This window comes from Lonchura striata, chromosome 10 (genome assembly GCF_046129695.1).
Source record: "Lonchura striata isolate bLonStr1 chromosome 10, bLonStr1.mat, whole genome shotgun sequence".
Classification (NCBI taxonomy): Eukaryota; Metazoa; Chordata; class Aves; order Passeriformes; family Estrildidae; genus Lonchura; species Lonchura striata.
The window spans coordinates 13,882,413-14,026,591 of record NC_134612.1 but is presented as its reverse complement, the minus strand read 5'-3'; the positions used below and the strand labels follow the sequence as shown (position 1 = coordinate 14,026,591).

The 144,179-nt window shown below is 39.6% G+C and overlaps 3 protein-coding genes across 5 annotated transcripts; all 3 read left to right on the top strand.

Moving 5' to 3' along the window:
• Positions 1-30,784: 30,784 nt before the first annotated feature.
• On the top strand, positions 30,785-46,005 carry PLSCR5 (phospholipid scramblase family member 5). The gene is made up of 10 exons (XM_021536814.3): positions 30,785-30,967; positions 33,842-34,099; positions 34,822-35,024; positions 37,573-37,724; positions 41,779-41,821; positions 42,674-42,894; positions 43,818-43,979; positions 44,599-44,760; positions 45,640-45,718; positions 45,797-46,005. The coding sequence occupies exons 3-9, from the start codon at positions 35,012-35,014 to the stop codon at positions 45,676-45,678; spliced, it is 792 nt and encodes a 263-aa protein (XP_021392489.1). The 5' UTR covers positions 30,785-30,967; positions 33,842-34,099; positions 34,822-35,011; the 3' UTR covers positions 45,679-45,718; positions 45,797-46,005.
• A 12,370-nt stretch (positions 46,006-58,375) lies between these two features.
• On the top strand, positions 58,376-68,682 carry PLSCR1 (phospholipid scramblase 1). Of its 2 annotated transcripts, none has more exons than XM_077785662.1 (9): positions 58,376-58,454; positions 60,752-60,780; positions 61,536-61,604; positions 62,309-62,466; positions 63,493-63,535; positions 64,461-64,681; positions 65,403-65,564; positions 66,817-66,978; positions 67,852-68,682. In XM_077785662.1, exons 2-9 carry the CDS (start codon positions 60,774-60,776, stop codon positions 67,879-67,881), a joined length of 852 nt encoding a protein of 283 aa, XP_077641788.1. In that variant the 5' UTR covers positions 58,376-58,454; positions 60,752-60,773; the 3' UTR covers positions 67,882-68,682. The 2 variants fall into 2 exon arrangements, with proteins under 2 accessions (XP_077641788.1, XP_021392490.1); XM_021536815.2 differs by lacking the exon at positions 58,376-58,454 and adding an exon at positions 60,083-60,162.
• Positions 68,683-87,172: 18,490 nt separating this feature from the next.
• PLOD2 (procollagen-lysine,2-oxoglutarate 5-dioxygenase 2) lies at positions 87,173-137,225 on the top strand. 2 transcript variants are annotated; one of them, XM_021536913.3, is made up of 20 exons: positions 87,173-87,492; positions 102,180-102,271; positions 103,729-103,865; positions 109,426-109,589; positions 110,690-110,802; positions 112,668-112,731; positions 113,491-113,588; positions 115,327-115,428; positions 118,866-118,991; positions 120,558-120,679; positions 127,607-127,711; positions 127,971-128,096; positions 129,268-129,409; positions 130,616-130,678; positions 132,003-132,116; positions 132,504-132,569; positions 133,043-133,147; positions 134,471-134,617; positions 134,846-134,971; positions 136,007-137,225. In XM_021536913.3, the coding sequence occupies exons 1-20, from the start codon at positions 87,396-87,398 to the stop codon at positions 136,160-136,162; spliced, it is 2,265 nt and encodes a 754-aa protein (XP_021392588.2). In that variant the 5' UTR covers positions 87,173-87,395; the 3' UTR covers positions 136,163-137,225. The 2 variants fall into 2 exon arrangements, with proteins under 2 accessions (XP_021392588.2, XP_021392589.2); XM_021536914.3 differs by lacking the exon at positions 130,616-130,678.
• The last annotated feature ends 6,954 nt before the right edge of the window (positions 137,226-144,179 follow it).

Here is a 144,179-nt window from a genome sequence, read left to right as displayed (position 1 = left end):
ACTATAAATTAGTTAAAACTATAAATAAATATTTTAGTGTCTCATCTGTCACGAGCTGTTGTGGTGATTTTGGAGGAGATAGAGGAGTGGCCTAGAACATGAACTGCCTAGAGAGGGGAAGAGAGTACAGCTCTGCAACTTCTCTGCAGGTTCCTCATCCCAAAGATGACTTCTTTACTTCTCTCCACTGAAGGTTTCTTTTCCCCAGGAGCTGGTACTGAGAATTACCAGTGTGAGAAAACAATTTGGGTGTACTGCCTTTCTAGATGGCATTGTTTATTTTGAAATGAGGCAGTAGCAAGGGCAAGTGCTGGAAGGCACGAGGGAATATAATGCAGCCTCCAAGACCTGAGGTTGGAGCAGCAGGCCTGTGGGTAATTCCCAGCTCAGTGCTGAAGTGCAGAATTTATCTGTTACCACAGTGAGGCTGTAAAGTATTTAGTGCAACTTAAGCATGTACATGTTTAGGACATAAGAAGTGTGCACTGCATTGAATTGCATCACGTGAAGTGTCTATAATGACAGGAATTTTTATTGCAATTCAAGAAACCTCATTGTTGTAGTTGCAGCTTACACAGAAAACTTAGCTTACAACAGATGTGTCAGATGTAGTAGAATTTTCCCTCTGGAAATAATTTTTTGGCCTTATTGAAAGTGATACTATGCAAACAACAAGGCACACACAGGGCTTTGCACCTTATTCTTTTCAGGTTAACAAGTGCAAAAAGTGTGCACATGTCTATAGAGTAAGATTAACTTCAATAATTATTAAATAAGATAATGACAGAAAAAAATTTACCATGCAAGTGTCCTTAACTTACTGAAAAGGGCAGGGACAGTTTAAGATGCAAACTGAACAGTCGGTGACAAGAGATGTGGAGGCACGGGCACTGTGAGCAGTGATAACTTGATAACAAATATTTAGTACTTGCTTGTCATTAATCTTGATGACATTTTTTTTGTACACTAATTGAAATATTTCTTCTAATTGGGTGAAGTTTGAACTTCAGCACAAGTAATTTTAACTCTGAGGAGAGTTCAGGAACATTTTCTTGTTTCATCACAAATTTAAGCTAATATTGGAAATATATGGACTTATATTTTCTTTAATAGAGATCCTTCTGTAATAGAAGGGGATGCTCTTTCTATACAAAATTTTATCAGTAATTTTAAAAGCTCCAAGAGACATGAATCTTCAAAGATGTTTTTTTGGATCATTATTTACTTTTTATCTCCTTATAGAGTAAGGGTTACTAGATCATATGTCACTAAAATCAATAAAATTGTCAAACTGTTTGGAACAATACCAAATATGCAGGCAATGGCATAAATACTTTTTTTTTCCTGTGGGATAAGTAATTTTTGTACATTTTAAATCTTATGGAAAATGTTTTTAAGAGCTTACTTTGTAAGTGTGAAATGTTCCAAGTGGTGCCTTTACAACATCTCTGCTGAGATATGGAGAAATATTATAGTGCACATAATCAGTCTTCTTCACATGGCCAAAACCTTTTGTAGCACTTGAAGATTGCTTCATAAGTTTTCCCTCCATGACCTTCATGCATGTGTATCCATTGTGCCTTTGCACAATGCATTGATCATATCCAAACACTGGATCAATTGGTCTTTCAGCAGATGACACTCCTATATCTTAAGGAGGAGAAGAGAGCTGGCATTTTGCAGCTTGGATCTGTAAACACTGGGTTTACCAATTATGTCACATACTTTGGCAGATCCACCCTTCCCCTTGCTCAGCCCTGCTTGGCAGCCTGTGTATTTCTCTTGTATTTGTGATACTTTGGAAGAGATTTTAAACTAATAAAAGGTCATATTAAGGCAACTCAGTGTTAAGCACAAGAGCTGGGTGGTGTGACTACAAAGGGACAACTGGGGAAGGCTTAGTTTAATAGGATATTTGCAGCATCTAGTGATACTCCCTTGTGAGTCCTTCACTCAGAGTAAATTGATCTTGGTTGCTGTAGCTTTGTTCTCCTCTTTGGCTCCGACATAGAAACTGATTCTTGCAAAGTGTAATATATTTTATGCTCTCTGCATTGGCCCTCAGTTGACTCCTGAACTTTGAGTGCCTTTCTGTGGCTGGGACCCATGCTGCCTGCCTGGAGCCACTCTGCGTGCAGAGCCCAGCGTCCTCCACCTCCTCCTGCACCCTGCAGCAGGGACAGATTCTTCTCTGTGCTCCTAGGAAAGTGATCCCTCTTCTTGGCTGCCTTGAGAAGGCCCAGACTAGCACTGTGGGATGTCCTTACTGGGCTGGAGCTGTCAGCTGCTGGGTGAGAGAAGGCACCAGCAATCATCTCTCTAGAACAGCTGGAGCCTTTAGGGGGATGCACTGGTTCCTGCTATCACACAGATAAGTGCTGCTGCTGTAAGGCAGCACTGGCCTGTAGGTGGGTAATATGCTTATGTAGGTGTGAATGAAATGTGAGACACACCTTGGATACATCCTTAATATGTGCCAAAGAAAGAAAACAACTGGAAAGCAGCAGATACTACTTGTGAGGCTCTCAGTTTTGAATGTAGGAATGGAACAGAAATAAGCATCTTTTCAGCCAGCACTGGCATATACATCCTATGAGCAATAATGGTATTTTTGCCACTATACTGTGAACATGCATTGTCTAACCTACAAATACAGAAGCCTCCAGTGAAACAGTATTGATTCAGCCCTGCCTCTTCACAATCACTCTCATGAGTTGGATGAGATTATATATCTAATCCAGAGTGAAATACTGAATTTTTGGAGACAGTGTGCAATCAGAATCACTCTTCCTATGTTACCCAGTATCTCTCAACTCCAGCATCCTCTTAAATAAAGCAAGATTGAGTTATGCAAGTCATCCCTACTGTTAACATTGCAAGACTAAGAATGCCCTTTTCTCCAAGGAAGCAATGAAATGTGTTCCATGATGTTATAATGGAGAAACAGTCTTTTTTCAGAAATAGCTAATGAATGCTGACACTTGTATCTGGATGTTACCAGACATGCAAGTAAAATTGGTCATTCTGACCCAACTAGTGAGATGTTATTATTTTCAATTTTTTCTTTAATCTTCTTTCTAAAGAATCTGCATTATTCACTGCTGTAAATGACAAGCAATGCAACATCTGTGGTAAAATTCCCTGGTGTGGCTCTGCAAGATTTAGACATAGACACTATCTTTCCATGCATGAATGAAAAAAATTCCATGTTTTGTTTTTTTCACTTTAATGCTGAAAATGACACAGAAATTTCCATGTAAAACACTTTCTGTACTGGCGGGTGTCTCTGCTTTGGCCTCTCATTAGTGAGTTAAGCCAGACTTTTAAATTGTTAATAACTGAATAACTTTTAGGTGCTGATGGCTTGTATAATCAGTCACAGAAATATAAATTATGTGGGAATTTTTACTCTGCAATGATGGGATGGATATGAGGGCCTCGGTAACCTTGAAATAATTCACTGGCTCCTTTATAATCTCTTGTACAGTGTATACAAAATGTGGAAGCAAGTGGAAATAGTATTTGTTGGATAATATTTAAGACAACAGAATGATTGTTAAATTTCTAAAGAAATTGTCTATAGTATTTTGAAAGGAGGTATTTTTGAAAAAAGTTTAGAAAGTTAACTTTTTGATATTGAGAAAAGTTTATGCTAAATTAAACTATTAAGAAATCTGATTTTAGTAAACAAAAAGAAAAAATCAGATTAAATTTAGTCAGCACATTTATCAACAGAGATCATCACAGAAGAGCAGTAAGTTCTTGGGAGCAGCTGTAATCAAACTGATTACTTTAGTCTGAACGTGTGTGTGAGAAACTATTCGAGAAATTGCTTATATGGAAAAAGTTAAAAGTTAATTCACAGTCCTTAAAATGAAGGAACTCTGCCTATTCTTAAGGGCTTCTGATGAGGAATGTTGGGTGTATAGAAGCTGAATCTGTTGTCTGTCTTGCAATATTTCCATAATATTTTCCCCACATTTTTACATAGTGCAATTTTAGTTCAGTGTTTTGTTTTTCACTTTTTTGATATTAAATACTTAGTTATTCCTTTGAGACACTTTTCTCTTGAAGCATTTGGAGTGCTCCATTCTCAGCTGGTTGAAGCTTCTGAACTCCCTGTTGTTTCAATATATTCATGTTTATTTATTCACATCAGCTTAGAATCAGGGCTTGGAGTAATAGAAGGTTATTTTCTTTTTTTAAATATGAACTTAATATGTAAATGTTCTGGCATGTCTTAATGCTAAAGGTCATCTGGCTGATTTCATTCTTTGGATTGCAGCAGCACTTTGAAGAGTGTTAATTGATTGTAATTGTTTTAGTTAATCAGTTTCAGAGGATCAGGAACCTGTTTTACATGCTGGAGTTGTTTGCTTCCAGGCAGTTCACAGAAGTGATGAAAACTACCTTAGGTCAATTGTTCCTTTATTTAGGAGATTTAGGATTTTATATGTTCCAGGTGACACTGGGTTTGGAATATGTTAGAGCTGAGCAGCTGTGAGGAGAGTATGGATCCTTCATATACAAGCTGGACAAAAATATCTAAAACCTGTTCATCCCCCACCATTTTTTTTTTTTTTTAATTGAAGAGAAATAAAAGTGTCAAAGAGAGGAATTGTCTCTGAGCTTGATACTTCCAGCAGCACTGAAGGTTGCTTTTCTGATAGAGCATCAGCGTCTTGACACTGGATTTCTGTGCAGGAACCCTCATTTATCCACATAGGGTTGTTTATTTATTAAGGACAGTACTTCAAAGTATTTGTGGGAAGAGTTTGTGAAGTATGGCCATGCAATGAACTGCAAGGGCAACTTACAGAATTCTTGATGGGCAGACTTCATCTACTCTAAACTTTTTGAGATTAATTCTGTCCTCTCCTACTTTTCTATTACAATTTCATTTTCCCTGTCTGGCAGCCAAATAAGGTACATTGTCTAATGGGCCAGTTAATGCTTTGAATGTATCTTACTGTGTATAGAATGAAAGCAGAACTTTCAGAATGAAAGGAAACATTTAAATCCAGCAAAATCACGTGTCCCATTAAAAAGAAGGAACTTGTGGTTTCATCACTGAGTTCCTACACAGCCCATAGTATGATTTCATGGTCTGCATGTCTTAAGCAAACACTCTGCACATTAGAGCATAAGGTGGGTGATTCTTTTCTTAAATGTGAAGTTGACTTTTGTTTCATGAAATTGAAATAGGCTGCAAGATTGTTCTTCTCTCCCAAATGTGTATTTTTCTGGGTTTCAGGAATTGCTGTTTTTCCCCATTGCTATCTATAAAGTACCACTCAAAATTAGCAGATGTTCAGATGAATTAAATAGCAAAATTCTGAAGGGAAGTAGAAAAGGCTCCTGACCCAGAAGTATGGGTGGCTTACTGAAGGAAATGCTATTAGCAGAAAATTTCAAGGAAGGTAAGTTAATGTGAATCCCAGACTTCTGCTAGGAAGAAAAAATCAGAACTGTCAATGAAGTGAAATTACCTATACGAAGAAATCTGCATTTTTAAGATAAATAGTACAAATATCAGGCAAGGGGAACTAGGAATTAAAGTAATTGAGCATAAATTTTACCATATAATTGGAAATTTTGCAGATGGAAATGGAGGAAAAGAAAGTAACATTCAGTTTAAAATAATGAGTGAAAATTTAAAGTATACAATATCAATGAAGGAGCAACTGCAGCATGGGTGCTTCTTTCCTGGACCCTTGAATTTCTTCATCCTGATCTTTCTGTCCCTCTCAGAGCCCTGTCTATGATTTGACCTGTCTGCTCCCATGAACCCATGGACAAATGGCTCCTCCTATGCTCCTGGGACTACTGGGAATGAATGATGTTGCTGTTGGACCCACAAAACTGGCAGAAATCAAGCATGGATACCTGTTCTGCCCATGTGCTTACACTTTAAGGCACAAATGATGGTTTGATGTCTAACTCAAAATCAACTAAATGTAGGAGTCCTACTAATTGAGTTTCTAACCAGAGAAATTCAACAGTGAAAATCCTTCTGCTCAAATAAAGAAAATACAGCCAGAGAGAAGAAAAAGTAGTAGCAATTAGGCTGGTGGATGGAGATTTTGTGTCATGCCCTAAATGTTGTCCCTCACTGTTCTTATTTTGAAGGGGAGTAGGACTATCCCTGATCCCTTTTCTCTTGGGTGAAGTACTGCTGCAATCCCTAGGTCTGTTAGGGGATATACAGAGCAAAATAATAATGGAGCACAATTTTCAAGAGAGGAAAAAACTGCACCCAAATGCAGCTTTAAAAGAATTATTTTAGAATTTATTTCTGGAAAAAAATAATAGACTTGTTCCAGGCTGCTAACTTCCAGAAAGAAAGAGGACTTAAACTACAGCACATTCCTTCTGACTTCATCTGCCTCAAAAAAATCACAGATGCCTGACTCATTTTATATACCTTTCTGTTGTTAAGACAGGCAGGAAATTCGAGAACAATATAATTGTCAGTATGATAAATGAGAAGGCAAAATACTGTTGAACAGTAGAGGACACCGGGTGTTATTATGGCCTATTGTTGCTATGAATAGAACCACCCAGACACCAATTAACATCTCATTGCTATGATTACTTGCTACAGTATCTGTTCCACTAATCAAACTTGCACCTTTTTAGTCCATATTTTGATTTCAAAAAGTTATACCAAGAAGAGATTACATTTATCTCAAATGCAAATAAATGTGAAGCTTAAGAAGCTAATTAAGTTTATAACCACTGAGAATAACATTAAAAAGAAAATTAAATTGCTTGGTTTGGAGGAAAACCTTTTAGGAAACATTTGTTGAATAAACATAAAAGAAATTCTCCTAATGTACTCTTATGCAAATGGTGTTCTGTTTATATTTTCCATATGCCAATCATGTATAACTCTTATGATTTTTCTTCACTAAACATTCCTCTTCATAGGAAAATTTACTACCAAGCACACAATATGTAGTAAGTATGACAGTTATATTACAGCAGCTTGCTATATCTTCCCAAACTTTTTTGAGAACAGAGCTTCTTTTAGGAAAATGACAATGTCATTACAAATATTTAATAAAAAATTATTTTTGGCAAAGAGGTGGAACTGAAGGATAAAGCCTTGAGATGTTACTTCCCTATTTTTCTTTTTTTTTCCTTTTCTTTTTTTTTTTTACCTTTAATGGTCACAAAATGTACTAGATTGAAAGCTCTGAAGAAAGGATATTTGTGCAGCAGCACTGCAGAATTTCTTTGGCTGGGCTCCATCTGCCAAAACACAGTGATTCTGTCCCTGGTCTAGAAGACTGCTAGGACACGTTTGCTGTCTGTCTGAAGTCAATGAGAAAACAAGGTGAGCTGAGCAGACCCTCAGGAGTTTTGCTGGCTCAGCTCCCCGAGAGGCTGAGCCCGTGCCCCAGCAGCCCCTCAGCAGAGGCTGCCCAGGTGCCTTCTGCCAGGAGCAGTCCTGGCTGCAGAGGTGCTGCAGCTGCCCTGCCCCGAGCTCCTCTCTCCTCCCAGATGGATTAGCTGTGCTAGTAAGAGGTGAGATTGATGGCTATGAACCATTGCTCTGCTTGGTTTATGGAAAAACAACTCTTGAAGGAGAAATGGGAATTTGTAGTCCACAAGGCAAAAGCAGGGGTGACATGATTGCTGCTGGAAGGGTCCTGTGGATAAAATTGGCTTGGCTTTTGCTGATCCTGGGTTTTTGTCCCACTCTCCCCTCTGGAGCACAGGCTCTGAGCAAATCCTGCACCAGCTTTCCTTGCAGCCTGCTCTGGCTTTGCCAGGGTGTGGAGAAGCAAAGCAAAATCTCTTTTTCCTTGTGTGAGTAGATCTGGAGAGGAGGCTGAGGCAGAGTTTTGTTCTTAATTCCCAAGTACTGTGGCTAAGATTTGATTGTAGCAACATCAAGGGGACTCACAGGGAGTGGTATTTATAAATCCTGGATAGACTTGTCCATGGATACTCTGGCTGGGCTGAGCAGTGGTTCTACACTCTGCTGGCAACAGCTTCATTCCTGTGAGCTGGACACAACAAATATGGGGAGGAAGTTGTTCTGATGGAAATGGTGGATATGATGTCATTTCTGAGGCCTTAAAATTGTTATTTTAGTTAATCTTTAATGCATGCCTTTATCTTGCTACTGCTGAGAGAACATCACTTTCCCTGCAAGGGTTTAAATTATGACTGGAATGTTTTGAAATGTGCCTCTGATGATCCATCACAATGTTTTAAAGGCTTTGGACATGGAAGAGCAGTATTGAACTTGGAGCTTGAATTTAGATATAATATTTTTTTATAAAGCAGCTGACAGGTTTGCTGGATTAGTGTTTATAACACTTACTGACATCCCATGATACCTTTCCATAGCTGAGCAGAGTTTAGATTGACTCTGGAGTATTAGTACTTGATGAAGGTAATCTGTTTTCTTGGCTGAAGCTCACAAACAAAGCAGTTAAATCCCCATTACAAATAGCTAAACAGGGACCCATTAAACTTCTTATAGGCCTGTCTCATTTCTATAGCCCTGAAACATTTATAAAGGGCACTGTTAAAAATTTACAGAACCTTGAGACAGTGTCTTAAGCAAAGCTACTCTGTGTACACTACCTGAAATACTCAGTCTTCCTTTAAAGAGTAATATAAAAGTAGGAAAAAACTTTTTTCATACACTTTGACCCACAGTAGCTGTTTTGGCTTCTCTTGATTTATTTTCAAAGTTTTATAGAAAAAAAAATTTACAGGTAGAAAATCAATTCCTGCTTAAAGTACCATAGGAAGGTGCCCATGTTGGTAATTAATAATCAAACTGTCTTTGTTAATGTCTGTTTCAATTATTAGTTCTCCAATCACCCTTTTTATATGGGAAGTCACTCTGGAAATTGTTGGCACTGAATTTGAGATGAATATGGTAATAGTGGATGTATCATGTTAATGAGAATTCTCATATTAAGAAATATAAGACACATTATTTTAATGATTCTGCTGGCATCAAACCATGGAAGCCACAAAGTTATTTTTTAATGAATCAATCCCCACAGGCCTAAGGTAATTGTGTGAAAACTGTTGGTCTTTTTTCATTCCAGTAAAAGACAGCCTCAAACTGAAATTATACTTTTCACTGGTTTAGCTGATGTTTTGCAATAGTGCCAGGCATTTTGTAAACCTCAGAAGAAAGAAAAAAGATTTAGGAGAGTGCTGGAGTGGGGAGTTTGAGTCATGCCTCCCATTACATGTCAATAAAGATGAGATAATTAGAGGGAGAAACAGCAGAGCCTTCATTAGGCCACAGATTGCTGGAATTGCATAGGCAGTGTCAGACTGAGCTCACCAGGATGATGATGTCTTGTGAGACAGCCTGTACCCAGGGCATGGGGGCAGTGGCATCTGGGGATAGCCTGTGTCCAGGGCATGGGGACAGTGGCATTTGGGGATAGCCTGTGTCCAGGGCATGGGGACAGTGGCATCTGGGGATAGCCTGTACCCAGGGCACGAGGACAGTGGCATTTGGGGATAGCCTGTACCCAGGGCACGAGGACAGTGGCATTTGTTTGTGTAACAGGGACACAGGAGGGGGAGGAGATGGCCAAGAGTAGAAAAGCCCCATTGTCCAGTTTGGTTCATTATATTCTTCTTCTAGTCATCCTCTCTAAGAGGTTAATCTGCTCAAGAATTTTAAAAATAAATAAATGGGCAATTCTGTCTTTTTAAATATGGGAGTTAATGTGGGAGTGTGGGGAATAATGAAACCACACTGTGTATGTATTTTCTAGTTCCTGTGAATTTTGATAATTTCCAGATGGTCACTTCTAAGTGTATTCATCAAATGTGAAGAATGGTTTTACAGTCTGTAGTATATATTCTAGGACACCCCTAAAACATATAGAAAATTTGAATCTTTAGGTCTTGTTTTTCTCCCTAACCAACTATTGATGCCACATGGAGTAATAATAAAAAAGTTCATATGATAGTGCGCTTTTCATTTTTGTGGATCCTGGAAATATATGCTAAGCCATGTACACCATCTGCTCCACTAAGGTCAAAGTCCCAGCTGTACAAGCTTTAGGAGTAAATGCTGAAGAGCTGATATTTTATATGGGATGAAGTTGGTGTTTTAAGTTGTTTCAAGCAAGCCTTTCACAAAGTTCAGCAGTGCAACTGGCACTTGTAAGCATGCACCTTCTTTTGAGATTTTAGCTGAAAAAATAACAGAGTTCTTTACTGAGTGTCTTGAGCAAGGTACAAAACTTTGCCTCTCAGCTGGGATCAGAGAAGCAGGAAGGGACCTGTTCCTTCTGTGGTAGATGGGACAGGAAATATTCTTCAAAGAGCCAGTTCAATGCACATCATAATTTACTTAAGCAGTCTTCCAGTTTAAGAGTTTGTACCTGCCTTGTTCCAAAATACAGCCCATTATAAAATGCCACCCTGTATTGGTTTTCCTTTTTCTTTTTTGGGTTTTTCTTTGCCAGTTATTGTTATCTGAGCACAAGACACTAAGGAATCACACAAAGCCTCCTGGTGCTTATTTGTGGTCCAGATACTTGTTTTAGACCCTTGTCCTTTTGAAGTGGGGTAGGGAATCATTAGACACAGGAAAAGAAGTGGAGGAAATCAGCAGCAGCATCCTTACCCTAGGATGGTCAAATATCCTAGCATATCCTAGTAGAATAGTATGGTTGCAAAAGACAGTTTGTGTGAAGAAAGGAAAGCAAAGAGCAGGGAAGTAGTATCAACTCCAGTTACTTCACTTACATTTCTGGAAGAAAGGGGTGTTTGCCCACAAAGACTGAGCCAAGTGTGGTGGTACAGGTCTGTCTTGCTCAATTCCTTTTTGCTGCAATCTCTGCAACAGTGCTCCAGAGCAGCTTTGCTATCAGTTATTCAAGGGCCACTGAGAAGTCTGCTATAAGGCCTCTCAATTACTGGGAGTTAGTTTTATTTTTCCCTCTGAAAAAGTTGTCTTTCTCTTCTTTTGAACCAACACTGGTTACTGAAGCTGGTTGGGTGGATTTAGGCAGTAGCCACTGAGGATTTTCTGTGGAGTCTGCAGTGCTCTTTCTGGATAGATTTTTAGTGATTGTGTGATCCCAATTTATCTAAGCGTTTAGATTAGGAAAATACTGTTGTAACCCTTGGTGCTTTATTTGCCAATAGAAGTTTTTAATTTGTGGTATTTTGGCCAAATTTACTTACAAACTAGACTATATTTCACATGAGTTTTAGCAATACATGTGATATCATGAGGAGGCTCACACTTTATTCTTTCACTCAGATCAATCTTCATGTGAACAGAATAAATTGCTTTGGTAGGGAGGAGGATCTCATATTGAGCAATATCCTTCCTGTTAGAATTAAGGGTGATCATGACAAACCTTTTTAGTTTCTATTTCATACGAAGGCTGTTCTATTTCAGAATTTTTAAATCCTTTTTAAAATTTCATGCCATAGAGGTAACTTTTTCAAACATCAAGCACAACTGTACCACGTAGGAATGTGGTACAGTTGTGCCGATACTTTTTGGAAAACCTTTGTACCTCTAGGATGGAATTTAATGAGACTTGACAGTGCTCTCCTAAAAGGTCACAACCCAGGTGGTTTTGTCATCTTGCTCAGGAGGAGAACTCAGCATCTTACATTCTCTTCCTATTCAGGTTGGGGATTAGACTGGGAGGTTTTAATGTCTCTCCTGTTACCCTCTGAGCTGTCAGAAATGGCTGTAACCACACAGGATAGTCTATTCCTTGGCCTGATCCAGATCAGGAATAGCTCTGGGCTGTCACAGCCATGGATACAACCACAGGAGTGGAGGAGTTCCTTCTTCAGCTAATTTGGAAAAGGGTTTGGTCCTTCCCTCCTTACAAGACATGAAGATTTTTTCCAACCTGTTCTAGTTTCTTTCACATGGTTGTTTTTTAATAGGAGATAATGTATTCACAAAGGAATTTCTATAAAATAGTTCTGCCTGGGATTCTCTCTGTGTGGAATTATGGAGTGAACACCTTGTTTAACTTGTCATTGAAAAATGCTTCAAGGTGGTGTTGTAGGAGCACATGCTTGAAGGGTTGTGTGTGTTATCCTATATTTCCTGCATATACACCTGCATTCCACTAGAATATATCCCAAGCCTCCCAAGCAATGAATTTGCACCTCTGTACCTCAGTATATACTGTTATCACGGAAGCTCTGTCTGGGCTGTAGATTAATCTTCCTGTGAATTTGGAAAAGCCACAGAGAGGCCAGGCTGGGCACTGGACTAGGAGCTCCCTGCCCTCCCTGGGTGGTGCTGAGGGTGAGCACAGCTGAGCAGGGGATAATGCAGCCACTGCCCAGTCTGGAGTGTCTGTGATATCTTCAGCAGGTTACCCAAGTTTTTTGGTTATTCAGAGTAATATCCCCTTGCCATTACTCCTAATAATGGGTAAGTGGTTCATTTTTTGTGGTTGTAATTAACATTGTTTTCCATTCTGTAGAGTTCTCTAGATGTTTTAGAAGTAGGAATAATCTTTCCATTACAAATCATGACTGCAGGTGCTGTGAAGTAGTGGGTCTTTCAGATTATAAGATATCTATTTTGTATGAGAAATGTGTATCTTTGGCAGACTGCTAAATATTACTGCTTAAGTCCATTACAAGGAAGCACAATTTTCTGTAACTTAATTTCCTAAGCCTAATGAACCCAGTAAATTTCCTCTGATGTCTTCCCAAGTTAATATATTAAATCTAATTTATTTGGCAAAAAATTGGACAAATTTTCTCTTAATTCAATTAACCTAGAAGAAAAAAATGTATTGTTATGGAAATCTGGGACTAATAATTCACAGATGTGAAAGTCCCGGGTTTGGTTCCATTCATTTACTAGCTTAAAATTGCTATTTTTGTTTCCTATAATTTAACTCAAAAAAGTCCATTGTATCATGTATGTATCTAAAAACTTGATAAATTATAACAAATTAATTTTTTGTCAGTTAATGTTGCAGAAGATTTTCCTGTCCTAAATGATTGTTTGCATACTTATTGAGTATTATATTTACCAGTTGATTTCCTTGATATGTTACTTATATTTTGTGGGCACTGGTAATGAGTGGATGATGCATTTTCATCAGCAACAGTCTATCCCTGGCAATTTTGCTGGAACTCATAGTGGTACAAAAAGACATTGTTCATGTCTTAATGCTGCAAAAACCAAAGCCCTAAGTCCCCACAGAAGCCAAAGCAAAGCTGTGGCTGGGAGTGGATTCAGCAGCACCACACAAACATAAGCTCGCCTATGCTGCTACTTTGATTTTATGTGGACAGGATATGGATAAGAGGGATATAATTGCATATACTCTGGGAAGATAATTCATATTTTTCATGCCAACAGCTATAGTCCTGCTTTCCTGCCACTTCCTTAATGTATGTGAGAGGTCTAATGTAAACAATGGAGCCAAACCTCTGACAAATAAATTACAAGGGCCACTAATGAGTGCAAATCCATGTATGACCTTTAGAGCATTCGTGCAGCTGTCTCCATGCTCTGATGTGGCTTGTGCTGGAAGAATCCTACAGATACCCAGGATTTCAAAATGCCTGTGTATCTCAGCATAATAGAGTTGGCTTCTTTCTGTTTGTGCGCCTCGATCAATTTCAGAATTGCACAGGACAGGATTTGGCTTCAAATCTGTAGGGCAAAGATCTTTAACATTCCTGCATTTAAAGTGACTATTAGTGATATCCAAGATTATTTTACAAATGGTCCAGTTTTCCTGCTATAAATTTTTATCTAGACATTTGCATCTTTTCCAGTACAAGAGCAATCTTGTGAAAAATAGTCAAGAAGATGTAATACTAAGGTCAACATTTTTAGTATTAAAATCAGTTTACAGTATGTTTGCTTGAAGTGCACATAAATTCAAAGAGGCAAGAAGTATAAACAGAATAGCTGGTTTCTTGGATGCACTCCAATATAATTATAGCTATTCACCCTTGTGACTATTTGTGTGCGTAGCTTAAAGCTATTTGCCTGCCCTAAGGTACGGTAACAGTATTTTTATACATCTTTGTATCTGATTGAAATGCAAAACTCAGTAAACCTGGAAAGGATGCTAACAAGCTTAAAGAAATGTATGAGTAAAATTAACCAGCAGATTGAATGTGCCTTTTGACATTTGTTAGCAGCACCACCCCATTCCTAGCACAGGTACTTCTCATTCTCTTCAGTTTTGAAACTGAGATATCCCTTAAGGATTTGTCACCAAAATAGTGTATTTCTAATAGGCAATTATGAAAAAAAAATCATCATCAATCACATTTATTGCAAACATCTCATAAAACAGTAAAACATTTATGTGGCTATGGAAGGCAAGTATGCTGCCATGTAATATATTAAGATTTGCATATAAAGAACAGCAGGCAGCAAACAAGTCTCTTTCCCTTTCTTATGCCATTTATACAAATGCCTTTGATTCAATGTATCTATTTAATTTCCATCAAAATGTTATTGCTGCAACACCTGAGTGATATTGGCTGTCGTTAGGTCTCAGAAGCACTCCCTGGGATGGGAGTAGGTGATGCTGCTTCCTCCAGGTAGGGTCCATCAGCCGTGTCACACCTTGTCACAACCTATCTGTCACCCAGGAGACAGGGTTTGCCTCAAGCTGATGTGCACCTGTCACTGACACACACACACACACACACACACACACACATTTTTAATTTCCCTCCTCCCCAATCAGTTTTCACCAAGATCATTTATATCAGTATTTAGCTTTCAGACAGATTGCAGGGGTATTGGGACTCCATATTGTTTCAGTGTGAACAGGAATGAAAAGCAGTTGCTTGGAAAAGAGCACAGCTCTTTTTGTGGGGGACGTGGCAACTGCCTGTCGATACCAACATCTGCTAATCTTCTCCATAATCATCTGTACCTTGTTCTCGGCAAACACTCAGAAATAATTTCCTTGAAACTTTTTTTAATAGCTCAGAGTGCATCTACTGTGAGGCTGGAGGATATAAAATGACTAATAAAATGTAGGGTTATTTCCATGTCAGAGTTGGTAACAACTGTCTTTATCTGGGTTTTTCCATGAGCCTCGAGGTAAAATGAAGCAGGCAGCATTGCAGAGAAGAGGGAAATGAATGACAACACATTGTATAAATCTGTAGGATTTTTTGACACTTGACTTTGTAGTATCATTTTAAAAAATTCTGCCTTCTATTTACTTGTCAGAACTGGATTTAATTCTTATATGCTGCAAGGAATTCACCATGTTAAGATATTGATATAACAAATTGCCAAATGTTTTAGAGATTGATTCTTGCTGACCAAAATGGGCTTTCAGATTGGAAGTCTTTTTTTCCAGAAAACACCTGCTGAGATAGAAGTCTGACAGCTGCACAAAAGAAATATTCAGTTTGTTTAGTCTGCTTCTATCTAGCAATTGGCAGATGCTATCAAAAATTGTGGTTTTAAAATGAAAATTACCTAAGGATTTGGCAAAGGACCTTGGTTAAAAGGGACTGAGTGGCCACTGTTAGGTGAGTATTGCCAGACTGATTGGTTGTTACTTCTGTCAGTCTTTCTTCAAAATTATGACAGGCCACACAGCAGGGAACAAATGATCATTAATACTTCATCCCCTGGGACACAATAAACTGCCATTCACTTGCATACAAATAAAATACATAAAGCTTGTCAGACAAGGTGACAGAAAAAGGTGTGTTTTCAAAATTATTTTCTTCTACAGTGGGATGTGATCAGCTAAGACACATTTCTGTATTGTGTGGTGTATGATCTTGACAGCAGCACCTTTGAATTCATTCCAGTTTAAAAATATATTTCAGCGCTTTTCCCTGATGCTTATTTTATTTCATTAGAAGAACATAAGATTTGAGCACTCCTCAGCTCTGCAGTGGAATCTTAAGAAGAGGTTTTGGAGGAAAATATTCCTCTGAAGCCAGTGCTGTTTCTGCCATCCAAGCCCACAGCAGAACAATCCAGGCTCTCCATGTGTGCTGCTGTGACCTGGCACAGGTGAACACTGAGCCCTGGATAAAGAGATGCCCCCTGCTCAAACACTCTCAAGCTAAAATACAAGCTGTCTAAACTTGAATAAGCCACAATATTTTCACAATATTTTTGCAAGCAAAAAATTCTAAAAAAAAAAAAAGCAAACAAGCTGTTATGCTGTGTGATACTTTTGGTAAGGTCAGAAAGAGGCTGGAATGCGAAGTATTTGCTTAGCCACTGCTTCCAGTAATGCTGTTCTATTCTGGGAAGTGCACTGAGAAAGATAATTACTGATTTATGAGGAGACTTAACATATTCTGCCTATAAGGGAGTTGTTTTGGGTTGGTTTGGTTGTTTTTTGACACATCTATCAATGAATTATTAGGTGGTTACTGCACTAAAAGTTTTGTGTAGGCAAGGCACATAGGGTTGCCTAACTAGTCTGTGTGGAGCTTCATAACCTCACTGTATTGACAATTAATTCATTTGGCTTTTTCTGGAAAAAACAAATTTTCTGTCATGCTGTTTATGCTTCAACCCCTTTTACTCCATCAATATTTCCCATGGAAATATGAGATACCATTTTGTGCAAGCTATTGTTTGGAATATTTCAATTTCAGTGAAACTACACTTAGGAGGCAGAAGATATGTTATCAAATATTCTGTCTGTTTATGAAACTACAGCAATTTCTATCACAGTAACAGAGCTTATTTAAAGAATTTAATGCCATACTTCATTGCTTATTTCATTTTCAGGGCAGGTGAAGAAATTTTCCCTTTTCCTATGCCAAAATTGATTCTGAATTACTGTTTTCACAATTTGGTTGTACTTGTTTTTTTCCTTCTGGTCTTGATGGCAGAGAGAGAACTGACTAATGAATGCTGTCTCATGATGAGATAAAGAATTACTGGAAGTTTCACATGAGAACTTGGTAGATCTGCCTGTGTTCTTTCCTTGTGTTTCTGTCCCCTTTATCTTTCAGTGTCACTGTTGGTATTGTAATGTCACCTCCTTTGAGGATCCATCAATGACAATGCTATTTAGTACCTGAGAATCAATTAATTGAAAAGTTTTGGTAAGGAATTTGCCAATACTGTGTAAAAAGAAGTAGTTAAATGTTAGTGAATCCACAGCACCACTATCCATGTATACAACTGGGCAGAGAGGAAAGTAAAAATGCTAGCAGGAAACACTTCTTACATCACTCCTGCCACAGCTCTCATTTCTGTTCTTCCTTTGTACACTGAATTACCCTGATTCTAGACTACACAATTTGAGAATGGAGCAACAAAATTAAATAGAACCCTGAAAAAAATTTGAAGAGGAGACTGAAGCAATGTTATTTTCCCGTTTTATTCACATGCAGTAAAGCAGTTGTGTGTTATGTTTTTTGATCATTGAAGAACTCGAAAAACACCTGCTGATTTCAGGCCTAAACAAAGAGTAAACAGTATCTTTAATAAATAAATTTTCTTTTGGCAGAACTTTAATGTAAAGATGGACTTTTTAATAGAATTTCAAAATAGACCTTTTATATTAAAGTCTGTATTAAGGAAACATTCCATAGAGCAAACCTGGACACTGAGAGCAGACTGGTTAAGGTAATGACTGCCTTGAATTCAGTGTAAAATGTCATTAAGTATCATGGTTCACATTGCTTGGGGATTGTGAAGTTCAGTAATGAAATCAGGATGGGATTTTTTTTGGCATAGTAATTTCACTTCACCTTCCTTAAGTCCTATTCCTTCTGCTTTGTGCATGCAGAAGCATGAAAGCTAGGACTGATTAGGTGGCATTGGCATTGCAAAATACCCAGAAAAATACTACTGTTAATGAGAATTGTATGCATAACCCCCTGCTTACTGCAGTGACAATTCACTCCTATGATTCTGTCAAACATTGTAAAAACAAATAAACCTGGTAGACCAATAATAAATAACTTCTCAAGATGCCCTTTTTTTTTTTTTATGCTATAAAATGCAATAGCTAAATCCTCAGCTAGATTGAATTCACCTCTCTCCATTAAGTTCAGTGCTGCTAAACTGATTTACAGTGGTTGGGGAATTTGGCAGTTGTGAGCCAAGCTGCAAAATGTGCAGAAGTTTTGTCAAATCTGTCTGGGACATGGATGGAAATGAATATGGGGTTTCAAATGTTAAAAAGCAACACTAGTTAGAAAAGCTCCCAACAACTCAAATAACTGCTTGAAAATCCTAAACTATCACTGCATATGTTGCAGTAATTTGCTCAGCCATGCAGTATGTTGTACTCGCTGAATGAAGAAAACTTCTCGTGAGAATGTTTGAAATGTCACTGAGGTTCAGTCTGGATCAGGGTGCAGGTGGCTCTACAAAGGCTTTGCTGAGGGGATGTGTTTATACAGTTGCTGCTGACGGATGGTATTGATTGGCCAGGCGACTCATAAAACAAGCGACTTCACTTTCATCTTTGTGCTTTCTGTTCCTTCAGTAGATAGAAAAGTGGTTTTAATTATTCACATCATCCATTTTAATATTTTTTTTACTCTTATCCACCCACTCTCTTACAACCAAGTAATATTCTTGTCCTCTCCTTGTAGAAAACTGGCAGAGGGGACAAGAGTGGGCAGATAGATAAGAAATTTTTGAGACTTAAATGTTGGTATTTCCTCACTGGTGAGATTAGCAGAAGTCAAAATACGCTGAAATCTCATCCTTCAACATTGCCTGAGTCACCTTCAGAATGACAGAGCACTTGACAACAGCTGAGACTTGGGTATTGGTACACTGTCTCTGGTGTTCATTCACACAGATATGTGAATCTTAAGGTACAGCACTCACCTCCTGCATCAGTCCTTGCACCCCTGGAATGGGCACCAGGAATGTTCCTCCTGCATGGGCACAGATCTGTGCTCTCAACACTGCAGTGTTACAGGCTGCACTGCTTTCCACCAGAGAATATATATTTCTCCCACAACAAATTTTTCAGCTTTCATATAGCCTGGGAGTTGTGATAAGAGCTTGAGGTCTTTTAATGCTTCTGAGTTTTGCAGTTTGTTCATCCTTACATCAGAGAGATGTGATCCGTACTGTAAGGGGAATTTTGATGATCCTAATTACAATTGTCCTTTTTAATGTATTAATGGATAATGAGGAGAAAGTGATATCACATGGCTATGAGCAAATGAGAAGACAATGCCTGAGTTGACTAAATTAGGAAGAAAATTCTTGGTTTTTGGGAACAAAATATTATTTGGCTGATTTGCAGTTGCCAGCTTTATTAAATGATGAAATGATGAAATCAGCTTTATTATTCTGATGAAAGAGACCTTGAAACTTGAGGTTTTTATACTTTATGCTTATGCTTATACTATATGCTTCCCTAGAACCGCTCTTTCGAAAAAATTGCTCTTGGGGCTTTGAGTTCCTCCACACTTGTATTTTTTAAATGCTCAGTTTTTTACAAGCATATGTAAAAATTATGAAAGCTGCAAAATCTTTGTTGTTTTTTTTGGCTTCAGAAAACAGCAAAGAAAAATGCATGAAGTAAAGAAATAAGTTATGCAAGAGCAAAGAGTTTCTAGGAGGACTGTTTGACAACTCCAAGGAAAAGCAGCGGGTAGAGAAAGAGCATTGCTCCTGTCCCTGGAATGGCCTTACACCAAGCTCTAAAACATTAACAGCCTCATCTACAGTAAATAAAGACACACAGGTGTGTTCTCATTCAGAAGTAGCTTCCTGTATATGGCACAACAGTAAAATGAGATGGGAGAATTCCTAAGTCAACTCACAGAAGTGATTGTTCAGCCAAAGCTGTAGGGAGCGTGACTTTTCTGCAGCTTTTCCTTTTTTCTTGAGATGCTCCATTTTCCTTCAAGCTAATTTTAACTCTAAACCAGCTGTGATTATTTTCTTTTTAAATCAAGTTGAGCTTTAAGGAGAAGGGGGGCCAGGGAAACAAGAACCACAAGCTGCAAGGTAGGAGCCCTCCCTCCTTCCTGTGCATGGAATCTACCAGAAAGCACAATTGCAGAGTCCTGTTGAATGGTAGGAAAAGCTGCCTCACTCTGCCATGACAAATATACAAGTAAAAGGATTAGAAACCCCAAAACAAAACCAAATCCCTTGCAACCACCCCCCAAAACAAACAACTTTGCAAAACTTTATTGCGTGCTCCTTCATATTTAGCATCCGATCCTGAATGTACAGTACTGATTTAGGGTACTGTATATTCTTCTTATGCTTCTTTGCTTCTCCTGTCACCTCAGACTGTCTGTCAGAAGCAATAATTTGTGAGTGGAGAAAAAAAGTTGAGCTGCTAACAGTGGATGTGTATTCCCCATCCCCAGTAAAATAACCCAGGAACCCATGTAAATGAGGCATAAGGTTGGTAATGAATTGGGCTGATGGCAACGTTGTGTTCAAGTGTGTCGCCCAGAGTTCATTAACTTAATGTAATACACACAGTGGCAAGAATGATACCTATGATCATTCCAATTAAAATTAAAGTTTTGTGCTTTTCTGTGATCCAAGTTAGCACTGTGAAAACATGAAACACACCTCATAAAATGCCACCCAGCTGCAAAAGTGACAGTCTACCAGCTTTTCCTAGTGGCAGCCAGAATAATAGCAATGGCTTCAACTGGCTTTTGTTATTGCTAGAAGCTCTGGCAGCTCACCAAGCATGGGAAGACCAAGGCAGTCAGACTGTGATAGCATTGCTCAACAAGTGATTAAAATACACTAGGGAAAATGTGGCAAAATCTACTCTTAAATGGAAATGAAAAGAAAGTAAATATCACTGTAAGTATATGGTATGTGGATACCAATAAGAGAAGGCTGTAACAAGTGAGAGGATAGCACACCATCCTGCTCAAAAGAAGTATAGGATTAAAGCTTTGTTCTGTTTGAGCTCACTGCTTATTAATAAAGAGTGGATGGTAACTGAGGAGATGAAGAGACTGTATTGTGAGATACCACAGAGCACGGCATGTGTGATGTTCCTTCTGAAGCCATAATAACCATTTGATTTCTGACCCTGAGGTGAATTTTGTGTACTCATATGCATGAAGGAGGTGAAAGGATATGCACTGAGTTGTGCCCTTCTTTCCAAACTGTGTTTTTAAAAGTGTTATAATTGAGGCATAAATAAAATAACAAAGAAGGCTTTTGTAGACATGTATTATTATTTCAAACTACCAACAGTTGTCTTTGCACTTGCTGGTATTTTAGAGTCCTGAATTTTAAATGGCACAGCTCTCTTTTACCATCTCATGCAAAAAACACTCAATAGGGAATACATCATAAGGGAAAATTCCAGAAACCAGGTCTGTATAGCCACAGTCCTAGGAACTTTGAGTTCCTTGCTCATCTCCTCTTTCTCCCATGACCTCTCTGAAAATAAAGAATACAGCTCTAAAACTGGCACTAGGTGAGTCCATATCCTTTCCCCAAAATTGAAACTGGGGCCTAAGGCATGGTACTTGCTTGAAGTGTGTGCCATTACATGGGATGCCAAGAGACCCTGCTGCCCCTGCTACTTTCCATTCAGAGGAATGGGAAACCTAAGGATAAATCTCCTGCAGCTGCCACAGGCTCTCTGTAATTAGGCAAGTATTCTACTAATATTGTAAAATCAGATGGCCCCATCTCCCTTTCTCTCTCTGGGCAGTGTTTCTGTAGGTGTCAGGAGCACTGAACTCTCCCCTTGTTCAACCACTGTGTGCAGCACAAGCAGCATTTTCCCAGTGCTCCTGGAGCTGCACCCTTCCTGCACTAAAGGTTGTCTTCTGCTGCCTGCTCAGTCCTGCATCATTGTTCTGTGTTGTGAGCTATCCAAACCCATGGTGACTGCTGTCAGCACGCACCCACACCTTCCTTCTATTAGAGATTTCAGGCACTGTTTGCTGTTAGACAGGTGCAGCTGGCTTTGTTCTCTTCAGCAGAAGTTTTTTGGTAGCATTTAGTGGCTGAGATGTGATGTGAGACCAAGAAGTATCAGTGCATTCTTTCTGCATCTGAGGGATCTCTGCTGAAAGGAGTGTGAGAGAAACAGGATGGCATGATGGAGTGCCAACTCTTTCAAAATTAATCACACAGTTGAGTTATGGAGAACTACCTTAGAATCAAATTGTTAGTTTGTTCCTAGAAGTGGTTCAGAAAAATAAATTTCACCACAAAATGTTCCTGCCTTTCTCATTATATTATCCTTCTTCTCTGGATCACATAAGCAGTGAATTTATGAATACTAAAAACTTGAAATTTTCTGAAGATTCTTAATGATAGTGGCTGATATTTCATTTTTTTTTCCTTGCAAAACCCAAGCCTCAGTGCCATTTTACAATCTAATACTTTAGGTTTTGTCCATTGCTCCTGATTTTTGTTTTGGCAAGCCTTTCTTTGAACAAGGAACTGGGCAGATGTCTTGATACAAGAGGGTATCAAATCTCACCCTGAGAGGCTGGTATTTATTCTGAAGTGGTCTAAATATTGTTTGTTAAAACAACCTACAAAATTTGCCTCTTTTTTTCTATATTTCTTTATAAAGGGAACAAGAAGAGAATGTGTTCTTCAATTAACCTTTTCCTGTCAGACTAAAGTTTAAAATAAATTTAGATTCAATGCAAAGTCTGCTAATGAATACCTGCCTTTTTAACCTAAATTTGGGCTAAATCACAGTGATTTCTATGCTTTAAAGGCTTCCTTCTTGCTTCCTGAAAGATAATTCCTGTAAGCAAAAATTATGAGCCAGTTTTGATTTTACCTTTCTTTCTGCTGTTTACAGGATCCTCAAACCTTCCTACTGCAGCAAGCATGCAAAGGTTATAAATTGTGCTTTGGGAGCACCTGTAGCCATGAGAACTTTACCCTTCCTCTGTGGACACCTGGCACTGGCTGTGGGAGCTGAACTGGGGCACAGACTGGGAAAGGTTTGTGGAAGGCACTGTTTAGAGACCTGGTAATTTGTGCAACCTGTAGTTGCATTTCCTTTCAAGTAAACAGTGAGGGAATATTTTCATGCTGTGCAGAGCCCAGGAGAGTTAAATGACCTTTTTCATCTCTTTTTGGAGGTTAGTCCCTTACTTTATACATTCACTCAGTAACAGAGTTATGACACTTTACACATTAACTTGCACATTTCAGAGCATGTGAATGGATCTAAATGAAGTTACAGATAAAAACATGTGTATCTCATGCTTTGAATGTCCTGAAAAGGACTTTTGAAACAGCAGACTACGTAGAACATATTTTTCTGCAGTTATTTCTTACATTGGTGTAAAGACAGGGATTTTGAGAGCGGGATGAATACCACAATAGCAGAACATAATTTTAAATTGATAAATGAGAAGAACAAACCATGGTAACATAATGCCCCCTATGGTTTGTAAGGCAGTATGTACAACAGCTTTGAGGGCAACACTTTCCTACATACCTTCTCTTTGTAGAATCAGAATTATATGTTATGCTCCTGAGCTAGAGAGGAAAAAATGCCTGGTTGGATTTTATTAATAAATAGGTCAGATACCTTTAATTTAGATGCTTTAAATCTCCTCCTTTCTGGAGATTGAAAGCACTTGGGATCAGGAGTGTTTCTGAGCGATGCAGAAGCAGCTGAGCTGCTGCCCCGGCTCAGCAGCCGGCTCCGGCTGGGGAATGGCCCCGGGAGAGGCGGCCCGGAGGGGAGCGCTCTGTAATGGAGGGAGCGGCCGCTGGATGGCAACATCTTCCCGCGCACGGCCCGGGACGGGGCCGGGGACCGGGGACCGGGACAGGGAACCGGGACGGGGCCGGGGACCGGGACAGGGCCGGGCACGGGGGACACGCACATCTCGGGCACGGCTCCGGGACTTGTGCACGTCAGGCTCTCCCCGGCCGTGTGGGGGGGATGCGGCCGAATGCCCGCTGGGGAATTCCCTCGCTGCAGAGCAGTTCCCTCGCTGCAGGACAGTTCCCTCGCTGCAGGACAATTCCCTCGCTGCAGGGCAGTTCCCTCGCTGCAGGGCAGTTCCCTCGCTGCAGGACAGTTCCCTCGCTGCAGGACAATTCCCTGGCTGCAGAGCAGTTCCCTCGCTGCGGGGCAGTTCCCTCGCTGCGGGGCAGTTCCCTCGCTGCGGGGCAGTTCCCTCGCTGCGGGGCAGTTCCCTGGCTGCAGGGCAGTTCCCTCGCTGCAGGGCAGTTCCCTCGCTGCAGGGCAGTTCCCTCGCTGCAGGACAGTTCCCTCGCTGCAGGACAATTCCCTCGCTGCAGTACAGTTCCCTCACTGCAGGGTCTCCTTTGGCCTCCTGGGGCTCCTTCAGGAGCCCTTTCCGCCGGCGCTGGGCACAACAGGTTTTCAGAGTGGGGATCACCCCAGCAGGCAATTATGCAGGAGATCATGTGTAAATAATGACAGGACACTTTGCTGGTAAATGAGGGCTCGTTTTTTACCCTGCTAGCCTAGGTCCCATTAGAGGCCCTGGGTGCCTTGATGGTCTCACGGTGCCGGTGAGGGCAGGAGCAGCGCCCCAGAGCCGGAGACAGCGTCCAAGCCCCATCCTGGAGAGTGGTGAAGCGATCCAAGACCAAAACCGGATTAAATGAATTATGCCCACCTTTGAACTGTGGATTGGGAAAAGCCCCAAGGCTGGTTCTCTTTCAGTTCCCACAGAGCTCATAAATTCACTTTTAAGCCTCCCCAGTGAAAAAAAACCAACTGATCCTTGTATGGTGGAGAACTCGGGGGAGACCCACAGGTGCCTATCAGTGCACACAAAGTGAGAAAAAAATCCCTGAGGGTTGTTGCAGGTTTCCAAGGAGTCCTGGAGCAAATGTGCTCTAGTGAAACATCAAGCAAGTTGGCTTTGTGTCATGTGATGGAGGAGATTCCTCCCATGCCCAGTGTTTGAAAATTGTGTCTTGGATCGTTTTGTGTTTTAAGACTTAATAACCTTGATTACACATTTCTATTTCAGTAGTTACTGAAAAAGTCGTGGTTATCATATATTTATGTCTTTGCAACCTGGAGGCTGGGAGGGACAAAGAGGGAGTCACTCGCTGGCAATAACTTGCACATTTTCAGAACATAATGAAAATTACTTTGGTCTTGTGCTTTTAAGATGGACACCTGCTAGTAAACTGTAGGCAGACTGATTAAACAGTAAGTACAATTAGAACTCTGAAAAACCCCAGACATTTTGTTTTGCTGTCAGCTTATGATAATATGATGATGATAATAATAATATATAATTATATAATACAGTGATTATTATGATAACAATCCTCTTGCTACCTTCCAGGTGCCGCCAAGTCCATACCTGGATCAGGGAATGCCTCTTCCTCCCTCCTTCTGAATTTATGTGTTGGACTGGGACTGAAAATACATTTCACAGCTAAAATTGGGATAGCTAAGGTTGTACAAATGGTTATTTCTTATTTCAGCTACTGGGTCCATGGACATATACAGTTAAAGTTCAAAATCCATGAAAAGACATATTCACAGGGTTTGTGAAAAATGAGACAGTTTTCCTTCCCTTAATAACAGGGATCTCAAATGAGTTGTGTTGTCAATGGGAGAGCAAGAGGTTATATAGTTTTCCATAATCTATAAAGCTTCTTCAGAATCATGTCATTAGCTTTCCTGTGGTAGAGCGCAGCAGAGCTAATAATGCAATTATGGTTCATGTAGTTAAACTATGCTACTGATATTTTTTTTTCCCAGGAGGCCTTCATTTCTGGCAATTCTAATCATCTTCATTGTACAGCTGTATGGATTCCATGTTTCACTCTGAGGGAAATAAAATTGCAAATAAATACCATCCTTCCTAATGTCTCTGTAAATGCCAGATTTAGTAACCATTAACCAAATGTTGGCGTTCATAAAATGAAATCTATAGTTCTGTATATACATATATATATATATATATATATATATATGCCACACTCATACACTAGTCACCAGAACAAACTATTGTGCTGGAATAAACAAGAGTAGAATGTCTCCCAGTATTTCATTATTCTCATTTCTTGGTGCTATAATTAATACATTTTCTGTTTTTGACATGCTAAGTCTCTCCCTGGCTTTCTCCCTGCCTGTATTCAAATAGTATAATTGCTACATAAAAATGGTGTGTGTGTGTTTAGCAGGAAGGGGATTCTTTTTGTAACTTCCCATTCTTTTGAACAAATTTGAAACTTGGAGTTCTGTATTTGGTTACCTGATACTCAAGAAATAGGAGAGCTGGTGAATCTATTATTAAGCATTAATTTAGTACTCCTATTAATGAAAAATTACTTAAAAAAAATCTATCTGTACCAGTCCCCACTAGAGCAAAAATATCAATCCTGAGATATTGAAACCCTAATTAAAAAACATAAAATATTAAATAAGGATATTCCCTGCTTCTGTGGTCTCTGAAAGCACTGCCCTGTTTTCTTCTGTAGAGGGGAAAGTTTCTCTAAACTTCTATATTTTTCTGAGTAAACTAACAAACACATTACAAAGCCTTTCAAAAGGATGCATAATAAAGTGATGATAAGGCATGTTAATAATTCTGCTGACAATCATCCTTCATGCCTGGGACATAAACAGTAGGAAATAAACACAGTCAATAATTGCTATTAGGTACCTGAAGAAAAAACAAAGATATGAGAGGGACATGCTAATTAGGCTTCCTCGATGGACCACATGGAGATGAAAAGGAGATGAAAATCAAAATAAAGCAAGCAAAGCTGAAGTATTTAGACAGCCTTGCAAGAAGTTGTTGTCTATGACAATGAACTGTCCATGGTTGCAAAGTCCTTAGAGACAACATCTGAGACAGTAGCTGTCATTTTCCTGCATACATCAGAGGCAGGGTAGCACCAGAGTGTCACTTTGGGATCTCATGGGATATACGACAGCACTGATCAATCCTAAGGGAGCTGAGATGGGGAGACAGCAGGACCAAATCTCTACCAGAGCATCTTGTTATGGGAAGAGAGCAGCTCCTGCCATTCCCATCTCTGTGAGTGCTGAGGAGAGCCATGGCAGATGGGTTAGAGAAGTTCACATGGTTTTTCCATTACAGCACATACTTTTAAGTTGTTCACCTATTTCTACAGATCTTATTCTTGATAATTGTCTTTCTGTTACACAGTAACTGTCTTGGCTTCTGTACATCTGTAAAACATTGAAAATGTTCAGCCTGGGAGTTTGAAAGCAAAATGCTGTCAAGACATACTAATTAGAAAAATTGTGCACATACAACCTCCTAGTGTTCACTTTTGCTCTCATTTGTTTTACAGATGGTGCTAGGTCAAAGAAGCAGCCTGTCTTTGCAGGACAAGCAATTCTGAAGTTGAGTATCTCTACATTTTCATGTATGCACAAGTTTTCTCCTTAGCTTTTTTTGCTTACCTAATCACATTGGTGATTTGCTAGTATTTCCCTTGTCTCTCTTAATTCATATAACAGGCAATCTGCAAAGTGATTTGCAGGAATCAAAAGTACAAATTTGTTGCTTTCAGGATCAAGAACAAATGGAAAAACTTGTGATTTTGGTTGGTTTTTTACTTTTTAAAATTTTGCCAATAATTGACCTGTGATACAGGAAGAGAGGAATATAAAACAAACCAGGGAAAAAAGAATCAGGTTTCCAGGTCTGCTTTAAGCAGACTAATGCATGAACATGTCTATAAAAATGAGTGATTGGACCAGTAGTAAAGAGGCTGCTCAGTGCCCACTGATTGGTCCAGGCAAACTGAGGCACAAAACACTTGCTGTGTAGCTTGGTGTCCCAGATAAGTCCCTAGAATTCTATTTGACCCAGTTGGGATGTTAATGGATAACTCTTACTGTATGATTTTTCTGGAAAATGCACAGTAGATAAGGATTGTACTAAATTCCATGTTTCCCGTATTAGTTATCAATAGGAAGTAATATGAAAAATAAAATTACCTGGAATCCTGCAAGGATTACTTAGTGGGTCACTACCACCCCTTCAGTAGGTAGAGTGTCTTAAATGCAGTAAATGCATTTTCAAAATTAAAATAAATCACTAATAGTTGTGCTGTATTATTGGGTAGAATTTCAAGACATTGATACTAAATGTAGAAGACAAATTGGATTGAGATTCTTAATTCCTTTTGTTATTTTTTAGGGGATGAAAAGCTTTATCAGAACTAAGCTCATCTAAAACTTATTATTCTTTGAGTATGCTAATTAATAGAGCAGGATTGTGGATTTGTTAATTAAAATAAGATACCTCAGGGAAACTGAAATTAATTTTGCTGTCCTAATAGAATTACCATTATGCCATTAAACCTCATGGATGTCTTATCTACTTCTCTTTTTTTCCTTCCCTCAAAAAGTAAAAAAAAATTGTTTTATTTAATTTGAATTTAGAATCAGAATATTCAATGATGGTTTTCTGAAAATATGGAGATCAATGAATAAACTTGGATTTCTAAAAATCTTAGAATGTGGCCTGCATGTGAGTGTCAGGAATGATCCCCTTGTGCTCTAAATGAGCACAGAACTGTTCACGAGGTCTGAGCTGCTCTGTGTAAGCTGTGGAGAGTCATTCCAGCAGCTTGCTAGGGTCGTGTTGGCTTATATTTTCCAGAGATGGTACTAGTAAAACTGAACCATTGGGCAGGCATTGTAATGACTGCTAAAAATCTAAATTGAATGTCTTTGATGGAGGGAAGGTGGGATCTGACAGCAGATCCTGTGGTGGGCAGGGTGTGTCCATGCTGGTGATTTAGTTCACAGAGAGTGATTTAGGGGAGTCTCCTGGTCATCCTCACTTGCTGTGCTTGAGAGTAGTTTTGGCTCAGTCCTGGGGTGTGCAGACTGATTCCTGCTGCTGGGACCAAGCTGTGCTCCAGGAGCACACCAAAAGCTGCCAGGGGAGTTTGGCTGCAGAGCCACCCAAGAGCCAAAGCCCAGAACTCCTGAGCCCGGGGAGCCCTGGGTGTCTCCTCTTTGTGCAGGTTTGCAGCTGCTGTGCTGTGCTCTTGGGTGGAGCTTGGGCTGGCCAGACCTCACCTGGACCTGCCTTGGCAGGAGCTCACACTGCTGACCTGCCAGTGGGTGCCAACCTCAATTTCAAAGTTTTTTACTTTTTTACAGAAGGAAAAGCACCTGACATATCCTCGTGTTTTCTGATACTGTGGCTTTTCAGTACTCTTGCTTCCAATTTAGACATTTCAAAGAGAAAGGGAAAAGGAGAGGGGGAAGTGTGAGAGAAGCATTTTTCTTCTACAGCAAAGCACAATTCTTCTAATTTTGCTTGATGAATTTTCAAAGCCAGCAAAAAAGTTCTCCATCATCACCAAGAGTGTTAATTGCAATTTGTATACAAGACTTCTGTCATTCAACGTACTAGAAGACAGAAATAATCTTACTAATATACCAGTGTATACTGATCACTTTATCCCATTTTATCATAGGCTTAAATGTGTAAAATTTAATTAGAGACAGGCACTACATCTAATTGTTAGGGACTGCTGAGCTGTTGCAGTTTGGTGAGTCCTGTGAAAGCTTCTGACTCCCCAGGAAGAATGTCTGCTGTTTGCTTTCAGCCTGTGAAGTGTTCAGAGGCATTGGCTGCATGTAAGGACAGGCAAGATGCAGTTCTGTTACTATTCAGTTTGTTTTTAATCAGCAGACAGAATCTGAGATATTTTGCAAATTTCAGTTGAACGTGGCAGCTGGTTTCAGGCAAAAGTAAAAATAATAACAGATGAAATTAATTTCAGCTTCTCAAAATAGATTAATGGGAGTTTACTAAAGTAAGCAGAAAAGTATCCTAAAATATCTTTGTTTCCAATGTACAGTCAAATCAAGTAAACTGTGGACCTCCGGTGTGCCCTTGCCACAGAGAATGTTATTCTTTCTCACACTCAAACCCAATTAATATTAAAGGATATTTATCTGGAGCAGAATAGATCTTCAGGATAGAGTCACCTTCAGGATAGATATAACAGATTCCCTCGAAGTGTCCATTGTTTAGAACAAAATCACTCAGAAGTGAGAGACCGATTTGGAAATTTCTTCATGACCAGTGGAGAGTTTTGGTACAGGTTTTGTTGCAAGACATATTCAGGTCTTTTATGCTGCTCCTTCCTGGCCTTATTTTTTGCTTAAATCACATTCTGCTTACATAAATCTTAATGGCCACACTTCCTCTGCTTTTTATTCTAAAACCTGCTTAATGTGATTAAAATTGAAACACTTGGGTCTGGGGATGAGTTCAGTTTTTTGTACTAATTGCTTTGTGCAGCTGTTTCAGAACTGGTAGGAAACCAGGACATGCATGAGCTTAGTGACAGTGCCCAGAGTGACTTGAAGGCTCTATTTTCATAATAGGATTTTAGATATTATTAATAAAAACTTTAAAACTCAGTGCAACAGAAATGTCGTTCCAAAAAAAAAAAAAAAACAAAACAAAACAAAAAAAAAAAAACCAAAACAAACAAACAAAAAAAAACATCCAACCTTGACAAAACCAAAAAGCAAACACACCTGTTCCCCTAAAACACCTCAAAGGGACAAATCCCATGCCAAAGCCTTCTCTTTCTCCTGTGTGAAGATTTGGTACGGAAACTGCTTTATGAATTTCCGGCGGATTGTTGTATTTTGCTGACATCTATATTTAGTTTCTGATCCACATCAATACTTGCTGGGCTAGCATTAAAACCCCTGATATGTATTCAGTACCATGTGCCATCTCTAACCACACAAGCTCGAAAGGTTTCTCCCCTTACACAACCACTTTGAGATTGCTATTTTGATCCCATTTCTCGCAGCGGAGTTGAATGCGAAATAAAGATCAGGGTGCTGGAGAGCTGCTGTGTGGAAGATTGCGTTTTGCTGCTAATTGGTGCGCGACAGGCACCTCGTGTGGCAGCTGGCTGGCAGCGCTGCCTCGGGAGGCGGCTCCGCAGCGGCAGCGGGACCTGCCTGCGGAATTCCAGCGGCACTGCAGGGGAGGAGCTCCTGGAGGCACCCGCTGGAGCAAGACGCCTCACAAACAAAAGTTCAAGGTGAGAACCCTACTAGGTGCTGGCTGATTTAAGAAATTGTTTGGCTTTTATTTTTTCCTCTCCAGTGCAGGAAGCAATACTGGGTGAAATAATGTAACCTGGGGCTTGTAATTGCACGGGGTCACAGTCTGATAGTTACGACCACTCTCAACGTTTCTCCCTGGGCTAAAGGGAAGACAAGGAAAAGGAAGAAAGAAGGCTATAATATTTCCTATTTTAAAAAATGGCAATAACAATGAATTTTAATGCTGGTCACAATTGATATTTCGAGGAAAGGAAATCTAGGATGCAAACAGTGATTGGTGATGACCCCTCTCAGCAGCAGGGAAGCTCAGCTCTGCCTGTGATGCTCAGGTGCGTTTCCTGATGGCTGTGTGCTGCTCTTAGCCTGCTGCTGCATGGCACAGGGCGTCCCTGGATGCATGGGGCTCAGGAAGGACAGCTGTGGAGGGGCTGAGCTGGCTTTCCTGAACTTATGGAGATCGTGGGGACAAGGGGAGATGCAGTTTCTGGAGGAGTCCGTAGTGGTACAGTGGGGAAAGGGGAGTGCTATCTTCTCCTGCTGAGTACAGGGACAAATACTTCACAACAGGTTCACAGAGCAGTTTTCTGAACAGCAGGGAGCAGGATGAGAAATCAAACAGCTTTTCCTAATTCTTTGAAATTTGTTACTGTCTTCTGTTTTTCTCTTGTGAAGGTGTTTTTTTGTGAAACCATTGCCATACTCCTCCTGTGGTGCCTGTAGAAAATGGAAGAATGATTAGGCCCCAGAGAAATGGCACCTATGCTGAGCCATATGACATTTTTGCTCTCTTGATCCACCTGGTTGACTATTGCTACAAGCTTTCTGGAGGAAAATCCGTGTTCTGTTTCTGTGCTGAGGACAAGGATGCCTTAGTCCATGGATACATTTCCTGCAGTAATTTATGTAATAACCATTAACTGCAGTGATGCTTGTACCTCAGCTCAGCAGGGATGGATCTCTGGGCCTTTGTGGACATGGTAGTTATAGAAAAGATGCAATTTTTCTTTAAGGGAAAAAGGAAGGTCTTAGATGTATAAACTCCTTCAGCCAAGAACTGCTTGCCCTGATCTGGATAGGCTCATTGATTTTGATGGATCCATGCTAACTTGTGCCTTCTAAGGGTTTGCCCATCAATTTTTATCAGCTTTACAGCTTGGGATGGAGTAAGAATATTTTAGAGGTAGCAGGAATATATGTATATAGACTCAATTTCTTCTTTTTTTCCTCTTTTTCTTTTAGTTTTTTTTTTTTTTTTTTTTTTAATAGCTGTGACTGTGTTTCAGATGCCCAGCATATTCATGCAGAGGAAGGCAGTGTACTCTGTTTTAGGGCTGAGACTCTGACTGTAGATCAGTGTAGTGATACCACTTTCCTGGGCCTTCTTCAAGGCCAATTCAGTGCCTTGGTGAAATTCTCTTTTGAGTGCTGCTGCTCTGTTTCCTGAAAGCCTTAAAATATGGTTAGAAGTACAGTACACAATTCTTTACATGTTTGTCCTCATTTCTTGAGTGTTCCTCCTGTGCATACCTAAAGGACACCAAAGAATGGCTGTCTTTGTGCCTGAATAAATATGATTAAGTCTTATGTGCCTGATGACTTAGTGAGAATGCTTTTAATCATGGCAGTGGCCTATTTGGACCAATATATGAGTATTTATTTAAAAAAAATTAGCACACCAGAAATTCAGATTAAAGAAATTATTAAATATGTGGTATTACTTGTAAGGACTTATGGCAATGCAAGACTATTTGCAAATCTTTCTGAAATCTACTGATATAATCTACTAAAATTATTGCTTTGGAATAAAACAATAGGAATGGGGTAAAAGGGGGCATTGTAAAAGATGTGAAAATTTGTGAAAGAAACCAAAACCACAAAATGTACTTAAAGCCAAGTTGTATATCTTTTCTGTTACCTATTTACTGCAATTTTGCAAATAATGTCAGAAAAATTAATTCTTTGAGGCAGAACTATTTCAAGGAATTGTTTATTTCATGAGTGGTAGGAAAATGAAACCTGGCTCCTGCAGGGAGGGGAGCCTGCCTGTGCTGCCAGGGCAGCTCTTGGGCAGAGCCTGTGCAGGGCAGCAGCAGCAGCAGCTCCCAGAGCAGCACAGGCTGTGCCTGAGTCCTCCTCTGGGTCAGCAAATGAATCACTTGGACTTCTCAAAAAACCTTTTAAAATGTTTGAAATGTCTTCTTTCAGTATATTTTTTTAGTGTGTTCTGTCTGTTTGAGGCACTTTTCTTAATGTATTATGATTGTTTTATGCATTGACAGAATTACTGGGACTTTTTTTGCCCTGTAATTCTCTGGGAGGTAAATTAAATCTTTATTAATTTTTATAGATACATGAGTGCCATCTCATTTGAATTCTCATCTATAATTTTAAAATATAGGTTCACTATATTTATCCAGAGCGTTCCCTGTACTTTTTCTTTTTTTAGGCTTTGTGTCTGCTCTCTTGATTAGAGCCTCTGCTCCAAAGAAGCCCATCCTTGACAGGGAGAAACAAAGAAAAACTTTTGGTCATTCTTAATTTTTATTTCCAGTTATGTCAAACTTCCTCCTAATCCAGAAGGACTTGTTCAGTACCCATTTTTCAGTCATCAAAATCTTTGTCTCTGTCACTTCTCTGGTTGTTCCCAGGTTGAGCACAGCAGGGTCTGGCTCCTGGGCTGGCCTGTGCTTGCCACTGCACCCAGGGAGTTCTCAAGCAGGTAGTCATAAACTCCTGGGAAATTTCATGTAGCCAAATCCACAAGTAGATCTGAGACTCTTGCATTTGCTACTATAGTCTATAAAAATCAGCTTCTTTATAATTTGGGGTTTTCTGTATTCTTCCTTCAGTGAATCCTCATCTGCATCTTCCTGCGCTGTAAACTCTGGAATTTAATCTGCTCAACCATACTTCAAGACAGATTCAAACCAGTGCAACTTGCAGTAGCAAAGAGGACAGAAAATGATCCCCAGCACCTCCCTCTGCTCTGCTGGACTCTGTGCATAGGCTCTGCCATTCTTGCAGCCATGCATCACAGCTGCCTGCAGATCACATCTGCCTGATGATTCCCACAGCAACCTGGGAATTCAAGACAGGAATATGAGCTGGTAAGTGAAGGTTACTCTCCTTTCTTCTCATCTTTTCATCCCAGTGTAGTGGGGGTGATTATATATGTCACAGTTTTGGACAGTGCTTGTCTGGGGCAAAGCACTGCCAGACTGTTTTAGTTCTCCAAACCCAGTTCAAACACCTCACTGGGATCAGCAGAACCCTGCGTGGTGTGAGTGGTAGGGGGCATGGTGGTGTGGGAATGAATGTACAGGATGATTTTATGGGACTGGGTGTAGGCATGACATCCCTTGGAGGACATCATCTGGCTAATGTTACAGGGATGGAATACAGTGAGAAACCCAAGACAGCTTTTTCTGCTTTGTGTGTGGAAAATGTTGACTGGGGTCAGCTGTAGGGAAAGCATAGAACGGGTTGGAAGGGACCTTTAAATCTAGTTCCAAACCCCCTGATGTAGACAGGCACAACTTTCCCTAGATCCTAAAACCAGGCTCAGAGCTCCATCCAGCCGGGTTTTAAACACTTTTAGGGATGAGCTATCCACAACTTCATTAGCTCCTCTGGATAGCCTGAAGAAGTGGAAACACAAATACGAAACCAAATCCAGAATCTTTGTATTCTCCGAATAAACACAGACGCTATAAAGCAGGATTTGAGGTCCAACATGTTCGTTTAGGCGGTGGGTTCGCTGCCGCTTTGTCTCTGCGCTGGCTGAACTCTTTTCCCTCTTTCCCCCGGCGGATCGGCGCCGGGTCCGCAGCGCTCCGCGGGCGGCGCAGCGCTCCCGCGGGGCGGACAGCGCCGCTCCTCCGCGCTCTGCCGGCCGACAGCGAGGACACAGACACCTTCTGAAGTTTGGTGCATGCTGTGCGCCTTTTTTTATTTGCTGCAACAAGAAAAGCCTTTTCTTTTAACCCGGCTTCCTTTGAAGAAGTAACTCAGGAAGCTTCATGGCTTCTCAAGGTAAGTGCATCTGTAGACGGTATTTTTAGATCGTGTTTAGAGAAAACTACAGTCTTATGTGTTTCCAGCAATCAGCAGCCTGATGAAATGAGTGTTTCAGGATAAAACCACATCAGTCAAAGCACAGTTGTTTTGTCTACCTTTAATTTTTCAGCATCCAGCATCCAAGAGTCTCCTAAGGAGACTAAAATCTATAGTAGGATGTTATTTGAATAAAATACATTATAAAATGTTTGCCTCTGCATTCAGTCAGAAAATTTAATGTTGGTATCTTGGTGTTTAAACCTGTCGGTACAGAATGCCTGGCAAGGGTGTGTACTGAGCCAAAGGTGCCACTATTTTTGCACAGTTCTTCCCTATTTCACTTTGAAAATACTACATCAGCAAATGCTTTTCACATTCAAAAATGACCAGAGATCTGATAACTCCATATGAAGAATAATAATAACTGAATTTAATCAGATTACTCCTCTCGGGGTGTGTCTGTCATGCACTGACTACAGCAGTAGCCATTGAGTACACAGGGCAGAGGGCAAACATCCAGCATTTGATCTAAGCAGCCTTTGCCATTCATTTTCTCCAGGTTTTCAAATGTTTAAGCAGAAGGATACAAATCTCTTTTTCTCCTGAGTGCAACTCCATGGAGGTCACTCTGTTGGCATGTGCAGAGGCATGTGTTGGCCCAGGGAGTTTTAGCAATGTCTGTCTAGGTTTGCCAAAGTTTTTATCCCTCTTTCTTGCCCTCAAAACACTCAAGACATTCTGCATTAGAGCACTAAAAGGTACACAGGAGCAAGCAGGTTTTACAGCATTATTGTACTCTTGCAATATAGGAGTTTTTGTTTCAAATTTTGTTTAGCTTTAGCCATATAAGAGAAATGTAGTTTTGCATACTTTTTATGTTTATCAGTTAGTACAAATGGTTGAATAGTAATGGTGTGGAATATAGTTTTTAGTATGAAGAAACTTGACAATTCACCTCTTTCAGGAACATGCAACTCTACAAATTATGTTTGTACAGAATACTGACTGTATCATATGGTAACTTTTAAGGTTCTCCATGCTAGTAATGAAATGGGAATCTTACACAAAAATAGACAGTGTCAGACTAGCTGAAATTGTCATTAATATTTAATGTATTTACTGTTTGTTTTTTGTATAGCTTAAAATTTGACAGGCAGAACTGCAATTTGTTGTCTTTTTTTCCTCTTTATTATTCAAGAATAACACTAACACTGGGCTACTTCATGGCATTTCATGTAACAACAAGAGTTACGGCAGTAACAGAACCCTGTGAGGTAAAATGATGCAGAAGAGCACATAAAATATTTATTACCTAGTTATACATTTTTAAAAGCCAGCAACAAATTCAAAGGGGTTACTTCTTCCTGTGGTCTCAGACTTTGAAAGAAAGCAGTGGCTGCAAAGACAAATTAAGATCAAAATATGATTGAATGATGAATCTTTCACAGTGAGTTCAAATAATATGAAAGAATCTCATTTAAACCCACAACAGCAAAAAAGAGACTCAGAGCCAAAATTCCTTCTGGACCTCAAACCCCATTGTGTCTAAGTATATGGTCACACATGAGATAAAAATGATCAGTTTGGGGACTGCTTTCCTGCCAAATCACAGGGGCTCAGCTCAATACAAGGATTTGCCATTTAGATGAGGAGAGCTTCAGTTTGCTCTTCCTGATTCCTGCAGAACCAGTGTTGCTGAAGGCTGAGGAACAATGTACCTGGAAAAACTAGCAGGAATTTTTTGGCAGCCCAGTGGTTAAGGTGGTCACTGTGCTGTGGGAGATGGTGCCTGTGCCTGTGGAGCAGTGTGGGTTTACAGGTAAATGCTCTCATTACCTTCACAGCACTGGCCAAAGTCACCATCACTGTGCCCTGAAGGACTTGTGGTAGCAAACCAGAAAACACAGTATAATGATATCTGATCCAGTCATTAAGATAATAATAAATAATACACTATAAGAGACTGTGTAGACTTTGATATCAGGGTTGTAATATCCAGCTTGGGGAATCTGAGATCCCTGGAAAGGTTATCCCTAATTAAGAGAAATTATGGGTGCCCTCAGGATGCTGGAAATCATCTTGCTGGGAGCCAGCCCTCAGCAGCTCAGGGCACACTGGCACACAGGGCAGCTCACAGGAGCAGAGCTGGGCAACCTGTGCTGAGGGGCTTCTGGCCACCCTGTGTGTGAGTCCAGGCCAGCTCCAGCCTTGCCACACAGGCTCTGTGCTCACCAGCTGTCAGAGCAGATCAGTTGCCCTCCAAGACACATCTCCTGATTTAACTTCAGCTGCAGTGATTCCTCTTTGCAGTGATTCCCTTTTGCAAATCCTAAGGCAGCTTTACAATCAGTGCTCGATGTGTGGGACACCAGGAGGTTCCTTTTGGGTCCCCACTCCTGCCCTGAAGTACTGATACAGTCACATGCAGAATGATGTTATTGTGCCAGCTTTGATTCAAGAAGCTAGCAGCTCCTTGGTCCTGATGTTTCTGGGTTTTTTGTCTTTTTTTTTTTCTTTTCTGCAGAATCTCAGGGACAAACCAAACTAATCTTTAAGGATTACCTCCCTGGCTCTTCTGACATTCCTCAACAGAATACTCCTGTTGAACCAACAAGTCTCTGGAAGCAAACATCATGCACTCATAATTTGCCACCTGGTCTGGAGTACCTGAACCAGGTCCTGAATCTTTTTGAATGTTAGAATTGTTATGTTTTCCTTTTATGTTGCTTTGATACCTTGGAGGATGAGGTTGTTTGGGTTTTTCCTCTTGGGGGAGGGGTTGGTTGAGATGGAGAGGCTTTTTTGTTGTTTGACACTACTATGAGATAAGGAACATAGGATAAAGAAGCTTTTTGTTCACTGCTGCCATTCATTTTATAGAAATTAGATGAGCATAAGTCTGAGTGGCTACAAACTTGCATTAACTCTGTGTGAGGAAGAAAGTGCTAATGCCTGAGAGAAGAAAATGCTTGAAAATGGAGGCAGAGAAATAGGTCATACGTGGGGAAGAAAAATTAATGCTTAAGTCTTCTCCATCCTACTGCTAAACATGTGGCTGTGCCTTTTTCTCTGTGAAACTCTCAGCACCTGGAGCTCAGAGCACTGATGGTCTGCAGCTCTGCTCCAGAAGTTTCATCTTCTCCTGAATATTTTTACCAGGAGGGTCACTCCCTGCTGCTGCTTTGATACTGACTGAGGTTTGCATTTTACATGTGGCTGGATTTTGACACTCTTACATGCTGAGTAAGGTGTCACATGCCCTGCCTGGTGTGGGCAGGGACAGAATCGGGCCCTCAGCATAGTCAGATCATGATTCTGATACATCTCTGCTGTATTTGCATTTTGGTGATGCTGGGAAGTATTTACTGCACTCAGGATGTGTATTTAGGCACACATTTCTGCTAGTTTTGTATAGGAGCAGAAATTTTATGTATTTTATACTTTGAACTGAGTTACCTAGATAGCTGATGAAATTGGGAGACTCTTCAGAAGCAAGTCTTTCATTTTAAGATGCCTGAGCACAAAATGATATGTGTTGTCAATTACACAAGCATTTGCTTACAGACCGTGGAAGCTACATTTTTTAATCTAAAAGTGATTGTGATAGTCAGTACTTGGCAGGTTACATATTCAGGCTCCTGTATGAACACAAATTGCACCTCAGATTTACCCAGACAATGTAAGCAAGCAAATACTATCACTCCATTTTATAGAAGCTTTGCATCTGACGTTAAGACAAAAGAGCAGGTCACTCTCAGAGCTACAACTGGAACTGAAGAGCTCATTCCTGTTTATTCTTGGCCTGTTCTGCAGCCTTTGCTAACAATTCTCAGTTTTCTCTGCAGTCTGAAAAGTGGGAAGCAGGTGTGCAGTGCTGATGGTTGGCACGTTCCCACAGCTCCAGTTTCTGTGTGGTGCAGAACGTTCTGGTGTGTGGTGCTGAAGCCATAGTGGCTGGGTGGCTAATGAAAGGGGCTCATTCAGGGTGGATGGGAGCATAAAGGGGGTCCCACCAGCAGGGAGAGCGCTGCCTGCAGAATGCATGTGGGATTCACAGCTGCTAGGGCAATCCATTGGGATTTATCCTCATGGACTAAGAGATTTTCACATAATTAAACGCTTGAATGAAGATGTTTCTAGCAGAACTCAGACATTATTTATGCCACTGGGAAGATTTCTTAAAGACTGTGTTTCATTCTGGTGCTGTGTGCACTGGGGAAAGGTGGGTCCAAACTGAAACAAGCACAGAGAGGTGCTACTGGAAGTGCATGGAGAATAGAGAACCTCCTTTAAAACAAGACTCCATCTGTTTTATCTGTAGAATAAAAACAACACTATTGGAGAGGGAACCATACTGAGTGCCTAGGAGAGTAAACAAACTGTGGGAAAGAGACATATTTAATTTATAGACTTACATCACTGGAAGAAAGATTATGTGTGGTTGTGAATAAATACAGAAGAACAAATAGAAATTACGTTCTCCAGCAGGATTGGGCAAGATAACTGACTATATTTGAGAAAGCTGAATGTATTTCTCAATAAGACCATGACATGTTTGACTCTGATACAAGAAACCAAATTTAGTCAGTCTCAGAGAGATCCCTACAGCCTTACTCTAAATAACAACTCAAGTATTGGATGAGAGAAAAGAAAACTGTGTCCTGTAGGTAAAGGCCAGCCAGCAACATTTCACTCTGCAGATCCACACCCTGTGGTGAGTTCAGGTGAAGGAACGGTTCTGATCAGCTGAGGTGCACCAGAGAAGGGCAGAAAACTGCTGCTGCCTCAGCAAACACATCAGCTTTCTATGACTATCACTCTTTAATAACTTCCTGCAGAAAAAAGTTACCTAAACCTCATTACTGTTTTCCAGATTACAGCCATAGCTTGAAGAGTACTTCAGTGTCCATAACAAAAATCAAATTAACCTTTTTCCACAGCAGGAATACACAAGTGAAATTTTGGAGAAGAATTTTCTGAGTTCTTCAGCTGCATGTTGTGCCACCACTCAGGTTTAACTACTTTAGTCAAAAGCTCCTTTGTTTAGAGTTGGTTAGACTGATCAGATGCCCACAGAACTGAATACTGAGAATTAGCTGTGTGTAAGGAATTTTAACATATCTGAGCTCAAGGGAACCAGGCCCTTGTTAAGCCAAAGGGCTTTGGGTGCTTTCAAATGCAAGTTCAGGATTCCCTCAATCCAGAAGTACTCCAATAAAAATGCATCAGAATAACTGCCCTGCAGAAATCAGTGAAAGGCAAAACAAGGATAACAAGTGGTATTGCTGTCTTGTCTCAACATTGTTTATACATTGTGCACAGTACACAAATATACCAAAATCACTCAATGCTTTTAACAATTCAGGGTCATTAATTTTCTTTTCCCTGTGAAAGTCTACATGGGAAAAAGAAATCCATATCAAAAAAACCCTAAAATATTAAAATAGCTCTACCATCTTTAACTCTTTGATTCTCTTTCCATCAGCAGAGCCCTTCCCATGAGCCTCCAAGAGCTCTCTCATGAGACCCAAACAACAAACAGCAAAGATTCTTGGGAGAATATTTTTACGTCTAAATATTTTTACGTCTAAATATTTTTTATTATTTCAATTACTGGCATGCACATTTCTGAGATTAATGAAAGGGATAAGGAAGTTTCTCTTTTTACCAGCTTCTCTTTGCATACTGAACTAGCTGCAGGAACTGACTAGAAGTGACAAATGTCTGCAACAGTTTGAATACGTACGAGGCAAGATTTATCAATTTTAAAATATCCAGGCTCTGGAGAGCTGTGGCATGGTGCTCTCAGAAGGTTGCTGTGTGCTTTGTGCCTGCAGCTGTGAGTAATGGCAAAACCCTGTGCCAAGCGTTTGCTCATCAGGAATTTACTGAAAAATTATGGAAAAGAGATTGGTAAAGCCTAAAACTGTCACATAAAACAGGCATAAAAAGTCACATAAAACTGAAAGGTAGACTGAAATTAAATCTTGTTGGTTTTATAATGCTAACAAGTGTTCTCCAAGAAAGAATAATTTAGAGGGACGAAAAGCACAGCAAAGCTAGGTATCATGGCAAGCAGGTTTTCTCCTGCATAACCATCTTGTGGGGAAAGACATTTTCAGCCAGTTGAGTGTTTCATTGTTTTGCTCATTCTGTTACCCTGGCATGACCATTTGCCAGATTCAGGGTGCAGGGCTTGTGTTCCTGAGATCAGAGCATTAAAGCTGCTGTGTGCCATCGTTGGCATCCCCTGATTGCCTTTCTGGGCTGGTCCAGCAAGGTCCTTTGGGATGTGGCCACTGCACATTTTGAGCTTGAGCCCAGGCTCATTCACTCCTGCACTGCCATAGTGCCCAGCACCAACCTTGGATTTGGGGTAAGGAGCTTCCCTTCTGACAAAGAGAGCAGCAGGAGCAGGAGTGGATTCTGCTTTCTCTTGCTGTTGTCTTCCTTATTCCCCCAGTGAAGATTATTTTTCTCCAAGTGTGTGGGTGAATTACATGGCCACATCACCTAATGTCACATTCTTCAGCCATAATTTCAGAGAGAAATTATAGAGATGGGATATAATTTGAGATACAATGAGATATCCTTCAGGCACCAAACCTGTGCACCTCTGTAAGGAAAGAAATCTTAATTACAGGGAGATGAGCAATAAAAATAGACACATGACCACTGGCAGCCCCAGACCTATCCAAGACCCACCATCTGGTTTATTTTTTTTAAGCAGCTGGACCAGATAATTATTCATCAGCAAGTGGAGCTTCTGGAAGGTATGGTGCAATCCTTGTCACCCTTTAACAGTGCTGGTACATGGGTGTCTCCAAAAGGCATCTGAGTCTTGCCCCCAACTCACTGAAGTCACTGTGAACCTTCCTGCTGCCCTTGTGTCAGGCTGTTATGCTGTCATAGGGTGGGGAAGGCTCACTTTATTGTTTGCCTGTTCTGCAGCAAACCACTGAGGGGTGAGTTGTCTCTACAACAGTCCTAAATTCTCTCCCTCAGACACCTCCCTCTCAGTGTTACTAAACCTTAACCATCTTTCCATGGAAAAATTTATCTAACAATCATTAACATACTATGAGAAACAAAGCAAATGGAGAAACGAAGGTCAGAAAACATAAGAAGCAAAAGCTTTTCTAATTATAAAGTTTCTCAGCATTTTAAAGTAATGAACAAATATTAAATACTGTAAAATTTTACTACCAGTAAAATACTATAGAATATATTTCTCCTATTCAAAATGGTTTTGGCCTGGTTGTCAAATAACCTGCTGGGTGACAGCAGGTCTCTATGGTGGGGTAGTCTCAGGATGTTACTTTTCACAGATGATAAAGCCAGAAAAAGCCCAAACCAAAAACTCAGGATCTGGATTCTCTGTTGTGATACATACTTTAGTGTACAGCAAATTGAAGTCTGAATTAATTCCTTCAACATACAGACCTGGCACTATTATTTCCTTACACTTGTATATTTTCTTTGTGTTACTACTTCAAAACAGTTTTTTAAACAATCTTTGTCATAGACTTCTAGAATAAATGCTCATATATACGTGCACTAACATTACGCTAAAATAATAACAAAGATTATATTAAGTTAGCATTCTACTTGTTTTCCTTTGTTAGCCATACTTGGCACAGAGACCTCCAGCAAATACGAGATAAAAAACCCCTTGGGACAAAGAGTTTACTTTGCAGTGGAAGAGAACGGCTGCTTTGACCGCAAGCTGTGCTCGCCCATCAGGGCGTTCACCATCAGGATCGCGGATAACGCGGGCCGCGAGGTGATCCGAGTCATCCGACCCCTGAGGTGCAACAGCTGCTGCTTCCCCTGCTTCCTGCAGCAGGTGAGGGAGCCCCAAACCCCCTTTGTCCCAGCATCTCGCTCTGCAGCTCCTCCAGGGTGGCAGGGAGGAATTCAGGAATTCACAGCCCCCCAGCCCAGGAACTGGGGGAGCCCTTTGGGTACAGACAACGAGTTCTGTTCCCGGTGTGCTTCCTCCTTTCCATGGGACCTGGCTTTGCTGACATCCCACACAAAGCTTTGGTGGCTGGTGATGTCTCTCCAATCAAGTCCAAAACATTGCTTGCAGTGACACAGGCAGAGATCGCCCACTGAACTCCAGCAGGGCGAAGGATGGAAACTCTGTGAAGGCCACTGGGGTCTATGGCTGGGACTTGGAAGCAGATCTCTGAGGAGGCTGAGCCTTCACTCCACAGATCTGCCTCTTCGGGGCCATATATCTCTGGGAAATGGCAGAACGTGGAAGTAAGCTGCTTGGAGTGAAAAATGGGGATCTCGTAGAGCATCAGATATTTCCTCCTTATTTTTTGACTCTCCTTATTCAGACATCTTTCTTGTGTTATGAAAATGTTTTACAGGTTAGGTCATCTACTTACCTTCTTAGCACTTATCCTTGTCAGGATTTTTAAAGAAAAGGCCCTTTGGTAGCACAGCTACTTAAAATAAGCTTGTAGGATACTCCCCGAGTACAATATTTTTTTCCCCCAGTTCATAGCTTTTATAAAGTCTTTTATTATATGTAAGATGCTGGTTTCTGGTTCAGCTTTTTATTTTCATATTTTCCCCTATATTTAACAACACCATTAGACAGTTCTATAATATCTAATTCCATGTTTGGTAAAATGGTATGTTACTATATTCAGTGGATAAATATCTTGTCATTATATAAACAATACACTCTAATGGAAAAATATATTAATATAAAATCAGCTAAAATATTTTTTGTTGTTTTCTTTTGTTTGCTAGTTGGAAGTTCAGTCCCCACCAGGTACAGTAGCTGGGTACGTTGTACAGAATTGGGACCCTTTTCTGCCAAAGTTTACTATACAGAATGAAAGTAAAGAAGATGTGCTAAAAATAATTGGCCCATATGCAACCTGTGGCTGTTTTGAAGATGTTGACTTTGAGGTATGTTTTGTACAAGTGTTAACAATTTAAAAGTTTTACTATGAATAAATTTCTGAGGTGAGAAGGAGAATGGGAGATAGTTGAAGAAACCCTGAAGAGAGTTTTCTGATGTGAACAGTGCTTTGACTTCATTAAGAATCATAAGGGTTTATCAACTTATCAACTCATTAGCCAAATCAGAAGACTCCAGTGGGTATTGTCTGAAAGTTCAGTATGCTGTAAGAAACATGCAGATAGATGAGAACATGCCTGTCCCCTGAGGGGACAGTGGTGCACAGCAGTGGGGTTAGGAGAATATAAAAAACATGAGAGAGGAAAAAAAACCCACAACTTTATAAAAGAAAGGCAAAACTGGAATCAACATTCAAGATTGCTTTCTCCCACTTTTTGTCCGCTCTAAAGATGCTGATGTTTCCAAACTTGAGACCCTTTCTTGCGTGCCACTCGTAAAGGGAAATTTGACACTAATAGAACACTGCAGCAATAAGAATAAAAGGAGAACCTGACAACTATAGCATACTCAGCATGTCAGGACACAGTCATTAATTCTGTGGAGATGTCATCAGTGTGCACTTGATTTGTTTACATTTATGTCTGTTCCTGTTTTTCCTTTGTGCAGGTAAAAGCTCTCAATGAGATGACAACGATCGGCAAAATTTCCAAGTATTGGTCTGGATTTGTCAACAACGTCTTCACCAACACCGCCAACTTTGGGATCCAGGTCCCTGTAGATCTCGATGTGAGGATCAAGGCAGTCATGATTGGTGCTTGTTTCCTCATTGTAAGTCTGCAAGGTGGACCGGCAGACCTATGGGGATGTGCAGACCAGGGCCAAAGGGGCCCTTGCTGTCAGCTGAGAGCTGCAGAAGTGCAAACCCAATATCTAAAAGATAAATTAGCTAAAACATTTTAATTTTTATATCTGCTCTTTTTTTAATGTTCCTAAATTTTTGTTTATTAAACTGTTTGAATAGCATTACACATGCAGTTCAATATTTTGCAGGGCAGAATCAAATCTCAACATACATGTCAAACCTGCCAAACTCCTCCACACCCTTTATTGTTTGACCAAGTGTATGGATCAAAAAAAACCCAAAAAAGTTATGTTGTTTCTAATGGTAATTTCAAACCAATTCAACAATTCTGTTGAGTGTTGTATGTAAGACCTTCAGGTCATATGAAAATTCCTACAAAAATTCTCCCATGAAGATAACCATAAGAACTATATGAGAAGGAGAATACTCAGTAGTAGGGGTAAAGAGAAGTGGAGATGCATGTTTCTAGAATTAGAAATTGATATTTGCTGTGTAACTCTTTTGCCAACGTAATTGTGTGAACATGAAATGGTTTCAAAATCATCTGTGATACTTACATCAGAGACTATAAACCAAAATTATAATACAATTTAAATTATTCACTGAAAAGTGTTTGCTTTAAAATTCCAACAACAATTTAGAAATTTTGCTTTTAGCAGGATAGAAATGATAGTTAAAATTTTTGGATTGTCCCCTCCAAAACCCCTGTTTCTCAGTGGCAGTGATAAAAAGTGATTGGCTAATATAAATACTTTATGTGACAAAAGCCGACAAGTAAGGCTTTTGATAGTAATTTTTGCATTTTTGTGCCTTTCATATCTAATTCACAGTTTGTTTATTTGTAGGACTTAATGTTCTTTGAAAATTCTTTGGATGGATTATAACAAGATGACAGAAACAATGAAATATGCAGAATGTGTTTCGGTAGGTAAAAATGAACATAAATTGATCTCCTCGCTTTGAAGGCTTATACATTTCTAATTCTTTTTCATTTTCTTCCAGAAATCGCTTGAGCTTTGGACATTATTTTGAACTGTAAAAATCTGTGTTCCTTATATGAAAAGACAGGGAGCTAATTATGATGTTTATTAAAATATGTCTCATGTAAATAATTTCTCACTTATATTTTATATGTGCTGTAGCTAAACACATACTTTTCACACAGAGCACTGTTGCTTTGGAACAGTGCTATTCTCTTCTTTCTCTTTTGATGTTCCTGCATGGGAAATCATGAAAGATTAGATGAAGGCTTACAGCATCACTGATGAAAGTCTATGTTTAGAGAAGCCTTTGATGTTTTGCAAGTGCTGGTACCAGTTACTAACCACATGAGGGTGTGTTCTGGGGGTTTTGCTTTTTTATAATTTTAGAAGTAATTTTCTGATTTGCTATTTAATTAATAGTAGCAAACTGATTTGAAAGTAACAAATATAAAGACATACCCGATGGGAAGTTCAAGATGTTATCTGTTTCAGTGAGTTGGAAGAATGGAAGTTTTGTTTGATAGTAAATTAATGTTGTGACAAAGATTGTTTTAATGAGTGGCAGCCAGAAATTAGGCTTTCAGCCCTAGACTTGGGAATGTAAGTTCTATTCTGAAAATCTGGTCTTCCACTATTTGCACTGAAGGCAGGCCATAAATAAAGTTTGAGCGATGGTTTTTGTGTGCTAGAGGCTCCCAAATCACTTCCCTTTGTACTTGCCAGTGCTGAGGATCCTTGCTGCCATCTACTCAAGGCTTTCCAGAAAAGATTTGTTCCTCTTTGTAATATCTGGTGGCTGATAATTTTTCATTCAGACTTGCCTGAGGCTATCCTAGAATAGAGTTATTCTTTTCCTTTGGCAAGCTCAGGTATTTTCTATGATGACTGTGCAGAAGGAGCATTTTTCAGTTCAGCATTTTCACATGGTTGCTCATTCCTGCAGCCACACCTCATCATACTGTTCCCAAACATTTTCACCAACTTTTGCTAATACAAACTTCCTTTGTAGGAATGATATATATGCAAGACAGAAACAGAATTTTTTGTTGCAAATTATTTGCTGAATGAGATTGCTTATGCCTCTGAAAAACTCCCTTCAAGTGGCAAACCAGTACCATAAAATATTGGTGGCAAACCCAATTCCTCTCGTAGTCATCACTCAAGTTTCTAAGGGGAATATTTTACAAATCATTAGAAATGCTGGATTTTTTTTTTTTTTGTTTTTTTTTAGTGCCAACCAGTAATTCAATTCTTGAAAACAACCAACACATCAACGGAAAGAGAGGAGATAATGAATAATTCATAAAAATGAAAAAGAGCTAAATTTATCAGGTGATTACTTCTCAACAAATATTTAGACTAATTTTAAATTAATGTTCATGGATATGAATTCAAACACAGTGAAGTCAGGAAGTTGCAACTAACGTTCCCATAGTGAAATTAACTCAGGAATGCTTATAGATTTAAACAGTATGTTTTAGATTATATACCACACTTAGGTATTTATACAGATTTACATATGTCTTGGAAATAATTGTGGTTAACAAGCTCTGACAATCATCATTATTGTTAACCATTTCACTTCTGGCTCTCGCTGTGACTCGAAGCGGTGCAATCAGGCTCAGGAGCTGGGGGCTCGCAGGGAGCCGCGGCTGCCGCCTCTCCCAGGAGGAAGCGCCCTGCGAGCTTCGTGGGCAAGAAGCTCCCTCGTGTGGAAATCCCGGAATTTGCAGAGGAACACAGAATTTGCAGATGAATACAGGATGCTTTTTGCTCTTCTCGCTAATCTCACACTGGTGTCGTTCTGTCAAATGCGGCTCCCACGTGCCTGACTGTAGGCTTAGGAAAAGAACCAGATTATTTTTTTTTTTCTCTTTAAATCCCTTTGCCATTTTAGACAAAGTCACTGCTCTTGTAGCCCATAATCTTGGCTCTCGTGCACTGTTACTGAGCTGTGTGTGTCTGAACATTTGACTGTATTCAGTGCCTTAAGATCAGCAAGATCCCCAGCTATATTCCACTTTTCCCACTGCAATTTCCAGTGTTCTCTTGGCCCCTAACAAGCCAAAGATGTCTCTAAGCAAATATGTCCAGCCTTATTGAACTCAACACAAAATAAGGTTTTATTTACCCTCAGGGCTGAGTTTGGCTGTGAGTGTCCATATATATACCTTGTAGGTAAGCAATATGTGCATATAATTTTCAGTTAATTTCAGCCAGATGATAACATTGGATTTCTTGCACTTTAGTGACTTTGTTGCTGTTTTTTGTTTTAATACAGAGGTTTTTTGCTGTTAATATGTATGTATATGAGTATGTTGAATGCCTCTGTTTACACTCAGAGGCAGCTTCTGGGACATACAAGAGCAGGTTCATCCCCTGGATAAAAGAAGCAGTGGGGCTGGGATAGCTCTTGTTGTTTACAACTCCCTCAGCAGCCTGCTTGACCTCCGTGCCACCCTTCAGCATCCTGGTGGAAATGCAGTGCCAATGCCAGTGCTTTTCCAGATGGGAGGTCACTCAGCTAAACCACAGCTGCCACACAGGGCAGATATCCATCCTCAGCAGAGTTTATGGATTCTGCATGATATTGCTAAAGAAGAGCTAATGTGTTCTAAGATCTTTATAACCTGCAGCTCTAACTAATTGCTCTTTCTTATTAATGGCAGTGTGTTTCATGTTATGGGAGCTACATTTCACAGTTCCCCCATGGACTAGGAGTGGCTCCCAAAGGAGAATTCAGAATCTCCCAAAGGGTCACAAGGTTTTTCTAAAGGAAATTTATGTCCTGGATATCATCTAGAAAGAAACGAGATTGCTCTAAAGAAACAGAAGTTTTTGTTAATCCAGCCAAGAAAATATTTCTGATCAGTAGCCAAACTGTAAGTCTGTGTAGCTCACACTCCTTGTGTTCAGTAGATGGCAGCAACAGTTCATTATGACAGTATTTAGCCTTTCACACAGCATAAGCTGTACCCAGGACGCTGATGGAAGTTCAGCATACCTTTAACCTCTAATTAAGTTCTACCGTTAACCGAAGGATTTTATTTTCTCTGTCTGATATTAAACCTTTGCCGCACAATAGTGGATTATCTTTATTGCCTGCGATTTACAGCTGGACTACTGGTTATTTAATGAGATCTGGTCAGGGCACGGGCAGAATACAGTCCACCACAAAGTGAGCACCTCTGGTCAGTACCCAACCTAGTTTTTTTGCATCTGGAGCATCTCTTCAGCTTCTGCAGCTGGACAGAGGACACTCCCCACCTTCTGCAGAAACAGAAGGTGCCATGTGTAAAGGAGAATGCTGTGTGGTGCTGTACCTAAAAAGGAGAAGGTTTCTATGGTAAAAGGTCATGTCATGAGGGGGGAAATCCCCTGTAGTGCCACAGAGGGGGGAAATCCCCTGTAGTGCCACAAACCCAGGTGGCACCAGCACATGGCGAGGAGCTGTTTTACCCGTGGGAAGATCAGACATCTCCTGTATGAGAGTGAAGACACCGAGTTGCTGTAAATTCTGAGATTCTTTGGTTGTCTGATAATTTGGTGGATGCAAAAGTACTTCTCTTCATAGACTTTGCTGTCTGCATTAAAAAAAGAAATTATTTTTGTCTCAATTTGTTGATTTGGTTATTGGATTAGATAAACCTGGAAATGGTCCAAAATGCACCTTTTCTAATAGAGTTGTCTAAGTGAAGCTGTTTGGAAAAAAAACAAAAACCTGAGGGTCCTCCTTCACCCTCAGTTGTGTTGGTTTCTTTTCAATTAGAATGGTATGTTCTACGTTAGAATCAAAAATCCTAGTTTAATCCAACTCAAGTTGAGTATTGAAGGAAAAGTTACCTGCAAGTCATCTCATCTGGACTCATTAACTTGTTGTGCTTTTCCACTTTAAGATACTCACTTGAAGGACTTGTTTTTCTCGTTTTCAGTCAAATTAGGTAAGTGCTCTATTTACACTTCTGATGTTTTGTATTAGAAAAACCGATACACAGCAACGACCAAACCGTGAAACATCCCGCAAGCTTTTGTTACAGACATTGCTCTGTGAGAAATACCTGTTTCTATCTAGAAATGACCATGGACATTTTCTCTTTCTGCTCCCTCCCTTATCCCCCCCAGATCATAGAATCACAGAATGGTTTGGATTGGAAGAAACCTTAAAGACCACTTAGTTCCACCTCCCTGTCATGGGAGGTTTCACTACACCACGTTGCCCAAGGCTCTAAAGGAAATATCACAGTGCATGTGTCAAGGTCCAGTATTGCTTCAAAAGTATTTTCTTAGTCATTTATGGATTGCTTGGAGAATCTTGGGTGAATTTTGGACAAGGCTAATGATTGTATTAGTTTTCTATCTATATGTCTTTTCTAGACCTTTGAAAAACTATTTGGCCATCAGGAATCATTTTAAGCAGCTGTCATGATAATGCCCATTTTTAGCAACAAGAATTGAGAAAATAAATGCAGCCTTGGATCAGAACAAGGATTTCTAGTAGAAATACCTTGTATGTTTCATAGTTTCCTAGAATTCAAGATAAAATTTTGAGCATTTTTTCTTAATATTTCTTCTGGGCTCCCTGAAGAACCCAAAGTGTCAAAATACAGTTTTATTTAAAAAAAATTAAAATCCTATTTACTTTGCAAATCTGGGGGAGATATTTTGGCTATTATGTATAGGATAGTGTGCTGAGTAAATAAGATAAGAGTAAGAAAATATTTTAGAAATAATTTGTTAATAATTAATAATCCTGAGTACTTTCTGTTATAAGTTGAGAGAGTTGGGGTTGTTCAATCTGCAGAAGAGAAGGGCCCAGTGAGACCTTATAGCACCTTTTAGTACCTAAAATTGCTATGTGAAAGTTGAAGAGACACTTTTGACAAGAGCATGTAGTGACAAGACAAGGAGGGATGGTTTTAAATGGAAAAAGAGTAGGTTTACCTTAGACACAAGGAAGAAATTCTTTATTGTGAGGGTGGTAAAGTCCTGTCCCAGGTGGCCCAGAGAAGCTGTGGCTGCCCCATCTGTGGAAGTGTCCGAGGCCAAGCTGGATGGGGCTCTGAGCAGCCTGGGATAGTGGAAGGTGTCCCTGCCCGTTGCAGGGGATTGGAACAAGATGAGCTTTAAGTCCGTGCTTTGCTCCATAACGGCAAACATGGCATGACTGTTTTAGGGCAATAAAATAAAGACAAGAGGCACTAAATCTAGGCAGGGCTGTAGAGAGAAGCCCTTGTACAAACAGGCAGGTGTGTCTTTGGCAAGTATTTTGTTCAATAAGGGCACAGAAACAGCAATTGATATGCCAAGATCATCTGTGCCAGCAGGCATGGCACCTATAAAGCACGTGCATATGATCCACAAAATCTTCTGTAAGGTGAAACTGTTTGCTTTTAGCTGCAGTGATTGGAACCAGTGGGACTAGGTGTTCTGATCAAGATCTGTGTTTTATCAACAAATGAACTCACCTCCTCCAGTAAGTTTATGCCTTGGACTTCCATACAACCTTCTGCTGTCATGAAGAGGTGTGGTTTTATGGCTGGGGCATAAAAAAGATATATGCATGACCCAACTAATTTGAAAAAGTTATATGAATGGTCCACTCATTTAAAACAGCCCCATAAAATGGTTTATCTCAACTCTTGTGGTCTTTTGCAGTTCTCTCCTGCCAGTACTATGTTTGAGAGGTTTTAGCTGAACTGTCACCATCCTGGGTAAGACCCTTGGCCCTGTCAAATGGGAAGGTTAAATGATTTTAGAGCTTGGGAATAGGAGAAATCTGATGGAAACAGGATAACATGAACTAAGGAAAGAGTATGGGAACAAAAATCAGCAGGAGGTGGAGGAGAACACAATGGGAATAAGATATTTCTAAGAATAAATTAATGTTTTCAGTCAGAAGTGAAGTCTAATATGGTCTTTACAAATACATTCTCAGTGGAAAAGAATCACGGATCTTTGCTAAAAATAAGCTTGGTTAAGTCATAATTCTTTACTGCATTGCTGATCTGTTCAAGCTAAAATGTTCTTTTATATTGTACTTCAGGAATATAACTGATCAGAGATGATTAAGAGAGAAAAAATGTTTAAGAAAATCTGCAGAGATGCAAAATGCCTCATGCAGCATTGATGTGCTCAGCACCATACGTATTTATTACTACAAATATATGTTAGCCTTCTTGGTGAACTTTTTAATATAAAACCATTATAATAAACTGAAATAGAAGCCATTCCTGAAGCAGATATATCATTGCAGAGGTAGTATTAAACAGAAAAATTTTCAGATTTTTTTCTTTTCCCATGATGTCCCAGAAAGTAAATTTTTTAAATAGCTTTGTTCAGTGTCTAATTTATAAAGCAAAACTATCATCTTAACTGCAGTCATGGTTGATGTAGTAAAGTTTAGAGTTTCAGCACCTCAGTGAAGCATTAAGACAAGGGTTTTGATGAAAGCAAGCAAAAAGATTTTTGATGAAAGCCCGATAAAACAAATGTTAGGGTCTGGATCAGGTCATAAGGCCTTCTGTCAGATGAGTCCAGTGCAACTGTAGACAGCTCCAACAGAAGTATTTTATATTATTATTTCAGAGAGAATAACTAGAAATGGTGTAAAACATTTATTGTAAAGCCATAGAGAATACTGATTAATGCTAATATAGATCTAACTGGGCAGAAATCACATGCTCTGAAATTCTGGGAAAGATCACTGAAAGAGAACCATATAGAATAATTGTAAATACCAGTGTGAAAAAGACTTCAATTTTGAAATTTACTTCAATTTTGAAATTTTTTTCAGGAACATACTGTTTCCAGAAACTTGCAGAGCCTGCCTGCACAGACTTTGTAGGCCACCTTATCCCATCCAGCAAGCGCAGGGTGTTGGACCTCAGAATCAGGGGGACTGTGGGTCCCAAGACCTGGTCCTGCAGCGGTGCAGGAGCGTCTGGGCAGGGCTGGCTGCTGGCGTGTCCGTGGCTCGGTGCCCTCTGCAGCACACAGCACATCTGTCACAGCTGTCACAGCTGTCACAGCTGCAAGGGGCTGCCAGCCTGGCCAGGAGCTCCCTCCCATCAGCACAGGCAGCGTGGATCATCCTGCTGCTGCCTTGCCAGCAGAGACATGGTTAAAGGGAGAGGAGAAGAGAGGAGAGGACATCTGTAACAACCTGATCAGTAACAACCAGCAGCTCAATTACACTAAAAAATTGAATCAGAGATTGGATGGCAAATACAATTTATAATACCGCATGATACAGCAGCCACGGAGAAAAACCTTCTGGGCTGGGAGTAACAAATCTGGCAAACTTGATTTGGGAAATAATAGGACTAAATGTGAACCTCCTGAAAGCTCTGCTCAGAATTTCTGGGAAATGGCTCTGGCCTGAGCATGGGGCCCACTGCTTTGATGAGCAATTTCTTCATGTGTGATTATTCCACATACCAGGTAATCAGTGTGAGGAAAGAGTTTATAGTACCTGACATGGGTGACTAAGTCTTAATAGTGAACAGGATTTATATCTGATGTAAATATTTTCCATTTTCCTTTTCCTATGTTTTCCCCTCTCCAGTTTCCAAACCTCCCGAAATCTCCCAGCTCTCTGTGTAAGAAGCAGTGCCTGGTGTTGGGCTTCCTCAATTTTCATTCTTAATTGAGCTGTAAATTCACCTCATAAACTCTTGCAGATCTAGTGGTCCTACATTTACAACTTTTTAATTATCTTCTTAATTAACAGAAGCCTCAAGGTCCCAGTACATTTTTGTCAGATGAGTCTGTTATGAAACACATTAACTTGGATTTCACTGGTTTTAATAACATCCTCCCCTCAGCCTGGTTCTGTGCATCAGCATTGCTCTATTTCTCTTCATGTTGATGAAAGTGCCAGTGTATATCACAGCACAACAAACCCAGATTCTCCTTTATCAGCAGCTCCTGAACAAGCCAGGGGTGCCTAATCAAGAGCATAAGGTTAAAAGGTGTTATTTTTTTTCATAACGCTGAATTCAAATGCAGTGCTAGTGTTCAAAAGATACTATAAATGAAAACAAACATGGGCCTGGGTGCTGCATTACATTCTTTGCAGAGAGGTGTGACTGGTGAGCAGGGGCTCCAGAGGATGGGCAAGGGGAGCAGAGGGACTCCTGGCCTCAGGCCAGAGGTACCCTGTGCACCATGGCAAAGGGCTGCTCCTTACAGGCTTCCTTGTTTTATGTTCATTTTCCAAGGGGAGTCTCCTGACATAACTGCTTTATATGATTCCAGCTCCACAGTGGGGCAGCAGTCTGGGTCTAGAGTAGTTTGGCCAATGAATCCCACCCACACGTGGTGTGTGCTTGTGAGAAAAGGCATTGGAGGGAGGCAGGGAGGGAGAGTTCAAGGATCACTAACACGTCACTGCTACTGTATGATTCAACCTGCTTAAACAAAAGAACTTGGATTCCATTCTCCCCAAAAACTACAAAGGTAACTGAGCATCCTGGGAGCTCAGAGTGCCAGCTTTGACATACAGAGCTGGATGTCTGCCCAGGATGGGATTGTCCTGACTTGATTTTTTGGTGTATTTCATTAATTAGGCTGGTATTATTTTTACTTTTTAGGAACAAAGCCATGCCTAGGAAAGTGTTCCCTGTAAGTACCTATTTGCAGTAGCAATATCCCTTTAGCAGAAAACAGGATTTGCACAAGCTGCATTTTAAACTGTTGGTACCACAGTTAATCCTAAATGCTGTAAACTGTAATGGCCTATTTCTTTATGTCGAGTTGCTCTTTTCCTCCCAATATCCCATTTTCTGTCTGCAAAGCAGCTTATGCTGCTTCAGCTACAGTGCTGACATTCAAAACCTTGCATGATTGGCAGCAGTAAAACTTTATTTGGCTCCCTTTTCAGTCTGAGAAAGAAATTGCTGTGGCACAAAAACATTTAGTAGCAAAACCAAATGTGTGGTATTGCTTCCATTGTTGTTCAGTTGTTGTTTTCTCCTTGTGTTTGAGTATCTCGAGGAAGGACTGATGGTGATGGCTGACAGCTCTCTGCAGGAATTGCTTTTCCCCTGTGAGTGATTATTACGATTGTTAGTGACAGCACAGGGGGACATGCTGCTCCTCAGGATACATAAAAATATAAGGGATGTTACTTTATGTGGTTTGGAACTCATAACTGTCCACTGATGTTTTCTGGATGTTGAATTAACTAAGACATTACAACAACTAAACCCATTTTCACCCAGTTTCCCTCTTGAAGGAAAACCTAACCCTCATTTGTTAGACTGCAGGCTTGATGACTGACTTGACATTGTTAAATGAAATCAAATAAGCAAACAGGCCTGTTTACAATTTCACATATTTACAAATCTTTAATAGTGAGATGATGTGTTAGCTGCTTCTTCTGGCTTCATGAATACATATTTTATCAAAGGCCCAACTACCAAGACAAAAGGAGAGCTACACTGAGATTCAGGGGATGTCAGATGTCTATCAAATGTTAGCAGGATGGACTCAATTTCTCCAGTTCCACATCAAAGAAATAGTAATATTAATACCAAGAATAGAAATTTATGTGTTTTTTAAATGCTTGGATTTAAACTGCTTTTTACTGTGTATACATCATGTCTGTCACATTGGTGGTGTGCTCATGCTAGACTCATCACGCTGTATAAAAATGTAGATTTCACCTATTGGAATTATTTGCCTACCTGCTTTCAAAACCACTACTAGTTTGGATGTAACCTGTACTATAAATGGAAAAAAGGTAAATAACTTATTCTGGAGAAGATTACTTAAATGTGAATAGTTAGGTTGGAGGCAATCTTTTAAATCTAAACTTTCCAAGCAAGTTCTAAATATTGTGCGAATTGTATCAGGTCATTATCATTTTGTCATCAAAAGTCGGGAATAAAACTAACACTGTAATTTCAGTATGAGAAAGTGGAATAATTTTTATTTTCAGCACAGGGCATGAGGGGGATGTCTTTTTCTGACCCCTGCACTGTAGCAGGGGAGAACAGATGAGTTTAAATCTGTGTAACTGATTCAGACTTACGACATCTCCCCAAAACTCATACAGACGTGCTAAATGTTCCTGCCAATTCTTCTGCATATTTAAATCACCTTCCAGAAGAATTGCTGAGGCCCACAGTTTCTAAGGCTAAGATAACCATTTGCACACATGAATAGAGGCCTAAGCACTGTAAGCTAAAGGAATTATCACTGTTCGATAAAATTAAAGGTTTTCCCAAAATGTGCATATGTGAGGGATGGCAAACAGCAGAAAAACAGCAGTACCCCATGGCTGGTGCTCCAACCAGTGCAGCTCCCCTGCCACTGGGAGGAATCTTTTTCTTTGTTCCCTCTTTCTTTCGCCTCTATTACTTCTTTTTCTTTTGTTCTTTCTTTTATTTCCTGGTAGCCCCCTCAAGTTTGTGCCTCAAACTTCACATCCTATGTCCTTTCTATAAAGACAACAACTACTCTCCACTTATCATTCTCTTCATCTCCCACGTCTGTTGCTGTTCTAGGTTTGCTTTCCTGGAGAAGTGAATTTTCTGTGGGATTGTGTCCACAGGCACAGAAGGCAAACCCCCTGGTAACCACTTTTGTTTCCTTTAGCAGTGCAAACAATGCCATGCCTGAGGTTAAATGAGGTTAAATGCCTGAGTTTGAGCTGTACAAAGGCTGTTTGCTCTCGTGTTCAGCCCTGAGTGAACTTCCTCCTGTGTCCCCCCACACAGGTAGAAAGAAGAGAGAAGAGAGAAAAGAAGCTGTTTAGGGGATGTTAGCAAGAAAGATGAGAGCTGCTTTCATCAACCCAGCTCCAGGTTACTGGAGACCTCTGCATGAGAAACGGGTGGAGGAATTGGTCCCACTTCTGGTGCTGGGCACCACAGGATCAGATGAGGAGCCAACATCAGGAGCATCAGAACTTAAAGCAGTAGAAAGTAATATTCTGAATATCCAGACCATAAACAACATAGAAATCCTAGAAATCGGGATCAAGAATCTACAAAGAATGTTTATTATTAGGTAAACATGCTTAAACCTAAAAGACTAAATTACTAGGAGCATGGTCATTTTCTTATTCTCTTGAAACAATTCCTTTCTTACTGTTTTAGGCATTCACCTGATGATTAAATCTGCTCACTGGACAAAATAAAAAGGTACTGACCATTTCAACCCCCTGATCTAACAAAAAAGTACTGACTGTCAGTTATATCAATGATCCTAGCGAGATAAGAAAAGACATTATTTGATATGGGAAAGACTGATAAATTACTCTGTATTTTGTGAATCATGGCATCTTTTTTTCGGCCACTGCAGGTGAACAGGTTTCTTCCATACTTATAGATGTGTGAAATGAAGAGACATGCTGCTGTCTTTGTTCTTTCTGATAGGACAATGATAGTCTCATCTAAGAAACAGTGTTCATCTCTAGGTCAAAAAGTCATGTTTGCTCAGCAATACAATTTGAATTTCAGTGTATAAGTCTGAACCAAGCTAAATATAACTATGCTATATTCCTGTAAAAAAGAAGGGTAGTATCAAAAGCTACCATGTATTTCTAATTTCCCAACCATGTCAAAATAATTCTATACCTATTTCTTAAGAGATGTTTAAAACCTATTTCTTGGTGTCTGCTATTAATCCTCTTAGTGGACTCAGTGTAGATGTGTGGGAAAATGCTAGTCAGCTTTAGATTAGATTCTTATGTACCTGAGGAAAAAAGCAAAATAAAATCCCCAAATCCCTGTCAAATCTGGTGCTTAGGTGAAATCCAGTGCAGGGGCTAGAACAATAGCTTGGGGTTTAGGTTTGGGTTGTTTCTTTGTTTGTTTCTTTGTTTGTTTCTTTGTTTGTTTTAAGTGGAAAGTTCAGTATTGAAATGGAGGCCTTATTTTGGGAAGTAGAATACAAAGACTACTGAGGATGTAGAAGGTGAGCTGCACTTACTGAATCCCCAATCTTGGGTTTTATGCATGCACCAATTACTGTGATCAGATTTATGTGCCTTACATGAAATACAGTTTTCTTTGAAGAAACTTTCCTTTGCCATACGTGGACACCAGCAGCTCCAATCTGTTGTACATGAATGTACAAAAGAGGATGCAGAAGATCTGTTCATCAGAGCTTGTAATCAGGGCCAGCTTTCTCCAAGTCCTTTGTTTCCCAAACAATTTAGTATTGTATATTCTTCTTCCTGTAACTATGAAGTCCACACAAATATATTTTTCCTCCTGAGGGCCTGCCTTATAAACAAGGTAAAATTGTTCCAAAAACATTTGTTCTCCTTTCAGGGTGGACATAGAACTTGGCGTTATTACCTGTATGCAACCTGCTGTCCTCTGACTAAAGGGCAGAAATTAAGTACATTAATTAATTAATTTTAAAAGGACTGAATCGGCTTTGCTGTTGATAGAAATGGAAAAAAAAAAAAAAAAAAAAAAAAAAAAAAAAAAAAAAAAAAGTAAATGCCACGAATAGCGAAACTGTTGAATTACCGGAGTTTCTCGGCAGGGCTGGCAGCGATTTCCTGCCCCGAGCCCAGCCCTGCCCTCGCTCCCACCCCTGCAGCGGTGGGAGTTCCCCAGCGGCACAGGACGGACACGGGGACAGCGGGACACGGGGACAGCGGGACACGGGGACACCGGAGCTCCTTGCCGAGCGGGGTTCCTTGCAGGCGCTCCTCTCAGGTATCCCGGCGTTTTCCTCTCAGGGATGCTCAGTGACCCGCAGGGCTGGGGCAGGGGCTTGACGAGGAGAAGCCCCGCGCTCGTGCGGCTGGGCAGTGCGGGTTGAGCTGGAATTTATCGCTTTAGAGGAGGATCTGGCTGGCAAGGACGGCGTTGAGGGGCGGTGCAGCTCCGGTGTCCCGGAGAGCCCCCGGGGCGAGGCAGGGCTGCGCCCGCCGCTCCCGCAGCCGCTGGTGCGCGCCCGGCTGAGCCCCGCGCCCGACCCGGCCGCCGCTCCCAGGCGCTCCCAGGAGAAAAGTCACTGTAATTTGAGAGGGCACCCAACTGCATCAGAGCCAAAAAAAAGAGTAATTCCTTCTCTGAATAATATTTTGTTAGCATTGGACAAAACGAACTAATTTAATTGGATTGCTGAGATGATTTTTAAGCATACTTCAGCAGTCAGGGTTCAAATCCAGGGGCTGAACAGTCTAATATAATGCAACATTAAAAAAAAACCAAAACAAACAAACAAACTTCAAAAGCAGAATTATTGCATACCTCCTGGCTATTCAGCGTCCTTGCTTTTGAATATTACAACTTGGAAAGGGCCGGGCCTGGTTTGTTATATAACTAAGCATGTTTGTTCCTGGGACCTTACATTACATTAACGTGCTCCTTCCATTGTTTTAGTGAGCTGGATAAGAAATGAAACTACTTGTCATGCTAGTATTCTGTTTTTCTGATGAAGAGCAGAAGCCCTATAGTTAACATAATTATGACATGTCTAAATTACTTGCAGTATATCTAGTGACATGCATCAGGCTAAGGGACCTGTAGCTGTGTTGTGTAGTTCTGAAAATGAGAAAGTGACCGAAAAGAAACATGGACATTCATAAAAAAGGATCCAGGGATGAAATGAGGGCTGAGCTTTGTAAAATTTTTATTGCTTCCTACTACAGAGCATAATAACCTTTTCTAAATACTAGATTGTACAGTGGCTTGTGTGTGTAGTTGTAGGGACAATGAAAGATTCTGGATGACTACAAAGCCCTTCTTTTAAATAAATTGTGTGAGTCTGTCTCTATTCTCCCTTTACCAAAGGGTTTAGTTGTAATTCTCAGTATTTCACTGATGTTCATGTAGCTGGACTATCTCACAGCTTAAACTGATCTTTTGCTAGTTTTATTCTTCTATAATTTGTGATGTTCCTACATTCATACAGTGACTACATTCCAATCTACCCTATGACCAGAACCCAATTAAAGTATGTGTAAGAGGATGGGGTTTTGTTAGTAAAGAAGAGTTCGTGAAGTAGAAGAAAAAGTATATTAAAAAGGAATGTTTTAAGAGCAACTGAATCTGCATTAGACATCACCGTGTGAGATCTGCATTAAAAGTGGAAAGAAAAGCAAGAAGGAATTGCTTTCAGTTTCGCTTCCCAGCTTTGAGCAACCATCTTCATTGAAAGAAACAGAAGAATCATAACCAACAAATTATATTCATGGTTTCACTTGAACTGGATTATTTTTAGAGAACAACTAGACTGATTTTTTAATTTTAAATCTTTCAATCCTATTAAGAATGAGTGCCTGTACTATTCTTTTATGCAGTTCTATGTTTGGACCTCCTGAGCGTTTTGGATCTCTCTCTAATAGTTGCTGCTGTTGTCTTGCTTCACTCATTATCCCAGAGAAAGAGATAACTCTCAAGGTTTAAGCTCATACCAGTAAGTGGGGTTTTGTATGCTTTTGCTTTGTTTTGTTTTAGGTTAGGTTGTTTTTGTGGTTTTTTTTTTTTTTTTTTTTTTTTAATTCCTTTTGGCAACTACACTTTGTTATCCAAATACTGGATATGTGTTATTTTGTAGTACAACTAGAGAAATGGAGTAGCTTAAAGAGCTGAATAGGTGGTAGAATGGCTGCTGCAGGGCTTACCTGAACAGATTTTGTCAACATCAATACACTGAGCCAGGTGCCTAAAATTACTGCAGTAAATTGTTCATATGAATTACAGGATATTTCTGAATGGCTGCAAAATGGAGTCTTGCACATCCCAATGCTTTTCTGAGTTGAGGATGATTTCAGGGTATTCAAGGCATGACTGTAGGCATAGAAAGCTCAGACTTAAGTAGTAGTTCAGACATAGCCTAGAAGGAAGCTGACATATTGAAGTTTACTTTTGCTAGTATTTGTAATTTTGCCTTCCCATACAGTTTAGAGAGGCAAATATCTTTTATCAATAATAGAGAACTCTGAATAGCTCTTGTATGAAATCATATATTTAAAAAATCATGAAACAAAAATTTTGTTTTGCAGAACTGCAAGCAGATCTGTGACAATGCAAGGTGAGTAAAATATAACCAAAATGCCAACTTTTGCTAACATCAAAGACAGCACATTCAAGCAATATTAGCTTAGCTATTAGCTTACCTTCTAATTATATGAAATATGTATGAATGTTTTAACTTGAAATTATTTACATTTTAAAATGGAATATTTTACAAAATGCAGAGCTTATATTTCAGATCTTGATTTCTGAAGTTAAGTAAAAATAATAAATAATTTAGAAATCTTGAAATTCAAGTTATTTCTGGTTATAAACTAAAGCTGGTAAATGTTTTTAAATCCCTAACACTCTTCATCTGCTGGTGAGGCATTAGTATAGTCTGAACTTGAAGGAGCTGGGAGAAAAGGTTTTTTCACAGAGGGGAATGGCTCACTGTCATCCTATTGGAGGGCAGCCTGTCAGTTCCTGGCAATGCTTTGAATTCCAGCCACTTTCTAAATATCAATGAACAAAGGCATCTTTGCCCCAGGCAGAGTGACCTGACCCTGCTTGGGCAGGGCTTGGACTAGCTGATCTCAGGAGGTCCCTTTCAATGATTCTGTGATTCTGTGACATCCTGTGCAGAACTCCATTAAATTTTGCTGATGCATGCATTGTTCATAAATATGATCTTGATGCATATTTTTGCTATACAGGAAACAGCTCCCTAGATTTTTTTCTATGTTTACTCTGGAAAGGGAGTCAGTGCTGGGGATCCTTCACCCAGGGCAGAAGGAAATGATCCATACTCAGAGCATATTTTCATTTTTCCAGGACCTCAACCTGCCACAGCACCTGGAATGCCCTATGGCTCCCCTCAGTCAGTCCCTGGGACTTACCAAGGTGGGTGGCTTGATTACAGATCTGTGAGACCATTAGGAAATAGGCATGGGGAATATGGGGTTGGAAAAGGGTGATCATCTCCAATTTAATTTTCTGCTATTAATTCTATAGAATGTCTGAAAAGACATTTCTTTCCTTTGTGGTTCACGTGTACTGGTTCATGTGTTGTAATGTAATGTGAAATTTGGTGCTGAGCTGGTGTGGCCTGAAGGTCTACAAGTCATCTGGTTTGAAAAATGTAGATGAACTTTGCTAAAAGGACATTTCCTTTCACAAAAGTAGAAGATATAGTTCCAGGAAAACTTTGTCTTAAAATTTCTCATTTGCTCAACTGACAGCATATAAGTACCAATGCTTTTCATGTAATTTAAAGTATTCTTTCTTCTCTACTTAGAAATAACCTTAATTTATTTACTCTGTTTTTTGAATCGCCTGTCTCTATGTGAATTAAATTTCTTCTGTATTCAAGAATGATGCATTTTGAAAATTTATTTGGTTTGGTTTTGTGTGAGGCATCAGAACCTCCCAAAGCAGTGTAACTCCCTTCATGAGTGTTATTGTATTTATAACTGAAATAAATAAGGTATAAGGGTCTCCATAGTTCCAAATAGCGATAAATTACTCTTTTGAAGATGCACAGGGCAATTATTTTCCAACATTTAACTTTCATAACTGTATCTCTCCTACCATGCCAAATGTCACAGGTGCAGGGAACTATGGATTCCAGCCACAGCCCATGGGGTTCCCAGGTGGATTTGTCGCTCCACCTGTGCAGAACCAGCCCACCATGGATGGGACAATCTGGATGCCTATCCCTCCTTCTGTTCCCAACTGCCCTCCTGGACTGGAGTACCTCACACAGGTACCTGCACCCTTGCTCCTTCCCCAGAGATGAGGCATTCTGCTCTGGGAAGCAGCCTCCATCCATGAAATAGCTAAATAAAGCATCTGGCTGTGTTGCAGCTGCAAGGGTTGCTGCTTGTGGGCTGCTAAATGAAGCCTTTTGTGATGTCTGAATGCAGAGATACCTGTTAGAAATGTAGCTCTTGTTCATAGAGTACCTTCCTGCCAAGTAGGGTGCTAAAGGATGAGGGACAGAGGGCTGGCATACATCCTTCCCATTTCTGAAGTTACTCTTTGGGAAATGTAATGTCCTTTGGAAAGGTGTATAGAATAAATATCTATAATATGGGCAACTCTAGCACATTAGGAGCACTTAATTTTCTATATGATGCTTTCTTCACACCTCTTAATAGTGTTGGTAGAGCTGCCAGTCAGACTTCACAGCATAGGGAATGCTAATAGCAAAATAAGAATTGTTTCCACATTACTGAATATGTCTTTGTACTGTAAAATACAGTTCATCTCAGCACTGAAAAGATTAATACTGATGTATTGTTTCCACTTCTGCAAAGTGCTTTAAAAAAAGGGAAAAAAAAAAAAAAGCACTAGTGAGGAGGGGCTTCTTTTCCCCTGAATTTTCTTTAGAACTGAGCAGTAGCTGAGCTTCTACTCTAAATACCCCAATTTCCTGCTTTTGTCTGTGTGGAGTCTCTGGGACGTGATGCCAGAGCTCTCTCAGGCTCTGAGTCCTGAAAGGATCACAGGTGTGGTAGCCCTGTGTGCTTGTCACCAGCCCAGTTTGGGTTCAGCTCCCCCCGTCAGCCCCAGTGCCCTGGAATGCTCTCCTGCTAAACTGACAGAAGACAGGCCAAGGAGTAGAGTGAGCTATTCCCATAGTTACCTGGGAGATTATCTGCCTCTACGCAGTGTATTGATCCATACACTTTTATTCTAAAATGAAACAGCAGCAGTTCTTAAAATGACAGTTTTTCTTAGTTGCAACTTGTTAATTGTTTATTCTCTTCAATTTTTCAACCATGAGCAGATTGACCAGATATTAATTCATCAGCAACTTGAGGTTCTTGAGAGTAAGTACAAAGTATTTAAATCTAACAATCCCAAGAACAGTGAAGTTTTGAGTGTCACTCTTGTTATAGTAAATATAATTAATAAATAGCTATTTATAGATGAAGTCACACATTTCCAATGTTATTTGTTAACAATGATTTCTACTCTTCTCTCTTCCTTACTTATAGATCTTGTTTTCTGTCTTGTCATATCCCACCTAATTCCATGGACTGGCATGTAGCTTTGATCCCTTTTACAGGCAGTCTTGCTGTTTTAGCACATTGAATGGCTTTCCTTCTGCTCTCCTCATTCTGTGATTTAAGAATATCCAAGTTGTATCATCAGTGTCTTTCAAATAGAAAGAATGAAGTGGATCATACTTCCCAGCTGACCCCTAACGTTGCTGCTGCGTTTTTTTTTCCGATACTTTCTAAAACTTTTAAGAGTGCTCTCATTTGTTATAGAAATGAATTAAAATGTCTCTCCTGACTCTTGTTGCTTTTGATGCGTGCTGCTGTAAATCTTGACTGAGAGGGTTTTTTTGTGGTTTTCTTATTGTATTAGTGCTGTTTTCTGGCTTCACCCCTAAATTCACAGCTCTCTTTAACTCTTAGCCATTCAATTCTCCTCTGAGAGCCTTCCCTGCTGTTGTTGGTAATGGTGGTGCTTATTCAGGCAGCAGGTGCCTGTGGCCAGGGGGGACACTGGGGACAGATGGGAATCTCAGTTTCTTCCCACATGCCCTTGCTCACGGTGGCTTCTTCCCTTGAACATTTCTGTCAGGCTTCGCTGCTTGAGGATCCTTTCCTATCGTGTCCCTTTGCCAGAGGGTGCCTCTGACAGCCTTTGAGAAAGGCTTTGCCTTCCCAAAGAGCAGCTGCAGAGTGAGCAGGGAGTCTGACCAGACTCTCCTAGGAATTTAGCAGGTTTTCCCCCATTTTCCAGTTGTGACTGGCTTTGAAGAAAACAACAAATACGAACTGAAGAACGTGCTGGGGCAAAGGGTGTACTTTGCAGCAGAGGACACTGACTGCTTGACCAGGAACTGCTGTGGGCCAACACGGCCCTTCACCATAAAGATTACTGATAACCTGGGCCGTGAGGTGATAACGCTGCACAGGCCTCTCCGCTGTGGCTCCTGCTGCTGCCCCTGCTGTTTGCAGGAGGTGAGTTCTGCCTCTCACTGCCTCCCTTCTCCTGGGACAGGCACCTCCTGTGCAGCTTTATGGTGGCGTTGTCCTGAGTCAGGAGGGGAGGTGAAACACTTGGGCTCACTGGGCAGTTCTGGTTGTGGTAATGAAGAACCTGATTGAGCAGCATGTCGGGGAACTTGTGGCTGGTGTTGTAATCTGCACTGGGGATGGGCTTGGAATGGAAGATAAGGCAACAGCTTTCATAAAATAATAGCTAGTTTTCATTTTACAGCTCTGAAAGCTACAGTGGCATTCAACATAGGAGATCATGAGGTTTTTAAAACTTTAACGTAATTCTGGGATGATGAAACTTCTGAAACTCTAAATCTAAGCCTACTCAGAGCTCCTGCTGAGGCATTTGTAGTAGCTGTACCCTATAATGCCTTCACTGAATGCCATTGGGATATTCACTACCTTTCTTTCGCTGGACTTTGGTCTTTATATTGTAGATGCATAGTTTGTGTGCTCCAGAGACTGAGGAGTCTCTTACTGTTTTCTTGAAGGCAAAAGCTGAATAAGACTCTTATTCTGCAATCTGAGTGGTCTTCTGAAAACACTCACAGCAAAATGCTTTGTAAGGCCAGATTGTTGTGGAAAAACAGGTTGTTTTTAATTTGTTTGCTGGTATGGTTTTTGTCTCACTAGCATATGAAAGCATGATCATTCACTTGGATATTTTCTCTTCCCTGTGAAGCTGGAAGTCCAGGCACCTCCAGGAACAACAGTTGGTTATGTTGTCCAGAACTGGCATGTCTGCCTGCCAAAGTTTACCATTCAAGATGAGAAAAGAAGGGATATTCTGAAAATTACTGGCCCATGTGTTTTGTGCCAGTGTTGTGAGGACATTCATTTTGAGGTATGCAATGTAAAAACTGTTTGCATGTATCTGTTTAAGATAGTAGTTTGGTATTAGCTTGTTGCTTGACTTACTACCTATCAATTGAACTGTAGTATATATTAAGTAGTAGTATATATATTAAGTATTTTCTGTATATATATTAAGTAATTTCTGTAGTATAGTATATATTAAATAGTATATAATAAGTATACTGTAGTATATATTAAGTAATTTCTACATTATCTTTTAATGCTGGTATAATCAAATTACTTCTCTAGATACCTAAATTACTCTAGTATATATTAATATATTATATATTAATATTATATATTGTAGAATATATTAAGTAATTTCTACATCATCTTTTCATGCTGATATAATCAAATTACTTCTCTAGATACCTAAATTACTGTAGATAAACCAGACAAATTTCCAGAAATTACATATTAAAGCCACTCATCAGTGATCACTAAGAATTCCCTGTGGCTGCACACAAATCACTTAATTGATATATTTAGCAGCAAAATATTTTTGAATTTGTTATGGCAGGCTCTAAGAAAAATATAGTCAGGTGTATCAGGAATTTATTCAAATTACTTCCTTCAACCACTTATTTAATCACCTAATAATCATTCATTGAACTAGTAAGTTAAGATAATTTAGACATGAAATATAGAGTTGAATGACTGAAGAGTTATAACTTTCCTTTTAAAATAATATTGATTAATGCAACATTGTTTTTGTGGACATTAAGTAAAAGATATACAAAGCTACAATTTAATGTTTGAAATTATATTGCAAATAGTTACTACAGCAAATTTATATAATTTTATTTTGGAAACTAATCTTTCACATGACCCAGAAGACTGGCTCTAACTTTAGAAAACCTAATGTTGCCAGAGGGCTAATCTCTGCCTTTGAACAGAAGAATGTAATTTGTTTAATTTTCACTGGAGTGGTTCCTGATGCATGGCAGGAGAAACTAATTCACTGTCTTGGCTAAAAGACACCACTTCAGGAGAGTGTTTATCCCAGCACCATCAAGGAACTGAACTTCCCAGTCAGATTCAGAATCAAGTTCCTGCCTCTAATGCTTTAGACCAACTTTCTGATTGTCTGATTGCCTTTTGGTACAAACCCTTGCACTCAATACTGTATTAATTAAAATAACAGTCTGAAGCTTTTCAAGGGATGTATTCCAAAATGGATTTGGGAATATTATGAATGACAGGTTTGATGATGCATTTTTAAATTTTATATTAAACTATAGGTGAAATCGCTGGATGAGACTTGTCCTGTTGGGAAGATTTCTAAGCAGTGGACTGGTCTTGCACGGGAATTGTTTACGGATTCAGATAACTTTGGAATCTCATTCCCAATGGACCTCGATGTGAAAATGAAAGCTGTCATGATTGGTGCTTGCTTCCTTATCGTAAGTTATTCACTAATACATGACCATAAACTAACATTTTCATCTCCATGTTTAAATCATGATGGTAAAGGAGTCAATTTTGTGCTCCTTCAATTGGGCTACAGCTTGTCAACTTCTGTGTGTAAAACTGACCACAAACAGCAACACAGAATTGGACAATAAGCTTATTATAGACTACATGCAGTGATAATTGTATTTAAGAAGAGTTTAATATTTGGTGGGACTGAAAAAAGGAATAGGGAAGACTTCTTACAGACTCATTAGCAGAGGAAGGCAAATTTATTTCTGCACCAAGGTCCCACTTCAGAACTGCTTCTGTGCTGGCTGGGCTGCTGAGGGGCAGGAAAAGGGCATGTGAAGCACTTTGAGTTTGGAAAGTCTCTCCAACCTCTGACAGCCCTGTGCATGAGCAGGGTTTTATTTAGCTGTGTGTGTTCTGTGCTACCAAGTGCATCAAGGGCAGCATTAGCAAGTGGGAGCAACCTGGGCTTTCAGGCACAGAAATGGGGCTCCCACCAATAAACTAAATATAGTCATTATTGTGAAGACTCCAGTCTGAGGTGAAATGAGAGGGAATAAATCAGGTTGAACAAATTCAGGGCAGAAATTTTGAGTAAAGGAAGCATAGCTTTGGTTAGTGATAAATTAGCCAATGTCCCCATGTTGGTCTTTCATCGTCTTTCTGTGTCTGTGGATGTCCCATTCGGAGAAACCCAGGTGGTGAGGGCATGGCAAATGTGCCTCCATCTTCTTCTCACCCTTTCAGGTTTCTTAGAGGAAGGTTTACATCAGGTGCAATGCAGCCAGGGGATTTCAGAACTAAGAACCACATTTAAGAACTGTAACTATTTGTTTTGTTTGCTTTGTCCTTAGGATTTCATGTTTTTTGAGCATAGTAAATAAGCATCAACAAGCAGGAGTTTAGTAATGAAGTCTAGATATTCTCTATGGAAGAAAGAAGAACATGAATCTCCCAACTTTCCAATGAATTGCAGACCTCCAGTAAGAATATGAGAAATGTAAATGTTATAGTTACGTTTCTGTAAGCTAAAAGCTTTATGGTCTTTTCTATTATTTGTTTAATCTGGTGAAATAATCTGTAGTATTCAAATAAGTACTTTTTATCTGTACAGATCAATAATATAAACTAGAGAAATTTATAGCAGCCTTTTTTTTCCCCCCAAGAACTCTGTAATTTTAAAGTAACTAGTATAGTAGTTATAAACAAATACTATACTAACACTTTTATTCCTAAAAAAGAGGACTACTTCTATATTCAATATTAATAATAACCTAAGCCAAATAAGGAGACACTGATGTTTTACTGGGTATTCTTCTTTGGTAGTTTTGCCTTGTTGTTCACATTCTGTTGTTTCCATCTTCCCACCTGCCTTGATTTGGCTGGGGAGGGCAAGGTCCTGGCAGGGGACACAACCAGGCCAGCTGACCCAAAGGGGCATTCCATACCATGTGACATCAGCTTGGATATCAAAGATGAGAAAAGGAGGAGGAAGGTGTTGCATTCATTTTTATAGTGTTTACTGTCCCAAAGAATCACTTCCATGCTGAAGCCCTGCTTTCCAGGAAGTGGCTGGGCATTGCCTGCTGGTGGGAAGTACAGAATAAAATTTCTCTTTTTTTTACTTTGTGCACACACAAACTTTTGCTTTTTGTTTTAGTAAACTGCTTTATCTTAACCTACAAGTTGTTTTGTGTCTTGTTTTATTTCCCCTGTCCCTCTAGGAAGGGGAGGCATAGAGTGGTTTGGTGGGCACCTGGCTCCCAGCTAAGGTCAACCCACCACATCTAGTGATGAATATGTTCTCAAATATGACTCCTCCTGAGCATGACCTAATTTTCTTATTTGGGCTGTTCTGAAACATATATCTGAAACATATATCTGTTGCATGTTTGTCAACAGAAGGGTAGAGGTGACAGGAAATAACACTGTCTGTGCCTGCTTCTATTTAATAATCCTTTAGTACTTCTTTGTGCACAATTGTGACCTGAGGCAAGGAAAAAACTGTTAGTTACTTCTCAGTTTCTCCAGTGCTTTTTGCTCCTCATTCAGTCCATAGTTTGCACAGATTGTGAGTCTGTCTGTTGTTTGGAGGCCACAGAGTAAACAGAACGAGTGTTCTGCATAAACAGAACAGTTTCACTTCAAAAGCAGACACATGAAACAGCAGGTCAACTTCTTAGCATTTATAGATTTATTTAAATTATTTAAATATTTTATTTAAATGTCCAAGCAATGGATAAGTTGCAATTTCTTACCCCAGTATACAAGCACATGCACAGAATGGTTCTTGGGATCCAGCCAAGTCCTTATCAGTATTTTCAGTTGCATTCTCTTCTTGCTGAAGAGTCCTTTTGTTCAGTATTTTAAATTTATTGGTTTCTTCTGGTCAGTCAAAAAGCAAAAGAAAAGAGAAATACCATTGCTCCTGTGTACTTGGATTCTTTTTAATGTTGGAATAATTGTGCAAATTTGGGACAACAGTCCAGATTGTTCTGAAAGTCTTTAAATTGTATCTTGTTCGTTGTTAAATTAGCTTCTGCTGCTAAATTTCCTTGTATATGGACTTGCTGGAGGTGCATTTTTGATTCATCAGCACTGGTCTTAGGGAATTAACATAATATTATAACTTTAAAAAATATTTTGTGCTTTATTGACCATCTATTAATGAGATACCAGAAATCCAATCTTACTAAAATCTGCCAAAAGTTTCTGGCTACTTGAGTTAGGAATAGAAGCTTCATGTATTAGAAACCAGACCTGCCTTCTAGGGATTCATGTGACTAAGTCCATTATTATTATTTTTCCTGCAAGGGCTGGCACACAGCTTCATTTCTGTCTGTAGCTCTGAAGTCCCAGGTTCAAGCACATTTGATCCATGCACTTCAGCAGTTATTCAAATATTTCATAAACATTCTTTGGGAGGTATTTGAAATTATCTATTTATTTCCATGGCAGGTGCTGCATAGAATTTAAATTTACAATTTGCATTAGACTGAGGTCCATGACTGTTTGAGGACTGGATGGAATCATGTTTTTCAAGTAGACAAAACAGCTACAACCTTTGCCTTTGATGAAAAGGCTCTTGTATCATAAATTCATCTGCTGACAATAAACTGGGGAGGGTATGTAAATTTGAGTGAGGTGTGTTAGGAGGTTGGCCTTATAGGACATAACCAGGAGACCTTGTTTTCATTCTTCCAAGTAGTTAACATTTTTTCATTCAAATTTTTTTCTTAGTTATTCATCCTAAGTCCTGGAAGCTCCATTGTTCCAATAACCTTTTATACAAAATTGCATAGAAAAATTAATCTCTGTAGGGCAGTAAGGGAAGAATGGGAGAATGCAAATCATTAAGAATGATCAAATTCACATCAAGATGTGTAGGAAAACAATGTTGCAATTCTTGTATCATGAGGAGAATTTCAGTTGCAAGCAGTAACAATTGAGTGAAACCTACTCCAAGCAATCTGTGCTTACACACAGGTTTCTCAAATGCAGTGAAATCCAACAGTGAAGTTGTGTAAGTTTTGCTGTTGCCCATTTAGATTTTTTGATTTTGTGCTGCTCAAGTTTAGTGGTCAGATTACTGCAGTTTATTCCTTTAACATGTATTTAGCAAAATTAGTAAATAAGGTGAAAATTTAGATAACCTGGGAGAATAAGTGAATCCAGCTAAGGAAGAAGTGGCAGCTAAGCATCTTGGATTTGCCAGAATTGTGGTAAGAACTGGAAAGAAGTTCTGCAATCTCAGATCATAAAACAATAGAGAGAGCTTTGGACTTGGAGGAACTTTCCATCAGCTGGGGAACTGGATAACTCTGACACTGGTTACGCACCCCATAAACTTTTGTCTTGTGAAACAGTTCACATTCTCTCATGAAGGTAAAAATATTAGGAAGTCCTAACTAAAGCTGTCCAGGGCTAACTCTCTAGCTACCCAAACAATATCTTATTGCCTTTGTCACCTCACTTCTTTTTTCTGTTGCTATTTAATTGAAAAATGGTTAGTCCTTAAGTTTTTCAAGAACTTCTGGAGATTTTCTCATTTCTGAAACTGTGTTAAATGAAGAATAAACCATTCTTTGAGCTTTTTCTTTTTTTTTTTTTTAAAGGATCGTAACAGCATCCATTTTTAATAATTCATCGGTCTAGAACTCTCCACTCTTCATTCTTCAGACAATAAGCAATACAGTGATTTAACCCCCTGCCCATAATTCCAGGCTGTGTAAAGCATTCAAAAATTTCCATCATGCCTCCTTTTATTCAATAGCATCTCAGTGAGATCGAGCTGTTACATAAAACTCTTTACAGAGTGAGATTTGCAGATGGATTTCTCTACTTCTGTTAATGACCTTTCCATCTGTGCTGTCCTGATAAGTTTTTCATCTCCAGTTGCACAGGAGATAGGGTCACTTAATAAAACCCTGGGGTCCATATAGCACACAAAAATGTAATCTATATGATGCTTCTCAATAGAAAAGCATAATTAATTCCATTTTCCAAAAACAAAGATGTAAGTGTTAAAAAGAAGTGATTTCCTACTTTACTCATAGACAAGATGGGGCTTTGCTAATAACCTTTCTAATTGGAAAAGAGAGCATTGTTTTAAAGGATTAAAGTATAAGAGTTTGCCTTTTAAAAACATTTCAGATCATATTTGCAAAGTTCATAAAAAAGTCTCCTTGGGTCTTTTTGTTGACCCAAGGACATCCTTTACATCCCTCATGTACCTCATGCTGGCTTTACTAACAAGAATAACTTTGACCAAAAGCTGAGTGGGAGCAGGACTGCACAGCAAAGGTGAGTTAGGGAAGGAGAGAGCAGCTGGTTTCCTGAGCTAAATTAACTCCCTCTGCTGTAGGTGCAGGGGTAACTCTTGGGAAATACAAGTGATAATAAAGTACATAAAATCTTTGTGCAAGGGAATTTATGGTAAAATTGCATGGTTCAAGTGTTTCACTGCTGATAGCCATTGTGTGATATGGATGTTAATAATTTGTGAGAGGAAATGGTAAAAGCATGATTCAGGGTAGAAGTTGTGAAATCAGAGACACTTGAAGATAAGGAAGAAACCCACAATCTGGCTTGCATCGTGATTGCTTCTTCACCACAGGTAAAGGTTCCATGTTAAGCAAAAAGCAACCAGGTGGTTTGATCTTAACATTAGTGAGGCAGGAGATAAAAAAGGCTTAAGAACATCAGAGAAAATGACAAGGGGTCAGAGGGAGATTCTCCCTCTGACAAAGGAAAAGTGCAGTTCTCCCAGGGTGGAAGGAAGAGCCCAGCTGGTGGAATTCTGTTGGATCAGGGCTCTACGTGTACTTTCATGATGTGTGTGTTTATATATGCCGTGTTTTTGTGCCGAGGGTTTGGTCCCTGTCACCATTCACGGGGAGACTTCCATACGTTACTGATTTTGTTCTGAAGAGAATTTATCATCTGGTTTATAGCTATATTTGACCTACCACCTATGTTCAGTTTATTTGTAATTTTTACCTGGTAACATTACATTATTAAAGACAGCAATGAGGAGAAAATACTCATGAAAGCACTGCAGCACACCAAAGGGGAAAACAGGGACATACAATGGCTGTGCCTCTTATTTTTCGATGGGTGGCAGTGTTAGCACAGAAATTATCTTTCCACTGCTTAAACCTGGCTCTGAGATCTACAGGCAGTTTCCTTAGATGTCATTCTGCTTTTCTCATTGGAGGAATTTCACATTACACTATCTCCAAAGTATGTATTCCCTACATGAGTGTGAAAAGCTAGATGTGTCTTTCCCACCAAAGCAGCAAAATCTTACACTTCAAATGCAATTACACACCACTAGGAAAATTAAAAAATGTGTACGTGCATGTTAAACCATGATTGATTTAAAATACTTAGATAGAATACTGTGTAATGTACTTAAAGTTGCATTAGGCTTGGTAAATGGTATAATTTGGAATTAGACTACAATCTCTGACAGAATTTACTACAGAAAGCAAAAAGTTATTAATATATCACAGCAGGGTATATCAAGCAAACAGGCTGATTTCATTGCTGGTTTAATTCATTGATTTTTGTCTTAGGTGCATTTAGACATGAGATGGCTCAGTGTGAATGGATGTGACATGGACTGGACTGCCACCCCCCAACTCAACTTCAGTTTTGTTTTTTCCTCTCTCCCTTTTTTTTTTTTTTTTTTTTTTTTGGTTAAATTTAAAGTTGCTGCTTATGCCTCAGCTGGTTTAACCTTTAGCTGACCTAGTTATTGAACCAGGGCAGCTGGTAGCATCTGAGGCAGTCGATATTTCTCCTTTGTTGCTTGCCTTTTCCAAGGAGCAGGCAGACAGTGATGGGAGGCTGAGCAGCAAGCACAGAGCTGTGTGTGCCAGGACCTCGCAGCTCCCACTGCCCCTGATGCACAAGTTAGTTTCTGAGGGCAAAAGCATGCCAAAAAAACCATGGGGCAGTGGGCTGGTGCAGCACAGGTACCACTGGTCAGGAGCCTCCAGTTCCTTGCTGCGTGTGCTGCAGAGAGGGAGTGCCATGGAGATATTCAGCCACAGGCAAATTCCCATGCAGCTGCACATCACCACGTGGACAAAGGTGCAGCTCAAAGGGAAGTGTGCAGGCCCTGCAGGGCTGCCAGGCACTGCCAGGGAGGCTGGGGGCAGGGCTGGCACCATGTGCTTAAGGAGGTGGCAGAGCCCCAGGAGCGAGCTGCGGGCAGCCGATGCTGCGGGGAAACTCCCAGGCCAGCTGAGGCTTGTGCTGAAGGCTAGAACTAAAGCTGTCCATAAGAAGAGAAGTATAAACAGCAGGTAACTTGCTAATTTAAATGACCCTGAGATATGTTTTGACCCTGAAGATGCTCAAGACTTTGGAGCTGCCTTGACCTTGGGGTTTACAGCAGCATTTTTCTGGTACTGTGTATGACCAGCACATCAGTACAATAGTGTTTTCTAATTTAGGTTCTGGCTGCACGTTCCTGCTCTGTAGTCCTGCTCTTGTGAAAGTGTACTGTTTCTCCTGAATGTGGGGATTGTTTTTTGGCACAATTTGAACAGCACAATCTCCCAGGGTACCTGACCTTGCACAAGCATTTCTTTGTGCTGGTCTGCTTTGTGTTTAGTTATACCTTGCTGTACAACTGAGCTGTCATGTGCACCATTGAGGAGCTCCCTCCAGCAGTCTTTACAGGCTGCAAGTTGTTCCTTTGGTTCTTTATGATATTTTCCAAGCTCAGGCAATATTTCAGCCCAAGTTCAGTCTCCTGCTCCTACTGTGGCTCTCTCCAGCCACACATAACCACAAGGAGCAGCACTTGCTCTGGGGAATTTGAACAAAATGAATCCTAATACTGCAAGAGTGTGTATGTTTGGCAAAGACCTACATATTAACACCTAAATCCTGCCTTCTTTTCTCCTGCAGCCAATCTCGCTTTTTAACTGGTATAAAACTTTTTTTTTTTTGATCCCCTTGCATATGACAGTATGAAGGGACTGAGGCACACTGTTTTATTATCTAGTTTTTCTGAGAGCAGAATTTGTGGCTCGTGGAAAATACAGGTCTTTCAGCAGACTGAGGCTGAGCTTGCTGACACTGTTTATGCCTGTATTCTGCTTGGTGCCAGACTGGGACAGAAAAGAAATACAAGCAAAGTTGTTCAACACAGACAAGGGCTCACTGTGCCCTGTCCTTTCCACTGAACAAACTTTGGAAGGGCTATTAGAGGTGGCAAGCTAATATTAAATTGCACCAAGAATTAAAGGCAGTCATTGAAATGAACAAGAACTTACCTATGTGTTGCAGAACATTAAAAAAAAAGGAAAAAAAAAGGAAAAGAGAATTAGTTGACATAATGGTAGAGAAGAGAGCAAGAAAGAGGAAAGCAAAATCTCTTCATTAAATCAAATAAATTTTTGTACATTGTGCTCCATTTATGGAATTCAACTTTTTAACCAATATGCCTGGCTGAAGGAAATATTTGTGCAAAATTGCAGATTAATGAAAAGGAATGAAAAATAAATTTCAAGGAATAAATGGTTATGCATGCCCTAAGGAGGATACTACAATTTGATGCCAAAGTAAAACACCAACTAATCAGCATCTCTTAAGCTGCAAATATGAAATATTTTCAGCAAATTATTTTTCCTAGGGATTTGCACTTCAGTAACTATGTGGCAAAATTTAGCAAAAAATCTCACTATCAGAGGAACTCAAACCAAATGTGCAAAGAGAAGCGTACACAAGTGAAGTTTTTATATTTTCAGAATGAGGTAATGAGGTGTAAACATCTACAAAACACATTTGACTTCAAAATCCTTTGAACCAAGATGGACAAAGTCAAAGGCAAGGAGTTCCCTGGTCCAGAGGGCACCTAACACCACTGATAAATCTCTGCATCCCAGCTCAGATCCAGCCAGGGCAGTATTTATATCTAGCTATAGATTGGGGGATTTTTCATTAATCTACATTTATGGTTAGAATTTGACTATTTAAAAATGCAAATATACCTGCTGACAAAGGCAAAAAAGCAAGAGAATGATGCTAGAAATAACAGGGCTTGAAATGGGAGCTGAATAATCAAGCTGCAGTCTGGAGTGACTGGATAAAAGAGCATGATGAGAGCTTTCTTTGGAGGTGTGCTGCCTGATTACAGGTAAATATTGGAAAACTGTTGCAATTCCTGAAGCTTCATTCCTTCCCTGAGATTTTTAGCTTCCACTCCAGACAGCTCATGAGCTGTCTCCCTGCAATTCGTTTTGATTCAGGTGCTTTTTCTTTGGCTAGGAGGAAGAATAAGGCATTTTCCACTGCTGCAACAAGTGATGCTGTCTGTCCTTTTGCTGCTGAGGTAAATCTGTATTGATAAAGCATTTGCAAATGCCTTCCTACAAACTCCCACAGCAATTCTAGTAATAGCTGATGGCTGTTAACAGGCTGTCAGCATGGCATCAACAGTTTACTCTGCTGAGGACCAAAATGTTTTAATCTAACACATGTTCTTTTTGGGCTGTAATATGAGTGTGTGAAAGAGAAATGCAGTGAGTGTGACATTCTGGTCAGAACACCTGATCAAGTGTCTCCTCTTATGTCAAAATATAAGAACTATAATTTTTTTTTCTCCCAAAAGAAAGAAGAAAAGTGGCAAGGTAGAACAATGAGGGTGGTCCTGTTAATCTAGCAATTTTGTGTTTAAAGGTTTTGTATATGATGAAATTCTCTAAGTAATGATCCTTGAATTAATTATTAAATTAGATTTAGTTAGACAGTGCTGTGTTTGTTGGAGATTTCTGTGACTGTGGAGCTGTAACTGACTTTCTTCCAAGTCCCATCAGTTCCATACTAATAATGGAGTAGATCACAAGTGCAAAAGATTACTTTGGTTTAAAAATTTACATATGCAATTCCCAAAGGAGTTTTGGTGCAAGAATAAGAATTTTTTCAATAAATTTAAGAGCTGTAGAAGCATTCACATCCCTAAGAGTAGTATTCTTTTCCTCATCACTACTGGAAAGGCACAGGGTCCCCTAGAGCACTGCTCTAGGGCACTGCAGGAGGACCCAGGTGCTGTGCAGGGGGGCTGAGGTCCCATTGCCAGTGACAGCTGCTGTCCCCCAGGGACCTGCCATGAACAGGCACAGCACACATGGAGAAACAAAGCATATTTGCTGGTACCTGCTTTCTGCATCTTTGCTTACTGCTAAATATTTTCCAGTGGGTTGTGGGGAGACCACATCACTGAGAAGTGTTGCTTCCTTGCTCTCATCCACCCACCATCTAAATTAGGTGTTTTATAAATATTTAATCACCAAAGTATCCAAGTCTTTGCCCAGTCATGCTCTCTGGTTATGGAGCCCCAAAATGATGGGAATCACAGGCTGAAGTTTGAGTGGAGTTAGAAGTGAATGGACAAAGTCAGAATGAAGCCTCCACCATAATGACAGACTGATAAATCACATCTGTTTTCCTCTACAATACAAAGAGGGAAAAAGCAAAAGAATGACCTAATTTAGTCATGGAGATGAATGGTGTGACAGGAGAGTGTTCCTAAAAACACATATGAAATGTAAATCCTCCTTTCCTGTGAGTGCCTGGGCAGCAGTTGACTTTTGTGACTCACTTTACAGAAACCATGGGAAAAGGTTAGGCTTTCTCTGGGATGAAAAGAATAAGAGTAAATGATATAAACGGAGACTGTAAAGAAAATTCCTGCCTAATATCCCCTGTCTGCACTATATGAAAAACAAACACAGCCAGTAAAGTTTTGATTGGTGCAGTAAGTTCCTTGTCTTTGGAGAGGTGAAGAGGACAGGCTCCACAAGCAGAGCTGCAAGGCTTTGAAGGTTGCCTGGAGAGTGCAGATCCCTTTCAGAAGAGAAAAGGACTTAATCTCACCTGAGATTCTTGGTGTGCTGACTGAGAACTGTGGACATTTAACCAGAAGCTTTTTCCTCACTTCAGCTGGTCATTGGTGTGACGTGGAATAAGCCACAGGGGAGTCACAGCCAAAACATCTTCCCCAACTGGATGCAGGGAGAAAGAGTCAGAGTGGAAAAAGTGTGTGGATGGCCTACGTGCAGCTGAGCTCCAGCTCACAGTGTCTGTTTATGGAAGTTTATATTCAGCTACATACATCATCAGCTGTCTCAGTTACAGCACAGAGGGAATAAAAAGCTAGAATTATGTTTGAGAACTGGAGAATTATTTGTAATAACTCAACAGAACAAATGTGTATTGATAAACAGCAATCTGGGCTGCTCATGAACAGCAGAAGGAAGAGATGAAGAGCAGGATTAAATGGCCTGGTCTTACTAAAACAACAAGAGTCTTCATTCTCTCTAATACTCATTTGGAAAAAGACACATGAGTTATCAGGAACAGAAAGAGGCTGTCGCTGAGATTTTGTAGAAGCCTGACTTTAGCAGTGCATAAATTTTCTTGAGTATCTGTAATTTAGAGGTGATTTTTTTTCCTGCTTTTATATTGTCTTCGCTAGGTGTTGGAAATTTTGTGATAGTGCTCTCTCTGGCTTTGGTACTATTTGAGCAGGGTCCAATTTAAAGATTATATTTTGTTTTGGAAGCAAGTGATTTCTATTCTTTAGACTGGAAATCTGGGGAGGTTGTCACTATTACCTCGTGGGGGGTGAACCTTTAAATTTGGTAATATGAATAGCCTGTGGCAATAATAATAGCTCACAATAGCTTTATACAGTGATTTGAGGAGTCCTGATGGCTCAGTAAATATTTAGTATCAGTTTCAACACTATCATTCAAACTGCTAGCCCCCTGCTAGCCCAGGTAGTGCTCAGTAGGCTTTTTGGGCTGTCACTACAATACTGTGCACAATGTGTCTGACCCCTCTCTGGAGTCAAACAATACCATATTTACCAAACTGATGCCCATAGTAAAATCTAATTAGTAATAATCTGCTAAGATTACTTAATGTTCCTGCTGAGGAAAGATGTTTACTAAAAACTTTTTATCTTTGAAAATCTTCTGTCAAGAAGCATCTTGAAAACGAGGATACATGAAAGGGAAATAATATGATAATAACTGATATATAGTTTTTTTTTTATTTTATTTTTTGTTTATCGTTTGTATCACATATCTCTGGTTAGGAAGAATTTAGTAGGTTAACACAAATGTTTATGTAGCTTTTCCAATCAGAGTAGCAAAAGTAGTATTACTGACCTCAGTATTTCCTGAATCACATGTATAAATCCCACTCCAAGAACCTGAATGCAAGTAATAATCAGTATTCTCACTACATGTGGGGAGCATTATAGCTGAGCCACAGTGAATTCTCCAGTCATATTTTCATCTAAATTCTCAATTGTAGCAGGCAGAATGTAAGCACAATGGGACAGCCACATAAATAAGACTTTCCTGTATGTCAGGGTTTTGCAAAGGTGATAATTTGCTAGGTAGCTGCCTGCCAGAGTTAGATATAGGGGCTAGGGGTTTTTCCTTATTTCATTCTGGCTGTATCAAAGAACATTGTTAATGTATAACTGTCTCAAAGGCAAATATAGCCTTACATTGGTACAGGGATACAAGGAAAAGGAACTTGTGTCAACCCCTTTTCTTTGCCATGGCAACAATTTGGCTTTTTCCTGGCCATTTAGTAGGAGCCTCCTGGGGATGTGTGCTCTGTGCCTACCAAGTGTCTCTCCTCCTCGAGGTACCTTGGAGCAGAGGCTGCCTGCACAGTTTGTCTGAGGCTAGTTAGGTTTAGTACTGTAATTTTCAATCTTCTAAACTCTACAAAAGTGATTTTGGCTGCAGCATTTTATACTACACATATTCTTTTGATGGAGTAAAAAAAAGACTGAGGAAGAGGGAAAAGCAGAAGAAGACAAAGACTCAGGTTCATCAGCACCTGATATTCAGTTTATGTGCCATTTTGACCACTTGCTTAATTCTGCCTGGAACTTTATGAGCAGCCATTCAGAGTGCTGGGGTACTGCAGGCCTACCTGGGATTTCTGCTGTCTATCCATCACAATTTTCTCCCCACTCTGCAGGATATTGCTGCCTTCCAATACACAAAGTTTGTTTAGTTTTCTTTAAATAGAAAGGGGTTTCTTTCCATCATATTCCCTAATGCAGAATCAATCTGTATGTTGCTTTGAACTCCAGAGGCTTAGGATTGTCTGGATGTGAAGAGCCAGATCACCCCTGAAACTACCCTCCTAAAGCCAGAACCAAATGCACTCCCAATGTCAGGTTTTATCAACATTGACAAGTCATCAGAATTATTTTAGTTAGAGACTTCATCTTCTTGAGCATCTAAACTAAATAAGCACAAATTGCAGTCTCTGAATTCAAAGTAGCCATCCTCCTGGCTTCTGTAGAGTGATGTGCTAAAAAATAATTCAATTTCAAAATCTTTTGAAAAGAGTTCTTTTGAGGTTCTGTTGGAGGGTCTCTATTTATTTCAGTCTCTCTATGAATAGTAGACAGGTGAGTTATCTTGAACACAGAGTGGATAACATTCATCAAAACTGTGTGCTATTCAAAGTTTGCATCCTCTGTGCCCCTTTCTGTGTAAGCTGAGAACAGTCAAGCTCTCAGCCTTAAAAAAGGATATGTGCTTTTGCTCACTGGCCTAAAAAATGCAATTGAGAAGAACCATTCAGAGTGGATGCATTTCCCTTTCACAGTACACAGCCTGTAACCTAACACTTTTTTTCATCCCTTCAGTAACTCCTGGCCATTTCAGTGTTAAAGCTCTGAATCTGTTTTGATCTCACACTTGCCCTGGCAGGCACTGAGGGAAGTGACTGAGCACACAAGTGTGAGCTAACAGTTGTGATGCCTGCTCTGCAGAGAGAGTTTTCTAGTAGTGATCTGAGCCTAACATCCCTTCATATCCCTTGTTATCAAATAAAGCTATGTACACACACAGTGCAAGATTGAAGAAGAGGATGAGGAAAAACCCTCAAAGGTATAAAGCTCCTAAATGTTTCTAAGTTTGAAAGCACACTCCCCTACTGATTGAGTCATGAGATTTTCTTGCTTCCTTTCTTGTGCCAGGGACACTGCTCACAACCTCAGCTTTCCTGGTAACTGTATTTAACTGTTCACTTAAATATGCTATTTTGACTCTCCTTGTTTTTATTGGCTGCCACCTTTTTTCCCTGCAAAAGGTTTTTTTGTCAAGAGGCAAAATGGTTTGGTATTTAAAAACCATATAATATTTTGACTAGCCACTAAATTTAAAAAAACCTGTGGTTCTTAGCTTTCCTTCACCTTTCCTGAGGCTGCTCTTTCAGACACTGCCTGCTGAAAAGTGGAAGCTGAAAAGCTCTGTGGAAAGGGACTTTGCAGCAGCAAAATAACATCCAGTCCATCTCCTTTCTTTTCTCTCTTGAATCTAGTGCTCCAGAAATGCTGCCAGAAGTTGTTTTTGGGCCATCTGGGATTCCTCCTTTGCATCATACAGGAAGTAGGAATAAGACTAATTTTGTTATAAATCAAACTAAATTGCTAAAAAACTACCTGTCAAAATTAGGACAGCAGTTTCTATTTACCTCAAACAAGTCAGCTGGAGAGAATGAGATCATTGTGGATAGACAGAGCAGATACAAAACTCCCAGAGTAGGGGAAGGAGGAAAAGAAATTTTAACCAAAACCATTTCAGTAACAGAGGGTATGAAATCTGATGTCTTCCCATAGGGGAATACTTATGGAGCATGGTTCTCTGCTCCAGTGGTTTTCCCAAATTGCCACTATAGAACTCTCCCCTGATCTTCTGAAATCACAAAAATAGTCAGCTTTAGGGGAGCTATTGTAAAACACATCATGAGCTCCCCTCCCTTATTGATCACACGTGTGGCACCCTTCAGCCTGCTCAATCCCACAGGCTCACTTCAGTGGAACACTTCTACAGTGAGGAAGTTTTGAAAGACAGAAAACTCCAGTCGATTCCCAGCTCCAGAAAATTTCTTAAAGGCATTATTTCTGCTAGTTTCTATTAATCCCACACAGCAAATGTTTAAAATTATTTTTCTTTTTGCCAGTTTTCTTGAATGTTGCTTCCTTTTCTATTATATTCTTTTCTGCATCCCCAAACTATAACAAAAGCAACACTTTAGTCATGTTGATTAATTGTGCATTTCAACACCTCTCATTTGAGGCTCTGGGAAGCATTTTATAGTTTATTGGGTGATGGGAGTGAAATCTTTACAAGATCAACCATGATCAGCAGGGATTACGCTGCAGGATTTAATTCTCAGTTCCTTTCACATAAAAAATGAATGTGATGGAAGTGAAAAATGAGGATAAGACCTTTGTGTCCACCAGAAGCAGTACCAGGGTCTAATGCATCTGGTTTAAGGCCAGATCAGCAGGATTAATACTCTTATGGTGCTCACTGACTTCTGTACCACAGGACAGGCCCTTGAGGCTGGAGCAACAATGTCCTTAATGCTAAAGGATGGACCACAGACAAAAACTTAGCAGGGCTTTTCATGGGTATTCATGTTTTGCTGCTCCCATCTCAGTGAAAGAATGCAACTCTCCTTGTAATTTCAAAGCCACTCGTTCAATCTCTTTGAGTAATTATGGGATGACAGCCGATTATACCCTGGAAATGCTTGCTAGCCCTATTAATCTTTTGCTCATATGGGTTGTTTATAGCTAAAATTTTAAACGAGTGAATGAAATTAAGTAATTTCTGATTGGGTGGTTTGGGAAAGAAGCCGTGACTCCAGGCCAAAAGGTTCCCCCAGTGAAAGGTGCTGAGCAGCCATGGAAACCAGCGGGGCTCAGCACCCCTGAGGAGCACTTGGCAGCTCTTGGCCATGGTTGGATCATGCCCATAATCACACCACTGGGGCAGCAGCTCAGAGAAATATTCTGGTTGAAACTCAGGATAAATTAAAGGGAGGCAACCAAAGAGAAACTATTTTCAGAGAGCAAGACTAGAATTTCAGTGTCATTTAGCCTGATTTTTGGAAATAATTTGTTTGTGGAAGAGTTCTTATTAGGGTTGAAGTACTTAAGAGGCCTTATTACAGGCTTGCACACACATACTAAGTCAGACAGTGCGATGCACAATTTAATGCCATGTTATTGCCAGATGGACTTTCATGTCCCTAGTGATATCTTTTTGAAAAAGAAGAAAAACTAATTATAAGTTAACACAAGTGTTTCATTGGCTTGTGGTCAAATTTAAACAACTTCAGGCATCTAACTAAATATATATGAAGAAAGCTTTTTCCTATGACTAACAAGGGATTTTTATTTTTTAAAATTAATTTGGAATGTCAATTTCTATTAGTATTACTCTATAATTGCAAACATATATTTTCAGCTACCCCCGACTCACATAAAATACTGATATATGTTGAATTTATAATTCAAAAATAGTATTTTTTTTTAAGAAATTACACTAGGTAAATAATTTAACTGGAAAAAATTGTATGGCTTACTATCTCAAAGATCTTTTACTAACCTAGTCTCAAAAATAAACTCATGTAACTACTCTGATTAATAAATTAGATCCATGATATAAGCAAAAAGCCAAAACTTTTATTTAATTTTATAGTTTATATCTACTGGAGCCAGGCAGTGAAATCGCTGCTATGGAATTACTGCTGTAACACAAAAAGAGGACAAAATTAATGCAACAAAAATGACATTTGAGAGGAAAATCTGGAATAGGAGATTAATCAATTTGTTCTTTATAACAAATAACTAATGACTCCTGCTATTGAAAATGCATGGGGAATATCTGATTTTGCCCAGACAAAACTTTATTGTCTGTTAGAAATCTATGATCTCTATTGAGGTTAGGGACTTGGGATCCTTGCATGATGATTTTATTTTATTCTTGGACTGCTGCAGCTGGGGAATTGTTGAAAATATCTTCTGTCTGTAGCTTTCCACTCATCAATATTTTTATTTTTCTTTTGTTTTAATTAATGTATAATGAATAATTTCAGTGTTACAAGGTTAGGGAAGGAAGTTCATGTGAGCAATGCTCTTCCATTTTAGCATTTGTGGAAAAGCTAATCAAGTGGGGGTCCAGAATAACAGAATGGTTTTTGAGCCCTAGATGAAAGGTGAGGTAAATTCAAGGAGAGGAAAAGCACTGCAACTGCACAGACTGGTTTTTGTTTTAAGGACAGTAAGATGTAGAGTAATTAGAGGATGTTAAAAAGGTCTCATAAGGAGTTCCTGTGGTTTAGAAGTCTTTCTGGAACAGGACCTCTCTCTCCCTTTGACTGCAGTGGTGGGCTGGTACTGCAGTGAACTGTCTTTGTTTCCATTCCACGTGGCATTGGCTACATGCATTTTGAAATATAAAATTGATGGTGGTTTGGGTAAGATGGATTTCTAACCTCATGATAATTTCCTACAGACAATTAGGAGACAGGGAAAAGGAGGTACAGATGGGCAGATACAGACAGGGAGTTACTGAGACTGTAAAAGAACTCTCTAAATATCGAGGAAGACCTACCAAAGGAATTATGGTTAGAAAGAATTCAGGAAGCTGTTGTCTTCTGCAGAGGTCCTCTAGAATTTTGCCCAAATACTTGCCAGCTGTATTTGTTATTATTCATTCAAATATTATTGCTGAGCTGAAAATGCACAGGGTCTGAAAAATAAATAAATTTGGTAACTGGTTATGAGGTTAGAAAATAACTGTACACAGTTACTTTTGGAAGTGAGGACTGCTTGCAGATGCTCTCATTCTTGTTTTCCCCACTACAGATGTAGTTTTAGGACAAAAAACTCCTTAGGCTCCCACATTCAAGGCCTCACAACTAAAATTTTGCTGTCCTCCATGCTACTTAACAAAACATATTCATTTCTTATGAAGAATTACCTTCTTGCAGAGGAAAGGAAAAAAGGCTCAATAAAGCCAAAAATCAAAGGAACAAACAGTGAGAATCACAAGAATGTGAGCCTGTGTCTTGGAACATCCATAGGAACTGCTTAAGGAATTAACCTCCAGAGCTTAGCAGGCATACTTGGACATTTCACTGAATATTGCCTATATTATTTAAAATTGTTTTGGTTTGAGGGTAAGTCTCAGTTTAGGAGCTCTGATATCGAGGTGTTTTAAGTGTTGCAGCTGCTACACCAGTAATACCATCCTGAAGCAGCCTGCAAAAGCATCAGGAGAGCTGAAGACCTTGCTAACCACCAGCTGCCAGTTCAGGCCTAAAGTTGGTATTTGTGCACAAAAGCAGCATTTCCAACCCAAGTGTCTGTGAGAGCAGGGCAAGACAGAGCCCCTGGGCACTGCACAGCTGGTGCAGCTCAGTTCTGGAGTTTCACAAGCATTTTCCTTTCCATCAGCCAATGTCCGAGTGAAGCCTCTGGGGGTAGGAGAAGTCTTGACCACATCTGTCACTTTGAAAGCAGTACTTTGGGTAGCTTTCAGCTCTGTTTTCTCTCTGGGGACAAAGCTTGCATTTTCTAAGAGCAGTCTAAAATTGAAACTAGCCCTCAACAGACCATGGAAAATAACAAGAAGTTGCATAAATTTCTATTCCAAGTCTGAGCTTGCACATACAGGTATGACCTGTGTTAGCTGTGTTTATATCACAGTTCCCTCAACCCATTTTCCTCCCACTTTAGAAATCTGTTTTTGCCAGCTATTTCCTTTCCTTTCATTGTTGCATATTTACAGAGTTCTCTCACAATTCTTTTCATTCTTCCCTGCTACTGTTTACTTGTACATTTTGATAACAAAATGCCTCTTAGGATTCCTCTTGAACACTCTCTCCTCTTTATGCCCATTGGTTTCCACCTAACTGTTTTAGGACCTGTGTGTTTTTTCTGGTGAAAGCAGCTGCTTATGGCTGTAATTTCTCAAAGCACTGGGTATGTACGTGACCATCAGCCACTGATTTTATTCTCAATTCTAGGGGCTGAAGCTTTGTCTTATTTCCATTCCATCCCTGGGAGCCATGACATCATCTCCATGGTATTCTGAAATTATACCCAATGGTCCTGTTTTTTCCTCTCAGAATTTATTGAAGAAATCTGTGATTTCCTTCAGGGTTTATGGTACTAAGTGTGTTCTACATGTCTTTAGTGATTTATTCTCAATGAGGTTTTTTTTTTTTCAGCTTTGCAATTACACTTTCTATCTCAAGAGTACAAGTGTTACCAATAAGCTGTTCTGGATCTGAGGTGTGGTTTGATCTGTTGAGGACCTCTTTTGAAATGCTTGTTTAAACTGTTTTCTATTTTAAAACTACAGCTGTGATATTTTTTTCTGTCTTCATTTTCCATTAGCCAAATTTCTTGAACTTGTTTATTGAAAAACCAAACCTGAAGATGGATGTACTTGCAGGATCATCCCAGTCATGGTATTTGCTCACTTTCAGTGAATGTGGTGAGGTGATCAGCAGCCGTAGTGCTGCTTCTTGGAGGAGTGAACAGAGGCTGTTCATGGATGTGAGCAGTAATGTGGTCATATTGTCTGCATTCAAAACATATTTGTTCTCTGGTGAATTTCTGTGTGCCTGGAAGAGGTGGGAGGAAAAAGTACATAATGAGTAATTTCCCAAGAACTGAAGGATCATTTTTGTTTCTCCATCAATTGCATGATTACATTTTTAGTTCCCAGCTGCTGCTTTCATGAGCCTGTATGCTGCAGAAGCTCCTCCAGACCAAGGACCCAGTCTTTTATTTGGTTTACTGTCCATCCCTCCTGTCTGTGCAGCCTGATCCAGAAAGAATGAGCTCTTCCAATTAACCATAAAGGCATCTGGGAGAATAATGCAGGCTCTGATTTCTGCCCTGGGTTCCAAATAACAGCACACATTTAGAACTGTAGGATCCCAGGTCAAGTTTTCCCTTTCTTTCCCCCTCTAATTTTTTTTTTCCCCTTCTTTTTTATTTTTTTCCCCTGTTCTCTATAGATCCAAAAAAGAACATCTGTTAAGCCCATAGAGACATTTAGGATAAAAAATGAGCTGTCTATTTGATGGTTATATATGTGGAACTCAAATACATGAATCTTACTTTCACCACTAATTTTTGTTTTGGATTATGCCTTTGGTCTTCAAATAGTATTTCCAAGGTGTAAATCTTCACTGATTCCAGTAGGTTGACATTTGCTTTTAAAATTTTATGTCACTTTTAAACATTCATGGTATTTTTTTGCATATGCTTTGTATCACAATAAGAAAGAGTGAAGGCGGGCCAGTACACTTTCTTTATTATCACCGAGCTTGCCTGTAGTGATTTTTTTGGCTATTTAATGGTAACAATGTGTCAGTCTTGTGTGTTTGGATTAGACAAACGAACCAAGTCAGCTGAATGCTGAGGCGATGGAGGTTTTGACAGACGCGTTCTTCTTAAGCAGAGAGGATGTGCGGTGCGCTCCCGATGCCATCAGGGCACACAGGCGGAGTGGTCGCATCCTTTCTATGGGCACACGGCGCAGCGGCTTCAGGTACTCACAAAATCGCGTGTTCGTTTATCGGGACATAACGGCCAACGAAAGCACTGAGCCAGTGTCCGGCGGGGCAGGCGAGCGTGGCTGCTGGCACGGCACACGGGAGCGCTCCCCGCACCCGGCTGGCACGGCCGGACCCCGGCAGCGCCCGCCGCCGGCCCCATCCCCGCGGCCGCGCCTGTGCAGCGCCGCGCCCGCGGCGGGGCCGAGGCGGGGCTTGGCCGCTCGCCCCTCCCCGGCGGCGGCGGCGGCACCGTGCGCCCGCAGCGGCTCCTGCTGCGCCGCCGGTGCCCTCCCACCGCCGAATAAAGCCCGGCGCGGGGGGAGCGCCGCCGCTCCTGCCCGCCGCGGAGGAGGAGCGCTGTCTGCCCGCCGCGCTCCCCAGGCGCCTTCTCCCGTCTCGTTTTCCACGCCTCCCCTCTCCCCCGCTGTCGGGGGCTGGTGGCGCGGGCCGCCGGCGGGTGCGGAGGGCGAAGATGGCGAGGAGCGGCTCCCGGTGGCCGCGGCTGCTGCTGCCGGCGCTGCTGGCCCTGGCGCTGCCGGCGGCGGCGGAGCGGCGCCCCGGCCCCGCAGGTGAGCGCCGTGCGGGGCCCGGGGTGCGGTGCGGGGGCCGGGGTGCGGTGCGGGGCCCGGGGTGCGGTGCGGGGGCCGGGGTGCGGTGCGGTGCGGGGGCCGGGGTGCGGTGCGGTGCGGGGGCCGGGGTGCGGTGCGGTGCGGGGGCCGGGGTGCGCTGGCCGTGCCCGCGGGAGGTGCGTGGGTGTGTGCGGGCGGCGGGGATGCGCTGCTGGCCGGGCGGCATCGGCCGCTTTGTGCCTGGCGGCTCGGAACATCCGCCAGGAAGGGAACGCTGGGACCCGCCGCTTCGCCGGGTTATTTATTTATTTATTTTTATGTATTTATTTCCCACCGGCCCTTCCCTGCCCCGCACGGTAATGCGGGGCGGCTCGGCGCTCCCCGGGTTGTTGTCGAGACGAACCGCTCGGATGAAACTATCTTAACCCGCCCAGGAGTTCATAGATGCCTAATTCCACTTAAGGGAAAAAAAAAAAAAAAAAAAAAAACAAAAGAAAAAGGATTCCTTAAGGGGAATTGAGACGCCTAAAGTTTCTTGTTGCCTGCTCCCCCGCCCTTTTTCTCCCGTCTCCACGAGACAAGGTGTTGGTGAACATATTTTTCCAGTGCTCGGAGGAGCAATAGCATCAGTCACTGCTTCTCTGAACTTGAGCAACCGCTGATGAGGTTTCCTACTTCGTGCAAAAGTCAGCTGGAGACTCCAGTGCCCCTTCCCGTCCTGCAGAGCCTTCTCTACCTTTCACTCGTGTAGTGGTGTTCGCTTCAAGGAGCCAGGATATAGAAAGAGATTTTATCTTCAGCATGTAAAATAAAGAAATGTATACAGGAAATTCCCTCAGAGAGAGGTGTCCAAGTACATGTATATCCAACAATATGCTGAAACCTATTTTTTTGCTATAATGCTGTTTAGAGTCTGTACTTCTGATTTCTATTCTAGGCATACAAAGGTATTTCATCCCACTACATTATTATCACATGAAATCCAAAATAGTTTCATTTCTTGTCTTGTTTTCTCAAGAGTTATCAACTTATTCTGAGTATCTAGCTTAATTTCTTCTGGAGTGAACAAGGAGGCTTCTTTATTTGAGCAGCAAGTTTTGTCAGTAGGTTCTAACTTTGATGTTAAAACTACTGATTTAGTTGAAAAGTAGTATAATAATAATAATAAAATAAAAGTAGTATAAAAAAAATAATAATTTAAAATGCTGTTGAAGAATATCAGACCACTCAATGAAGGTCTAATTTCCAGTTTTTGTAATACTTTGCTACTTTTGGTCATTCAGAGTATTTCTCTGAAGGCTATGATGTGGTTTCTGTGTGCTGGGGAGGTGTGAGCAATACCCTTCAGCCTTTGCTGCCCCTCGGAATGCACCCCCCCGGGACAGGTTTGAGCAAAAAGTTGAGCTCCTATCCCTGTTTTCAGGGCAGTGAGATTGTAAGTTGAACTTCTTTGGAAATTAGTTATGGCAAGCAGTTATTCTTGCAAATGTAACTGTTCAAATAATGTTTTAGCTGTGCACTTGAAATATGGGCTCTCAGGCTGGTAAACTAATAGCTGACATGGTAAGGATGCTTCTTTAATCCTTCTGCTTTTCAAATGTGTGCAGAGTCCTTATTCCAGACAACAATGTATGATTCAGCAACCCAAAAATAGACTGCTTTGTCTGTATCAATAATAAAAATGATTCTACGGAAGTTACAGTGCAAGAAAGCACTCGTAGGTGTACTGGTAAGGTGTTCATGCAGCAAGACCTTAATTCTTTTTAATTTAGACACGAATAGCCTGAATTGTAGCAATCTCTGCTGAACTGAAACCACTCTGAGAGTAGTTTCTTGACCTCAGACACTGCCTGCTGTGTTACTTGTTTTTGTTTCAGTTTTAACCCTTAAATGTTTTCCTTAAGTCTGTGCTGTATTACTTGAAGAAGCACAGACCTTATGGTGCCTCTTATTTCTAGAAATCTGTTTGTCAATTTCTAGTTTCTTGATACTTTGTACAATTCGGTGTAAAAACAGCGGGCGAAGACACAAATTTACATGTCAGTTTTTACTGCAGTCCATTAGTGTTGCATACTTGCTACAAAAGCTCTAACAAAACTATCTGGAGCCAGCTGACAAGCTGCATCTTTATTCTTAATAAGACCTTACTTAGAAAGGCTTAGAAAAGTGACTTCAGGAGGGCTGCCTGTTGCGCAGCACTGCTTACAGGGAGCAATCAGTGCGGCCCTGTGGCTAAATGCGTTTGCAGAAATCCCTCTGCGCTCCTTCCTTGGCCACAGGGTTATGTTTCAGGCAGTCACAGAGAAGAGCACTGTTGAGCTCTGAAACACTGGCTCCTGTGTGCTGGAGATGCAAAAGTTTCTGTGTTAAAACATCAGTGCTGAAATATTTTCATTGCACCGCGCTTGCTGCCTGCAGATTGCTTATTGTGACACACAAAGTCAGAGGAAACGACTTTTGTGATTGTGCGAGAGGCAGACACTCTCTTGGCAGCAGATGTAAATGATGTTCTCACCTAGGATGTTTTATCAATCAGCTGTTTGCATGGAAAATGACTTTGCAGCCTTTGAGTCCGCTCCCCGGAGCGGCTGTGGAGGCTCGGCCGGAGCCGCGCTGAGGCGTCGGGCCCCGGTTGTGATGGCGGCCAGCGGGCCCCACGGTTTGGTTTGGAGTGGGCCCCATGGGTTGAAGCGAGCCCCATGATTTGGTTTGAAGCGAGCCCCATGATTTGGTTTGAAGCGGGCCCCACGGTTTGGTTTGGTTTGAAGCGGGCCCCACGGTTTGGTTTGAAGCGGGCCCCACGGTTTGGTTTGGTTTGAAGCGGGCCCCACGGTTTGGTTTGAAGCGGGCCCCATGGTTTTGGCTGTCTGTGTGCCCTCCCGGAGCAGGAGGGGTGGCCGGGGGCTCCAGCAGCCTGGGTGGCTTCCCAGAGCAGCTGGGCTGGGAAGCGTGGCGGCTCAGCTGGCTCCGGAGCGCTCCGAGCCACCGGGCTCTCCTCCACCCCAGTGTCCTCAAGTGCTGGTCACAAGTGATTCAAGCAGTAATTGCTGGCTGGTCTAACTCTGCGAGGACTTGCTTTGAGTTACAGCATGTACTGCTGCCATTTCTGTTAATTTGGGCTCAGCCTAAGTGATCTGAGTGACAGCGATCGATAGGCCTTTCCTTCTGGGTTACCTGTGGGGCCCAAACAAGAAAATTTAGTCATTCAGCCATCCTGACATACTTATTAGAAGTGCTGACAGACTTGGCATGCTAGGGGAAGGAGAGGCCATAAGCACAGTTCTCTGTGCCTGCCTCTGCTCAGTTTTCTGTCTCTTGCCTCTTTACTGCTGCTACTTCTGTCTCCTCTTGTCACCACAGTACCTAAAGCTGCTACGTAAACCTGTGTTGTGAAAAAACCTACTCTAGATCTCTTGGGAGTTTTGTACCCTTTTTGTGAGGACTGTATGAAAAAGCTGTTCCTTAGAGGAGAAGGGGAAAAGCAGAGGGTGATGAACCCAGAACTGGCTGTGCAGTAGGCAGTACTTGGGTTACCTGTCTGGAGCACATCATGCAGGTACCCATCTACCACTTAGATGGGAATTACCTACTCATGGAGATATCTTTAGCCTCTAGCTTTGAAATTAATAGTGACTGGCAAATGAAACAGTGTGTAATGGGAGGTATGGGTGTTTGGAGTTAGTTAAAAATAAGCAAACATTATGGTAGAGGTGCAGAGCGGCAAAGTTGTACTTTCATCATGTATTGTTTCTCAGCAAATACTCATCCTTGAAGGCACCCAGTGTTTGCAGTCTGAGTTCTCCGTAGCACTTGGGTTAGAGGCTGTTCAATGCCTGTCTCTTTGGCAAAAAACAAACACAAAAACCTCTAGATTTATTTGGTCAGGCTTTTCTTTCTTTTCATAGAGGAAGGTAATAATTAAACTGTGGAAGTACACCACAGGGTTGGATGTGTCGTTGCTTTGCTCTGATACACACTGGAGTTACTGCAACTTTGATTGTAAAATGCATTTTCAGTTAAAGCAAGGAGACCTTTTTCATCAGCACTGGTTGCTGTAAATTGCACTGAAGGGGCACAGTGGAATGACTGCTATATTTATCTGAGCCAGAGGTGTTTTGTGTGAAATATATTTCTGTCAAAGATCTAAACTAACATTATTTCTCAGGGTTTTCTTTATGTTGCTGGCATATTCTAGGGAGTCATCATTTATGGGCAAGTTTTTAGCTTTTTCCTTCACTAACTTAAGCATAAGTGACTTCATCTTTTCATGGGGAATGTTTAGTTTGTCTGTTGAATTAGCACTATTGCACTGTGTAATCAAAAGCAGTATATTTCCCTTTGTCTGAATTGCAGTCTGAATTACAAATTAATTGACACGCTGTTTAAGTGATTTCCCTTGTCATGGGGAGTAAGTGTGGTTGCAGTAAGGGTGTTTTTGTTTCTAATGTTATTTTTTATAGTTTTTGAGGGACCAGTTGCAAACAGGTTGGAAAGAGAAGAATATTTTTGATCCCTCTTAATTTGAACAGTAGCAGGATTGTCTCCAGCACAAAATACAGCTTGACCAAACAGATTAGCAGCAGGTTTGTGTCTCATGTGTGGTAATGTAGCTCTAGAGAACAAACGACACTTAACTCTCAAGGAATACATGCTTACAAGCACAGCCTGACACTACAGGTAGCTTTAGGATTAATAGAACTGCTTCTCAATTTTTTCCTTAAGGTGAGTTTGATTTTAAAAATATGGATTATACTGATGATAAGGAGACTAAGTACATAAGGTCGCAGTTTTATCCCAGATAGCTGTTTTTGTAAGGGAGGAGCAAGTATGTTTTTAAAGCTGCAGTATTTGTAATTAATGGAAACATACTGTAAGGAAACAAAGGCAAAAAAATGCTAGACAAAAATAGGCTTGTTGTTCAAGTGCCGCTCCTCTGAGAATGGATTCTGTACCTGTAGTTCTGTTTTAATGTGGTGAATGAGACCATTCTTCCTGATATCAGCTGTGTAGAAACTAATCAACATCTGATAGCATTGATCTTTTAATTTTTTCCTTTTTTTTAAGTAAAATTAGATTGTTTAATTTTGTAATTCACATAATACTTTAATAGTGTCTTTGTAAGCATTTTACTTAATTTTGCCTTAGTTCACTGTAAAGCCATTGTGTTGGATCAGAACAAGGCTCATAACTTTGATACCTGAAATTGCTGGGTGAAATGTATGATGTTAACACCATTTAATATACATCATGCATGCCATGTCATGGTGTCTTGTGTCACAAGTAGGACAGAGTTTTTTTTTCATGATTTGAAGGACTGAGTTGTACAGGACAGGGCACAAATGTGGAGTTTGATTTTCTTGTTCACACAGAACAGGGAACTTCGAAAAGTATGTGGGTTTTTAAAATTTTTTATTTCTGGGGTAGTGTGATGTGTCTGAAGAATTTTATATGTCCAGTGTTTGGACAGAGAGCCAGATGTGAAGCTGTAGGGCAGTTTTTTCAAATGAACTGACTGATCTGGGTGGTAGCATCTGCTTACAACATGAACTACAGAGCAGGCACGAAGGATGGTGAAGGATAGCTGTGGGTCTTCAGGATGGCCCCACTTCCAGCTCAGTTCCTCTTTTTTATTTCTTTTAAAGACTAGTCGAAGGAGAAACTATTATTGCAAATCTTAACTGCTGAGTTTCATTGGTGGATTGATTAGCTGTCAAAAGATTGACTAAAGCAATGCCTGGTGCTGTGTGTGACTGCTTCTGTTTAAACAGCTGGGTTTGTTAAACAACAGTCCAAGAAGGAACATGCTCTTTTGCTGATACATATTTATGAGAGAGACAAGAGAGGGCAAGGCTGCAAAAAGGCAGAAGCTGAGTAAACTTTCTCACTCAGCCAGCTGATGCTAATTGTGTCCTGCTCTCAGCTGCACAGCCCTGATGACAGTTTATAGTGAGGCTGTCCAAGCTGTGCATTCAGACAAGACACAGCCTGTGCCATGATTCCATCCACTCCCTCTCAAGATGTTTGTGGTTTCATTTCTATTTGGGCACCCATAAACAGCTGCAACCTGATCTGTTCTGTATTTGTCAGGAAGTTAGGCAGCTAGGAGTTCCTTCATGCATGGCAATGATGTCATTTACAAACAGTCGATTTTAATTTTTTTCTTAATTTGGGAAATAGGAACTTGTCTTATCTTTGCTTTACTAGAGAATAGCTGACTCAGTAGGTAGAGTCTCATCCAAGTCCTCTGAAGCTGATGGAAAAACACTTTACTGCTGCTTGTATTTGGCTTGTTTAACTATGAAAACAAGGAAATCTTGCATTAGAGTGAGTGCAGGCCTGAGCACTGGCCAGTGCTGCACCAAGGGCTGACTTGCGTGATTGATGAGTGCACATACAGTTCTTAATGAGCTCTTGTTGACTATATATTCAATACTACTGAATGAAAAGAAAGTTAAGAGCTGAGACATAATCAGCTTTCAAATGTTTCCTGAAATCAGTTTTATATTGGGAGTTCCTGCTAACCTTTAAATGTGTGTGTAGGTATGGATAAAGACCTGTGATTTGTGTGTCACAATTTTTTATATAATTGGTTTTGAACTGTCTCTGTTCCACGTTTGATCATTTTTATGAAACTGTTTTAGCTGCTGTATCAGTGTGACATCAGAAACAATGTGATAAAAGACAGCAGTGAGCAGCAGCTCTGTACACTTGCCATTTGAGTCAGTCTGCATGAAAGAGGAAAATGCCTGTTCACACCACTTCGAGCTGTGAATTAAAGCCTGAGGGAATTTCAGTTTGTAGAAAAGAAAAGAAAAAAATTGTAGTGTCCTGTCCATGGGCTGTGTTAGCAACTGCTAATGCAGTGATTAGCAAGTGCTAATCTAACATAGATTCTCTACTGTGAGAAAATTGAGAGCAGCTCCTGCTTAGTGTAAGGATGTGTTTTTGCTAGCTCGGCTTCTTTGTTCCTGTAGAACACATGAGAAGAGGGAGAACCCTGTAACAGGCTGCAGGTACTGTGGCTGAGGAAGCTGCAGCAGTACCAGCTATTTGAAAGTGGAAACGGTACTTGGTGTATTTCTTTCCCTAGAGTGCTCCTGAAAGCTTCTCGCCTTTTTTAGGTCTCTTCCCTGGCTTGGGAAAGTTGGCAGCTTCAATGCCAGCTATGGCTCAGTAACCTCAGGAAGGTTTACAGATAACATGGAAAAGCACAGGAAGCATTATCCATAGACAGCCCATGCATTGAGTGATCCTACTAAATGCCAATAATAACCATAAATGCCAGCTGTGGTTGTAAACTGTTTGCAACGGCTTAAAGACAGATTTTTTTTTTTTTTTTCTGCAGGTTGAATCAGTATAAAGAGTAGGTGGTAGCAGAGGTGACACCTGTATACCTTCATGAGTTCTGCAATAACTTTATACTATCAAAAGAAAAATTTTTGCAAATCTGTTAGTAGCTGGCCAAGAAGAATATCTTTTAAGTTTTTGAAAATTACAAAAGTAATGTGTGTGTTACTGTCTGTATTTTGCAGTAAGACATGTATGCATAGAAGTGCAGTGATTAAAGGGAGATTTGTCATATAGAGGAAAACAGATCAAACTGAGGTCTGTACAGTAAGGTCAGTTTCCTCAAATCCTGGCCTTTAAAGGCATTGGTTCTTAGAAAATCTTCTCTTTCACAGAAGAATTATATTGGTATAGAGAATCAGTATGCACTAGGTGTTTGGCAATCCATGACTGCTCTTGCTATCTGTTAATTAATTATAATTTTTGTTTATTTTAACTTGCACCACTTTATGATCTTTTGTGAGCTTTTCAAACATATTTTATCTCCCATTCAAGGACAGCTTTTAGCATCAATATAACCATACTACTGAAGTGCAGAGAATCCAATCATATTATGTGATCATGGCTGTGGTTAGTGGGACTTTGAAACCAGTCTGCCTCTCGGGGAAGCAGTGAACTGTGGCATGAGTGGAGGCATGCAGCAGCGCTCTGTGCAGAGCGGAAGATGACTGCATTGTATAAAGATCAGATTAAAAAAACTTCAGGACTCCCAAGTATGAAGTAGTATTGTTTTGTGCCCCAGTCATCTTTCCCCCTCCTGCAGTGTAATGCACATTTATTTCCTGAGAAAAGAAGATGACCATGTTTGCTATTTCAGCACATTGTTGTGTTTCTAAAGAATCCTAGGGGGAAAATAAACAGCTGTCGGATGGCTCTGTCTTTTCTCTATTTATGCCAAAAGTTTTATTTGATCAGAAACTCTTCTGTTGGCTTCATACTTTATTTGAGCCTATGTACATCATAAGCTCTCACTGCATGTGCATATACATATGCATATAGTTTGTGTTTTTTCTCATTGTATACTTAAGATCTTTGTTTGCTGCTGGATTACAGTAACCAAGTATATGTCTGTAGCTGTAACTTATAATCATGGTTACGTTGTATATGATGGGTTTTTCCCATCTCCAGCTGTTTAACATCTTTTCAGAGTATGCAGATTTTCAAATATTTTGATGCAGAATCCTAAGTTTAGGCAATAAACTATCCTATTCATAATGAAAAATCCAGACTGCTTTTTGTAAAGTCTAATATTGCCTTTGTCAGTGATAATTGTAAGATTGTATTGTGCTAAAAGACCTGGATTTTGAAAGTGTTCTGCAGTATTTTAGCTGACTTAATGGTTCTTGGGATTTTGAACGTACAGTCTGAGTCCATATAAATAGGGAAGTTGCTGTTGGCACCACTGGTGATTCTTTAGTTAACTGCAGAGCTTCAGCTTGCCATGAAAGCATGTGGAGGAATTGGGTTTTGTGCTCTTTAAGTTTGACAAGAGGAATCCACCCTGAAAACAGTTTTTCAGTTGTGTTTAGCTTTAGTGCGTTCCTCCAATGACAGAGAAGCGTGCTTCTATGAGGTGTCAAGGCATGCTGAATCAAGCCTGTGCTTTGCTTGGAGTTTGTTTGGGTTTTTTTCCTTCCTTTTTATATTTTTCTTTTTTGTTTGTTTTTGTGGGAAACTATATCCTGTTGGTTTCCCACATTACCAGAGATTCAGAAGACATAGTAGATAATTACACAGCTTTATCAATGAGCTTGGATGCATCCATGTGCTTCTTCCAGGTATCTGTCCAGCCTATGCTTTAGTACTACCAGACCTTTCTTTTCCATTTTGTGTGGTTTTTTTCTTAAACCCACAGAAATATTCCTAGTATCCTTCCAATTTTCAAGCCTTTTCTGTGATATCTAGCAACTCATTTATTAGCTTGCTGTTGATTTATTTTGCATGTTGTAATAACTGACTTTGGGTATCAATCTTTCCATTAAATGAGCAATCATTCCTGTGTTGAGCAGCTCAGGGTGGGATGTAATCTGCAAACAGGAAAGTAAGCTGTTTTATGTAGATACTAGAATATGGGTAAGAACATATTACAAGTTCCAAACATAATTTGTTTACCACTATAAGCCACTAGTTTTAAAGATAGAGATAGATTTTAATGTCATAATGTGGTACTATGAACAGATGTCCTTTGATCTTCCAGCTCACTTCTCCTCCAGAGAAGTCTGTAGTACTTGAATCCAAGGACTAAATGTCAACTTCCGTGTGGCTGTGAGCAATATCCTCTGTTTTGGCTGCTCTGAAGCTACTATACCAGTGCCCACAACCCCTGGTAGAAATTATGTAGTAATCTCTGAGAGTGTTCATTCAAGATAAATAAGAACCATGTGGGTGTGTGAGGAATGACTGTAGTTCTTTGCATGCTTCTTTGCCAAGATACAAGGAGAAAGGTCACCGCTACTTAAAGTGATCCTGCCACAGCAATTCCTGGCTTAGACCTTGCCAGGCAATTCACTGAAGGCAAAGCCTTTGGTTTACTGATCTTCTTTCTGGAAATGAATATTTATCATGCAGTCAGGTGCCTGAAGGTAGAAGCAAAAAAAAAAAGACTAGAAAAGTGAGTTGTTTTTATAAACTTTTGCTGGATTTCTTAATGCGCTGCATGTTCTCAGTTTGCAGTGTTGTTGTCTTTCACAGCTTGTGTGCTAGAGGGTTTCTAATTTGCATGTAAAAATGAATTCTGAAAGTCACTGGATATACTTTTCTTGGCTAAACTTGTGCCCTCTCAGGCTTGTTTTCAAAATAGAGCAGCTGTTTTGTGGTGTAACTATCGGAAATCTGTCTGACACAATTTCGTCCTGGTAACCGAACACATACCTGGCATGGAGCTCTTGGGAGATTTTTTTCCATGCCTTCCTGTCGAACTTCAGCATAGGGTTTACATTTCCTTTTTACACAGTCTGACTTGTGGAAATAAATGCCAAGCTCAGCAATCCCCTGGGTGAGTGCCAAGGTGCAGGCTGTGTGTGGGGGAGCTGCCAGCCCGTACCCTCCGTGGCATCTCAGCACCCTGCAAGTGGGAAGCAGGGGGAGCACTGTATTCCTGGTCTCATGGAAGTTTGCCCCTTGAGGATGCTGTTCCTGTTAGAGAATGCTCCCAAGATTGTATTTGTCCCTGTGTGGGGTGGATAGTCAGGGTTGGACTGCAGAGCTCAAGCCTGTGTGTAGGATCACACGGCAGAGCTCCTTGGGGTGGGCACCCCGGTGGAGGGTGGGAGTTTGAGGAGGGGATGCTGAAGCAGGAATGGTGTCTAGCTGCAGCTGGAATTCCTTGTGGGGATTTTGCAGTGCTCTCACTGGGGAGTACCAGGCTGCAGTGGCAGCTTGGGGTCTGAGTAATTGCAGACATCCTTCCGTTGCTGTGCCTGGGTCCTCAGTGCACAGCTGGAGACAGGGATGCTGCTGGGGGCTCTGGGCACTCACTCAGCCTCTCTGGTGCAGCCCTGAACCTCTGCACCCACAGGGTGTGCTGGGGCCAAACCTGCTCTGTGCCCAGGGACACTGTGGGCCCAGCAGCTGAAATAGCTGAGCACATCCTGAAATGGAAATGACACTTGGATGAACATACTGCCTTGGGAGTGTTGCGCTTCACATTGACACTGCTGTGAGATCATGAGAGTCACTTTGTATCCATGTTGCTACACACAGCTGGGATAAGTGTTCCAAGAACTTGTTGTACCTAAATGTAGTAAGCAAAGAGCAGATTTTTCAAAGTGAATGAAGTTGAAAAGAAATTAGCAGAAGTATTTAGTGGACAGAAACATTCTCTTCACTCACTTCCACCGGAAGAAACAGATCTCCCATGCTACATTAAGTGGAAATCTGGCAGTGAAATGTGCAAGTTGCCGTATCTAAATATAGTCAAAGCAACCTACAGGAACTAGGGTAATATTTTTATTAGCTGGAGGAGAATGCTTCTGCTTTCCTCATTTGGTTAATATACTCTATATAATGTGCCAAGTTAACTATCATTTACTGCAGTTTCCATTGTCTCTCTGTTTATACTATATATATAATAAAAGCATGCTTTTTGGTCAGACACAGCTTTAAAAAAAATCAAAAAACAAACCACTACAAAAACCAAACAATCCAAAACAAAAGAGGCCCCAGTGAAGACTAAGTAATCTAGAAAGAAACTACTTCTCGAATGCTATAATTACAGCTCTGCTGCACTTAAAAAATTAAGTACCACCTGCACTTAAAAGTCAGTGGTGCAACAAAGACATAAAATAAAGCCTCTTAAACTTCTTCAAGTCTAATTAAAAAAAAGACCATGGGTATGCATGTTAAAAAGAAAACATTTCTCATGTAAATAATACCTTTAAAATACCTTTCTTTTGTTCTGTGGCTGTTTGCAAACCCCAGTCTGGCAGCCTATTTAGATTGCTTCTTTGTCTGTTGGTGCAGTACAGCCTCTTTTACCATTTCATATCAGTATAAACTTTACTATTTGCCTGCTCAGCTTTCTTCATTTTGTATTGTTCAGCTTGAAATCCCTTATGATTTGGCACATTATTCTCTTTCCTCCTGTTCTACAAAAGTCAAGTAACATACCAGACTCAATAGTGAATCTTAAAATACATGAATAATGTGTGTTCCATTAAGAGAGAGTAACAATATCCCATAAAGAACAGTAGATTATTTTTTGCTTGCCAAACTGTACTTGTATGTTAGTTTAAACTTTCTTTGACTTAGTAACTGTGGAAGGAATCTGATGCAGCCCACATTCTGTCATTTACATCATGTTGTCAAGTACAGATTTTTGAGATCTTTGCTGTTAGCATTTCTTAGCAATGTGTAGGTGTGAAATATGCCTACTTCAAACCAAATTCCGTGGTTATAGTCTGGTCACCTAGGAAACTTTTAATGATGAATCCAGTTGGCTTGATGATACAATTCTGGTATGATCAGATTTTTCCAGTTCCCTGTAATTTGAAAATGTGGTGCTTGAACAAAAAGTAGTCTTAATTTCCTTCATAGAGGAAAACCCTCCTCTGCCTTTAGTTCTGTTTTAGTCATGGTCTAAGATACAATGTTTTTTATTCATTTTGTGGTGATTTCAGTAGAATTACTTGAAATTGTGTGATCTTTGTAATACCTTTGGAAAGTATTGAACCATTATTGCTCTGTTTATGTCTCTTTGTGAGTCCTTGTGAACTCATGGCACTGTGAGGTCCTCCTGTCCTTTTGAGATGTGTTTGGGTAATTTTCTTCTGAGTCTTTGCTACAAAAGTCTTCTAGCACTTAAGGGGGTGGAGCAAATTATTTTCCAAATCTGGCTTTCCAAAATTTTTGGATGTTCAAGTTGAGTTGATGGAAGAATTTACAATATTTCCAGTTTCTTCTTTGTTACATATTGTATTGCAGGAGTGTCTGGTTTGGTAGAGCTAGCAGTTAAAATTGCCTCTAGGACTTTTGAGGAAAAGAATTGTTCACAGACATGCCTCACAGACCTCCCCACCCAAGTAAAAAAAAAAAAAAAGAAATAGCAGGATGTGAGAGAAATCCACAAAATTGGTGTAGTGGGGCAGGTAGAGATGTCATCTGTAGCTGAGGAACTTGGGCAGTGTCAGATAAAATTACAGGAGCCTTGCTCAAGGCACATGTTGGTTTTGGTGGTGTAGATACTGGGCACAGGGTGCTGTCACTGCTTAAAGGTTACCCCTGTTCAAAGAGTGTCTAGGGAAGAGCAAGGTCACAAAGCAGATCAAGCGTTCTGCAATTTGCAGAAACGCCACCTGAGTCAGGAACACCCTTAAAGTGAGACCACTAGCAAAAGCAGAGAAAGTATCACATGTGCTTGTGCAGCCAGACCACTGGCAGACCTGGCAGGATGCTCTGGAGGTGACCTGGTGACCAGGACTGAATCTGAGCTGTATTTCAGTGGAACCAGTACGAGTGCCACCTGAGACTGGTCTGCAGGGTTTGTCTGCGCTGGGTACTTCAGAGAGACTTGAATTTCATTAGAACAGGTGGTTTTATGCTTCTCTACAAACTATGTCTGTATTCTGACAGGTATTTCTGCCTGAGTCAATACACTTGAAGTATTGGCTGCAGAGCATCACATGAGTAAGTTGCAAGGTATATTTCTTCTACAACGTGGGAACTGGGTCATCTTTTGTGTAAACTTTTGCTGTTGTCACATAAAACGGGAAGTGGTGAGTGGATGGAATGCACTCAGGATGATGTCCTGGGTGTCTGAGGGCTGCTAAGCCTGTGGTGGTGGACGACGCTGAAGAGTTAATAGGAATGTTTTCCATAGCAGACACTTCTTGCACATGTTACTGGCTTGAGGAAGGTAAATCCAGAAGATGTTTTTTTGGCAAGTAATGCAGAAACAGGCACTCTGTCTGGAATACTCATCATAGGTGATTAATTTTATTTTATTGTAAGGATTGATTTCATGGGCTCTGGTTAGAGCACAGCTATTGCTTGAACTTGGCCTGAACTGGGAAAGCTGCAATATACTCTGACATCCAGGCTGGTTTGATTAAATACTTGATTTCAGATAGGGATAAAACCTTATTATAGCTTCAAATTATTTAGTTTCATTATGTAACATATTGCATAGGGTTCTAAATGTTGTTCAGTAGTTTAATTGGGAAGCTCTTTAGTGGAAATTCATTATCCTGTTCGAACTGTGTTAAAAGCTGTGTAATGTAAAGAGGAAATTGGTTGCATGGTCACTTGTCTGTGTGTGATAAGAGCACAAAATTATTGGTGCTGTAATGTACATATACTCTGAATAAAAAACAACCAATCAAACTCCTTTCCCTTTTGTCTCTGCTCAAGGACTTAAAAGCATTAAACTCTGTTTGTTGAGGGACAGGTTTCATTGGTTGGGGTTTTTACTTCTTTTCATGAAGAGTATGCACTATTGGCTTTCAGGGGACCTACTGGGGTTGGGTGAAGTTCTCTTACCACCACTCAGTCCTGTGGTAAGATCTAACAGGATTAGCTCAGACTGAAAAGTAGTAAGATATTTTGTTTTGAAGATTTCTTCTTGTCCAGTAGTTACACTAGAATTGTTTTTGTGTCTTGAATTAATTGTTTACAGAGTAGATAGTCTTATTTGCTTTGTCTTCCAGAGCATCATTTTAAATACAGCACCTTGCCCATAGCAGTTGTTTGGTAATGTCTCACATCTATACTGTGGCAGCGTATTTGCCTCCTCTCTTTGAATGAGATTCCCCTTAGCTAGTTCATTGCTGTTCATTATGTCACAAACTGTGCCCTGAAAGCATATTAATTCATGTTCTTTCCTTTTCTTTCCTTTTCTTCCTCAGATAAACTTCTAGTCTTTACTGTAGCAACTAAAGAAACTGATGGCTTTCACCGTTTCATGCGAACTGCAAAGCATTTCAACTACACAGTAAAGGTATTGTGTTTTGTACCAAATATTTGTGCTGTCCATGCTGTAAAACAGAACCAGTAAATGGTAGCTGACCTTGCCTTAGCTTCATTGTGTGCTGGGACAGAAGGAAACAACAGCAGAGCTGGGGCCAGGAAGGGCACTTGCTGCTCTCCCTGTTGCTTACCTGCTGATGCTTCTCTGTACCACCAAGGCAGGGAAGTGCTTCCACTGCCTTAGGAGCTGCTTTAGTAGTTTGTAGCTATTGTGGTCAGCATCCTCCTCACTCACAGGTTCTGGCACATTTTATCACAGAGCCTCGTTTTTCAGTGTGGCTGATTTTGTTTGTATGAGCACTTCTGGGAGCTGTACTGCACTCCAGGGCTTTGGATCACTTTCCTTAAGCAAGGCTAGAACACTGCTGCAAGGAAGGAGGGAGGCTCACAACTGAAAATTTCTCTGTCTTTCACAGGAGCCTGTAATTTCTGAGAGGACAATGTGTTTCTATCATTCTTTCCAGCCTTTTCTGCCTTGCTCCATGCCTCTGTATGTCACGTACTTAGCTTGGCCTCTGCATGACCTTGGGAAAAAGGGAGGGCACTAACCTTCTAAACTTTCCCCACAAATCTGTTCTGCCAAGAGAAAATCCAGGAATTCAGATGCTGTTATGAAATTTTTCTTCTAACTTACCACAGTGCCTGCACTATAAATAGGAAATTATTTGGGTCCTTGACTTCTACTGCTGAATTTCGAGGACTGAGAGAACCTTTCTTAATATGATAATGCTGTACTAGAACACCTGACCAGCCTGAGCTCCAGATATACCTTTTAGCTTTGCAGATTTGTGCAAAACATCATGCAATGTAGTTCTTCTATGCGTGATATGTTCCAAAACCTTTATGTTCAAAATACATAAACAGCTTTTTTTTTTTTTTTTTTTTCCTTTTTTGACATGTAATCTGCTATAGTTCTTGGTTGGGGAGGAGTTTTATGTTTAGCTCAGCTTTAGTAGTGACTGTGTACTGGGGAACCTATCCTTTCCTTTTTGTACAAAAACTTGCAATTTGAATTAGTTATACCCTAATCCACCAAGATCTTTTGTGCCTCCTGTTCCTAAAGGGATATTATTGAATTTTAAAGGTTGCATTCGGAATGTTTTTCTAATACAAATTTTTAAACAATCCTTAGCTTTTTTTTTCTATTTTTTTCCTGAAGGAGACACATTTGAGTAAATGGCAGTAGCAGGCAATTGCTTGATTCTTATTTGGTTAAGAAATGTCTCTCTCATGTTTTTGCAGTGATGTCATTGTGCTGAACGTTGCTTCAGACATGGAAAACCTACGATGCTGGAAGTGCTGACTTGCTATGCTTTAATGTGTTGCTTCTGCCTTAGCATCTGTTTTCAATAAGGGTGTGCTTTAAAAAAGCCTCATGGGTTTGGGTACTAGCAAAAAGTGGGGCTTTTTTTTTTACTCTTATTCCAGGTTCTTGGAAAAGGTGAAGAATGGAAAGGTGGTGAGTTGCCCAACTCTATTGGCGGAGGACAGAAAGTTCGACTGCTGAAAGAAGGCATTGAAAGCTATGCTGATCAAGAGGACTTGGTTGTACTGTTTGTGGAATGGTGAGCAAACCTGGCTTCTTGTCGTTGTTTTATTTTGGGTAGACGCAAAAGTAGCTGCTGTGACTTGCTGAAAGTTGCAATATGCTTTTGTTCTTTGCTGTTTTATTTGAGAGAGTTGGCGTCTTTTTTTCTTCATTCATAAAAATAGTAGATTGCTTTTGGAGCAATTGTTACTTTTTTTGTTCATAGTTCTGCTGCATCCAGGGAGTAAAAAAATGTTGCTGGGAGCTGACAGGCTTTTGGGCAAGCATTTGTCCTCTCCCTGTTAAGCTACAGTGAGAGCAGGATGTGGCTGCAGTCTGGGAGTGTGGATGGGGGGGAGCAAAAACAGCTCCAGAAATAAAGTGTCCAGTAGGGACCAGAGGCATAATCTTGTTCCATGAAGTAACAGTGATATGAAGGAAGCTGGAAAATGGCTCCCTGAGGAAAGCATTTAACAGGAGAACGTCTGTGTTAAGAGAGCTGAAACAAGAGTCTTGGTGTCAGATGTAGCCTGGTGACTGTGCTTGCTGTGTGATGGAAGCATGGAGAGACAGTGCTGCTGCAGGTGCCAGATTATAGCTCATAGCACAGCTATGCTTGAACATCCTCCCTGCAGGCCAGATAGGCTTCTCCTGTCACAGAAATCGTAGGGCTTAAATGTGTTCAAAACACACTTTCTCTGTTGCTTCCCTCTGCTTTTCTCTTCCTCTTATTTTTCTCCTGTGACAGCAGCACGATGAGAGTAGCTCAGAATCCAGCTTGCAGCAGACACCAGGCTCTTCCACACTAATGTTAATCAGGGCAGGGTCAGAGCTCTGAAATAATCACTGCAGGGAAGGTGTGGGACCAGGTCTGGAATCAGGGACAAGAAGCTCCAGTGGCTGACAGGCAGCCTTGTGCAGGGGTAGCTGAGTGTGAGCTTGGTGAGAGTCATGTTCATGAACTATGAACAACTCTTACGTCTGTAAATCTGTTAAAAAGTAACATGTAGGGTTTATGAGGATTTATGCATGAGTTCACCCATGCTGCTGTTACCAGGTCATGTTGGAATGTCTGCTCCAGAATTCTCTTTCAGCTTTTAACCTGCTTTATTTAAAATTTGACAGTTGAAGAAACTTAGGGGCACTTTTTCAAGGCAGGAGCTTGGCAGGTTTTGCACAGCAGACATCATCACAAGGCAAAGTGGCTGGACACTTGGCAGTTTATGGAAAGTTAATTTGGTTTGCATAAGTTAACACTTTGGGAAAGTTGGACTAGCCTATTAAACTGGTAGCAAATTCAAATATGTTACTTAATTTTCTGTTCCAATTTTACCTCTTGTGATGAGTAAAAGAAATACCTAGAAAGCAAAAAATCTAAATAACTTTCACTAATTTATAAATAAGCATTATAAGGGATGCTTATTATGCTGAATATTTTTTATGCATGTTTAGGTCTGTAAAAGTTACCTGGTTTGAAGGTACACATCCAGTTTTTTGATTTATTTTTTTATTGACTTGTTCAATTTTGCATTTGCTAAATGGAAAAACAATCTTTCTAAAAGTAAATACATTATATGTTTGTTCATAGTGTTGTCCTACTAATCATACAAGAACTGAAACTTTTAAAGGTTAATTTCAAAGATTTTGTTCTTTGTTACAGCTCAGATAAAACAAGCATTTCCCAAATGTTTTGTACTTACATTGAATTTTTTTGTTTCTGAATTTATTATCCTAATTCATAACTATTTTCTTCCTATGTGGTAAAATGTGCAAATTTATTATCACATTGGTACAAAGGTCTAGCTCAAATTTTTCTCTATCATAATTTACTCTCTAGAGGGGCAGGCTGTCTGCTGTCACAGATGAGAGAGTACAGAGGACCATGTGTGTTGAAGTGCAAAAGCCATAATCTATCTTCCCATGAAAAATCACAGGATTTAAGGCCTCCCAAGTTCCTGAAGTCCAAAATGCCAAGTATACATTTGTTTAAAGCTGGTGGAACTGATTCCAGACAGGAGAGAAAAAGCCAGTTTACTGATTATAGCATTATATTTTAATTCTAATGAGCTTTTGCATTTCCAGAAATCCTGGTTTGCAATTTAAACACTGATCAATGTAGCAGTAAGTTTGGAAAAGACAAATGTCATGAACTTCCTTTCTTCGTCTAGTGTTTTTTATTATATTTATTGTGAAGCATTTAGAATATTAATTTTGGGGGTGGGGAAAGGAAATGTCTGGTTTGCTTACTGTAACTAGGAAAGTAATTTCTAGGGAGATGTTTATTTAACAAACTTAGTTTCTTGGTTTAGTTTTTAGGTTTTTTTTCCCCAGCATTTTTTTTACATGGCTCAGGATTCTGGAAATAGTTTGAGCTTCTTATGTGGACAGCTTGTACCTATGTGTAGATAGCAAAATGCCTGCAGATGGAACATTATTTAAATTAGGCTTGGTTTTGCTCAAGCCAGCCTCTGGTTTATTTTGGACCATTTGAGATTGAACTGGCTAATGGCCAATGCAGACTGGATAAATTGGTTGGTGCTGTGACTGCTCATCCAGAACTCTCACAAATATCTCTTTGTATTGTGGAAGAATTCTGAAGCCTCTCAGTTTGTTGTTTGTTTTGTTGTATTTTTTTTTAACATTTGTCAGAAACCAAGGGATACTTATATTTTCTATGTATCTCAAACTGGTTAAGGTGTGGTCCTGGTGGGGACACAGTCTACACAGTCTGAGTGACAAAATAGTTTTGTGTCTGTTTGTGACATTGCTAGTCATGAGTAGGCACTATCGTGTATTTTGTGCTCTTACCCTGCAGTTCCATTAGTAGCAAGTTCTCATTGTTGAAGTTGTGGATGCAAATATTGCATGGTCAGTTCTAGAGCACCTGAGTCTCTGCTGCTGTTTCCCTGTGCTGCTGGGAGTGCAGGATGCATAGCCAGGATGCTCTGCTGCTGCAAAAGAGAGGGAGGGAGGGGTGGATTCCAGGCCCAAGCATTTGCCATCTGGAAGCTTCAGGAAATGGGATTAGGTTGTGGAAATTTTCTGGGGTTTTTTTCTTTTTTTTTTTTTTTTTTTTTCTTCTTGCTTTTTACTTAATTTGAAGGATTTATGTAGAATAAATAAAAGAGTATCTGAGCTGTTCCTGCTTGCCAAGGACGCCTGCTTTTTCCTGGATATGTCCACACTCCTTTTCCCTGTCAAATTTTGAAGTTGTGTTTAAAGTAAGTAATTGTGTCACCTTTAATAACAGTGTAAACTGTCCAGGATAGTCTGGAGACCTGTTTTGTGATGGCTTTAGTGGTGTAGACCTAAAGTGAATCCCCCCTTACAGCAGGAGGTGAGATTTGAATAGGCCAAATGTAATCTGACAGGGCAGGTAAACAAAGCAAATGGTGCGTTTATAGGTGTTAAGAAGTTTTCCTTTTGCATGGAGAGAAAAGTGGGAGCTTCATAAAGCAGCTGATGAGGATACTGTCAACAAGGGGTGGAAGGTTGGTGGAGGTCCTGCCCAGGAAGTGTGTGGTGAGAGTAAGTCATCTCTCGACAAGAGAGCCTTGACCATTAATGGCGAGTGTAGGTTCCTTCTGGATTAATAGAGCTGCATAATATCCATTGCAGTTTAACAGCTCAGCTCTGGGTTTAGAGCTGCTTTTTTTTTTTACAAACTGTGCTGTATTAAGTAGCATATCCCTTTCACAAGCAGAGCCTGTGGCTGGCCCAGCATGTTGCTCAACTTTGGCTTTCTTTCACAGAATGACAGTCCTTGGAAGCAATGTTCCAGGGTGTTTGGTTCCTTCCTGCAGCTGTAAGTCCTAGCAGCAGCAGCACTACCCTGATAACGGAGGCGAAGCACAGCCTGCCATGAGCTATTAAGTTAAAACCTCAGACAGATCTTTTTGTCTGCCTTCATCGTGTCTTCTGTTTCTTGTGTGTTCTACAGGCTTGGTCTGGCATTGAGTTGGGCTACAGAAATTGAATGGAAAAGGGGGTGAAGCGCATTCCTGTAAATTTGGGCAGAAAGAGGCAATTTTTGAGAAACTGGGGAAGGTCCAAAATATACAATTTCTTTCATGCGTTCTTCTGCCAAAGCATCAGAAAAATATAACAGAGTTTTCAGAAAACCACTTACTTATATAGAATACATAACACAGTTCCTCTCCAGGGTTTATACTTGGCTTTGTGGTGAAAATACATTTTTTACATTTGTAAGCCAGCTGTTGTTTGGTTCTCTTAGGCCAATTTAATGAAATCCTCTTTGAAGAAATGACATCTTGAATAATTTCAGAACTGTAATAAAGGAGTACCATAAGTCAGTAATGTTTGATCTGTTGGCACTATTGCTGGGTGATCCTTCGCAATACAAAATGCTCTGTGTACTGCAGAGGTGGGTGCTGCTGTCGTAGTTAGCCCAGCTAAAAGGCTTTGCAAGAAAAGTCTTGGTTGAGGTTAGACCTTGGTTTTTGGTAGCTGTGCCGTTACTTTGCTTGTTATCAGGGCTAGTATTTCTCAATTTTTAAGGTGTAGAGCAAGAATATTCCTGTGTTCAGATGAGGAAACTGCAAGGCTGAGATACTGCCATTAAAATATTCTGCTGCTTCAGCCAGAGACTAATCTGTGATGTGATTCCAGTTTCACTGTGACATTCTTCATGCTGTACAAAGTGAACCTTGAAGTGGGAGGCATTGGCACAGGTCACCCAGAGCAGCTGTGGATACCCAATCCATGGCAAATTCCAAGTTCCAGGCCAGACTGGATGGGGCTTTCAGCAGGCTGGTCTAGTGTGTGGCATCCCTGCCCGTGGTGGGGGGATTGGTTTGTTTGTGTGGTTGTGTTCCCAACCCCTGTGCCCACCAGGCATTGATTTAGATTTGGTTCAGCCGCACGAAACTACCAGGCTTGGGATGCTCCATTCTTACAGGACCTTGGCCAAACCCAGGCAGATTGGCACAGACTGGGTCTAACAGCCAAAGATGAACCCCACACCTTTAGGTCTTTATCCTCAATAGTAATTGTGACTCAAAGGCAGGTAAATTTCTTCATAAATAGGTATTGTGATACTTTGAGCCTTGTTAAGTCTTCAGCACATTAAAGAGGCTGAAGGAGAAAGCTATGCCTTGTTGTTTTATGGGCAATTAGACTTCATTGAGATCTAGGTATATTCTTGATTAAGACTTCAGAAAAGTCAGTGCTGTTATGTGTAGGAATAAGATCATCTAGATTTTCCCAGTGAAACTCATCTAAGTCATCTTTCAGTCCTACTTTTCATCTGTTAAAGTTTGATATTTTAAACTGTTGTTCTTAAAAACATAACCAAAATACCTGAAATAGGAAAATGAATTTCACATAAACAAAATGGGAAGAAAAAAGAATGTCCAAAATGTGGAAGACTAAAAAGCAGAAGGAGAAACTACATTTGATAAGTAGTACTGATTGAAGTTTCTCTCCTAGAAGGGTACAGAATTTTTACATGATTTGAACAATTTTTCAGAATTAAAGGGCTGTTTGGTTTTTAAATTTCAATAGTCCAATGACTTGTTTTGAACATAGAAACATTACAATGAAACTAACCTAACAGATGTATTTTCTTTCCTTTTAAGCTATGATGTTATCTTTGCCGGAGGCCCTGAAGAACTGCTAAAGAAATTTCAGGAAACAAATCACAAAGTTGTGTTTGCAGCAGATGGACTAATTTGGCCGGATAAAAGGCTGGCTGACAAATATCCTGTTGTCCAGAGTGGAAAACGATTCCTGAACTCAGGAGGCAAGTGGGATCCTCAAACTTGAACTTGAACATGACCCATCTCTGTTATCTCTTCAATGTATTTGTTGCATGTGGAGCTGTTCCTGAATTACCCAAGTACAAAACTGATGATGGTATATGCTGTCATCTTCCTCCCCCTCCCCACGTGAATAGCTTCTCTTCTGTGCTCAGGCATAGTTTTCATTCAAATTTGCACAGTGTGTGTTTGGCAATAACTTGTAAAAAGCAGATAAATATAGTCAGGGTCTAGCAAGCAGCTGTGCATGGCAGCATAATGCTGTGACCCCATTGCTGCAGAAACAATGCACAGCATTTGCACAAGCCTAGCAAAGCAGCACGTGGTGTTTCTAGCCTGGTCACAGAATGACAAACTCGGCTTCCTGGTTCCTGATCTCTGCACACAGGGTGGATGTGCTGGCAGCTCTGCCTGGCCTGTCAGCTTGGCTTACACAGCTCCTTCTCCAAGGAGTGGGAGCTACTCTCTGTAATCTCAATGATGGATGAATACTGGAATCCTCCTTTAAATGCCAGCTTTGCTAATAATTTTGCACTTGATTAATACATGCACTGATACAAACAGTACACTGTGCTGTGTAGGAGCTATTGAGTGTGTCATTTCTGGGGCAGCCTTCTTCAGTGTGCAGATCTGTTTCTTTCCCTCACCTATCAGTCCTATCTTTTTTTTTATTTTGGTGTATATTGGTTTTGAGTTGAATTCTCATTGTATTTCTGGCAGCATTAGATTCAGACGTCTCTGCCAGTTAAAGTGATTCATGAAAATGAAACTTTTTCCACAGATGGGCTTCTTGGGAAAGTGAGAGTCTGATATCATGCTTTGGCATTCTCACAATCATCCTGGGCAGGTCTGATTTATTTTTTTCCTTAAAATACCATTAGTATAAAAATAGCCAATAATTATTAACTTTTTGAAACAGACCTGTTACATACCTCAGGAACAAGATTGCATTTTGAGCCAAGTTTCATAAATTTCATACTTTTTCTTTGCTGGCAGCACTCAGAATGATCTCCCTGGTTGTTGGACAGTGTTGGCAGGGTAGTGCTTTTTTATGGAAATAACCTATGTGTGTGTGATGTTGCAGGATTCATTGGTTATGCTCCATCCATAAATCGTATTGTGCAGCAATGGAATCTGCAGGATAATGATGATGACCAGCTGTTTTACACCAAAATCTATGTTGACCCATTGGCAAGGGTAGGTAGTAACTCCCTTTCTTTTTTCTTTTTGCTTGAAATAACATGCTGCTCCTCATAAAACACCAGGAGATGAAAAGACAAGGAATGCTGTCTATGCTGGAGTGCCATGTTGACAGTTATTTGTTTTCCTGAGGTTCCTACTGCTGGAATGATGAACAGGCTCCTAAAGGGTCACAACTTGATATATTATTTCAGGCTGTCTTCAGACCAGGCAGGTTGTGCTTCATTGTTAGAAATAACAGCTCTGAGGTATATGATCAGACACATTTATCTCAATGAGGGTCCCATGTACTTGGCAGTTTGATGGCCAGAGAATGTGGCATTTTGCCAGGGTGTCACTGAACTACTTGCTGATCCAGTGTTTTATACTTTGGCTTGCTGCCATTTCAGATCCTGCCTTCAGCTTTCTGTGCAAATACGTTCAATAAAGCTGCATTGTAAATTTTTGGTGAAGACCTCTCTGTGTCCTCACTTAACAAAGTTCTCTGCTGAGTTGCAGCATTAAAGCATGATAGGTGTTAGAGGTGTGTCCCTGATGCTGGAAACAGTGGGCTATTGATGCGAAAAGACTTTAGAAGCTGATACAGAAGAATTTTGAGAAGGATTTTGGTAATTTGTATACTTAAGGCAGATACAAAATTTTTGAAATATGTACATGTTGTTTCTGGCATAACTTAATGGAAAGTCAGGTCTGTTTGGATACAGGTTCAGAAATAGAGGAGAATATTTCTGTTGGAAGGGACCTACAGTGATCATCTAGTCTGACTGGCTAACCAGTATCAGCCAGAGTGTTACTAAGCTCATTGCCCAAATGCTTTTTAAGTACTTGACAGGCTGGAGGTATGGACAACCTCTCTAGGAACTGATCCAGGGTTTGACCATGCTGGTCATAAAGAAATCCTTCCTAATGTCCAGTCTGAACCTTCCCTGGTGCAGCTTTGCACCGTTCTCACCGGCTCAGCACCTCCCTCTCCCCTTCCCCTGCTCAGGAAGCTGCAGGGAGCATGGAGTGGCCCCTCAGCCTGCTCCTCTAGGCAAACCTCAGCTGCTCCTCACATGAAATTCCTTCCAGCCTTTAATGTTTGAGTTGCTTACATGCAAGTTCAGTCAGATGCCAGGCATGCAATGGAAGAGACAAGGTGTAGAGATATTAAAGCTGATTCTGCATCCAAGTCAGAAGTAATGTAGTTACTTGTCTAAGTGAATTGTCTTCTAGACCAAAACTGTGTATCTGTGCAGAGCACTGCTGCACCAGGATTCAAAACAGTTCCATGGTGCTTGCTATACATCACCACTGATTCTTTGTATAGTAATAATATGTTCACTGTTATAGAATGTGTAAGAAAAATCTTGGAAGACCAAAACAAAGGACATCATCTGTTTTTAAGTGTGTTTTAAATGCAACATACTTGAATCAAAATTTTAAAAATGGTAAAACAGGGTATTTAAAGTTAGCTAGGATTAGTAATACAACATTGGGAACATGCTTTAACCGCCAGTGTTTTCTATTCTGACATGATACTTAAATTTGACTTTTATATTTTTGTGAGTCTGAAACGCATCATGTTTTGTTTCTTGGCCAAGACTTGATAATTTTGTTTTTAAGACACAAATTTTCTTTGGCTTATAGTGCTAAATTGCAGTTCCTGTGGAGAGTTATGACCTTTATCCTTCAAGTTTAAAGCTTTTGCATATGCAAAACTGATTACTATAGAACTGCACAACTTGAGAACACATAAAAATACTGCAATTTGAAGAACACATTTTCCCTGATTTCTTGCTGCCACTGTGGTATAATTACAGTGTTACTGTAAAAACATTGGCTTTTAGAATGCCTCAACAGCTTTGGTGCTTTGATTTCAGGAACACATTAACATTACTTTGGACCACAAATGTGCAATTTTCCAAACCCTAAATGGAGCTGTTGGTAAGTGTATGATTGACACATTGTGTGTTTCATTAACTGTTATTAACACTTCTTTTTTTGCTTAACCATGAATGTAGTTCTTTAGACATGTGCTTATTTTAAGGAAGTGTTTTGATGGGTAAACCTAATCACCAGATTAGTTATAGGTCTTTTGGGTTGTTTATTAATTGAATTCTCTGATTGTAAAATGTTTGATTTAAAATGGAAAAAATAGTTTTAAATAAATGAAGTTGGCAGTAAATGCAGAACTAAGGATAATTTTTCTATCTACCTTTACAAAAATTAATTACAGGGGTAAGATTAGTAATTAAAATTGCATTTTAGATGTTCTCAAGCATACAGCAATACATAGTGAAGTAGAATGTAAAATTTCCTTTATCTAACTGTCATGAATTTAAATGGAAAAAAACTTCCTTTCTTACACCTGACCTCCAATTTTGGAACATTTTGTAGTTGGATCATATCTGAAATAACTGATTTCTCTATAAATAGCATTTGCACTAAATTAGAATTATTTTTAAAGCATATTTTATTCCAATACTGAAGCTGCTGATGAGAAACTATGAAGCTTGATGTCACCTTATTTATCATAAGGAGCTTAGAATTCAAGCTCTAGTTAAAAAAAGTGAACAAAAGCTTCTAAATAAATAATACTGACAGTGGTAGCAACAGCCAGGTATATTGTATCAGCAAGAACTTAAAAACTCTGCAATTTTAGCTTTTTTTATGAACTTACTGTAGTGCTTTGTTGATTTGCAGATGAAGTCCTTTTGAAATTTGAAGAAGGAAAAGCAAGAGCAAGGAATTCAATGTACGACACCCTACCAGTCACCATTCATGGAAATGGTCCAACTAAAGTGAGTGACAGTTTGGTTTTATTTTCATATAAAACCAAAACATCCATGAAGGCAAAAAATAAAATGGTAGAAGAGTATGAAACAGTCATAGCACACCACCAGTGCACATTTCCATTTAATGTTATTAGTAATTGAGGGGATAAAAAAACCCCTTTGAATTCGTGTTATTCTTCTGTCACTGTAACATGATATTGCTGCTGAAACAACTCATTTTGCTCCCAAATTCATCATAGCGTGGGGCATTAGAAGCAAGTAAGCTTATGTTAATTAGTTCACCAACACAGAGCTGTTCTTGAAGCTAGTGAAGAATGTCCATCTGGTTATTAAATGCCAGGGAGAACAATGGTGGGCAGGATAATCTAGCCAAGAGTGGTGGACTGGGATATAAAACAGTAACACATCTGTTCCTACCCTAGAGCCAGGTTTGTGTATACACATATATAAAAAATGCATTGCATTAGGCAAAAGAGGAAGTCTCTGTGTATCTGTCTAGGTACAGGTTTTTGCCATTGCCTTCAGTGTCACTGATCACTGCTGTCAATGTGCCCATGGCTTGTCAGCTGTGGGCACATGGTAGAGCCCTGTGTGCCCTGTGAAACAGCTCTTTTGACAGATTCTGTTCATGTGCAAGGATTCAGTGGTTCAGAGGTCCCTGCACAGCTTCTCAGAGAGAAATGGCTGTGTTTTGGTCATATGGCAGCTGCATCTCTTTGTTCTGTGCAAAGCAGTGAAAGGTGCATGTTTACAGTAGTGTCTGTTGGCCAAAGGATTGAACAAGGCTTCTTTCTAATTTCATCTGAGTAAATGTTCCTTACTGTAGCTCCTTATTTTCACAAAAATGCCTTTCAGGAGAATGAAGTAAAGTTCCCAGGGGAACCCAGGGCCTGCTGCTTCTTTATTTTTATACTTGTATTTTGATTTTGGAGTTAGTGAATATAATGATGCCTTTATCTGTTTGCCTTATATCTACTCAGTAGGGGTGAAAGGTATGACTAATTCCTTCAATTTTTGCCTCAATTCAATCCTCAAATTCAGTCATCATTGGCTTTGCTGACATGTTGCCAATAAAATAAAGGTTCTATATTTTACAGTTGGGCAAACATCTTAGGATGGAACTTCTTATACTAATCCAAGAATTATGCTGCATTAAAAAAACCAGCTTCACCTCTGCCTGTACTGATGTTTTAAAACAACAAAGAGGAAACTTTTGCTATCCATCACTTTGTCTGTGTGGTTAAATTGTTCTGTTTTAAACTCAGAATAGAATCAAAAGGACAATAATATATTAGGCAAAAAGTTTTCTCTAGTTAGTAAATAAACTAGCATAAAAAATATTCCCAGAATTCACTCGCAATAGTTAAAAGTTTTTTTATTAATGAGATACTTCTGTTTTGTACCTAATATCTCCAATCTGCAGATTAGTAAATTGCATTGGTTAGATACACTTCTTGAAATGCATACAAAATTTTTATATTCTGATGTGTACTACTTTTTTGACCCAAAGTGCATGTCATTTTTATGAAGCACTTATTCTTTTAGACTTCATGGCACATATGTAATCTCTATTTTGTCAACAAAAAGAATAAGGTAAAGTTTTTACCTGCTTTTTTTATCTTTGTTTCCTGTCAGTTGCCTTTAGTTACAAGTGATTAAATGAGTAAACCCAAATTGTTTGAAAGGTACAGATCATCTTTTGCATGCATCTTTCATTAACTTGAATTGTTCATTTATGTTTCAGATTCAGCTGAATTATTTGGGAAACTATATTCCTAATGCTTGGACACGGGAAACTGGCTGCAGTGTTTGTGATTTGGACTTACTAGACCTGTCAGCAGTAAAGGTAAGAGTATACTGCACTGGAATCCCTTTTGGCTGCAGCTGATAGGTGTTCAGTGATTTCTGAGGCCAAGGGACTTCATGCACTATGTTTTACTACTTTCAGGAATATTTTTTTCCATGTGTTTTAATATAGCTTTGCACAGTATCACTGAAGATGATGCCATCCCCAGAAGCCCTCCATGTTTTCACCTCTATTCACTGAGGGTGAATGAACAATTTTTGAATTGCGCAAGGTTCTAGAGAATAATCAGAATTTTGGAAGAGGTAGAAAAACCCTGGATGTTTCAGATTTTTTGACCTACAAAACTGTCAATATGCATAATTTGAACAACTTCTGTTGCAAATAGAGTTTAATAGTCAACTAACATGGTTCCAATAACTATTTTCTGAGATTAAACAGTCCAAAACTTGTAGAGGACAATACACATGTTATACAGTACTTGACAGCTTTGGCTCTTCCACTCCAAACATGATGTCTTTCATATCTCTGTAAATATTTCAGCTTGTACAGAGTAAATTTGTGGCAAGTAAATACTGAGCCCTACCACGTAGAATTATAAGACTTGGATGAAAAAGTAAATTCTGATTATGTCTAACAGGATCTTTCCAGCAGATGTTTAATTTCTCTTCTGTTTTGGAGATTTGAATGAGAACAGGTCTTAGAAAATCACGTTGATGATAGCATGAAAGAAATAGTGGCTTGCTATCTTTGTAATGAAAGGAAAAAGTGAAAGAATTTCTGGGCAATAAGTAGCTAATGGACTGGTATATAAACTAAAAAAGTTATTGCTCGAATTTTAGTAACTTTGAGATTCTTTCTCTGGTTTTAAATTTTAATTTTGCTTTTAAGATAAATATTTGAATGGTGCTATAATTAGTGCTTGCACTCCCATCATAAATTTTAGCTGAAGAAAAGATGTTGTCAAAAAGTTTTTTCCAATGGTGCTCATAATTAAGACATGGTTTTGGAGAAGTTAAGTCTTAAAGCCAGTAAGGGCGACACAATGATTTACTGGATAGCTTCCTATAGTTTATGTACATCTACTTGGAATGTGTCTTCTTTACTGTAATGCATTCTTTGGACTTCATGCCTCACTCACTCTGCCAGAAGAAATAACAAGGCTTTTCCTTGGCCTCACTGGAAGTGTTTACTTCGGGCATTTCTAAGCACCAGCAGGATTTCGTTTTCTGAACGTGCTCTCTGTTCAGGCCAGTCTGGTTGCTACTTAATGAGAAATTTTCAGTGAAAAGAGCAGTTCCTGTTCTGTGCCTCTAATAGTTTTCTCAATACTGTTTTATTTAACTGGCTGCATTTATACACTCATGTCTTCTGAAGATTTTGCTTGTTTTTTGGGATTGCCTGCAAAGGAGCTCAGAGGTTCTTGTCCTTTTGGCAGAAACAGGATCTCCTGGGCTGCAATCATGGCTGAGGTGTGGGAAAACTCAGTAAATGCTCTCTTCTGGTAATGTCAGCAGCCTGTGCCGCCCCCAAATTCAGGTAGAAGTAGCATAATGGAAAATAAGTTGAAGACAACACCTGGACACAATAAGTGCAAATTTTTGCTACTTTCTTAAAGGGGTTTTGTTTTGTTCTTTTTTTCTGAAGCCTAAATTAAGTTTGTTGTAGAAATGCTTTTGAATTCTAAAGCTTCTTACTGGTGTGGAGACTTTCCAATGTGGCTGAAAAGGATGATCTCACTCCTCTTATTTCACTGGCAAGTCTTGTGGCAAAAGATCTTGGACTTTGCTCTGTGCAATTGTACTGAGACATTGTCCTTTATTTCTTCCAGAAATTGTCTTACACTCAACTACTGTTTATTAAAAAGTAAACTTTTAAACACAAATACATGACCTCAGTGAAAATGAGAAAATCTGCCAGAGAAAATGTAACATCTGGGTGCAGATTGGGTATTCCCAAAGTGGCTTTGGTGAGAGGCAACTTCTGATTTCAAAATGCTCATTGTGACCTAGATTCAGATTATGCAGTGACAACTCCTTGTGGTAAACCAAGGTCTGAATTGATGAACTCTTTGCTTTGAGGAGTTTACAGGAATTTTTAACCCTAATTTTTTAAACACCACTGTGCTTTGGTCACACTGAGATTTCAGTGTAGAGCCAAGTGGTTCACATTTCAGTGTAATGAAGCAGTGTCAGGAGTTCCTCATTGTCCCCACAGCCTTGGCACATCCAGCCTGAACCTCTTTCTCTTTCCCCTGGAGAACAAGGGGAGAATGACCCTGAGTTAGAAAAATGTACAAAGTACAATGACTGCAGCAGTTGTAGCACTGGTAGCTCAGTGTGCTCAGCTTTCCTTGTCCCTGGCCAGCAGTGGGACCTGTGCCTGTGACAGCCCCAGCAGAGAGGGGCACAGGGGCTTTCTTGGAGCCACATCAGTGCATTGCTGGTAGCTGTTCTGGAGTTATTGGGGTGTCTGTGTGGCTGTGCTTTCCCAGCAGTCCTTATGAGGTTTGCAGATGCAGCTGTGAGCAGGAGGGGTCAGAGTAAACACTGGCTGTTTCTGGGTTCCCATGTAGACACTGACACTGTGAAACCTCAGCATGTGTTGATGCTTTATCCAGACACTTCTCAAGTGGGTGTTGGCCTGTTTAAAGAGCTAGCTGGCAGCCTTTTATGCTCATATAAGGTTTCTCTCTGAGCCTTGTAATGGATTAGATTTTTATAGTAATTGTCTGGTTTAGAGGTGGAAATAATTTTTAGTCAGTGTATTTCTTTGTGTAGGAGCTGAGGCCTTTGAAGGTTAATTTTTTTTGTCTCGCATACTGCAGTAATACACGTCAGGACTAAAAGTGCTGTCTGTTTCTTTTAGTGGTCATGATCTCATGATCTCTATCAAGCACATACAAAACAGCCAAATACCATCAAAAGATGTGAATTTTCTCTAAAATAAGGTCCATGAAAGTTCAGTATTCTTGGATGTAAGGATAGCAGCTCTGTTAGTTTATTAAAGATCTTTCTAAGATGAGTGAGCAGGGAAGGAATTCAGGGCCCAGTTAAAATGAATGGGGAGAAATAATGCATATACATTGATGGAAGGGTATTGCAGTCTTTGGCTTAAAGTACAGCTGAGTAAAATATTTTGCGGTATTTATTCTTTAAGTATTTCTTTAAAAACTGCTCTCCCCTATATTTTCTTGTAAAGGTAATCTGTGTCTGTATCTTATTTAAAAAAAAAAATTGCCATTGTGTTCTAGGTGTAGTACAAATAGTTTCATACCAATATTAGATCCATTATCTTTGCTTATTTTGTGAAGCCAGTGAAAATAAATGGGGTGCATAGGACTTTTGAGCACACTGGTTTTGATTGCTTGAAAGCTGTGTGGACTAAGTTTACTACATTACATTAATTGCTCTTTACTATAACTAATCTTAGAAAAGAGGCAAGTCTTATTGGTTGTATCAAAATATCATTTTTTTTAGGAATATCCAAGAGTAAAAATTGGTGTTTTCATTGAACAACCCACTCCTTTCCTACCTAAATTTTTAGACAGACTGTTGACTCTGGACTACCCACGGGAGGCACTCAGTATCTTCGTTCATAATAATGTAAGTATGACTTACATTGTACAAAGCTTCAATTTTGGAAATTATGCAATGAATCAAAGTGTGGAGTATATGGATTTGAAATAAGAACACGGTTAAAATGCATAGGAAGAGATAATCCTTCTGAGTTTAGTATGCAGAACTGGGAAAGAAATTGTGTCAGGACTTACTGAAGTCTATTCAAAGAAACTGCTTAGGTTATTTTACTAATGAAAAGAAAAATTATTTTGAAGTGTATGCTTCTGGAGGAAGTACTGACTGATATAAAACAATAGAGTAAAATAATAACAGAGCAGTTCCAGTTGGAAGGGGCCTGCAATGACCACCTGGGCAACTGCTGACCACTTCAGCAGTGATACCAAATTATTAACAACTGCCACATGATAGCTGACATGGGACCTGTTTTACATCTTGCTGATACCCCAGTGTGTTTTTGTTTCTGTTGGTGTTCCTGCTGGGTCCCATGGAAAGATTGGTGTGTTCAGATATATTTTGACTGCAGATAAGATGCTTTTGAATACTCCCTGCTATTTACCTAATGATCTGGCATTGTTGATACTCCTCCAGTGACTTCCGTCAGTATTGCTATTTTGGACAGCCTGGTTCAATGGAAGCTCTCGGGCTGGAAGGAGATGATGTTTAAAGTCCCTTCCAACCCAAATCATTCTGTGATTCTGTGATTTTAATGAGTGAGGTGTCAAATGTGTGCAATTCTTTTGGAAAAAAAATGAGGCTGGAAGGGAAATGGGAGTAAAATTTAGTTGTACCCCTCCTCAGTGTGCATGCATTGCTGTTGATATGATAGCAAAAAGGGGATCAGTAATAGAAGTAGAGCTTATCTCTAAAGTGTTCACTGTGGTTTTATACAGGGATTTTGAGGGTATAAATGTGATGGGCACATGGGAATTGTAGGCTATGGAGGTTTTGTAGCTTCAGCCAAAAGTTTTGTGGTGTTTGAAATGGAATATAAAGACCGAACAGCTTTTTATTATAGAGGGGGAAAACCCCTATCCAATATTTCAATTATTGTAATGTCAGCCATAATAGGCAAAAGCTACAATGGGGGCACTGGTTTGGCAGGATTGTGTGCAGCTGAGAGCTCTCAAACACAGATAAATACAAAGGTAAGGAGGAGGGTAAATAGGAATTAAAGGAACAATCAGTGGGACTGCATTTTAAAGAAACAATGGCTGTGCCTGTACAATTTGGTACAGGTTCAGCTTCCTCTCTAAAGCCATTCTGGAGAGGCATAAAAAATGCATGCCACTGGGGTTGTAGGATGGGTTTTAAAGACTGTAACATAAATATCCTGAAAAATACTGCATAGATAGGTTTTGAATCTTGCATTGTTGTACAGCTTTGAGTAATATTGCTGATGTGTTGGATTATGTTCCTAAAGTTTTGGACAGAGGAGGTTCATTTAAATGACAGATATATTGGAATGTCTTCAAACACTGTTTGACATCTGTTTCTTTAGCATAGAATACAGTGTGTTCTTGGACACAGTGTTCATGATTCATAGTTATTGGTGCCTTACATTTGTGATTAAAAATGTTTACGTGATTACAGGAGGTTTACCATGAAAAGCACATCAAGAAATTCTGGGAAAAATCCAAGAATATGATCAGAAATATTAAAATTGTTGGACCTGAAGAAAATCTGAGTCAAGCAGAAGCCCGGAACATGGGAATGTAGGTTCTAATTTATAAGTCTGTTATATTGATGCATACACTCACATCTTTTCATGTTTCATGTGTATTATTTTGTGCCTTTAACGTTTACATATCCACCTGTGAAAAGGGGAGCTTTTGTGGTAGAAAAGATCTATACATAAGACATTTATTGTCAAGTGTTTTATGGTTTCTCTCTAAGATAAAAAGATGTTGATCAACAATGTTGATCACTGTGAAAAAATCTCTCTGGTTTGGGCTACTTCAGTAGTCTGTCATCTTGTCTTGTGATGATGGCCTAGACAATGCATAGTATTTTTTTAAGTAGCTACCTTACTGCTGAATTTTTTTCATTTTTGCATTGGATATGCTTTTAACAATTGCTCTTTTGTTGTTCTAGTGCTTACCTTTTTTTCTTTTTTCTTAAGTGACAATTATAATTAAGTAAACATATGGTTACAACTTGACCTGGATGTACAGGTGACCAAATTCTGTTTCCTTCTGTGGTTCAAAGAGGCAGAAATATCCTTCAGAAGTGCTCTAGCAGAAATTTCTCACAAAGGCAACTGACTTTATCTTATGTTTGGTCTTGCTTTTTTCTTTTGTCCTTACAAGAGTATCCAAAACTTTAGCTTTTAAACCTGGCACTTTCTGTGCCCAAAATTGAACCTTGGGGTTTGTATCCCATGTCAGCCCTGCCTGTCACAGGCTCTCTTCAGTGCTGCAGCTGGCTCCTACAGAGTGGCTTGTGGCTCTCCCAGTACACCAGCCACAGGATGGAGTTTCTCAGCCCAGGATCCCACCAGGATCAGGACCACCTTGCTGTGGTCCTGCAGCAGGATTCATTCCATGATAATACTTTGATTCACCCTTCCACCGAATCTTCCCTGAGTGTCAGAGCAGAGAAGTTAATTTCAAAAGGCAATTTTCTGTTTAGAGGTTGAGCATAGGCTGCTCATAGCCTCAGCTGAAGGAGTGAAGGTCTTGAATCTCTGTGGTGTTCTTGGAAATTTGTTTGAATGGGGCTTTGTTGTGCTGAAGCCATTGGAAAACTGATTTCTGGCTGAGGTACAAACTTCTCCCTTTGCCTTTCTAGGAAAGCTGCAGATGTCCAGTGGTAGTCTAAGCACTCATTCATATGTTTATAAATCATTCTTTCTCTGTTTCTAATACTCTCTAAAGCAGATGTACCATGTTGACAAACTTTTTTTGGTGTGTTATATGTAACTGAGGTGGAGTTTCTGGAGTAGCCTTTTGCTCTTTGTTGTGATATGGACAACATAACACAGAACCTTCAGAGTAATCAATATGTATAGTAATACTAAATCTCACCCAAAGACCTGGAAACATGTCATCTTTTGGTAGAACCTACTGACTTGTAGTGAAAAAGCTTTTGATATATGGTCCCTGCTTGATCTGTGGATAAAAAAATATAGTAATTTACATGTATATTTGCACAAAGTCATTTTGAATCCTGTTTGAAAGGCAGGTAGATAATCATATGTGTGATATGATATCCATGGTATGGATGTGATTTGATCCGTGTTGTTCCTGTTTTGAAAGGTCCCTTTGATAAAGATTCTGTTCTAAGACATACACGGAGAAAACCTGAAGTACAATGTGTGTGGAATGAGACCATGGCAAAACACTGAATTGTCCAAAAAGTATGACCCTTAGTAGTAGAATTTTTCAAGTAAACAATGTTGATGTAATTCCATGGCTCCTTTTAATTTGTCTGAAGAAGATTTGATTAATCTGCAGCTTGCTTTGCACACCTGGTGTGCTTGGCTGCCCTTGTGAACATCACTGGAACAAACACATTTTACATGTCTTTAAAAAGTCTAGCTTGGAAGTCTGGGATGTTCAACGTGAAGGAAGTTACTATAAAAAATTATTTGCTTTCAGCCCTTAATCTGTCTTTGATCATCATAACCTCATTTATTTCTCACCAATACTGCAATGGTTATAACTTGAAAAGAGTGATTTCTTCAAACTTATTCTGATTTAGAGATTGATATTGAGTCTTCTAATTCATCTTTTCCTGCCTCTATCTGCATTACTGACAGATAGAACAAAACTATCTGCCTCAAATACTTGCTTTCTCTTCTTTTCCAAATCTGCTCTTAGTGTCTCTGTTAGTTTCCAGTAGATTTAGAATTAATTTGATCTTCTCACTTGCACATTTCACACTGAGTCTATATAACTGGAGAAGCCTAGCAGGGCTTAGTTAATAGAAAGAGGGGCACTTAAGCATTGAAGGTCTAGTTTGTTTCCAGCAGAATACTTTGGAGTAAATAATGCAGTTTGATCAGTTTTTTTTCTCACCTCTCTTTTTCCTGGCTTTTGGCTCAGCAAAAAGTGGTGATAAATCATAATGAGGTTCTCAGTAAATGACTCTCTCATGTCAGTATAAATGTGAGAAAATTACCTTTATTCAGTTTTACCCACAGCCTTGCAGCAAACATTGGTCAGCTTTTCTCATGCACATAATAAGGAAAAATTGAAGCATTTAATTTATTGCTTCTTCCTCTCATGTGCTTGTGAAAGTTGGATAGGTGCTGGAAAGGATCCAAAATTGTTCAGTCTGCAAAACTTTTTAGAATTGAGCAATACTGGGAAACAGGAGTGCACAGCTTTCCTTCTTGTGGGCTGAATTGAGATAAAAAGGAAGGAAAACTAAGAAGGAAAAAGAGAAGGAAGATTTAGCTCCTTGTTGTCTGAATATTTTTCTCTGCATTTTTGTCCCTTGAAACACTTGAGTGGCATTTCCATGTCTTTCTTTTTTTTAGCCTTTGTAAGGTATGAGTTCTTACAGTTCTTTTTTTCTTTAAGGAAAAAATCATCTTTGTTTTTGCTTTGGTTGCAGATGAGATTTCAGCCAGCTGTTACAGAATTAGGACAGAAAACAAAAAGCAATTAAATATGTTCAAGTAATAGAAATTTGGGAAATACTTCTGAGGTTTTATTTATCAAAAGTATGTTTTCCATATTTTTTTTCCTCCTGGTACTTAGAGTCTTCAGGGTTTCTCTTCTGGGGGAGTTTCTCTTTTGTTCCTCCCTCAAAAATATTAGTAACAGAACAGGGTAGGAATTTTCTAAAACTTTATTAAAAATGTAATTTATCTCAGCTTTTAAGTGGGATGTGCACATTTTAATGGAAGTTCACATTGAAAGCTTTCAAAATTTTCAGGCAAAATAGTAGAGAGATCAGAGTCAGAATTCATTGACAGCACTGTTGAATTCTGAGCTACGTTTGAGGTCTCTTATATGTTTCTTGAAGGAGGGTATTAAGTCATTGTCTCTGAGTTCCCATTTGATATTGGTAAATGATGGCAGGGACACTGCAGGAAAAAGGATACATCCTTTGAGCAGGGCAAATATCTTGGCTCTAGGGGAAGGAAGATCAGGGATTAAATCTTTGTCTCCCAGATGTCAAGTGTTTTCTGTTAAGAGACTGGATTTTCTGGAACTGCTTCTCCAGAACACTTCAGCAGTTTTGGGCTTCAGTCTCGGATGGAGGAAGAACCCTGAACATTGAGTGCTGCTGAAAAACACGTTTTCCACCCATAGCTGATTTCAGTAATTTCCAGATGTCATGTTTTCCACCCATAGCTGATTTCAGTAATTTCCAGATGTGATGACTGTGGTAACCATGCTTTAACCCAAGATGCAAAACTAAATATCAGTGCTTTATCTGTGTCCTGGATTTATTTTCTTTTAGTGATGGTTGATGTGAATGTGTTTATGCTGTTGTGGCTGTCTGGAGAGATGCAAATTGTAACCCTAAATGGCAGGAAATGTCACCCAGGCTTTTGGTTGCAGACTTGTATGTGGAACACCTTTTCTTTCAGAGGTCTTTCAAATGGTTTCAGTGCTCTTCCTCTGGGCTTGCAGTCCATATTTGGAATTGTATTTCCAAACTGAGAAGTCTGAAAATGATAAATTGATTAGACAAATTCAAACTATGTCTAAAAAAAAGAGAGCTGGCTTAATGGCAGAGAAAATGGGTAGACAATATGTCTCTGTTACAACCAAATAGACCCTTGGAATATCTCAGTGGAAAGTGTGTTGAAGGGAAGAGCTATGACATTCTCCCACTTTCAGATGAGCTCACTGTTCCAGATGGACTTGTGGTTTGTAAACTCAGTCAGACTTACTGAGTTTACATCAATCAGAGTGATCTCTGATTGCAAAATACTTTAAACTGGTCTGCTGAGCAGACTTCACACTGCCAACCAAAAATATTGGTTTTCTTCTAGATTGTTGTTAATTGCTGGACTGAAATTGCTCTAAGTGATGTACAAGGACACAACTTTCTTTTCAACATTTGGTCTTACTTCAGAGCAGGTGGAGTGTAAAGCAAGTAGATTGAAGGTTTTAGCCGTTGAATGTAGACAAGGAAGCATTTACACATGAGCTTTGCCAGAAAGCACTTCCCGTGTGTTCCTTGGTGTGACCTGGATATGCATACAAATAATTTCACATATAATCTGGGATTTCTACATCTGGAGAGGTTAGCAAAAAAAGTGCAAAGGATCACTAAATGGCAAAACTTCATGCTTGCAGCATAATTCTTCCAGCATTTTCAGACACAAGCTATCATGTCAAATGTGGAAGATAAGTTCTGCCATGTGCTGAACTAGTCTTCAGCACTGTAGAGAAAGCAATCGGAGAAAAAAAAAAGCCGAAATAGTAACCTTGAAATTTCCTGACTGTTTAGGACGGGAATGCTTTCAGAGAGTTCTCAAGAGAGTACTGAATGACTGAGTGTGACTTAAACCAAAACTTTTAGTATTTTGTGCTTTGAATTACTATGTGAATGAAGCACAGGAGGGTTTATAACACTAAACACATGGGACCAGTTGGAATAGAATTTCCTGGTTCTGGATTTAAAAGAGATGGGGGACAGAAAAAAAGGCAAAAGTTAAAGGATGATGCATTTTGCTATTATGTAATTAATTTTCCAGGTATATTTGCCTATAACTAAATATAAATTTGTTCCACTTTATCACATTTTTTAAATTAAAAACATTAATTATTTCATGGTTTTGTTAGCAGCAGAGTGTTTACCTGCTTTTGGGGCAGTGCTGGCAAGTGTTTTGGCTGGAGCCTTGGACTGAGATCAACTCTGGTCTCAGGTCTATTTTCCTCACTAAAATAAGGATAAAGGTACTGAATATTTTTGGAAGGAATTTAACATCTAATGCCAAGTGTAGTATAAAAGTCAGGTTACTATTAATAACTGTAATTAAGCCAGTGATAAGGCTACATATGACTTGTGTTCATTGGTTGTAAAGCCTTGAGCAGAATGGATTAGTAAAGGAAAATACCATAAAGATTTAATTGCAGGACCATGTTATGGCCAAAATCAAACCTACTGGTTTCAGTTGGGCAATTATGTGAGAAAGTGCTGATTAAGGAATTTCTGTCACAAAAATGTCTGTATAAGATGTCGGTTAAGGCAAGCCCGGAGACTGCCCAGAGATGTAAACTGGGTTTATATTCAAACACAGTGATTTTAGCATCAGTAGGAAGATAATTTCTGACATATGGATATTTTAAACATTTTTCTGAAATTATTGCTGGATCTTTAGTGATCAAGCTTGAAGAGGGAAGAGTGCTTAAAGTTATGGAATAAAAAAGCTCTGCCTTCTACTGTGATTCTAACAAATTCATACCTCTTGAGTCCTTTGAGCAGAAGACAGTTTGAACAGAAAGACCCAAAAGGTGTTGATAAGTAGTAATTTAGATGGAAGATTTAGTGCTAGATTTGGAGGGGGATGGAAGAAGATCAGGCAGGAAGCCATGGCAGCCCTTACCTTGACTGGTGTGTAACCTGTCACATCCACCCTTTGTCAGATCTTTTGAAGTGACAGAGATCTTTGCCTTTGCAGAAAACAGTCACAATCAATCAAATCAAGTGGAACTTGAACTAAAGCACTGATTATAGATGTTTTAAAACAAGAAAGGAAGATAATGATTTGAGCTGTTATGGTGGAATTAAAATAGGGAAAATAGATAAATTCAGTAATGCCACCTGCATGATAGGAAGCTGTTGCTGTAGTATTGACCTGAGGAAATTGTTCCACCTTGTCTAAAAGTATATTTGATGTCCTATAATCTCCTGTTATTCTGATGGCATAGGAAGGCTGAATTCACTACACCAAGTTTTGGCCTATCAACTCCACCCTACCAGAAACATACAAACATAGTCTGTGTATCTTTCATATTTACAGTAGAATATGTTTACTTTGTCTTTCTCTTGAATGTATGGGAACTTGTGCAGTTTATTCTGAGATCAAAATCACAACTTATAGAAATAGTGTATGGACACATTCAGTTACTTTCTCCAGTATAAATTCACTGCCTTTGCAAGTGGTTTATATTTCTCTTTACCATTTTTTTTTTTGTTGTTTTTGTAGGTCAAAAAGACAAAGAAAATGTTTTTAAATATGTATTTCTTTATATACCCTCCATAAGGTTTCAATTACCATTCAGATTGCATCTGTGGAATCTTTTTCCAAAGACAGCATTACAGCCACTTGCTCAAAGATCTTGCTAAATAAGGTCACACTTCACTATTATGTGATTGTACTGATACCCAGCTATATAAATTAATGGCATGTTCCCCCTGCCCCATTTTCTATTAGGACACTCTATAGAACGTATTACTGAACTTGGTAAAGGCTAAAGGCCACTTACATTAATTAGATGCCTTACATTTTTATTTTAATTAACTATCTTAATATTTTAGTTAATCACACTACTGTACTCTAAAGACACCTTTAATTACAATACTGTGCTGCAGAGGACTTTTAATGCAATGAATCAGTTTGGTACTTGTAGTTTGGGTTTTTTTTACGTCTTTGTTTGCTTTGTTTGTGATATTTTCTGGACATGTGTACATTATTATTAATATGAGCTAATAATTCTTTTCTGTCTTTTTAGGGACCTTTGTCGCCAGGATAAAACATGTGAATATTACTTAAGCATAGATGCAGATGTCGTGCTGACAAACCCAAAAACTTTAAGAATACTGATAGAACAGAACAGGTATAGTAAATCTTATTTTGTGTAATTTCCTCTAAATTGAAAGGATTCTCTGGGGTGTTTCCAGAGAAAATACAATCCCATTTGTTTTTGGAGAGTTAAATCCTCTTTGCTTATTTGTGTTATTTCATTGCCATAGTTCATAATGGTCTTGGGGGCCAACAATTCACAAAGCATTTTTTCCTGTAAAACAGCAGTTCCTGATGTGAATTTAAAGTGCTTCAGACTTTCATATTTTCTTATTCAATATGTCACTTCACAGGAAGATAATTGCTCCACTCGTAACTCGCCATGGGAAGCTTTGGTCCAATTTCTGGGGTGCTTTGAGCCCAGATGGTTATTATGCTAGATCAGAAGATTATGTGGACATTGTGCAAGGGAACAGAGTGTAAGTAACTGTAAATAATTGTTAAAGTCAGGGCACCTACTATGGTTCTAGCAACATATTGCATGAAGATATATGAATATGGTATTACTCCTGGAGAGATGAGGTTTGATATATTGTTTTTTTATGTTTCATAGAAATACATTTTTAAATTCCCACTCACATCTTGGAAAAAAAAGCCAAGTGTTTAACATGATGAGCTGGTGTTAGGATTGCACACAGTCATTACTAGCACCTGTCTGTTGGTATCTGGTTGCTCTACCAGTGCACAGTCCAGAAAAAGTCAAGATAAACAAATAGCAAACCCAAAACTCTACATCCCTGGAACCTCAGGCAAAAGGAATGGTTGTTGTATTCCTGAAATAACTTTGTAATCTCCTTGGGGCAAGTGTTTAGTCAGTGGAACAGCTATAACTTCTATGTGTATTTCATCCTGTATATGATGTCATGTATATCTTGAGGAGCTCTTCAGCAATACTTTTGTCAAGGACAAACCTTTGCGTTTATCCCTCCCCTAAATTGACTGTTCCATATGGTGATGCCTTTTCTTTGCTCTGGAAGAACAGAAGGGTCTGAAACAGACTGCTTGAATAGGACTGGCTTGTTTTCAGTCCTACTGTACTGAAAGATGTGCTTGTGGCACTGAGAGGGGGGGAAATCTGCAGAAGGGAGCATTTTGAAAGCAATGCTTTTATGTTGATATTGGCCCAACTCACATAAATACATGGCCTGCTGTGGTCTGTGGGTATTTGTGTGAGGAGGTCAGACCAACTGTGTGGAGTCTCAGTGAAGTCTTTAAACTCATTTAAAAATCTGTTTTGGAGTTACTTTCGCCATCTGGTATTGTAGAATAATATTATAAGAGAGTTTGACTGATTGCCTTAACTAAGGAAACATGAAGCTCATGTGTAGTTAAAACTCCGTAGAGAATTTAACCTTGCTATATTTTTATAACAGTATTCCATAAAAATTGAATTACAGCCTACGCCTACTTTTGAGATGTCCAGATGTAGTTTTCCAAGTGCCTTGGGAACCTTTCAGCTTCTTCTCCTTGCAACTTGCTTAGCCTTGTCAGCAAATACAGAGATGCTGATTTAATAGAATAGGCAACAAATTAGTTTTCATAGCTTTAAACTATTTTTGTGTTGGTTTTTCTTTTCCTTATTTTCAACAGAGGAGTATGGAATATTCCTTATATGGCTAATATATACTTAATTAAAGGACAAACTCTCAGATCTGAGATGAAAGAAAAGAACTACTTCATGCGTGATAAGTTGGATCCTGATATGGCACTCTGCAGGAATGCCAGGGAAATGGTAAGGTGTATCTGGAACAGCTTGCTTTCAAATACACACATTTCTTTGTGTCCTGCTGTACTCATAGACTGCTTCACTTGATTGATCTTGGTTATTATATTTTACATATAATTCAAAGTACTGGCCAATTTTTGTGTGATAAAACCCTTCAGGTGTATTTTTTTAAATTGTTGAGAACAGAGGTTTTTTCAAGGCCAATGCACTGATGCAATGACTGCATGGTGTTTTCTAGTTACATTCCCTGAAAATTTCTCTTGAGGTTAAAATGCCTTTCTCCTTAGCATAACCTCAGTAAATGAAAGAGAGCTCAACTGCTCTGCTGTGCATAACTTCAAATTTACCAATGCATTTGGATCATCTCTATCATGCATGTTTTTATACAGTGTGAAATTTCCAGCAGACTAAGTTGGAATATTTTGCCATTTTTTATTAAGTACATATATATTGGAACTAATGATGGGCAGTGTTAAATAAAAAGTCTAGGTGATTTAACTAATGGTAGGAATCTTCTTAGGGAGCATGAATTACTCAATATTTTTTTTGGATAGATTAAAACTGTATCAGATAAATGTTACATGCATTAATCTGGAAGTAATGAGAGAACTTATTTGTACTGTAAAGTTATGAATCTGTAAATCCATATTTCTACTGATATTTACGCTAGTTTCAGCACAGAGACAAATAAGACCTAAACCAGACCTATTTCCAGACACTGTAGCATTGAAAAATTTTTTGCTGAATTGAACAAGAAAAGTTGGCAAGTATTAATTTTTTTATTCCCTCATAACAAGGCATGATCTCCTCTGTTTGTACTGATTCTTCAGAACATCCCCATCCAGTTCTGTTGTATTCAAACCTCCTCAGCATCAGTTCCTGCAAAACCTGTGCTTTCCATGTGCTCATTAAACTAATCTGACTGGCTCATGAGAAAATTGCTTTCTCTTCTCCTCTTTGTCAGTCTGGGCTGTAGGAGGGTTTGGTACATGCTTGTTTTTGTATTGCAGCAGATAAGAAGGGGCTGGTGGAAACAGCTTTGACATGTGTATGAAGAGCTTTGCTTGGAGATGCATGTTGTCTGTAAAGGCATATCAGCTTTTGGTCAAAGGCTGCTCTTTCCCTGATGTACCTGTGGAAACCTAAAAGTAGTTGGAAAAAGAGAAAGAGATTGTGTCAGAAAACTGATGTGATGATTCTCCTTCATTTTAGACTTTACAAAGGGAAAAAGACTCCCCTTCTTCGGAAACATTCCATATGCTCAGAGCCCCAAAGGTGTTGCTTTATTTTTTTTTTTTTATTAATTGGTTGTTATTACATGCAGTATCATTCTACCACAGGAAGATATTTCTCCTCTGTCCACTTCCTCTGATGAAATACTGCTCTGGCTTTCTCTTCAGTCTTCTAAGGTTCAGGTTTTAGCCAGGGGCAGGTTTTTGAAGCCCAGCTGAAAGCATCTCAGAGAGGCTCTTTATCTTCTCAGGGGGGTTTCTCAGTGCTTCCAAGGTCGAGGTGTGCTGACACTTCTGTAGCTTCTGTAGCTAAAATGGGTGGAGCAGTCCTAGGAAGGAGTGAAGCTCAGATCACTTGTTGGTCTGCCAGGCCCCCTCAGTCACCACATTGTCACTTTAAGCTGTTTTTCTTGACCCAGGCCCTCCTTATTCTCACTGCTGCAGCTATTTTATGATTTGGTAAGTGTCCAGAACTGGGCATGTTTAACAAAAATCATTATCTTTCTAATAGTTTAACTCTTTTTCAGACAAAAACATAGAAGTACCAAAGTGCCCAAACGGTAATGTCTTAATCTGCTGCAAATCTAAAAGTCACAAACACTTCAGAAGAAAAGTTTTAGTCTGAAAAACCTTAAACTAAAAAAATCCCATAGAACCTAAGTTTCTTTTAAAAAATACTATTTTCTGCTACTACTTCTAATCAAGAGAGTTCTGTTAATACCTTCTGTTAATAGCTTGATAATAAAGCTGTATCTTACCACACTTGATATCTTGCATATAATTACATGAACAGACTTCAGAGTGCTCAGCTGTTTTGGATGCTGATCTGAATATTCTTGTGTGCTATATTTGCTACCTTTTTATTTCAGGCCAATTCACCAGACGGATCATGTAGTGAATACTCTGAAATAAGTTTCTTGTTCTGACTTTCATGAACCCATTGATTGTTAGCTTATTCTTTCAGTTTTTAATTTGAAATTACCCTAGATGTTGGTTTTCTTGTGTGTGAGCATTTTCAGTTTGATATCAGAAGCTTTCAGTGTGTCTAAAGTTTTCTGGAAAGCAAATCAACCAATCACTCCTCTGCTTTTTCCTTTCTGTAACTCTACATATGTTCTCAACAATATGTGTTTTAGTGTGTTTGGAAAATAAATGCAGGTAAATGCTTGTAAACAAGAAGTTATGAAGAGTAGTTGCTGATTAGAGTCAAGCCTTTGAAAATTAAGATACTAAATTAACAGCATCTTTACAATATATGTGTACAAATGTGTGATTATATTTTATGAAAGGACAATCATGAACAGACCTTTTTAAGACTTTGCTAAGATGGACAGTTTTACTAATGATGCTTTCTCTAATTGATATAGGGTGTTTTCATGTACATTACCAACAGACATGAATTTGGAAGACTTCTTTCTACAGCCAATTACAATACTTCCCACTACAACAATGACCTCTGGCAGATATTTGAGAATCCTGTGGTATGCATCTAATTATTGCTAAAAAGTTATTTCATTTAAAAATATATATAAATGTATACATTATAAAGGACTTCAAATTTAAAGGCTTTATGTGGAGAACTTTTGTTTACTGTGTGCTAAATATTGATTATGTGCTAAAAGGTGTTCTTACTCATCTAAGGAAATGACAATATATCATATCAGTAAGCCAGCTGGTGACCAGAGCATGAAATTGGAAACAGGTTTCATGATTTTTGACATGATAGGAACCAAATTGTTTATGACAATAAAGGCTTTTTGAATTGTTTGTGGTGTTTTCAGTAGAGCAACGAATAGAGTATAGATTCTTTTATATCACCTATAAATGTCATTATTCTGTTGTAATGATTTCCAATAATGTTTTTTTAGGATTGGAAAGAAACTTACATAAATCCAAACTACTCAAAGATCTTCACTGATAACATAGTAGAACAGGTGAGTATAAGTAGTTTTTTAAAAAATTGTGTGACTGACTGATAATAAATTGGCATGCATTAAATATTTCCATGAGAGTGCTTTTTTGGTCTGTGACTAAACAGTTTTTTGATGTTTTGGATCAGAACTGAATTTTTGCCATTCATTAGGCTGCTTGCTTTTATGCAACTGATCTGGACAGAGCACTTGTGTTGGATGATCAGTTGTGATAATTAGAGACAGTGATTTATGAACATTGCCTCTCTAAAAGCTGGGATAAATGGCTTCTGTGTAAAGCAATGGTAAGTTTTAAGCTGTTATCCCATATTAAAGTGAAATGAGGAAGACCAGCATTGTTGTTTATGCACAGAAGGTCTGGGTGCACTGACACATTCTTAGTGCTGGGTCAGGGCTTAGAATGTAACTCATAGTTTTTGCTTTTGTGAGAGTATGCTTGAGAATCAAGTTTTTAATTGTTTGGGGTTTTCTTGTAGCCATGTCCAGATGTGTTTTGGTTTCCCATATTTTCCGACACTGCCTGTGATGAATTAGTAGAAGAAATGGAACATTTTGGGCAATGGTCTGGTGGAAAACACCAAGTAAGTGTCAGCCTGTATAAACGTAATCTTAATGAGCAATCTTAACTACTTTTACAATAGTAACTCACAGTGTACTGCAACAAACAAACATCCCAACAATTGCCAGTGGTCTGAAACATCTGCTTTGTGGTATGAAGTACTTAGTTTAGTCTACTGTGTAGCTGCTCCTTCAGTAGATTTAGAGGCATTCTTCAATTAATGTTGTGGTGTGCTGACCCTGGCTGTATTCTAGGCACCCACCAAACTCACTCTGTCAGTGCCCTCAACTGGACAAGAGAGAGAAAATAAAGAGTTTGACTTGAGAGATAAGGGCAGGGAGAGATCAATCAATAGCCAACACAGGCAAAACAGACTCAGTTTGAGACAATTAGTTTACTTTTTACACTGGTTCAGTTGGTAATATAATGAGCAATGAAACATCTTAAAAACATCTTCACTCCACTTATCCCACTTTCTTAAAGGCACTGCTGTCACAGTGTATGCTGTCTCTGTCACTGCTGGGCTCAGCCTTGGCCAGTGGCAGTTGTCTTCCGTGGCTGGCATTGGCTCCAAGGGGAAGTTTCCAGCAGCTTCTCACAAAGGTCACCTCTGCAGCCCCACTGCTGCCCATGCTGTGCCACGTAAACCCAGGGCAGACTTTGAATCAGCAAATTAGACACTAACAGTGGTGCAGCTCTGTAGCAGCTACCTGACAGTTACCCAAGGCTGGTTTTGGATAGCTGCTAACTGTTCAGACAAGTTTTACTCATTTACCTCCTAAGTACTAATTTATCAGACTTGTCCCCTTAAGGAGTTACCTGAAAATGTTATGAGCTATTGTGTCAATGTTCTTGGAGAATTCAAGGTATTTATTAACTACCACTAAAATCAGAGGAATGTTTCTCTTGTTCCTCATGCTTCCACATTTGTGAATTCTAGTCGCAATTTTTATGTAGGTAGGAGCCTCTGGAAAGAATTTTAACATACTTTCATCTTCAAATTATTTCAACATTTATTAGCCTGTCAAGTTGAGGCCTGTAGTCTCTTGATCTGATAGAATTTCAGTTGCATCTGCAGCTCGGTAAATAAAATTTATTATCCCAGGAAGCCCTTTTATTTACAGGTGGCACATCCAAATATTGGCTCATCCTATAAAGACTTCCAATTTTTGCTCTCAGCACACCTTTTTCCTTGACAGTTAGCTGTGGAATTGCTGTACAGACAGCCACTAAAACATTGATTTGTTGCAGTTGCATGATTCTGCAGATTTCAAATAAATATTTGTTGAAATGTCAGAAACATTCCATGTTCCTGTTTCCAAACTGTTTGTGGTGTTTTCATTAGGACAGCCGCATTTCTGGAGGTTATGAAAATGTCCCAACAGATGACATTCATATGAAGCAAATAGGACTGGATAATGAATGGCTGCATTTCATACGAGAGTTCATTGCTCCAGTAACACTAAAAGTCTTTGCTGGCTATTATACCAAGGTATGGCTTAAAAGCTTTTGCAGAAATTACTCCATGGTGTGACTAAATTTAAGTGTTTTAATGAATACATATCTTCGGTTTGGTTGAGAGTTTATATGTGACATAGCAGTATTTAAAGGTGAATGTTGTTGAATTTTTATTTTAATTAAGCTTTAAACAAAATCCCAAGAAGCCTGTGTGTGACTTGGCAGTTCACAGTTTGAAGTCTGACTGTGTGTTTTGTTGCAGGGCTATGCTCTACTGAACTTTGTTGTAAAATACAGCCCTGACAGACAACGGTCGCTCAGACCTCACCACGACTCCTCAACGTTCACGATCAACATTGCCCTCAACAAAGTAGGAGAGGACTTTCAGGTAACTTACTGACTTAACAAATGTTGTCCTTTGAGTATCTAATACTAGAGCCCAAACACATATAGAGACCCAGCTGAGAAGGAAAAGATGCACATCACAAATTGAGATACATTATGCCTTGTGGTTTTTTGATGAGCACTAAATTTGCTCAATTCCAGGATTCAGAACTGTTGATGTAGTCAGGCTGAATTGATCAAACTGATTTCAGGTGGTGGGAGAGAAGGGGTTTGAAGAAAAACTTAGGAGATGTTAATAATTTCATTTTTAACATTTCTTAAATGCTTCATTTCTGTACCGTGAAAATCAATTCTTCAAAAGACTTTAAATAGTGCCAAGTTGACTCAAGTGGCATCTTTTCTGTAGAACTTTTTTAATGGTTTTTTTAAAGTCAGCTAAAGAATGAAAATTTTTAACTCTTGTATCTGTTTAGGTTTTTTTGAGCTAAATTATTTTCTAGTCTGATATTGATTCAAATAAAACAATCCCCAGAGTGTGGAGTTAGGCAGGGCAGTGGCAATAATATCCAATTTTTACTTACAGAGAAATTTAACCTGTTGTGTTTATAAGCCTGTATAATTTATAGTACTTAATGCCGATAAATGTGCTTGCCACACTTACTGTTTTGGAAAGCACACCTTCAGTTTGAAATCAGTAGCCAGATTAATTAATTTAAGATTTTTTTAAATGGTCCTGGGTAGGGATGCAGTCCTGAAACAAGGCCTGTGAACACGATTTGCTTCTCTCTGGTAGAATCTACAGTGAAGTTATTGAAGATCTGTTTCAGCCTTTTTTCTTGAGCAAGTTTTTATCTAGTGAATGCTAAGGCAAGACAAGGGCAAATCTGATTGCAAATACTTGTCTGTTAATTAATGCTCTAAAGATGGTGTCATGTAAACAACCTTGCTAAGGGATGGTAAAAGAAAAAAATCCAGCCTATTAATAATAGCAAATTATTTGAAGTAATGGATATATAAAAAGGAATTTATTAAAGCACAAGATAAATGTTTGGGATTTGTGTTTGTGTTTTCACTACAGGGAGGTGGATGTAAATTCCTTAGGTACAACTGCTCCATTGAGTCTCCCAGGAAAGGATGGAGCTTCATGCACCCAGGAAGACTCACACATTTACATGAAGGACTTCCTATCTTGAATGGCACAAGATACATTGCAGTATCATTTATTGATCCTTAATTTTATTTTTCTTTGTCCTCTTCAACAGCAGTGTTCTTCACATAAACATTTATTTATAGATCTCTTCTGGAAGATGGTGATAAAAGAAACTTTAAGTTACTGTTACTACACAGCAGAGGTACTTTGGGCTAAAAGGGGGAAAAAAGAAAATATTTTCTAATATTGTTGAAGATTTCTTGATATCTGCTCTGAGCCTTGAGTCCCAAAGTAAACATGTCCTACTTGTTTTTCCATTCTGCTGTCCTAAAGAGTGGGTAAGGAGAGAAAATGGAAAAGCACAGTGAACCCATTTCTTCGTTGAAAAAAACCCCAAACCCCAAGGAATGCTAAATACAAAATCATCGGAAAAATTTATCCTGATTTTCATTCAGTTAAGTGACACAGCTAAAGTTTGGTGATCTGTATATTTGGTGCTAACCAAAGAAAGGAAAATCACTGCATAAAAACAAAATCAAGTGAATCTTGTTTACAGTTGTTTCTGGTAAGCAATAATTCCATATGCTGGTTTATACTGAAGGGAAAACGTCTCTGTAGCCTGGTCTCTTAATTCATTGTCAATAATGAAATGTACACCCTTTGAAGAAAAAAATAAATAAATTGCAGAGATGGAACAAGGATTAAATCCTTTATCTAAGGAGAAAATGTTTTATCATTTGTTCTGAGAACTTATCCTGTTGAAAGCTTACTTTTCTTCAGTAAGTGACCTTTGTTTAAAGTGACTTATTTTTCTAAATGTGTAGTTGCACCCAATGGATACTGGAAATTTGATGCTTATTTTCAGAAAGCCGGTAAATTTTAAAAGGATGTTTTATAGGGACAGTTTTCTACTCTTAAAATTACTTGAATTTTGTATCAGGAAAATGAAATGGTGGCAGTCTCTTTTAAAGCTAAGGGTCTTAACTTGACATTTATTTTAAAGAAATTGGTTTAAAATATTCCTACTGTATCTACTGTCTGTAATTTAAAGAAACTTGAAGCTAACTGTCTCAAAGTCTACCGTGCCAAAATGCACGACATGTTGGAAAACCTTGTGAAGAATAAAGGGTAATTTTGAATTAATGGAGCAGCTGTTACTTGACTCTATCAGGTAGTTTCTTTGCATTTGTGACTGTTCTTAAAGAAACTGTTCTGACAAAGATTTTCTAATGATCTGTAGATGGGAGATGGGCATGTCAGGTTTAGGCTTGTTTGCTATTGGAATTGTTTCAGGGAGTGCCTGAGTACCAAGTCTTGCATTACAGTTTCAGAATGACCCCAGCAGGAGTGATGGTTCCTGGGTTTGTTTTTATATGGAGGCTGATTGATGATCTAAACAGTACTTCACTTTTTAATGTATCTTTGAAGAAGCTTTATACCACATTTCTAAACAGAAACTTTATTTGCAGCTGACAGGATTAGGAGAGTTTCAAAGATTTTCCTTTTACTTAAATATCCACATCTGCTTATTTCCTTGTTTTGCAGTTTTGAGGAATGTGTTTTAGCTGTATTTAAAGTTATGCTGAAGCAAATACATCAAAGTGAGTTAACCCCAATCATGTATTAAAATGGGTTGGCTTGAAAAGAAATGACTTTTGGCAGGAAATTTTATGCTTTCTTTCAGTTTCTCTTTACACTGTCATCTTTTCTTCTTTTCAGGCTAATAGCTGGGGGTTGCTATCCCTCAGCTTTGTTTCCTGGTGTGGAACAGCTGTCTCAGTGTCTCTCTCTCTACTGCCTGTGCTTAGACAAACCTTACAGATATGAAAATCTTCAGGCCTTCAAAATGAAAACAGCCTTTGTTAGTCATCTTTTTCTGAGCATTTGCCTGTGGTCTCTTAGGCTAATTTAGTATGGAATAATATGTTTTACCATTGGATCAGTTAACAGACACTTTATTGTTTTGAGGAACTTTCATGGAAAAAAATCACAAAAATACAATCTTGTAACACAGGGGAGTTTCTGCATTTTTGCAGAATTTCACCCCCCTCCTCCCATAACTTGTATTTCAATTATGTATTCTGTAATCCTCAGAAAAATTTCTCTTCTTTTTAGTGTGTATTTTGCCTCAATAACACCCTGAGGGCTTTAATTACAGCTAAATTTTTGTGTTTACAACTCTTAGTTCACTCTGTCACTCAGTGACAGGTAACTCTGTGTTTACTGTGCTGCACATTTGTTGGAAGGGAAAATGTATTTGCCATGCCCAAGTTACTAATGTTCTCTTATTTTTTCTTTCAACAAAGTATTTGCAAAGGGTGGAAGATGCCTTTCAAGTGGACAGCAACAGGTATGGAACTTCTTGGGAACTCACACATGCCAGGAAAAGAATTTTTTTCTGAACAGTCCACCTGAATTAGTTCTGAAAGCTTTGCCGTGCTGTTGGAATGTGAGGATATGAAATCACATAGACTAAACAGGAGTGCCCCTCTTAGGAGATTCTGTCTATATTTCATTACTTTTAAAAGCACTTAGACTCTTGTGTCTCTTCAGCAGAGTTTGTTTTGGGACAAAGAAGATACAGCAGCAACCTAAATTCCAGCAGTGTGTGAGAAACCTTGGGAGTACAGGGACATAAGGGTGCTCTGCAACAGCTCAGGCATTTGCAAAGTATTTTGTTTGTTCTGCGTTCATCAAGCTTTACTTTTCACTGTCAAGTGCTTGGAGAGACTGTGGTGTGGGTAAGAGAAAGTATATAGGCAATCAATTTCTGAAGTCTCCTTTTGCTTAAAAATCCTGAATATAGCTTAGTTTTATTTCACATTTATGAACCATTCTAGCTGTACTCTTAAGAAATGTTCAGTGGTTTTGGTCGTGTTTTACACATTTAATCTTCTTTAACATCACTGCTCAACAAGTAATTCCAATATCTGTCAGTTCATTTTTTGTTCCCGAAGGATTACTGTTTCACTTACTGTGAGTGGGTAGGAGTAAGGCTGACAAGCCCCAAAAGAATAGATGTTTTTCAGTGAGGCAATAATAATGAAATCTATTTGATTGTGCCTGTTTCTTTATAATGACTTTTCCCCCACATTTGCTGTATTCATGGACTAAATGCTAATTCAATGCAGGGCTTCCACAGCAGCTTCTTTTTTGCAGCAGATAAAGATATTTAAGAGACACAAAATCTAGTAAGGACCCTTGTACTTCTTTCCTCCCGTGTGTGTAACCAGTTTTGCTTTTGTTTTTCTGCTTCAAAGAACTGCTTTAGATTTTTCTGTTCAGCTACTGCAGTGAGCTTTTCAAAGAACTTCAGTTTTATTTGATTTATTTTTGATATGGTCTTCAGTGGATTCAATTCTGGAATGAGGAAGTGGTTTTTTTTTTGAATCTTTGCCTCCATGAATTCTCACTTTTTTGCATGGCAGAGTAAGCTGCTCTGCTATTTTTGAGAGTGGAAGGGAAGACAATACCTATGTCAACAGCCCCTATGACTGAGATGTCAAATAAATTACTTAACTATTACTGTTTTAGGGGATTTCTTCTGATTCCATGGCAGACTATGAACTGGAGGACAGAGCTTCACAAAATGCATTTGTAGAATTGATATTGGTGGCTCTTAGAGATGAGATTTGCACTAGTAATGTTAACTGTAGAGTTTGAAGTATAAGTAATTAATTTATGATTGCCAGGATTTTGTTGTACCTAGATGGTGGAAGTGCCACTTAAATGGCTTTCCAACAGAAATACTTTCTGTAATTTTAGAAATCTTAATGTAAGAAGTTGGAATCTAATAAAGCAGATAGTCTTGCTCAACAATGCTGAGGAAACTAGGTAAAAATCTTAAATACAAAGGGAAAGAGAAGGTTTTATTTATTTCATTTGGCATGCTGTCTTTTTTTTTTTTTTTTTTTTTTTTTCCCTCTCCTCTATGTAATTCTCTTTCTATTTGACATATGGATCAAATCTGTGTAAGTGCATCCCACTTACAGGGTGGTGGCTGTCTTATTGTATTTCAGGGCTAGGGGGAGGGCAGAATGAGGGATGGGTTCAGAATTCACCCCACACAGTTGCTTCCTTCTGCATCTGTTTGCACAGAGCTGTGTTCCTACAGCACCTCAGTCCTAAACTCACAGGAGGAGGTCTGAGCAGCACTTGATATCCTGGCATGATGCAAAGGCTATTAAATGCAGGATCATCTTTTTTTCTTTGGCAATTTATTGCTTCTAGAAAGTGAGTTTTCTGGATTAAGCTTCACTTCACAAGAGCTGTTTTGGCTGTGTTAAAGCAATGCCCCTCAGGATTATTTTGCATAAGGATCGAGTGTAAGATCAGCTCTCTGATAAAATCATATGAGTCTTAAGTTATTTAATGGAGTGGAAACAGTTCAAAAGTAGGATTTCAGCCAGCATGATTACAACCTTCATTGGCATCAGTGCAGCTGCAGAAGTAGCAAAGCTGAGAGCTTGGCCCAGCGAGGAGGATCTTGGCTTGGGGTGATGCTGTGATGCTTGGACAGTGGAGAAAACTGTGCTTTTTTGAAAAATCCTGCTTGATCCTTCTGCACTTGCCTGCTCCACTTCTGTTTTATGGTTGTTGAGTGTCTGAGTGCCTGAGGTTGGCAAGAGAGATGTATAGTCATATAGTAACAGACTCAGGAACTGGTCTGCTGGCCTCAAACCAGAGTTCTTCCATTTCCCAGAATTTTGCTTAGTTGTGAGAGGAGTTACTCAACTACCAATGACTGTACCATTTTGTTTCTGCAGTCTGTTCTGCAGTCTGAGGGAGGAGCAGAGAAAGAAGGAAGGGAGCAGAATAAATTTATTATAAGCTACTTCCTTGCTACTATGTCTGTAGTGTAGACAGGGTCGAAAGCATTGCGTTTTCAGAGCCTGAGCTGGAATAACAATCAGTGTGAGCAGTAATGTAAGCCCATGAGATGGTTTACCATATTTAATACTTTTAAACATCAGGTCCTACCCTTCTGAGTGGGCTTTGCTGACACTTGAGGCTTTAAGCTTTCTCAGATGTGGGTCACTGGTCTCTTGCAGTGTACAATCATGCACTGTCAGTGTGTGAAGAGGAGGTTTGCAGCCTTGCTGTTTTCCACTTCTCCATGTCTCTAGCAGCAGGACTAGCAGAATAACTGCTCAGGTCTTTGTTCTTTAAGGCAAATTGCTGACTGGTAACAATTATCACTCTTCTGTAAGGGGAAGAATTGTGTTCAAATTGTGTTGTTAGTATTTGAATGATAGGTTTTTCTCCAGCTCTTGTGGTAGCAGTCAGGATGGAGAGATGGAATTGGTGAGGGTACCAGAGAGAGTAAGCTGCATCCTACTCTGATCCCACAGTAAGCACACTGATTAAAGAGAAATCTAGGGTTTACTGCTAGAGTTTGCTCCAACTTAGTTGCCCCAGGATGTGTATAAAGAGCTTAGAGAAAATGGAGTGTGCTTTTTAAGGATTATTCTACCGATGTTTTAGCTCCTAAATGATATCAGGTCTCTGAGTTTATGAGAAATTAAGGTTTGGAGGGGTTAACTTGCTTTTTCTTTAGATACTTCTAACATAGATATGGTGTAATTAAGGCATTTCTGTAAGAAGTGCTCTCTAAAGGAAGGTACTCCAGCATGAAGTAACTAGAGTGCATGAGAAGCTGGGGCAGAAAGTATTAAGTGTAAGCTACTAGAAGCTGGATTTATCTTTAGCAGGGCTGGGAGAATGTACGAGGTGGGTGGGTTCAGAGTGCAACAATGAACTCTTGGCACAGCCAAATTTAGAGACTCCTCATCTGAGTCACTTTTGTACACTGTGATTCACCCAGGGAGCTATTTCAAGCATTTGGTCATTGTTTAAAACACGTAACACAGAAAGTAGTCTAGGTCCTGGTATATAAAAGTGATTTACTGTAAAATTCCCAGATCCAGCTGTCACAGACTTGTCTTTGCTGTGCCATAATTGTAAACTGGAGATTTTGAGAGAGTTACTTGAAAATAGAGGAAATTCTTAGTTCTTATACTTCAATCACATATATTAATCTGCATGAGAGCATTTTGGCCACATGTGCTATGAACTTTTAGTTCTCTTAGTCTCCTTGCCTGTGTTCCCATCACTCAGCATGCAGTGCACGTCTCTCCATGCAAGCCGTGCCCCCCTCCCATCTCGTGTGTTTGCCAGATGTCAGCTTTCCAGGGCCAAAAAATAAACATGGGTGGCCAATTGCTTTTGCATGAATGAAAGCAGGAGCAAGGGAGACAGAGACAAGGGATCTTTATTCTCAAGTGTTCTTGAAGTGTAAATTTTTAAACTGCTTCTTCAGAACTCTACAGAGCTATGCTCTGTAAAAAAAAAACACAGATGAGGTTTCCTGATTTTCTTCGAGTAGTCTGTGCAGCCAGTGGGATGAGAGGGACATAGAGAGCTCCCACAGGCAAGCCCTTCATCCTGAGCTTGTGGCTTTTGGAGTAGGTGACCTGTGCTATATTTCAGTGCTGTGGTCTGTCTTTGATGAGGGCTTTTTAGTCTTTGTCTCATTATCCATTTGTGTAGTATGAACACAAACCTATGCTTCATTTTTTCCTAAAGCCTGCCTCTGTAGCCTTGCCTTGTTCTGCAAATAGGGTTTTTTTATTGTGCAGCTCATACTGAAAAAAAAATCCCCTTTTTCCTGAAAATTAGGGTACATAGAAGAGTACACAAGCATGGCTTAATTTTTCTCTATTACTGACAAAAAGAACGTATGAATATGAACGTCACATGAATTAATTGATCCATATTAGTTGTTCAAATAGCAAAAGTAGGAAAAATGAGAAGTTCTTTAGCTTGAACATAGTGGTATGGGAAATGCTCTGTTTTTCAGAATTAGGTAGACATAATCTACCTGAAGTTACACAAACAAAAAAGACTGAATGGACATCCCAGTATGTTTCCAAAATAGCTGTGCAGGTGTTCTTGAAATGTTTTTTGAGCAAATGAATGGATCTGTTCTTGGCAAGCTGTTTCCATTTTTATTTACTTGTAATATCAAGGGAACAAAAGTACATTAATGTACTACTATAGCAGCATTCAAATGCTGGGAATCAGAAGTTCAAAATAAATAGAGATTATATTGCATAGGAGAGAAAAACTTTAGAGCCATTGAGGCAACAAAAATATTCCCTGCAATGGAGTATTTTATGACTAGAACCCTGAGATGGCACTTGAGGAATGTCATCAAAATACCACAGCCTGAAGACGATTTTTTTTTTTTTTTACATAATTTAAACTCTCTTTAAAAATAGCTTCTGGTTGCAAACTTTATTCCTGAAGGGTCTTTTTTTCACATACAACCAAAATGAGGGATTTCATTAAAAACATGTATTCAGAAATAAAGCCAAACTACCAACCTGGTCAAGGTTCCTTAGCTGAGATGCCCCCACATGCAGTGCTCTAACACCTGCCCAGTGTCATTCTTGGCGTGAAAATTCCAGGGTAAATTCTGCTAATCTAGCAGGCAAAAAGTAGTCAAGAACATGGGCAGGTGTATTTTTGACAGATTTCATGCAGTACTGACACTGATTGAATCTGTGTGTGCAGGTTGACAATGCAAGGATTAATTTCAGCTAGAACAAGCTTTTTCACACGGCTTCAACATGTCCTCTGCTTGTGGGTACATAAGAACTTTCGGGTAAGAAGTTTGCAAAATACTTGGGCCTAAAGTGCTAATTTGCCTATTTCCTGCAAAGCAGGAGATGTAATTTGATAGTGAGACCACAGAGGCCAGGGGTTGAGAGAGTATAAGTCCACAATTCTGGTGTCTGGGACAAGCTTCACACTTATGGTCAATAAGATGATCGTTGAATGAAAAGATGCTTATCTCAAAGGATGCTGAAATCTCAGCTGGCTCTTACAGTTGGAAATTAAAGACACTCTTTCCTTGAGGATTGGAGCAAATGGACCTTTTCTGTCTTGCTAACTAAGAAATCCAACCAGAGCTCCTTGGTTTTTTTTCTTGAAGATCTGTGGGAGCAGGATGGCAACTGCAGAGTAGCACCACAGTTGGATGGATGTCCAAGCAGAGCGCTGAGACAGAGCAAAGCCCCTGGAAGAGGGAGGGCTGATA

Bases quoted from the DNA above. Each gene is read 5' to 3' on its own strand.
- PLSCR5 (XM_021536814.3), top strand. The intron at 41,822-42,673 runs GTATGGTGCAAT...TTCCTTTGTTAG, and splicing joins GCAAGTGGAGCTTCTGGAAG to CCATACTTGGCACAGAGACC. The intron at 44,761-45,639 runs GTAAGTCTGCAA...GTTTATTTGTAG, and splicing joins TTGGTGCTTGTTTCCTCATT to GACTTAATGTTCTTTGAAAA.
- PLSCR1 (XM_077785662.1), top strand. The intron at 64,682-65,402 runs GTGAGTTCTGCC...TTCCCTGTGAAG, and splicing joins GCCCCTGCTGTTTGCAGGAG to CTGGAAGTCCAGGCACCTCC. The intron at 66,979-67,851 runs GTAAGTTATTCA...CTTTGTCCTTAG, and splicing joins TTGGTGCTTGCTTCCTTATC to GATTTCATGTTTTTTGAGCA.
- PLOD2 (XM_021536913.3), top strand. From the start codon at position 87,396: ATGGCGAGGAGCGGCTCCCGGTGGCCGCGGCTGCTGCTGCCGGCGCTG. The intron at 130,679-132,002 runs GTGTTGCTTTAT...TAATTGATATAG, and splicing joins ATATGCTCAGAGCCCCAAAG to GGTGTTTTCATGTACATTAC. The intron at 132,117-132,503 runs GTATGCATCTAA...ATGTTTTTTTAG, and splicing joins AGATATTTGAGAATCCTGTG to GATTGGAAAGAAACTTACAT.